A 124,705-nucleotide genomic window follows, 5' to 3' on the forward strand; every position below is an offset into this window, starting at 1 on the left:
GACAAAATACAGCTGTAAAATAAATTTAGCGTAAAAAGTATTTTTTTTCTTTTAACAACAAAAAAAAATGTTTATAAATTTGTTTCAATTGATGAGCTCGAGTAAATTAATGTACCTAATAACGTTCCTCTTTGTGAAAGCAGCATTTAATTGCCGTAACATTTTGATGTCAACTTTAAAGAACTTCTTTACCTACATTTGTTTTATCTTAACTTGATCTGCAAGGTAATCAGAAACTGTGCTTTCATGCAGTTCATGAATGGACCTCACCTCTGTACTGAGCAACAACAACAAAATGTTGTTACATAACATCTGTATCGCACTGAAAGCTTCTCATTAAAATTATCTCGATCCATGTACTTTAAAACACCCGCCCTGCCTTCAGAGAATTAGGTAAAAGTTCAGTTAAAGATTCGATTAGAAATCATTCCTTTGTTGGAAAAAAAGACTCATGGTTTCAGATTTTCCCCTTGAGAAGCGTGTGGGTGAAGTTACAATTCAAGTAATTTGAGGAATCAGTTACTACATCAAATGACAGCAAGGATGGAAAGTATAATTCTAACCAGTGCCCTTTAATGACCTTACCTATTTTAACAGTCAACTGAAAAGCACTTTGGACCAATCCATATTGTTTTAAAATGTGTTATATAAATAAATGTGACTGCACTTATCCTGGACTTTTTTTTCTATACTTTTATTTCACAATAAACACAATCACTGGAGGTCATGTGATTAATTCTTTTGCCGGGTGTCCTGATGATAATTGATGAATAAACCACTGAAGACTCTTCTTCCACCTGCAGTAAAAAGCAATAAATTTCATTACCCAGACAAAGCAACACGCACACACTTAATTTCTGCATGAGAGTTTTAGGTTACACCTCGATGTCAGCACAGACACTTACCCTGCTATTCAAGCCACAGCAACAAATTTGAACAGGAAATGCTTTGGTGAGACAGAAGCAGAAGCATATTCAGAATCAGAGGGGGAAATTTTCAAGTAAACCATTTAATAAAAAAACAATAATGTACACAGGAAGTGGAAGTTAGGCGCAGCTGCATAGCCTACCTGAATGTAATCTTGATTTGAAGCAAAAAATTATAAGTGCCATTAAAATGATACATGATACTGATATACCACAAATAAGTGGGATCCAGTCTTCAGGCTCTTTTTGAAAATCTGTTAAACCAAAAGCTAAATATTAATATTTCTTTGATTCAGGTGAAAAAGGTTCACAAACAGCATATGGCTAAACACCCACCTGTTGTTGTGCTAAATGATGATGTGTGAGTCGTAGCAACTGTAGTGTATCCATCAAACACTGAATCTATATTGCACTTTAGGGACCCGTGTGGATGTACAGGCACAGATGTAGTTGAAGTTCTGTTTGGATTATTTGATTTCATGCCGCACGTCACAGCGCAAGATGCAGATGAATCCTTACTGTCATATACTGTAAGTAAAGATCAAAAGGTTACATCAGGTTATCTTCTACTATGAAACAATGATGTTTGTGTGTTAGTTTCTCACCTGTAACTACACACAAATTGATAGTGACTCGCTTAATACTGTGTCCGACACAGCTACTCATCCAGCAGGTATATTTCCCAGCATCTTCTCTTCTGACATTTCCAATATATATAGACTTGTTGAAAGTCAAATTGTCTGTTGTTGCTCTTACTTCTGATTTCCCAACAGCAGTCGTTGCTTCAAAAGTCCAAAAGTTTATTTTATCAAGTTTACTTGAACATGTGTGCTGAAAACTGCTGCCAGCAACAATGTAAACTGTCTCATTGACTTCTTTCCATGTCTCTGAAAAAAGAGAGGTAAAGGATTGTGATAATTATCTTTGACAAATGTAAAAATCTTTACATGATCACAGGTAGATTCTGCCTTAACGGAGAAAAATATGACAGCAGGACAAACCTTTCTTGACTATGATGTCAGTGGACCTTTGGCATGTTTCTTGGCAGGTTTCACACCAGTACACACCTTCATCATCCTCAGTAAAAGAGCTGATGAGCAAGGAATGATTGGATCCAATTCTCAATTTGGGATTGGACATTTGATGATATTGCACTCCCCTCTTATCTCGGAAGAATAACTGAACCTGCTTACTGCTATGGTCCTTCTTGTAAAACCATTTGAAAGACTCTGATCGATGGCTGTAATGCTGACACGGTATCACAGCTTGACATCCCAGCGAAAAATTAAGTTGTGCTGCGACTTGCAAAATATCACGTTGCTCATTTATATTAACAGTCACTTGAAAAAAATATAAAACATTCAACAGTCAGTTGATCAATTGTATTTTAAATATATTGTATTTAATTGAGCAATTTGAATAATGAATTTAGTTAAGTAATGATTTGATCAGATACTCACTGTTTCCTGAGAAAGTAGAGAAGTTCCAAACAAGTAAAAAGATGAAAATGAAGCCTTTCTGTTTCATATGGGAGAAATTCCTGTCCCCGCAGAAATAAAACCCAACATGAAGCATCCTGGCTGTACCATTACTGCTCATAAAAAACACAGAACACAAACTCTGCCTCTCAGCAAAAGGTTTTAGATTGAGTTTAACAGCTTAAATGAGCCTGACACATCGGAAGTGGTCCAACAGCCAGTACAGAGGAAATTTAGCAAGGTTGTCACCCACACTGTTTTTCTGATGTGGTCTGGCATATGATTTACTTCTTACATTTAGTAGGTGTTAAGACACAAAATGTGCATCGCAAACCAGTTTCTTTTTTAATATATAGATGCCTAATATGTTCTCACATTGTATTTTATGCTGAGATAATGTTTGTGGGGGTTGAACCAAAACTGTGATTGAGCTGTTTGTACAGTTTATTGTACGATTAAACTCACTGGAGTTTGGACTTCATGTGCAAACAAAGCACTTGTAACCAACTTATTAGCTGCCAAGTACAACAACTGACACAATTACACTTTGGGAATTAAGTATGATATGTATTCTGGATTATTGATTCAGATTACAAAAAATTACATACATACAATGTAACAATGTAAAGTTAGAGGCGTTGTCCAGGATTTCCTTGCTTGTTAGGTTTTTTAATCATAAAGTGAATTAAATGGATTTTTATTGTGTTCATAATTCTTAAAATAACCTCAAAGTATTTAGTAACTACATGAAGAAACAAGTGTTTGACAGGCAAACAGAATAGCCAAAAGGAAAACCTACATTTTTGCGTGTGATGTTCACTTTACATAAGAAGAAATTCTTTCGGTTAACAAACAAAGTTATTTTTGATAGAATTTGTAAATATTTTTTTAACCGCACATGTCTTCATAATCTATTTTTAATTTCATACTCTAAATTTCCCATATTAGCATCTTCATCATCCCAGTTCTCATTTTCCGCCGTAATGATGTTGCTGTTGCACTCCTGCGCTCAAAACGCCGACAGTTCCGTCAGGACATGAAGTCAGCGTTTTATTGAATGTCAGATTCCCCGCCTACCGGAGAAAGCACTGAAAACATCGCTTTTCCTCCAGCTCTTATCAGAAAGGTGAGCTCAGATCACCTTTTGCGCTTTGTTGGGGAAGTTTTCCTGCACGCGGAGGCGGAAGACACTTATACCTGCGAGATGAAACTAACTAAAACTTTCGCGGAGTTTCAGCTGGGCTGGCCTCACATGCATTACGTCTTTGCTGTTCTCTGTCTTTTTGTCGTGGTGTATAAATTAACAATTCTACTTGCGAAAAGAAGGGAAGCACTGCGAAACTTCCAAGCTTTTTCGGGGCCGCCGCCACACTGGCTGTTTGGACATGTTCTCGAGGTAACTGTATCAACACACTCGCAGCAGCTGTAACATGTGTAACCGTCCAGTAAAGCTGACCACACCATGTTGGAGAACACCATTCTGCAAACAGAGACACACACAGATGACAAACAACACAATTTACACGAGTCAAGTCTGCCTGCTGTGATGTGTTTCAGTTGTACTTTTTCTCTTTCAGTTTAAACAAGATGGGACCGATATGGACAAGGTAGTGAAATGGGGACAGGAGTACTCATATGTTTTCCCAATGTGGTTTGGCCCCTTTGTCAGTATCATCAATATTCAGCATCCAGATTATGCAAAAACTATCCTGACATCATCAGGTGTGAGAAATGTTTTGCATAGTTGTTGTGTTGATGCACATTTATAACTGTGCAGTAAAGTTAAAAGTCCCTAATGCCGTTTTTATTTGTTTTGTTTCCTAACAGAGCCAAAAGATGATTTTGGCTACCGGTTTATTGAGGGTTGGATTGGTAAGGCTCATTTGTCTCCCTCCTCCAGCATTTTGTTAAAGTGCAGAGTTGTTTGTTTTGCTGCTTTCCTCACTCGTGCACATGTTCTTCAGGAAATGGGTTGTTGGTGTCAGAAGGTCAGAAGTGGTTCCGCCACAGAAGGCTCTTAACACCAGGTTTCCATTATGATGTTTTGAAACCATACGTAAAATTGATGTCAGAGTCTGCTGAGACTATGTTGGTACGTTAAAGACAATTTAGTTGCATAATTGATAAATAAAAAGTCAAAGTCATGATGTGTTGGCCAGCACGTGTCAGTAAATATCATAGAAGTAAAGCAGGAGCAGTGTCTGTATCCTGCAGAGAGATCACATCTGTTCTCTCATTGTTGGCAGGATAAGTGGGAAAGTTATGCAAGCACAAATGAGCCTTTTGAATTGTTTAAACACGTGAGCCTCATGACACTGGACAGCATTATGAAGTGTGCCTTCAGCTGCTACAGCAACTGTCAGACAGAGGGGTGAGCCCAGATGAATCTTTTTAAAGAGTCATTTAAAGTGTCAGTTTTATGTTGAGTCGTTTGTTGTTGTAAATCTGCATTTAATGTTTGCCTCCTTTGTCATTTCAGTGGAACAAATGCATACATCAAAGCAGTTTATGACCTCAGTTTCCTAATTAACCTTCGACTCAGAATGTTTCCGTACCACAGTGACCTCATTTTCCACCTTAGCCCACATGGTTTCAGATACAGAAAAGCACGTCAGGTGACCCTCAGTCATACAGGTAAGCTTTGCTTTGATTCATCTGAACCGTTGCCAAAAATCAGTGAGCCTCACATTATAGTGTCAGATCTACAAATGCTTACATTTTATATTCTTTTCTAAAGAGGAAGTTATAAGAAAGAGGCAAGAAGCACTAAAGGAAAAGAAGGAGCTTGGACAAATACAGGCAAAGAGATATTTGGACTTTCTGGACATCCTTCTCTTTGCAAGAGTATGTTATGTGTCATCAGTTTCAGCCTCTTACTTCAACACATTTCCCTTTGTAGGATTTGCTTAATGTATAGGCAAGTCACAAACTGGTGTTTTCCTGCATAAAGGTCATACAGAAAATGAGGCAAGTGCCAACTTGAGATCGTGTCAGATATCTGAAGTACTGGCCTAAAGCTGAAATAGCATATGCATGCAGCAAATAAGCAAAGATGCATGCTGTTACCAAGCTGCATGTTAATGTCCTCTGACACAGAGACGATGATCAGCCTTTTCACCCTCGTGAGCAGCAACCTGAATACAAAATCTCTTTTGTGTAGAGACTGATCAACACTGGTTAGTGTTTTGTCCAGTTTTTTTTTCCAAAAACTTCTCTAAACATTAGCTTGTAGGGGCTGTCTCAGCTAGCATGTTTATTCTCTTAGACTTAGCTTCCTTTATGAGTATATCATAGCAAATTGTTGTAGTTGGCAGGAAAAAATGAAATTCTCAAAAATGAATCATTAACTGCATGACAGGTGTTTGCTAAAAACATTTTAGTGGTATATATGGCTTAAGAAGTACAGTGGACCTTCATAGTTAGGCTGTTGAATAATTTCCCAATCTTATAAAGGTATCTGTATAAGGATGAATGTTATCCAGGTAAAGCTGAGTTAAAGTCGGGTGATGCAGTAATATAATGAGCCTGAACAGTAAAAGTAACAAAGGACTTTTATTGAGAAGCCCAGTTAGAGTATAGTGCAGTCCATTCTGTCTTTTATCAACTGTAAATATCCTTTATTTCAACGCCAGGATGAGAACCAGCAGGGTCTGTCAGATGAAGATATGCGGGCAGAAGTGGACACCTTCATGTTTGAGGGCCATGACACCACAGCCAGTGGCCTGTCTTTCATCCTCTACTGTCTGGCCTGCAACCCAGAACATCAGAAGATTTGCAGGAAGGAGATTATGGAGGCCTTGCATGACAAGGAAACCATGGAGTGGTAGGCTTATGAAAGGACAACATTGCAATAGGGAAACAAGTTGGAGACATATAAACAAGATACATTTCTTATTAGTTGACTTCACTAACATTGCATGTCTGTCTCATTTTAAGGGAGGATCTCAGTAAAATCCCATACACTACAATGTGCATAAAAGAAGCTCTCCGCCTTTACCCCCCTGTACCAGGAATTGCCAGAAAAACCACCAAAACTGTAACCTTTTGTGATGGGAGAACAGTGCCTGCAGGTCAGTGATTTTACTCTGTTGTTATTATCAAAGAGTAAACATTAAATGTCTTCACTTAATAATGCTTTTGGAATCATTTCATGCCACATGGTAAACACAAACTCTTAACCGGCGTTGTTTGTCTTTACATACATAAATTACTTTTCTTGACAATTCAATAAAGGACCTATATTGACTTAGTACTTATTAATTTATTATTCTAAAAGGGCACACTGGTATTATTTGATTGTATTGTCACATACAGTATCTTTTTTATAAGCTAGTATAGATCTCTAAAACGTGGGCATAAAGTACGCCGCCTACACATTATGTTTACAGGAGCTGCTCAGCCACAGGAACCCATGAGCCACAAAGCTCCAGGCACAGTTTTTGTACTGATGTTGATGCCAGAGGAGGTTTAGAGCTCTTCGGTTACTGAGTCAGCAGAGCGCTGGAGATTTTTATGCACTCTGCAAGTTTACATGGTCTGGCATTTCATGGCTGAGATGCTGTAGTTCTTAAACGCTTTCAATGTGCAATAATACCACTTACACTTGATCACGCTGCATGGCTAGCTGATTGACTTTATGTATCTGTGCCAACTGGACTTAAAACCCCTGCATCTGAATTATGAGTTATGTCACAATAAATTTTTCGATATGGTGTATGCTTGTTTTGTTTGAAAAATAATGTTCAGCGAGACACACCCTATAGTATTTTAATAATAATAAACTAAGTACACATTTCTTTCAAATGTAGGTTCTGTTGTTGGAATAAGTGTGTATGGGATTCACAGGAATGCATCTGTCTGGGAAAACCCTAATGTAAGTAAAGACAATTTTATTCCCAGCACGACTTACTACATGGAATACATCATCAACAGAATCTATGATGAAATAAAATTATGAAGTTTTTCAGCACTCTGCTCATAAGGCTGCATACAATATATCAAATAACTGAAGAAGGAATCATGAAACTGGGGCATTAAATTAATTACTAGTGCTGTATTTGCTGAGGTGGGTAGGTCCCTGGTGCCAAAGTGGACCTCAGGACAGATTCAAGCTGGTTTAATGACTTACTTTATTATGTGTGTCAGAATGCAGTTTTCTCTGCGCAAGTGATAAGGGCGGTGAGGTTCAGAAAATAAGTAATACACATAACACTGCTCTCTTTCTTTGTCCTGTATTACATTAGGTCTTTGACCCTCTGCGTTTCCTACCAGAGAACATTGCCAAGAGATCTCCTCATGCTTTTGTGCCCTTCTCAGCTGGGCCAAGGTTTGTCCTCACCTGAAACTATATCACTGTATAGAGACTGCTTGCAGTAGTCTCAAGTATGTGAATGTGTAACGTAGCACTGACCCCATTTCCATCAACACAATAAAAACTGGCTTTATAATAGGCTAAAGCAAGTAGGGGAAAGGGTGAACTTACTGTAATCTAAGATTGATCCCATTTAAAATACAAGCACCTTTCGCCCTGAATGTTAAAAAATAACATACTATACTCATCCCTCCTGTCCATTTTCCTCATGTCCTAATCTCAGAAGGATCAAATTATTTTCATCATTTTTCAGTTCTTTAGAATATTCACTTGTATATTTCTTACATTTAATATTTTCCTCCCTCAGAAACTGCATCGGTCAGAACTTTGCTATGAATGAGATGAAAGTGGTGACAGCTCTGACACTGAAGCGATACCAGCTGATAGCGGAGCCCACTATGAAACCCAAGATCATCCCTCGACTGGTTCTCCGCTCACTCAATGGCATCCACATCAAGATCAAACCTTTAGACGCAGAGAGCTAAAGTGCACTAACTGCAAGAAATGCTGAAAATTACTGCATTTAGAAAGTAAATACTTTATGTTGATTTGAAATACTTCTACTATATAACTGAGGTTTTACATATAATTTAATGAACACTGTTGTGTAGTTTATGTTTTAGGAGAAATTACTTGTTGAAAAAAACCTGCTTTTTATACTAAAACACTAAAGGAGAAGCTTGTGCACTTTGTCAGAAAGTAATAGAATTTGTTTTGGGGGTTTTATTGGGGTTTTTTTTTATAGTACATAACAGATTTTTTTAGTAAATGGCATTGCACTGACATCGTTTGCAGTGTAAAGCTGTAGATAAAATTCTAGTAAATACAACTTCTGTCTCAGTTTTACACTCCATCATTTAATATTTCTATTTTAAGATAGAGGAAGAGGACTGGTGTTGTGCTGTAAATTAAATTAGCATTCTTTTTCCAACAAAACATAATAACAATTTTTTTTTTTTAAGTTCTTCACTGTATTTTAGTAGTCAGGATCAACCCAATCAAAAAGGTTTAATTGAGCTCATATTTCCGTATTACTTCTATTGTTTAAAAGAGAGCTCTCTTTGACCTATAATGAAGATCATTTATCTATGTTTGTGCATTTATATGAAGTCTTATCAAGTCAGCATGAAAGCAATTCATAGATATGTGATTAAAGTTTATCTCTGGAATATAACCTTATTTTACAGAGGCAGACTGTAAAGTTGACGCTTAAAAATGTGGACAATGTATCAAATTACTCGCATTGCATTTAGAGTCTTTCCTCATATATACAGCTTATTGTAAATCTGAAATATCAGTTTATATCGAGGCAAATTCACACTGGAGTGCTGTATATGGTTAATTAAATGTAAGAAAAATGACAAAACCTTTACCTCTGACCCTACACCACCGGGCAGAACATGTTCCCTCTAAGCCTGAAGGAAAAAAGAAGGAACACACACATGTAAAGGAAGCACTCAAAACGTGCGGCTATCCTAAATGGGCGTTCTTAAAGTCAGCAAAGAGGCACAGAAAAGAAGACCAGACACCAACGAGGGAGGATAAGAAGGACAGACGGAACAACATTGTCATCCCCTATGTAGCCGGTGTATCAGAAAAACTTAGGAGAGTTTTCTCCAAGCATGACATCCCGGTGCATTTCAGACCCAGCAACACGCTCAGACAAAAACTGGTTCACCCGAAAGACAAAACGCCAAAACACAGACTTAACAATGTGGTGTATGCTGTACAGTGCAGCGAGGAATGCCCAGACCTCTACATTGGAGAGACCAAACAGCCACTTCACAAGCGCATGGCACAACACAGAAGAGCCACCTCCACAGGACAAGACTCAGCAGTCCATCTGCATCTTAAGGACAAAGGACACTCTTTCGAGGATGCCAATGTTCACATTTTGGACAGAGAGGACAGATGGTTTGAAAGAGGAGTGAAAGAAGCCATCTATGTCCACTGTGAGCGACCATCTTTGAACAGAGGCGGGGGTTTACGACACCAACTCTCTGCCATCTATAATCCAGTTTTGAGATCCCTTCCCAGACGCCTTAACGCCCACTCACATCCTGGGCCATCTGACCTCAGGAATTCGCATGATAAGGTGGGGCCAGGTTTCACAATGAACACACCCGAAACTCTGGCTGATTGGGACCCACACCCAGTTTCACACCTTGGCTCAGGCGATTAGAAGATCATCAGGGGGTCCTTTTGTCCCTCTGTGGGGGGATACTCCCACTAGGTTTATATCTGGGACTCTCCACCATTTGACCTTAGAACTGAAGAAGCTTCTCGGATGAGAGGTGAAACGTCTTCAAGTAAACTTAAAGAAGTCCAGACGCTTTTCTTTGCAAGCTCCTTTGGCATCAAAACTATGAATAATCACCATTTGCTTTGATCACTGCTTTGCAGACTCTTGGCATTCACTCAGTGAGCTTCATGAGGTCATCTCCTGAAATGGTTTTCTAACAGTCTTGAAGGACTTCCCAGAGATGCTGAGCACTTGTTGGCCTTCTTCCTTCACTCTGTGGTCCATCTCATCCCAAACTGTCTCCATTGGGTTCATGTCAGGTGACTGTAGAGGCCAGGCCATCTGGCGCAGCACTCCATCACTCTCCTTTTTGGCCAAATAGCCCTCACACAGCCTGGAGGTGTGTTTGGGGTCATTGTCCTGTAGAAAAATAAATGATGGTCCAGCTAAACTAGAACAGGATGGCATGTCGCTGCAGGATGCTGTGTTAGCTACGCTGGTTCAGTGTTCCTTTAATTTTGAATACATTTCCAAAAGTGTCACCAGCAAAGCATCCCGTACACCATCACACCTCCTCGATGCTTCAAGGTGGGAACCATGTATGTAGAAACCATCCGTTCACTTTTTCTGTGTCGCACAAAGACACGGCGAAGTACAGATTTAGACTGGTTTAATGTCCATTCCTTGTGTTCCTTGGCCCCCCAAAAATCTCTTCTGCTTGTTGCTTTTCCTTAGCTGTGGTTTCTTAGCAGCTATTTGACCATAAAGGCCTGATTCACACAGTCTCCTCTTCTGCACAACACAATTGATGGTCCCAACCCCATTAAGAGGACAAGAAATTCCACAAATGAACCCTGACCAACCACACCTGTGAAGTGAAACCATGTCAGGTTACTACATCATGGAGCTCATTGAGAGAATACCAAGGATTTGCAGCACTGTCAACAAAGAAAAGGGAAGCTATTCTGAAATATAAAACATATTTACGGTTATTTATCAACTTTTTCCTTGCTACATAATTACATACATCTTGCTTCATATATTTGATGTCTTCAGTATGTATCTACAATGCAGAAAGTAGTAAATTTAAAGAAAAAAACATTAAATGAGAAGGTGTGTCCAAACTTTTGCCTGGTGGTGTACATTACCAACACATTCAAAAAGACATGACTGGTCGGTAATCAGTAACCAATAACAGAGACTGCTTAAGTCAAAGATACTGTAAACCACAACAGTTTCAAAGTCAGGAGGGAGTAGTTTCACATTTCATCAGTTACTGAATGCAGGTCAGAAAACTGCAAATTAATAACTAAATGGGAGCTTCAGGAGATCTTTCTAAAGTTAAGTTGGCACAACCATCTGATAAGTTTTTAAGCAAGCACCTATAAGACAACATGATGAAGCCAGAGAATTAACCTGTTCTAGCAACGAGTGGAGCACACTTATCATTCAGTACAAGTGAAAAGGTTTCTGTTTTCATTTACACCTTTTTTTAGTCTCCTGCAGCCCTGTTAGACAGCATGCGTACATGCTTCTGAAAACTAGAAACCCGGTTCATCATCTCGCTTCAGGTAGGCAGAGATAGAAGTGAATATGTGGGGCGAGACCGCTGCACTTAAGTCCCGACTTCAGTTTCACTGCCTACCTCTGCTGTTAGACAGGCCAGGTGCTGGAGCAATTTCACAACAAGAGTCGTTAAAGCGTGTGCAGAAGTGTCACAAAGACACGCTATAATCCCCTTCTGCAATGTGCAGGTTCATGCACAATTGGGTGAAAGTATCAAGAAGGGCCAGAAAGGCTCATGAGTCAAAAGTACTCTTTTATTTACAGTCATATTACAAAATCCACACACCCACAAGGACAAAAAGTCACCAGTACAGGTTGTATAAAAATGAAATGACGTCCTCTTTCTTTTGATCTCAGATTGCCAACCTTTCGCTGATTTAAGATCCTAATAACTGATCACCTGAATTTCCTGCGAAAATTCCTAAAATGCATTGCATCTTCTGTCGCTGCCTCATGCAGAAATAACCTCAAGCTGACTTAACTTTTTGGCTGATGTCAGACCAGGCACCACATCAAAAAGAAACAATGTTATGTGGCAGCCTTGTGGTCAGAATGCATGATGCGCTGAGACCACAGCATTTAATCTGCGATTCAAGCTAGGAACCTTTGCTACAAATCACTTACCCTCTCCTCTCAATTACTACTACGGCTGTTCTGTCCACATTTGAAAGAGAAAAATCCAAACCACTATACTATATAAGATATAACACAATTTAATGGTGGACTTAAACTTGGCCACAGTCTTTATTAACCAGTTACAGCCAGCTGATTACATGTTTGACACAGAGAACTTATAACCGTTGCTGGATTTGTTCAAAACAGTAATACGTTGTATAAACTGCACTGTACTGTTTCATGTGAGAGATGCTAACATGCTACGTGACATTTAGAATAGTTTAAATCCAAATTCTCTTTTTACTAACCTTTTATTTTGCCTTTCAAGTTGGTATTTGTTCTTGTGCTAGTGTATACTCAGCTGTATTCTGTTAGTGCTTAGCAAAAGTTCACTTAAATGCCGAGCAGAACAAAACTGTGAGATTACACCTGTGGTGGAAAAGTGGGCAACAAACCATTTAAAAGTAATATACTTGAAAAAGCCAAAGAACAAATATGTTCAGAATACTGTTTGGACGGGGCAAATAGCTTACCAGCGACATGTGAACGTTTAGAAGCTTGAAGCTCCACTTTCATGTGATGTCACATATATAACGATGATTTCTGTAACTGTGTAGCCAGTGTCACTGAAAATGCACAAGCCACCACCTAGTGGGTTGTTGGAAAAAACGCAGGACACTTAGGTTCATATGATGCTGGTCTAATATATGGAATGAAAAGCTTGCAGTCAATAATACACTTGTATTATATGTTTTCATGATAAAAATCAGCCCTGTGTTTTGACAGAAATTCAGTTCATATCTGCAATCTCTGGCCCCCCTGACTCATCACAGTAAAATCTGATAGAAAAGTACGTTTTGCTTTCCTTTAATAGTATTTTCAACATTCTAAAGAAGTGAAAAAAATATTGAAATTGTAGAAAAAATACAACCTTACATCAAATTCGTCAAAAACATACTCGATGACCCACCATATCTTCGTAAAGAATCACTCAGATAACCATACCTGCCACTTTGAGCCTCAGATGCTAAGTCCTCTAAATGTATTTTAATCCTCTTTGCAATCAATAAGCTTCTACTTATCAGCTACCAGTTTAACAGATGCAGACACATCTTGTGACAGACCAAAACAGAACTTGTGTAATGACTTCTTGTAATGACAACGAGTACACGACAAATTAAAAGAAAAAAACAAAACAAAATAGAAAACAACAAAAAAAATGGAAGTGAATGGCTCCATCTCGTCCAGGACACAGTCCCTGATGTTTCTGCTGGTAACCTGAGAGTCAGCAGCTTTGAGAAACTGGTTAGATGAGTAGTGAAGGGGTGGGTTTCTTGCCTGGCCAAGTTTCTTTGGCATACTTCTTTTTTCGTGGCTCGTTGTGGGTCTCCGGTAGGTAAGGAGCTGTAACAGGTGTGGGGTTGAGAGTGACAGGTGGCTGTGGAGCCTCAGGGGCCAGGTCTACCTCTGGTGCTGGGTTAGGGAAAGGGAGAGGAAGCCCTCCCTGCATGGCAACACCTCCTGGAGCTCCTATCGGCTGGTTCTCATGACTGGTGGGAGGCAAGTCCCCATAGAGACCACCACCAAAGCCGTAGCCGTGCATGCGTTTTGAAGTCAAGTCATCAAAACCCAAAGTGTTCTGGCCCTCTGATCTCCGTTTCTACAGCAGGGATAGCAGAGCATCAGCTTCACAGTTCATACACTTAATACATGTTTACCTTCCCAAGTCATACAGCTAGACCACTGCAAATGGTAGTGTTACACTGAGCATACTGGGGCCACCCAGTGAGCTACACAGGACAACTTTTTATTTTTGCAAAAAATGCACATTTATCACCTTAAAATTACATTTCTTTAACCATCCTGTCAGCTAAATGTATCTGACATCAAAACTCACCTTTATAGGGATGACAGCAGTCTGCACCATATTTCTGAAGCGCCCAACAGAGGGATCTATATCCTCTGTAAAGATTTAAAGAACAGTTGGTATACATTAGCGCTGGGGGCATTTCTTCTCATTAGAATTCAAAATCAACATATTTGATCAGTGACATATCAGCCATAAGCCACCTCACTGCAAACCCACATTAATTAATGTGTTTCTAGCCTGGAATGAAAAGTATCCAAATTTAGTTTATTTGGCTTAATCTTAACTAATCTAATCATCAAAGCTCATTTTCTTCTCATGTACATGCTGTAAATAAAATAACAATCCACTAGTTTTTGGGTAACTAACTTGAGTACCTGGATTAATGATGGAATCTTCTTCACTGAAGGTAACTCTGGAATTTTTTCGTTTCCTCTTGGGCCTCTGGATTTCCAGGTTGCCTTCCTCAATGGTGAGGAGGGAGATGCGCTTGTTGTGAGCTGTGTTGAACTCTGTCAGGTTCTGGCAGGTTAAAAACGTTACATATGAGCAAAATAGCTGCATGAATGTCAAAATATCCCAACATAACAACACGATATACCGGAACAAACTTGATAGAAAAAAACAGTATTATAAAGTCAAGGAGAATATTAAACATATGCACAAGCCAATGTCAAACATGTCATATGATGCTGATAAATCAAAAAAACATCTACAAAAAAATAAATAAAATAGATTTAAACGGTGTCAACACGGGGTTTGTGGTAAGGCTGGAAAATGTATATACGAAGCAAACCTCAATAAAGTTTGAAGAAAAAAAAAGAATTCCTGATTATTAAATAAGATCAAAGGTGTATTTTAAAGCTAGTCTGAAGCTGGGCATACACTGTGCGAATTTTTCAGTCGCGTTATTCAGCTTCTGCTGAAACTGTATGATTGACCCGCAGGGGTTATAAGTTCGTAGGTCACGATGCAGGGTCTCACACTGTATGGCCCGATGCTCTGATGCGACCTGAGTGCTCACACTGTGCGCCCATAAAATGAAGGTTATAACAGAAAATCTGTCGCTCGCTCTCCCTCTCTGTGTTTCACTCACACAGACACGCACCACCACCATCAACTTTGCTAAATTGCTAATGAAAAACATTGATCAGCCAGCTGTGATTGAGCAGCAGTGTAGATCCAACTATTTTCACGGTTGTCGTGGTCGTGATAATTTTGTGAGGCCACATGGAAAAGGCTCGGATGAGCTTTCCAAAGTTCTACAAGTTGTGCCTCCATCGCTTGTGTCCAGATCACACGCTGCACTGCCGTGCTGCTCCGTCTTTTTCACCGACATTTATGCGTTTGCGCGTGCGCAGTGTGAGCGGCTGCGGTGACACCCTCACGACGGTCGTGAGGATTTCAAACCTGTTTGAAATCCTCCCAACCAAGCGATTGATGATCGGGAGCTGGTCGGGAGGTGTTAATCACTTCTCGTTCCCCGCGTATACTACACGATGCACGACGCACGATGAAGGCCAAAATCGGGCCGATTGCCAAAACGGTCGCACGACTCAAAAATCGGATCAAAATGGGCCAAAAATCGCACAGTGTAAGCCCAGCTTAACTTATAAAAAGTAACATGTGGAGTTTTCTAGTCAGAAGAAGTATCACAGTATCATTTGCATTATGAGTGAAGGGCTTACAAATTTATGTCAAAGAGCTTAGCCTATTTAAACAGACCTAATTTAGTGTTTTTTAGTGCACCAAAATACATACTGTGGACCTGAGAGGTATTCACATCAGCCATGATACTCCTTTCCCGTGCAGTTCATTTTTCAGAATATAAACTAACTGTACCTCCAGTTCTGTCTCTTCTTCTGGAAGCCCGAGCAGTCCTTTCAGCTCCTCATCATCTCCTGTCTTGCTGTCCCCTGTGCCAGCACTGCCTTGGGTTTGAGGTTTCTCTCTGATGGTGTAAGTCCGTGTTGAGGCCCCAAAAGATATTGTAGAGTCTATGGGAACCTGCTGAGGCTTGTGGGCCTCCAGCCGAATGTGTCCAAGGAAAGTACCGTGTGCTAAATGATGACATCAAGCACAGTTTTAGGACTGATGTGTGTAGCTAAGCCTGATGTAATAATGAAACAACAACAATTCAAGGTAGTCAAACAATACATTTTGTCAATATTTGGTAACTTTTCTGACTTGCCTAACCCAGCAATATTAAATACTAATATAACAATGACCTCTGCATTAACACGTTTAAGCACATAATGTCTGGTGTGATCAAACTGCAATTTTTCTTTATATCCAGTTATTCTTATAAATGTGATTTTTAGTCCATTCTTCATTTTATCATCTATAACATCATTTTCATTAATACGTTTTTGCTAATATTTTTAAAAAGGTCCAATGCGTGTCACTTTCTTGCCAAAACTCAGTTGCCAGCTGGCATATCATGTTTCTATTTATTTTTTGCAGCTGGTTATAACAAACGAGAAAGAGAGAATGCATAACTGCTACACAAGACAACTACTTCTTTTGAGTGCTCCCCTTAGCAGCCACCACCCACTCTTTCCCTTTCGCTGCCTAGCCAACCGATATGTCATCTGCTCCATCCTTAGTCTCCAGCCTTACCTACATCTCACTCGCTCCTCAGTGTGCTGTATTCCTAGCAACCAGTAATCCTGTCTAATTCCTTCATCTCCCTGACTACTGAATATTTGAATACTTTCTTGTACTGTGTTATTCCATGACAAAGTCTCCTTGTCCTCTTTGCTCTGTCCAGACGATGCACAAAACAGCTTTGCCTGAGCACTTCAGCTGTATTTTCCCAGTCATCTGGTAAATTTCCCCTAAGACCCAGAGCCTGTCTCCTCAACTCCTCCCTAAATTCCACGCCAGCATTCTTCCTCCATAAACTTCCACCATGGAATCTTTGGCTCTGCCATCACTCTGCTCTTCTTCTAGATTTCCAAAGTCATCGTACAGACGACCATCCAGTGCAGCTTAGCTACCACCTCACCACCACCTTGCAGTCTCCTGTCTGTTTATATAGTCCGAATTACACATTTATTACAAAAACAGGACCCTAAATAAACAATAAGGTTTCCAATTACAATCTGACCCTGATGCTTAGCATTATTGCTTTAAAAACTAGCTGATTATCAAAACAATTAGAATATTGTTGTGGATTATTTTTGTCTATCCAGCAGTCTATTGTTCAACAAATTATTTGAGCGATTATGAGCACTACTGGCTGCACGTAATAGATTAATTTAATTCATTTTTAGCCCTTAGCTTTTTCAGACAGTGACGTAGAGTGTACAAGTATGACTGAAGATCATGTCTTACTGCTGTTGAGGTCTATGAGGAAGACCCTTTTCAGGTGTTTGTGATAGACTAGTGCAGCGTGAACACGAGAGCACGACTGATGGTCAATGGTGAAGTCGCACCAGTCGGGGTTCCTCCCAAATAGGTAGTACTTCTTTTCATCTATGATCAGTTTCTAGAAGGAGAGACACGAGTTAGTGACTTGGCTTTGAAAACAAGCCAGTGAAGGAGCCTGAATAACATTTCTGTGCCTCTGAGCCATAACTCCACAGTGTTGCTTCCACTGACAAGCTTAAAACTCAGGGCTGATTCTACTGTCGCACCGTTTGAAGCCCTGCAGCCAAAGCAGACTGTCAGGCTCGTATCTGGTGCATTCAATTAACCCTACTACCAACATTATTCTTGCAGTTCACAAGTATGCAATACTATAAATTGTTGGTCTAGTGTAACATCTCCAAACTTCCAGTTACCTCTATCAGTTTGTCCCCCTTCATCACGTCCAGGTGGAGCCCAGGGGGCGGTTTGCCTGCCCTAAGAGAAAACATTTTTAAACATTAAAACTGTCTAAGTTAATGTTATACGTGGACAGTGGATCATTATTCTAAATAAATGGCTACACTCCATTGTCTCCCCTTGCTGCAGTTAAGGATTTGTTCATAGAAACGAGTCACTCACCTCTGCACTCATAGAAACGTGTTCAAGATTGATACTTTTACATACAGAAAAACTTATTAAATTATATCCTGCGTATACATGTGATTTATTTCCTCTTTTCATGATCAGAATTAAAACTGCACATAAACGACGGGTCTTAATAAGAAAAAAAGAGGCAACGCCATTTGTAGATACACACCAGCGTTAGCCTGCTCAGATGCTAACATTAGCTACTGTGAAAACCAGCTATTCTCCTCTGTAGAAAGTTACATTGATAATTAAGTGAATGCTAATCTGCTCATTTGCACCTGATATCACATAACAAGCTAACGGCTACAACTTTAGCACGTGCATTTTCTCACCATGATGGACAATCAAAAGGAGGGGGACTGTCTTTGCTTATTTTAGTCGCCATCTTGCCTCAGCTTCTCAAAGCAGAGCTGCATGCTGGGTAAACGTCACTTCGGATTACTGGGAAATGTAGTCCTGTAGTACTGCCAAACATTGAATAGAATATTAGACTACGTTTTCTCATTTACTCCGACTTTTACTTAAAATAAATGGTAATACAAAATAATACATGAATTTTCTAAGAATGTTCAAACCCATGAGGGGGGGGGGGAATTAAACTAACACCAACTTTGAGTTACCACAAGAACCAGCAGGGGTCCCTATTCCCCAAATTTCTAAGTTAACACTGTTAAAAGGTCAAATCAGATAAAATAACTGATATTTTGTTTCGTGAGCAGCTGGTGGTTTGAATGAAGCTAGGACTGTGGGTCTATCTATTTGGGGCAACGGTACTAATAGCTGGTGTGGGCGGACTCTGTGTCAAGCACTGATCTTTAGAGCTTTTTGTGGTTCTTGGAAACTGTGAGTTGAGTCAAACGCTAAAAACCACTGCCTGCCTTCCTTGATATGTCAAGGTGGGAGGATATCTAGCCTCTCCTTGCTGCAGATAGAAGTGTCATAGGCTTAGAAAAGCACTAAGAGCAGGAAGTGCTGAAAGAGAAAGATGACACATGGCTAAAACGAATATCACAAAGAGCCTGAAATATTAGTGAAGAAAAGCTATCAGTGTGTCCTCGCATCTGTGCTCTGAGAGTTGCTCTTTTGCATTTTTAAAGGTTATCATAGTGCATGTATTTATTTAAACCTTGCGCAATGTGTTCACACTGATTTTGGCCACACCGTTAAGTAGAGCACCCTGACTATCAAACAAGAAAAAAGAAATATAACACGTTCACACTACAAAATTGCAATTGCGATTTGCTCCTTTTAAAGTCTGTCGTCCTCTCCCCCTTTCTCTCCCTCTCTCTCTTTCACTCTTACACACACACACCCACACAGACCCAAAAAATGAAGACATATAAAAAGCTCAAAGTTAGAGTGTGGATGTTTTATTTTATTTTTCATAGCAGGCTTTATGCTGTAATCCCAAAAATTTAATAAAACATTCTTTTGGATACTTATTCACCATCTTCACAGCAATGAGGCTTTGCCAGATTGCTCTGTCCCCGTATGTGAATGCACAAGTTGTGCAAAGAGATCCTGTAACTTCCTCATTCACTTTTGTGGTTTTTAACTGAGAAAGCACCCCCGTTTTGTGCTGCGCTTGTCATTTGCTGCCTGCCTTCATTTTTGGTTGCACACACACAGAGGCAGCAGTGATGGCAGGCGCCACTGCTTTGCCACTTCAGGAATTCATCGCATCATTGGACAATACCTGTCTGCCAAAAATTTTGCAAGTTTGCTCTGGAGTATATTTCCAAGGTAGTTTTTTATTATTATTATTACTTTTCCTCAGTGAGATGGCGTGTACAGAAGGACAGCACTTACGAGATTATAGATTACTTCATTGCTGTGCGCTTCTCTGTGTTGTGTCTGTCTTTCATAAATTTAAAGTTACAATCTAGTGTACATTCCTTTTACATTTTGTACATTTTTAACCCTAAATTAGAAGTTATTATATATAAAAAGAACAGTGAGCATTTGTTGTATTGCTCATGGCTCGCAACTGGAAACAATTCCCATTAGAGTGTATGCGTTCATGTGCTGGTTAAGAAATCTTAATCATTTTTGTTCCTTCAATTTCTTGTTTTCCATTCCAGGTTCTATATATGAAATTTCTGGGAGTGAAGTGTGCTTTTCCACTGGGGATCTAATAAAGGTCACTAAAATTGAGCTCCTATCAGTTTCCTGTCAAGACGTAGCAAACAATGAAACATTTGAGCTGCCTATCAGCCACACAGGTTGGTCTAGAGAAATTCTTGTAAGAATGGTTAAATCTATTTTGTAGAACTACAATGACTTTTCTTTTCTTCTCAGGCTTGTTCAGGGTCGTGCCAGAGGAGATGCCGTACAGTACGGTAGAGGAGATGGTCAGCATGAGGCCAGTAGGCCTCGACTCCTCTCTTCCCTTCACTTTCTCCAGCCACTCCAAGATGACCATTGGCAATTTAGCACTGGGAGCTGGGACAGCTTTGACTGTGCTCTCTGTTGAGAAACACAAGGATCAAGAGGATCAAGTCCGCTGCCTTATTCGAGGACAACAAGAAGCCTCAGCTGAAGTGTGCATCCCTGTTTCTTTCCGAGGGGAGTTCTATGAGTGTGAGAGTGAGGAGCGCTTTACCCTGCGGGAGATCATGTCCTCGTCGTCCCTGCGTAGCCGAAGGTTTCGCTTTGTCAATGCTACCAAGTGTGATCGGCCTCTTATGCTCAGTCCAGTATACCATGTCCAGGCCGTCATGAACTGTAAGAATAACCTACTTTTTAACTATTTAACTACTATTTAACATAATGTTGATCAGGATTTGTTATTTGTGTGTGAACCCCACCGTGTGTTATGTTAATGCAAAGTTTGTGAACTTCCACTTTAACTTCCACCTTAATTGAAAATACTTGGTTCATGACATTTTATCGTTCCTCTACATCTGTGCACATTTATGCACTACATAAACAATATTTGTGCATATTAAAATTTTACACTTGAAGCCAATGATAGTATGACATATAGTACATACCATGCTATAAAACAGTTAAAGTTAATGCCACCTTGAAAAACATCAGCATATCATTAAAAGCAATTAATCTATATGATGCACTGTTATGATTGCTTATGATTATATGATTGCTTATATTTGTAACCTCAAGAATTTAAATTCAGAACCAAAAAAAAGCATAGTTCACCTGTACTGCACTCATACCAAAGTTAAATATACCTAATATGCTTGACTGCCTTCCTCTCTTTTGTCTACAGTGAGGAAGAATGTGGTGAAGTTTCCATCCAGCTTAGAAGTGGATGTGGTCGATGTCACCGAGCTGTGTAAAGATGTGCATTTTATTGTACCCCTTTCTCTGAGTGAAGTCCACTCTGAGCCGAATAAATCATTCCCTGGAGTGGTGGAGATCATCGAAGACCCAGAGACGCGCTCCCTGTTCAAGTGCGGCTGGCTACCGGAGCTTCGCAAGAATGAGCACCTGATTTTTCACAAAAAAGGAACCTCGCCCATGATTTTATTATCCACTTTGAAAAGCAGGAAAACACCGCAGTACTTCCTGGTGTCTCAGCAATATGGTGGACGTTTCCGGAGACGGCCAAGAGAGTTTAATTCAGTATACGAGCTGTACGTTGCTTCAATCCACGCGCCAGGTCTGAAGGTCAGCGTAACAAGGAACTGTGAGGAAGTGGAAGAGGAGGGACTCCCTGCCCTCAGTGTGGGGGAACAGCTTGAGGTTGTGCGCTGCGATAGGATGGTTTTACCCTGTGAAGGCAAAGCAGGACAGAAGCAGTCGGTAGAGGCTCTTTTGTGTTATCGCCTTCAAGAGTCGGACGATGAGGATGAGGATGATGATGATGATGATGAGGATCAGGTGAAAAGGGAGGATGAAAAGGAGGAGATTATTATGCCTCTTTACATGGAGGGTCACTTTGTGGAAGTACTCAGTGACAACAGGAAGTACAAACTCAGTGACTTGGGGAAGGAGTTTAACTTGCCTCTGGATGTTAAAGTGGTGGGCCGTGATACAGAACTCGAGAAGGATCCCCTCTATGGGTTCTCATGTCTCAGAATAGAGGCAGCTATGTTGGAACCCACCATTCAGGCAAGCTTTGTACACAAGCCAGAGTACTGTTTCGAGATCCCAACGCAGTGGCTCTCAATGTCTGTCTATTTTACTACAGACCCCCTCCCTTGGCCCAAAGATCAACCCCCCAAGTGTCAAGTGGAAAGAGTTACCGAAGTTGCAGACACATTCTTTTATGAGTTTCGCAAACTTGGTAACTCAGATGCGGAGCCGCCACCTCGACCACCAAAGCGAAACATGTCATTTTCGGCACCTCCCAAAAAAACAAAGAAATCAAAGAAGGCAAACAAATCCAAACATCAAGGAGACAAAAGCGTCCCAACCAAACAGTTCAGCGACTTGACTTTGAATAACAAAAAGAGGCCCCCCGCTCCACCACCTCCCGTGAGTGACTCTTTTCATGCTTGTATAACATTTTCGAAAGCTATTATTATAAAGGCTACAGCTCAGCTTAGGTTGTCTAGATTTTCTTGTCATGTCAGGTTTCTCTTGAAACCCCACTACAGTGAAACTAATATACAGATTCTCATAATGTGATTTTCAGGAAATGAACTAAGCAAAAATAACAAATTGGTGCTTCCACTTTTTTCCTGTGGTAAATACGCCATGCATGTAATAAAACAGAAGTTTCCTCTTTTGTGCAGGCTAATGAAGATGAGCCCCCACCACTTGTGCCCCGAAAGTTCTCAGCGGCTGACCAAACCATAGGCAAGGCTCTGCCAAACACTTATGTACAAATGAAGGAGTCTGCTAAAACAGGTGGGGCTCTGTCTGATATAATGTTTTAAGAGAGCCACCGATTTGTCTCTTGCAAAACTTATAGTGCAGCTGCTGGACTAGTAAAGCATTCTCTATGTTTATATTAAAGCAGTGTTTGCAGGACAACCTCTAAATTTGAGACATTTTCACCATGGGAAAGAGTTTATATAGGGTTTATATAAAGACCCCAAAAAGTTGAGAATACTGGCAGACTTTGGCTTCCCTCTACATCTCTAAGACAAATGTGAGCGTGACTGTTCACAGAGCCACAGAGAATTCACAAAGTCATCAAGACCACTAAAAGCACACAGAGTAACATTTTTTCTGCCATAACGCACAGAACTAAACTTAAAGTAAATGAATATGAAGAAGGGTTAAAAATCAGCTTCACCTGCACTATATACACAAAATCTTTGTGTCATCTTTGAATTCAGAGGGTTTTAGTCCCATTTCAGCAGCTGTATAAAATCAAGCATCTTGCCATGCAGTCTGCCTTTGCAAACATCTGATAAAGAATGGTTTGTTCTAAAGAGCTCGTGTCAATAGATAAATAGTCCACCATCCGCTGTAACATATAGTTGAAAAGTGGAAGCGTCTTAGAACCACAACAACTCAGCCATGAAGTAGCAGACCGTGAAGTTACAGAGCGGGGTTGCGAAGTGCCGAGGTGCACAGTGCGTAAAAGTTGCCAAACATCTGTAACGTCAGTAACTGCAGGGTTCCAAACCTCCTTTGGCATTAACATCAGCACAAAAACTGTGTGCGTGGAGCTTCAAGGCATGGGTTTTCATGGCTGAGCAGCTCCTGTAGCTGTAATGTGCAGGTGACCCAGTACTTGTATCCATGTAGTCTACAAATACACAAAACCAAACAGTGAACATGAACTGAATAGTAATGAAAAACATATCAATGTCTTATTGTCTCAGTAATGTGTAATTTATATGTAAAAAACACATACGTAAGTATATTCAATTAAAAGTATGTGCATATGCATATGTAAATATACAAATTACCTAATGTATTAATAATGCATTAGGATGCATTAAATGCAAATAATAAGAATTTAGTCGTGTTTATCACACCATGTTTATTGTCCATTAATCATAGACGCAAACTTATACAATAACCACAGACCGTAAGCAGCATGTGCAGATTGAGAAAGTCTATGGTTTTGGGAGACTTCATCATTTCTAATATATTCATGCTTTTATTTACTTACTATTACTCTTCGTCACTTAACAAAATCCACAATGACGTCTTAATTCCAAGTGTGTTCCTGTATAAGATTCAACCCATCACCCAATAGTATCTCAGGAGACAATCTTCCTATAGAAGTGAAATGTGTTTAGTCATTAAGATTGGCTGCATCAGAAAGTGAAGTGAAAACCTGTGATAGGTGGTGTATGTGATGGGTGGTGCATAAATGTTTGGTGGTGCATAAATCGCATGTTTTCTGAAAGGAAGACATTCAGTGTGCGGCACATTTGATAAATGACAGTTTGGATGAATATAAGAATATTGTGAAATATAGTATTACTAACAATAATCTTTCCACCAGGGAGTGTGCCTGAGGATGAAAATGGGGACAGTGACCTTGACTATGAAACTGTGGATGACACTTTGGCTGTTATGATGAAGAAAGCACAAGAAAATGTTATGTACTACTAAAGGAAATATCTTCTACATCTTCTGCAACAGAGAAAAATCCTGCTTGAGCAATGAGAACTGAACTGTTCCCCATCCTACAAGTGCTGTGCAGGGCTGGTTGACATGACATCATTCAGTAACAGCTTAGCCCAGAATAAATACAAACTTGGTGGTGTTTTCACATCTGTTTTCTCACGTGGTCAGCAAAATTTCTTTTTACCTCAACTTTATACCCAGAATTATACTTCACTGTTTTCAGTAATCGTGTATTCAAACTTTGAACACATACCACTCTTGTAGTTCAAACACTTTTTGTTGTACACAAACTTGTTTAGAAATTGTTGATTTAACCATGTAGTAATTGAGGCTATGTCTTTCAGCTTCGTGTACAGGTCCGTATTTATATTGTGAGGTACTAAGTAGCTAGTTACTGTATATAATGCCTTCTTGTGCATAGTTACAGCAACAAACTATAGGATAATATGCAGTCGAACATGACACCATAAATTACAGCCTTTAAAATTACCAGTGTTAAATCAATAACTTCTCTCAAAAATGCATATTAATAAGCTTCAAACTGGCTTCAATGGATTGTATTCTGTTGCACAAGTATACAACATATGTGTATGTCAAACTCCTACTGCATAGATGCAAACTCTAAAGAGAAATAGCTCACCCCACTCATTGATGGAAGGCATTTGTCTAAACCGCAACATTGTAACGCTGCAACACCGGTAGCAGAAGCCGTCCCTCTAACCACATCAAACTATTTATCTGTGAACAGAAATGTATTTGCCTTTTTTTTTTATTTTGCAAATTAACTCCAGGGAGGAGTAGAAACATTTTCACTGAAAACGAAAGTATGTTTTGCAACTTTGTTAACCGATGGACAATCCATTTTGTGCCATTTTTCTTTGAAAGATTATTTCCAATGCATGTAAATGTGTGGTTGATTTTAATTTTCTATTAGACATTATCATAAAGTATGATTTCTATATAAAACTGGACCTACGTGGTTTATTCCAACTTTGTAAAACTTTGACCTTATATTATCTATAAAGATGTGTGTGAAACTCTTTGATAAGTGTTAAAGTCAGCTTGTGGTTTTACAGCTAGATGTGTGAAAGCAAATGTGAATTACGCATGTTAGTTTTTCTAAAATGCAAAAAAAAAAAAAAAAATCCCCACGCTGATAGACACACAGACACATTATATATATACATACATGTGTGTGTATACTAATGTATCATATATTTACACACACACACACACACACACACACACACACACACACACACACACACACACACACACACACACACACACACACAACTATACCAGAAAAAGGGGCTTATACAACTTGATAAACTGAACCAACAGAACAAAAATACATTTTGAATAATCAATTTATTTTGGCAAAACTAAATTACATAGACAAAAAAAAGTTGGATTACTTATGTTCCAAATCTTTAAAAAGAAAGAAAGATGTTTTACAGAAGAAGAAAGATGCATAAACAGAAAGAAAGTAGTAACTGCCAACAATAATCTCAGTGACAGAAACTTTTTCGGGCGAAATGGCTGAAGCAACATCAGGAATACAGGATGTGTAAACCTTGAGTTTCACCATTTGTAAACCACGTGTTCTTCAACAAACATAGACCACAGTGCCGACAGACTTGCAGCATTTCGCACAGCTCTGTGGCATTATAGACTCAGGGAGGTTGTTACTTATGTGATCGTTTTCAGTAATAAATGATGTACCAATTATTTCAAATACATAACCCCACTCATGGTAACAAGATGAATTAGTCTAGTCATCACTGTCAGTTGATTTGTAGTGATCTTCGTCGATGGTGGAAAAGATATGACCTTCGTTGCTAAGGAACTCCACAGCTTGTCTGTTAAAGCAAAAGGAAACAGCATTTTAGAAGTGCTAAAAGTCAAATTAAAAAAATCAGAAGGGTTATTAATAATAATACCATGAATTAAATATTTGTGAACTGAGTACCAAGTAGACAAATCATTTCCTGTACACTAAAGGAAAATCTCTTTAAAAAAAATACAATAAAAGAAAAAAATCTAATATATAATTATATATTAGATTTTTTTCTTTTATTGTATCATTTTTCATCCTGGTACAATTTCAGAAAACAAAGCAAAACTACCAAATTAGCATGCAGTGGGTGTTTCACTCGGGTCATTCTAAAGTCTTGGACATACACTTCCTGTAGTTTGCATAACGTATGTACTGCTACCACCAAAAGGGTATAACTGCATTTTTCTATTATTATTATTTTTAAACTGAGGTTGTACTGTCCCTGCTCAAATCTTGCATAGTGGGATGCACCAAAAGAAAGTAGCTGAGAGCCAAGTTTTTATAAACTGACCCAAACAGTAAGCCTTGAAGGACAAAGACAATGTGGTCTTGATCCGTAATAAGATAAGGAGGAAACTTTGTTATCTTGACACTCACCATCCCTTATTAAAGCTACCGTACTTATATCAAGAAGCCAAACTAAATCATTCAGCTTGTCCTTTAAAAAGTGTTTTAGAGCATTAAAGCAGCTTGCTAGAACACATCTAAAGTTAACTCTCCATCACAAATAATGTGTTAACTCTTGACACTTTAGCCACTACAGGCCTTCTCTCTTGGTTTCAGTTTGTTTAATAGTCTTGTACCACCTGTGTTGTTCAGACCAAGTCCATTTTGCAGATAAAGGGTTGAGAGTTTAACTTGTGGGGATTCATTTTGTAGTGAAACTTTGTTGCAAAATCTCTTTGCTATTTGGAAAAGTGTATGTTGTAATTTTGTGTGAGCATCTCTCTCTTTGAAACCATCCTTTTTATGACGGTACAAACCCAACGTAAAAAGTAAAATAATAATTTAAACGTCATTTAAGTGGATGCAGCTTAGTTTGCCTCTTGGTCTGTTTCAGTGTATGTAAGAGCTTTTCTACTTTTCCAACAGTCAAAAAGTAACTTTCATTTTATATTGTTTTATCACTTTAAAACTTACTTGATCACAGCAATACTCATGCTGCCGAGTCTCTTCTTTAGTTCTTGAATGCTAATACCCTGCGGTTCTGGACAGCTTCTTATCAAACACAGCACCTTGAGAGATAAAAGTCGACAGGGTAAGCAAGCTGACACGCACTGCTAAAAGAAGCTATATTCCAGTCTACTGACTTCTTTTTCTGAAAATGTTTTTTATAAAACAACAAATCTTTGATGCAGTTCACACAAAGAAGTCGAAGACAGGATGTAAGAGTCAACGATCACTGTTTGGGTTTACATAAATAAACGGGTGTAATAGCTGTTCTTTTCTGCATTCAGATACAGTGCCCCTTCATTTCTCACCACAGCTTATCTATGATAGTTAAGAACTGTGAATTTCTTGTTACCGCTGTCTGATTTATTTAGGCTCACCTGATTCTGGTTTGCACTTAACCCATTGTTGGTCATGTCATTGGCACCTGCATAGCCTCCTACATTCCCATCCATGCCTCCCATGGTGGGTCGTGACATGGGCATGGCGCTACTGCTCATTCCTCCTCCGGCACCCGACTGAAAGAGAATGAAATTGCACGTTTTCAACATTATACATAGATTTGATAAAGGATACAGAACAACCTTCAGAGACAGATATGTAAAAGTATGACACTGAAAATGTGATTACGACCGCCTGATACACATTCATCAAAAAAAAAAAAAAGACATGTATCTCAAACGGAAAGGTACCCCTGGCTATTATTAGCCAATCCATTTATAACAGGCTGTTGGTCAATTTCATAAATAAATATAGAGCACTTAAAACAAGTGAGTGTTAAGCCTATTTGGTGGCAGTAACAGTCTGAGTTTGACCTCACGGGTTCCGGCAGTCTACAGAGTATTAGAGGGATTGATGAGCGTTAAAGCCATGTATACTGAAGCAGACTATGCCCTTTATGGAACATAGGATACAAAAAGTAAATTTGCAGCGCTGCAGAAGCAATAGTTATCTAGAAAGCTTAATTTTTATTATGTCATTACTCAGTTTCACTTCTAATGTGTTTCTATATTGACTGCAAATCGTTTTTTAAGCCATTTAAAACAAAACAATCATTCTGTACGACCTCTAATGTGTTTAAAATCATCTCTCAAAGCTGTTAGAATTATGGTTTTAATACATAAAACAAAAAGAAAAAAAATAGCCAGGCTGTAGAAGTCAGATAAGGTGTTGACTGGGCTTGGATATTTATACCCATTCACTGAAATCATGTGTGTCTGTGACCATTTATCTGTAGGAGCTCACTCTCACACTTAGCACAAATACAACTAAAAGATGTGACAACGCTGTACTGTTTCTTAGTAATCTGGCAAACAAACTAAGCAATCTTTAATAGAAGTGGTATTCATAGAACCCATCTCAACTTCCCTTTTTCACTTGTTTAGCCACCATTAAAGGCTGTGAAGGTATAAGCACAAGATTTCTCACCATAGTTTGAGGCTTGCTGAGTGCCATGTGTGCTTGGACAACCTCTAACATATGAGAGGTGATTTCATTCATATCCTCCAGGGGCCTGACGCTGAATGCCACAACAGACCTGTGGTTCTAAGAAAGGAAGGCACAAAAAAATAGACACGCCATCATGAATTCAGAGAGGAACTAAAGCGAGCAACATCCACTTCAAGTATTTCAAGTGACGAAACAAATCTATGTTGGTAAAGGTGTAAAAGCCTTCTTTAGTGGAGCCCAAGTGTAATTTAGACACATGTTAGACACATGTCACACACACACACACACACACAAAGGTTAATAAATGTTTAAATGAACAAGATTAAATATGAGATTGTCAAAAATGTTTGTGCATTGAGAAATCATACAGCCGCTTAAAAATTTTACACTGTCATGTAGCCTTTCAATGAAATCATGATGCAAGTCATAAGTTCCTATTTGATTCTGAGTACTGTGCAAATGTTGTTAGCATTTACTTTAAATTAACCATTTCCAATTGATTCAGTCTGTTTGTGTGTGTTTGTGTGTGTGTGTGTGTGTGTGTGTGTGTGTGTGTGTGTGTGTGTGTGAGTGTGAGTGTGTGTGTGCGCGCGGTTATCCACACACAAATATATTCTTTTTTGATTTAATTTTACAATAAACCTCACTGATAAATAACTAACTCAGCAATATCAGCTGCTGGTGAATCTCATCCAGTTGTTGGAACTCCAGCTGGCTGTTATGTCTCGTTCTGCTCTTTAGCTTCTGTGAGCTCACTGGAGCAGCACATGAGCCATTACACCACCAGCTGCAGTTAACAATGGGGCAGGAATCAGTCTGGCTGCGGGAAGCAGCTGATTGACTTTGAAGAACGCCACAACACCAACCCAACCACCAAGTAAGCTAGTAGAGCAGGGCCTCAAGTGCCGGTGTCCTGCAGGTTTTAGATATGACACCTGAATCAAAGGATTTATTTCATTACCAGGCCTCTGGAGAACTTCAAGACGTGTTGAGGAGGCAATTTAACCATTTAAATCAGCTGTGTTGGATCAAGGACACATCTAAAACCTGAGGCCTGGAGTTGGACACCCCTGTAGTAGACGGTGGATGGGGTTTGATAGCAACCACACTTTTAAACTAATAAGCGGTCATAGGTGGCGGATATTAAACTCACCTGAAAAGAGCGCAGATTTCCAGATACTTTGACATATGTGCCTGGGGGAAGGACAGTGCTGTCCACACTCTGGTCCTGTATAAATAAAAAGCACGTACTTGATCCTTTTCATCCAATTCCAGTTAATTTTCCTTAGGATTTGTGTTACTACTGCCCTTCCCGCTTGGCCTTCTACTTAAAGAAATGTAATGCTAAACAGATATTATAGTATAGTAGCTTTCTCACTATGTAATGGAGTTTATATACACATAATTACCTCATGTTTCAATACAGACTGAGATTGCAGCAGAGTTGTGATGGTGGATACTTACCTCTGTGTCTACCCATTGCTTCACATCCATGGGAGCGCCTGTCATGTCATCAACCTTGTACTGGATGTTGGTCATGGATTTATCTGTGCTTCTGATGACCCCCACAATGGTGACCTATGACACAGACCACAATTATTATGAAATCTGGAAATATTAGAATAGTTATTACGTCCATACTGCAAAATGTTGTAACATAAAATGATTTCAAATTCTGCATTTGATCTGACTGTTAGATAGATGTTTATTTTAAACATTTAAAAGGATTTTTAAAAAAAAGTACAATCGACATAGATGGATATTCAACATAATTTCTGTAAACAAAAGTAACTTGTATTCAAAAGGGAGTGTATAGTTGCTGTTGTTCAACTGCAGAAGTAAAAAAAACTGTATTACAGAGTACCAAACTAATGCTATTAAGAGATGAAAAAGTAACTAGTTAGTGAACTAAATGAATGGTTTGGCTCACCTGGGCAACATCCACATCTCCTACTCTGAATGACTCATCGGCTTGGGAAGCAGACATTAGCTGAGACACTGTGCATGGGATTATTTGGTTGGCACGTGTTCTCTGCAAAGACATACACCCAAACACAAATGGGTTAACTGTCATGCAGCAGAGACCTGCCAATTTGTGCTTCCATCGCTATACAGAAGTCAACATGTGTACAAAGAGGGGATATCTCATTTGGCAAATGAAGGTATGGTGTTGCTGGTTTTCAGCACAATTTTTACAGATTTATTTCTGTGTCAAGTCTTTAGTGAATTATTCCGACTTTTAAGTGTAGATATAAGTACAGACCCCCTTTTTCTCTCCCCCCTGGGATAAGGCAGGTGATGCAAATCCTCCTGGAGACTGAGTGTAGCCCCCAGCCATACTGGACTCACTGTACCCTCCTGAAAATGTATAAAGTGGTAAACAACTGTGTCATTGAAATCGTTTATTAAACATGATCTTCATTTGACCCACCTTCACTCACATTCAACACACAATAACAAAGACGTCTGTAGTCAAGCTAACGTGGACCGAAACAACACAGCGACACCGAGCCCATATGGCTGCTTTATAAACACAACGGTGTCGAAATACAACTCACCCTGATTCCACATGCTTCCGCTGTTTGTTTAACTTATTAAAGTAAGGCGTAAAATGTTACGTGCAGTAAAGTATGTAGCCAAACGTATTTCTCCGGTCCTCTTCCTAGTTTAATCCCGCGCGCAAGCTTCAATGTACAGCGCAGGCGCACAGCGGAACTCCCGCGAAATCTATGATGACGCAGATCTTCTACGTGAAGTAATTCAGCCCTAATTTTTGCTTGTCAGGCTATCGTTCCCCTTCTAGCGCCAAGACTGACCAATGCAAAAGCACAAACTCTGGTCCCAAACCACTGTTTAACATGTACTAACATTATTATTATTATCATTATTATTATTATTATTTGCTATATTACTTAATGAAGCAGTCCATAGCCTGGGAGTTACGTCTGCCTGAAAGAGAAACATCAGGGAATGATTTTGAAAGAGTCCTAGGGTTGCTTTCATGAACTTCCCGAAGCACTACGTGCTCACGCTCGGTTTTGCGGCTTTGCAATTGCTATAATAAATCATTTCCAAAGAACATTTGCAAACCCATAGCTGTGTTTATCAAAAACAGACAGACATTGCAAAATTTCCAACGATGATTAACTACTCTTTTCCCCAAAATGCCCCTTTACTGTAAAAAGAAATAAGCGAAACAAATAATAACAAAACCAAAACAAAGCAAAACATTTTTTTATTTGCATCATCAGCTTGAGAAACAGATTTTCCACAGTTATAACAGCGTCGATTTGGGGAAACACGAGTATCACGTGAGGGCACCATGAATAAAATCCGTTTGTATTTAGTGAAATATTACAGTGTAACAGCGAAAACATTCGCACGTAGATGTGTTTTAATATACTGTGTCTATATACTCCTGCTATGAATGGATGTATATTTATTGGATTCTTAAACAGCGCATGCCCAAATAAGGTAACTGTAAAAGGTGGTCTACTAAATTTAAATTTAGTCCACATAAAAATAGTCTAGGCGTAGTCTACAAGCAGGAATTCGACTCCTAAATAGCTTCACAGATTAGTGTGTATAGAGCTTTTCTCAGCCGAAGGTTTTTATTGTCTTTAGATTTATTCTGATACTTATTTTTATTTATTTTATTTTATTTTATTGTATGCAGGCTAAAACGTAGTCTTGCATCACAGGGTGACGGTTGAACTTCATTACTGATAGCGAAGTATCACCTGCACATAGGGATCCAAACACCTTCAAGCCTCAGACGCGTCATGACCAGTCATATCTTATCATGATTTCGCCTTTATAGACTTACGGCATACCTTTTAAACCAGGTCTTGATTTTTGTCGGATGTTCCTTCCTCTCAAAGGCTTCGACATGTCGGCAGTAAGGCTGCTTCTGTCTTGCTTTCTTTTTAAAGAGGCTTTTGCGCTCTCGGGTAAGCGTCAGATAAATCAAGTATATATCTTAATCTCGGGGTAACTTACTGGATGCCATTACGCATCGTTCTTACACAGGGAACTTTTGGCACATCACGGATCTCCACTGGGACCCAACGTACGAACTGAGCAACAACAATCCTGCACTGGTGTGCGCATCCAGTGGCAAACGACCTGCAGCCAATGCTGGTAAATTTGGACACTATGTTTGTGACTCGCCATGGCACCTGATCAACTCTTCTGTTTATGCAATGAAGAGTATTCTACCAAACCCGGACTTCATCGTATGGACTGGGTATGTTACTTTTTTTAATGAATATTGCAAGACAGTGCTAGTCTCAAGATTATATCTGGGGAAAGAAATGCTTGTTTGCCTTTACAGTCATGATATTTTCAGATTAGTATTTGGTATTGACATAATGTTTGACTGCAATTAATCCTGAAACAATCTGCTGTGTTACTTCTCAGTGATGACACTCCACATGTTGATAATAAAGATCTGGGAGAAGAGGCAGTGCTCAACATTATCAACAACCTCACTGACATCATAAATCAAGTGTTTCCAAGTAATTACAAAATCAGGCGGAAACATGCAAGGTCAACACATACGACAGTGTTGGCTACTTCTAATAAATAATGTCTTTTATACATTATTGTCTTGTTTAGACACTAAAGTGTACTCAGCCCTGGGGAACCATGATTACCACCCGAAGAGTCAGCTTCCTGCAGCCCCAAGCTCTATGTATGACCGAATAGCAGAAATGTGGCAAGGCTGGTTGGATCCAAAGTCAAAAGAAACATTTAAAAAAGGTGAAGAAGGCTTTCTCTAATAGTTACAAATATATGTGCAATTACTTTCCAAAGAATGAATACATCAGCTTATGATGCACAGGAAAAATTTAAACACACATTATCTGGGATGTTCCTCTTGCACAGGTGGATACTACACAGAAAAGCTCATGAATCAGACTGGTTTCAGGATGCTGGTCCTTAACACCAATCTCTACTATGATCAGAACAAGCTGACCACGAACATGGATGACCCAGCGGACCAGTTTAGTTGGTCAGATCAGATTCTTACAGAGGCAACCAACAACAAAGAGAAGGCAAAGCATCTCATCTTGTTCATGGATGTTTGGATGTTAGGGACTAGAGCTCAGTAAAAGATGGAGTTTGTAATGAATACAATCCCTGTATAAGCAATTGCCCCTCCAAAAAAGAGATTTGGTCCTGATTGGATTTTAGTTAACTCTGTATTGTTTGGTTTATCAGGTTTACATCATTGGCCACGTTCCTCCAGGTTTCTTCGAGAAGAAAAGAAGTAAACCATGGTTTACACCAAAGTTCAACCGGCGATATTTGGATTTAATTGAGAAGCATCATTCTGTCATTAAAGGCCAGTTCTTTGGCCATCATCACACTGATAGCTTCCGTATGTTCTACAACACAAAGGGTAAGCCACACTGCAGTAATAGTACTCATTTCACCTTGTATTAGTATTACCTGTTTATCACTTAGCCGGAATGCGTCTCCGATATCCAGCATTAACATTAACACACACTAATACTGTTGTTATCAGAGCTGATATCTTGTCCATTTCTACAGGTTCTCCCATTAGTACCATGTTCCTCAGCCCTGGTGTCACACCGTGGGAAACAACACTTCCTGGAGTTAAGGATGGAGCGAACAATCCTGGGATTCGTGTCTTTGAATATGACACAGAAACACTGCTAGTCAAGGCAAGTTTTGGCCTTTACAATTTTCATTAGACATTTATGTTCCTCTAGTGGTGTAGTGGTTAACACATTTGCTTGGCAAGTGAACGGTTGCTAGTTCATTATCAGCCAGATACAAAAATCCCCTTGTATTGTAGCTCCAGAAAGACCATCCGGTGTAAAACTCTGCCAAATCAAGCATGTGAAACGCTCCTTGTGGCAACGGGGCAGTCAAAAGTAGCAATCAAGAGCCTAAAAATAGGCTCTTATGCAACTTATATAAATATATATTTGTATTTTAAAAGATTGTAAAACCTTCAGAAATATCTTGTAATGCTTCTATTGTTTGCTTTCTGTGTTTAAACCACATGCTTTCTTTCATGCAGGATGTGGTGACCTATTACCTGAACCTTACTCATGCTAATGTAGCCACGGGACGCTGGGAGAAAGAGTATCGCCTCACAGAGAGTTTCAGAGTACCAGATGCCTCTCCAGCCTCCATGCACGAGGTTCTAAAGCGTGTAGCTGATGACCCCCGCTACCTGCAGAAGTACTATGATTTCAACTCTGTGAACTATGACCTGAGGGATTGTGACAGCGACTGCCGTGTTGACCACGTGTGCGCAGCACGAGAGGTAGACTTTGACAGGTATGAACACTGCCTCGTTAAGGAGGGGGCAGTTTTCATCCATGGTGGCCTCCTGCCACTCATCTCCGTGGCTTTAAGTCTGGTGGTGGCCCGTGAGTAATTAATTCAATACTATTTTGAACTATAACAAAACTGTACTCAGTATGGGTTTATTATTTCCCTAAACCAACATATAAGCTTTCTCCCTCAGAATTTATAAATATGCAATAATCTTTTGTTTCAAAAGTCTATAAAAATCATGTCCACACGTGTATCACTGACCCATTCAGCAATGCAAACTCCCCCTCTAACTTTCCGACTGGCTGTATGACGTTCCACCTTAAAAACTACACACTTTTAGCAGAGGAATCTGAGAATAGCTTTCTGGTGTCAACATTTGTAATGAATTTCATTCTTTAAATTATAATTCAAGAGAGACATCAAGTAGCAGGAAGTATTTGTTTTAAATGTCACTATTTAACATGTAGCACTATAATAATGCATTTTCATACTTTCAGTTATATTATATCTATAAATGAAATGAGTCATGCTCCAGTGTGTAATTAAACTATGGAAAAATGCAACCTTTGTCTTCAGTAATCTTTGGTGTGCCCCTTGACCTTGATTTATGGGTACTGGCTGAATACTTTGTTTCAAAACTACACAGTATTCTTGTGCCTCTAAAGGTCAGCTACCATAGTTTTATTTGTGTAAACTCTACTGTATCTTGTTGTCAATCCAAAACTCAATCTTATGAATTTCATGCACATTAGCTAAAAAAATCGATTATATCAAGATTTTATATATAATAAATGTCTTAACATTACTTCCATTGTCCATGCAACTTCAAAGCAAAGCAATCAGTTTTGAAAATATTATAAGATAAAGTTGTATTATCTGTGTTCTGTGATAACTCCTGCCATTTCATATCTTGTTATAATGACTTAATAATCTTTTGATAGCTGCCTGTAAACGCTGTAAAGTGTCACTACAGAACATGACGGACGCTGGACTTTGAGCCTCATGTGAATACACTTTTATTGAGAATGTGGATTTGTTTGACATATCAGCAAGAATGTCACAGCTCTCTGGTTTCACCCAAATATGCATGCAGTGTTCTTAAGCATCCGGTGGTTAGTTGACACACTCAGCTAGTTCACATGACCAAAACCTGTTTAGTTGATATGAAAGGCTGCATAGCAGTATCCAGAGCTGCGTGATACTGCTGCAGACCCACCTCAGTGCAGGCGGGAGCTGTCAGCTTTCCCTGCTTGATGAGGGAGCACAGTTCATCCAGCATGGCTCTAAATGCCCTTCCATCTAGGAAAAACAACATCCCAGGGAAATGTTTATCTTTTTTAGATTAATTTCAAACAATCTGAAACTCCATGCCTACTTACCATGAGAGTGATCTCTCTTCCACTGTGTTACCCAAAATCCTCGAACCTTCACATCTTTGAAAATAAGAGCACTCTAGAAAGAGCAGCAACAACAGCAAAAAAAATACATCAACATACAATATTTCACATTTGTGAAAGGGAACTTTAAAATTACTGTTCATGATTTTGGGAACCTCTTAGCTGCATCTAAGAGGTTGAAAAGTGTCAGTACCACCCTCACACTTATGATGCATGCACCTCTTCTGTCTAGTGTGAAACTGTGTAAAAACGGCAAATGCAGTTTTCCTCTTACCACGGGAACAGTAACTGGCTGTTTGGACATTCCCCCATACGTCACCATTGACCCTCCGATTCTGAAATATGGAAGAAATCTGGCAAATACATAGAGTTGGGGTTTTCCCTGCTCTCTACAGTGCAACTACATTGTATAATACTAATAGAGATTATTAAGTATGCTCACTGTAGATGACGGAGAAGTTCTGTTGCACTCTTGCCTCCAACTCCATTTAATGCCAGTTTGGGCTTCGGACAAGTCTATAAAATATATTCATAAATTGGATACGTTCATTCACCAGCAGGGACAAACTACAAGATCATATCTCTACAGACCTTAAAGAGTTCTTTAATCTCATGCTTCCTCAAGGCCTCTTCTTTGATTACATGACTAGCTCCAAAAGCCTTCAGCTTATCACTGAGCTCTGTGAACTCTGGCCTGAAAGTGAAGGCACATTGAAGAATTTTATTACAAAGATGGAAAATCCCCATAGGGTTCAAGAAATTTGCCCTAGTCTTCAAAAAAGAAAATTGATATTTTAAAAAAAGCATTAATATGAAAGAATTGAGTTCACCTGTCTCTTATAACATTAATAGTGTTTATTCCCCTTGCAGCAGCAATCTGTATGACAGCCTGTCCAACTCCGCTGTTGGCAGCGTTCTGGATCACAGAATCACCTAAAAGGACATCAGAAATGATTGGACAAATGGTTACATGCTGGCCACAAATACTTAGAATGGAATAATGCACCCTCTAATCTTGTTTATTTTTTACTTCTAAAATTGGTTCGTCTGTCTTGCTGTAAAAGCAAAAATAATTTAAGGTGTGGGAATATAGTACCTCTACACCGCTATGAATAATCCAAGATTTTAAATTTGGTGAGAAGGAAATAATCCACTGTGAGTGGATTAGTTACCTGGCTTGAGGTCTTCAAAGTCGGAGAGCATCCTGAAAGCGGTGCAGGGATTCACCCCGAGTGTGGCAGCAGACACCAGGGGAATGTCATTTGGTACAGAGATAACATCTTCCTCAGGCAGCACTGCCTGTGTCCTCCATGTGCCTGATCACAGGAAGGAAACAGTCTACAAAGCACTATAAAATGTTTTTTTTATTTTCCAATTCACACACCATGCAAGGTGCTGTCCCGCCACTTAGAGCGCAATGTTTACCAGAGATAGATTTTAGCATGCAGTGGGGGCCAGAGATTGTGATTAGTTAAAGGCTCAGAGGAGGAGGTCCACCTTCAGCTGGGAGCTAAAGTGGCACTCTGAAGATTTCATTTTGAGAACTGTGGAGTCCTTACCTAAACCAGCATCTTTCGGGATCACCCAGTCTCCTGTCTTGAGGGACTTCACCTGGCTGCCCACCTCTACGACCTGGGCCACACCTTCATTGCCACCAACAGCTGGGAGATCCGGCAGGATAGCATAAGTACCTGAAAAAAAACCCATCAGATTATGACCTGATCCTGATGCCACACATTAAACTGCCCTGATGAATGACTGTTACTACCTGCTTACAAGTACCTTGAATCATGTTTATGTCTGATGGGTTGATTGGGGCAGCCAGCACTTTAACCAAGACATCCTTTGCACCTAAGGAAGGAAGCTCTACACCCTCCAACCTGCCAAAAATACATTTTGCACAATCAGTCACTATTCATGTAAGCTTGCATGACATGTTGTCTTATGTTAGGTGGCAGGCTTTATAAATACAGATAGACTAAACGCCCAAGACACAGTTCATCTCTACTGGTGTCCATAATAAATTAGTTAATTAGTCAACAGTAACAAAATCACCAAAACTGGGCCTTTGCTCAATGGATAGAATAGAAAATAGAGAGGATGCCTTTATTACATTTGTAATTATGATACAACGAGATTGGGAGTGTCACTCGAGCCTGGGAGGAAGTGTAAGGCTACGTGCTTGCATTAATATAGAAACAAACACACCATGAAAAAGAAATAAACAATAAGCACACCACACAGAGCCACTTATAGATCATATAAAATAGACAGCTGAATCATAAAGCTTGGAGATAGGAGTGAGCAGGCACTGCACAGGAAGATAGACTTCTTAAAGACTGTGAGACCCAAGGGTCCTACATTTTTCTGCCAAGTCAAAAGTGTTAGAAAGACAGGGAAGACAGATGATTACAAATCCTCAGGAGAAGAAAATGGGAAATTAGGCTCTAGATATTCTAGAAGTGAAATCAGGAATGCATTGCTATCGAGCCACGTTTAACATCTTTACATAGAAACATAAATGTTTTCCTCCTGTTTTTGTCACTCCATACCGGTGAGCGGCGGTAACGCAGCGACTCGTTGTTTGCTTCCCGCCACAAATTTCAAAAAAGAAGAAGAGGAGGCGAGGGCTCATAAAGGTGAGATTGAGGTTTACAATAATAGGTTGTATATATTTTATAAGACAAAACACCTGAGCTTTACACCAGAACTGTGGGAGCATGTCCTGAGCGAGGCTAGCCACATTTTAACCGTAACCGTTTCACTCCCACAGTCACAGAAACATACGCACACTTATTGTTTAGCCAGATATTCTTACTGAACGACTCGGGAAGGGTCTCCGTGGGTTCTGTACACAAGTGCCTTGCATGTTTGTGCGGAGAGTCCGGCTGAATGGCTGAAGTGGGAAACGCTAGCGTCTCTGTGCCTGAAACACTGTGAAACAGCCGCAGCGACGCTTCGTCTGCAAACTCTCTGGCTTCTTAGACAGACTGCGTGGAGTGGCACCCACATTTCTACTCGGGACAAAGCTGTAAAGTATTAAAACAACCCGACTATTTAATAATATTTGTAGTTTAAAGCCAGACTTGAGCTTGCACTCTTCATACTACGGCCATATTGGACTGTAGTCGTCAGGTTGTGTCATTGAAAATGTAAACACAGAGCTGCCCCCTGCTGGATGAGAGATGAACTCCGCGTTTCTCCACACGGTCAGAAGGTCCTTTTTTTTGGATGAAATAAATATGAGGAACTGGTTGGGTTTTTTTTCAGTATTTCACTTCAGGGAAGGGAAATGTCGAAAATAGATTATTGGAACGGATTACTCAGTTTTCTCTTTTTTATTTTCCTTTACTGAGTCATACTTAAGAACATCACGAGACATGGGTGGGTTACAACAATACTGCGATGTAACGTGCTCAAGTTCCACAGAAGTTCTTAGCCTACTTAAATATATTTACTGGGCTCTCTATTAGGTACACTTTGCTTGTACTGAGTTTGACTCTCTTTTCCCTTAGGAACATTCACCCATCTTCTGATTGCTGCTTCAGGCAAGATAAAGCAATGTGATAAAGCTCAAATCATCTCAGACTGCTTTCCTCCACTTGGCCTCCACACTCACAAGGTTTCAGTTCCATAAAGCACTTTTGGGATGTGGTTGAATGGAAAGGTTGAGTCATGGATGTGCAATATCTCTGTGGTGCTATGATGTCATTGTGATGTCAGTAAAATATGTGAGGAATGTTTTCACCACCTTGTTGAATCAGCGCCACAAAGAATTAAGGCAGTTCTGAAGGAAATAGGGTGTCCAACGTTGTATTGCAAGGTGCAATTAATGAATGCTCAAGGTTGCTTCAGGATTCAGCATTGCATCTTCTAGTATGTGCTTTTTTTACCCCACTACCAATGGGAATCTGTGGACCATTTACCAATCAGAATATTGTGGATTCCTCCAGTGCTGAAGCATCTTTGGGAAAGTTCCTGAACATGAGTTACATTCATCAGGCAAGTGTGTGTGAATCTGAGCAAACACCTAGGCATAGATAAAACTGAATAAATGTGAGAATAAGACTTGTAGTAGAAAGCACTTTAAGCACTCTACTGAGTAGAAAGGTGATATTTAAGTACCAGCTAATTTAATTCTGTCAATGGAAAACTCTTTCATGTATTGGAAAACCTTTAGACTGTGCTTCTGGTACTTTTTCTAAGTTTTGTTAATACTTTAGTGAGTGTGATAAGTCTTGTGACTGGGTGATTGGAGTAAGAAGGCATTAAAAAAATCATGAATATTACATATTTATTAGGAAACGGAGCAGATCTTTACATATAATGTATAAAACATAATCACAGTAATACTTTGAAAATCCTACATGCTGCTCATCGTTGACAGACTTGCCATTAAATTGCCTGAGATCAAGTTAAGTGTAGTTCTATGGAAACAAACACTTATACATTCATCACTTTCTAAAAGTAGCTGTAGCCATTACCTGATAAAATACAGCACCACAAATTAAATGGCTGACGGTCACAAGTAAGATGTACCATTAAAAGCACAAGTTAACACTACTGTATTACAGGATGCCTTGATGAGCTTCAAAAGTTACTCTGAGCACACAGTCTCATGGGTCCTTGGATTTTAAAGCCCATCTAACCCAACACCTGACAATAAAATCACAACAGCACACCACTGAGGGGCCAAAGAGGTTTGTTACAATCAGAAGTCTGAAAGGACCTTCCTTAGTTTCCAAGTGATATTTTGAAAACAAATACTTTCATTTACCCTTACTGGTCAGTGTTGAAATTCCTGTAAACCAGTTAGAGTGTGAGTGATTACAGTGCGACACTTTGATGACATACTGGCACTGCAGTTGTGGTAAATTCAAAAATCAAAGTGTGCAGAAAAATAAACTCTCAGCACGCCACCTTTTCCATCCTTTTAAAAAAAATGTTTATCAAAACAATTTAGCAATCGTCAAACTTTGAAGACTAACAGCAGAGTATGAAACAATCCGTGACACACATTCTTTTTGTCATGAGCATTGATAGTCTGAAACACCAAAGATCGATGTGTTGAGATGAGACAACACCGGATTATACACTACTAACCCCAGCCCCTTTACAATATTCTACTATATACCCATCTACAACGATTATAGAGGAAAAAAAATACAATAATAGTGGAACATTTTCTTCATATCGTATATCATTGGCAAGTTATTTGAAAGAGGAAAAAATATAAAGAACATCATCACACTGGGTGCATGGACATATGAAAGAGTCAAAAAGCAACAATCATTTCACATCATCATCATGTAGTCATTGTTTTCATAATCAAAACTGTATTATAGTAAAAAACTGAAACTGTTGCACCAAGACATTCACTTTGGCTTCCTCGTCACACACCTCACATCATGCGAATGAGCATTTAATCCCTGCTTTTTCTTGAACTAACACCCCATGACTCCTTCCAATCAATCTGAAGCATTCCCTGAGATTTCAGATTGGTAATTCCTGAGATGAGCCTAAAGAGCGGAGGTATCTTTTTTTCCTAACCAGCAACCAACTGTGTGTAGTTTGTGAAAATTCAAAATATATATAAAATAGGAAACATATTCAAAAGTGATTAAACTGAATAGAACAAATATTAATGCATTTTACGATTAGTGCAGAGTAATATTGCATTGGTTTTGGCATTAACAACAACGGGCTTCTCCTCTGAAAAGGCTAATTGTGCACCAAAGAAAAAAACAAAAACAAACCCCCTCAAGAAAATCACACAAGGAAGAGGAAATTTAAAAAAAAAAAACACCCTCACATTTAACATCGGTTCCTATATTGTGTACCTGTACAGTATGCACTGTATATTGTTCGCTTTTGGTTGCAATATTTCTGTTGCATTGCATCCATATTAAATTAAATGACAATGAATTATCAAGCACATATGTACAAAGTATTATGAGTACCTTGATGTTAAAAATGTATTACCCCAATGTATTCTCAAGTCATATGTAGCTTTTAATGATATTTGCCAATTTTCTGCTGTCTACTAGAACATTCAGTGCTGCGAGGCTTCAATTGGAGCGGAAGGAGAAGCTGCAGCACTTTTGGATGAAAATAAATAAGTATGATAGTTTTAAAAAAGCTTTAGAATAATTTTACATATATATTAATTGGGTGTAAAAGACTCAGTCAGCTTCTCCTGTAAAACGGGAGTAAAATGCTGATTAGCTAGCTAGACCTACATGCTCCTCCGTGCAGGCTTGGTGTTCCTGAACTACTACCCTACTAAGGGTTATAGGGAGGTAATGTCTTAAATAACTACCTACTAGTGGATATAAACAAAAACACCAGGCTTCCCACTGTCTGATTCTGCCTCAGTTTTACTCAAGCAAGAGGAGAGCTAGCCAGACCCTTTACTAACTTAAGTCCAGATCAAATATCTTACCAGAAGTGACGTAGATGTAACGGGGTTTGTGTCGCATTGGTTTAAGTTCTTTCAAATCCAAATTGAGGTGATTATAAAACAGCGCTCTTATACACAGCAGCCACTGCAGTTAGAAGATACTTCACATGGAAAGTTGACAATGGTTCAAACTCCCATGAAAACAACTTAAAATGAAGAGAAACTTTTTTTTTTTGCTGCCCCCTTTGGGTCAATATTTTGATTGCTATGTTTTATCCCAAGGTAGTGCAACACATGACAGCTGGTATGGTGTAGTATGTGTGCCCAAAGAAAACTTCCTGTCAGAAAATGGGCAGGGTTTGTAAAAAATAGTCCCCCAACCTCTTTCTTCCTGTTAATTACCGAAACCCTATACCAGTTTTTCAGAAAGACACACTAGGCTATGGTTGGCACACTAGACCGAGCTCTCAGCCTTAAGCATATATGGTAAACAGACTACAGAGATCTGTTAACTTCACTTCTCTAACACTCTACCCAGAGTTTGCTTTCACTTTCATAAGCTGTTTTCACATGTTTTAATGTGTTACAGCCCTGACATAATCGCCAACCTCAACTCAAGATAACCCCACAAACTCCTCCCATTCTGAGACTATATGAAAGGCTGAGAGCCTGGCTTGGATGTGGTCTGATGTATGCTCACCAGAGACTGATTTCACAAAGTGTTTGGTAAACCTATCCATCGACGTGTGAAGTGACAAGTCAATCCGCTAGAGGTCAGTAAAGTCAGGGAACTGTTGAGTTACTCTTTAAGGAAGTATGGCGGTGTGGTGTAAATACTGTAGTGCAAAGAGGATTTGACTTAACCCCAGTTCAAATCACAATCTCTGAAGCTGTATTCTGAGAATAGTTGGTTTGTCATCGGCTTTTAGGATGATAGATTTACTAGCAGACCAAACATGGACCAGTGAGGTAAACCATGTACTTTTAGATAGCCAGCCAAATACTGGATGAACAAAAAATGAAATGAAAAAAAAAAAAACAAATTTAAAAAAACAAACCTGACCAAAAGCTGGAAAGCACCTCTGGTCTAACATTCATTTGGCCCCAGGAAAACTGGATGGTCAATTGCAATATTGGCAGCTGCCAATACATTGCTAATATACCCTTAAACCCCCCCCATGTTATTTCACAAACCCCTCCCCCATCCCCGTATGATATGCAAACTCTAACATTCATTACAGATGTACTAACTGTTACATCTACGCCCTGCCGGATAGTGAGGTGTAACAGTCAGGAAGGAAACAAAATGGTAAGGCAGCAAAAGTGTAGCTATACTAAACACACTGAGTATTACTCAAAGAAGAAGAGGTATAATGCCCACAGCAGAGGCACATTATTATATAACAGAAATCTACGTAAACTCCTGAAGATCATCCATTACATAGCATTGCTCACTACAATCTCCAATCCCCAATACCAGTGATTCATACATTAAGCAAGCGTCCTGAGTGCAATAGTACAGCAGTATTCCTGAGTGTTACACCAAATAAAAACCAAATTAAAAAAAAAGACTTCAGCAACATTCTTCAAGAGTATTTTTAACCTGAGGTAGTTCCAAAAGCAGCTTCAACAGGTGGAAGGGGATTGAGTCTCCCTCCACTCCATCAAAGCAGTTTGATTGGCCTCTGTGCTTCCCCAGAGTCGGATCCTGTGTTTAATCAGAGGTCTCGGTAGGTGGTGCCTGCTGGCTGTGCTCCTCCTCGTCTCCTTTGGAGGAGAACAGTTTTCCCTGAGAACCCGGTGAAGACTGTTGTGCTTTGATTGGGCAGCTGGCAACCATGTGGTCAATGCTTTGGCAGAAGTGGCACTTCTTTGGCTGGGGAGGTAACTTACACTCTTTGGCATGGTGGTCTAATCCTCCGCAGTTGTAGCATCTGAAAGAATAGAAAGACGTCTATTGAACCTGCAGTGGTCTCAAGAAAACAAGCAGCAAACACAAGTATATCTCTGTATTTGGATATAGCTTCCATATCCAGAAGAGATGAAGCAACCTATTATGTGGAGGTTATCACAATGTTGTGATACAATAATACTCTGCTTGTGATTAAACATCTGAAAACAACATTTTAAGGTCAGATAATGTTCCAGCTTGATATCAAACTCTATACCAACCAAAAAGTAGTAACTAATGTGACAACTAAGAGACATTTTTGCATGTTGAGGTTTTCAAGCTGCAGCAAGTTACAGCGTAAAGCCCTCAACTTAAAGCTTTTAAGTTACCACTAGATGGCAACATGTCACCTAAAATGAATACGTTTGCATTTGGTCATACTTTAAGTCTTTAGGGAAACAGTAGAAGTAAAAGTTTTCTATTTGACCAAAAATACCATTAAATTTCAGTAGCGTCTGTTTTGATTAGGAGGGTTTTTAGAAGACATAAATTGGGTGGCGAACCTGGTATTTTTATGCGGACCTTGTTACCATGGATCTTTAAGTTTTGTGAACCGCTTGAGACGCTTTTGTATCAAAGGTAGGCCGATAAGGTGTCCACCGTCCACCGTTTGTAATCTATAGCATGGCCACGCGTACAGGGGCAGAAGACAGATGGGTGGTGGGCGTGGGGTGGTCAGTATGTGGCTCTGTGGACCCTCTGCTACCTTTGTAGCACCAGATAAGGTTGGATAAGGGCGGCTGCCAAAGGGTCAGTGTGGCTTTGTAGCTGTGGTCGTTGGGGGTGGTGTCAAGGTCTATACCATCACATCACAGAAGCTCCCTACATCAGCATCCATCAGAAAGCAAGTGGAAGGAAGGGGAAGTGGTCCCTTTGTCTAAAAAAGCTGCAGTAATGACCTCTGAACTCTGACCCCCAACCCCTCCCCAATCCTATCCCAGCCCCCCAGCTCTCTTGCTTTTACTCATACACCGTTGCCATGACAACAGTGACCCTTCACCCCCTTGGCAGGGCTCTTACATCTGTTATCAATTAAATGGACAGGAGGGCTTTTTCCCCTTGTTTCAGTCATATAAATATATAGATGTATATGTACACACACCCTCAAAAAGGTGCCGTGTTTTACCCCGGTGAAGCAAAAATTGATATAATTATCTCCATATAGGTAATAAATATGATCAATTATTCACACGCATACATCCATGAAACCCAATCCAGTGTTGCATAATGAAATACACTGAAGGGGAATGATATCTTTGGATCAGCACAGTCTAGGGAGAGGTATTGAACACAGCAGCCCTCCCAGGACTCTTTGAGGCAGTAATGATCTGTTTTCACACTCACTACTCTCTGGCTGTAATCACAACTGACAGAGGGGGTAAAGTTGATACACCTCTAACCCTGCATTAAATGAATATTCAAAGACTATCCCGAGTATCAAGGCCCCCTTAGTTCTTTTTTCTTCTGCTGGGAGGGGTATTGTTGCCTTTGCCTTTTGATCTTCATGAGAAATTTTTTCCCCTTCTGAACAGAAGCTGATGCTTTCTCCGTTTATAACATATTAATCATTAGTACTGACATATTAAATTTATCACTTTTTAAATTTCTTTTAGAAATGCCTTTAAAAAAAATCGACATGTTTTTATTTTGATAACATCAAACTAGCACCTTGATTTTTAAAGCAGGAATTTAAAGTTATTTTGAAGTCAACGCTTTTATCAAATGAGGTTGGTAGAGGTTTTGGAGGAGATGGAGAGTGGGTTGGTTTGAATTCACCAGGGGCCAGCAGATTTAAACAGTTATTGATCCAGGTCACACGTCAAGCCTGCTGATGTGACCCTTACTAGGGCTAGATGTGGGGGTTGGGGTCAAGGGAGAGGAAGAAAAATAGGGAGAAACTACAACATCATTGTGTATCTACTTCAAACTCAACAAAAAAGTACAGGATTTTTTTTTAATTTATTTATTTATTTTTTGCTGTTGTTAAAGAAGTAAAAAGTAAAACTGAAATATTTGATTCCTGTGTTACTGTGTAAAGTTTATGAGTGTTGAAGTTTTACTGCTAATTTTAATTAGCTTTAGAGCTATTTTATATTGGGTTAGTGATGTTTTTTCTGCTGTTATTAGTACAGTTTGCATATAGTGTACCATAGAAGTATTTCACTAATTTTATTTTTTAATCTGACACCAAGATGCTTCAAATAATTGAAGATGGAACTGAAAGACATCTAAGAAATTAAAGATATTTCTCTTGTTGTGTCCCAGTTCATCCATGCGTACCTGTCCCCCTTTGAACGCCGCTTTTGGACCTTCTTGCCTTTGGGTCTCCGCTCACTGCCCACGCAGTGGATGCCACCTGGTCCGGTCACTCTCTGTGACTCCAGACCTTTGGATGACTTTTTGAAGGTAAACTCGACCGCCTCGCCCTCCTTCAGGCTGCGGAAGCCTTCCATGTGCAACTTACTCTGAAAAGGGAACATAGGGAGATTTTCCATCATGAGCGTAACTGTTTCATGAATTTGAGTTTTCTGGCCATTCAAGCATATTCAAGCATTTACAACATGGGGAGAGTGCTGATTGATAAACGATTTGTTTTCTTCTCCATCACATGTAGATATCTTGTATGATATATAGAGTGATAATTGGATGTTTTACAACTCCTAATATCACACCAAATCACCTCCACGTTGAGCCTGTGGAGACTTTGACCCTTGAGATCAACCCCCACTCATTCCTCACTGTGTGATATCATAAGAGGCCAACTGCACTTATCAGGCATTTAGTATTTTAAGGTGATCGCCAGGCCTCACCTGATGATGAGCAAACAAGCACCAAAGCTTGCTGTTCCCACTCTACTCAGCAGTATGCACACACCGATTTGCAATTCAAAGCACTGTTTCCCTAACGCTGCATTGTCTATTTGGTGTTGTCTGAGTGGTAAACCTGGTGGGGATAACCTTCAACCCATCCCCCCCTTTAAAAGAAATTCCACACTGCTGCCCCCACCCTGATCCCTCTTCCCACCCACATCACAAAGCTCTTCTAACACACTGACCACCACCACTAACCCTAAACTGCAGGATGCAGGGGTTGGTGTTCGAGTTGGGGGTGGGGAGAAGCTTCTCTGTGAGGTTGGGGGTCAGGGTGACATTCCATGAATAGTTGCTTGGCAGAAAGAGGTGGAAGATAAAAGTTTCGGGAATGCAAAAATGATTGATAGCTCTCTTTCATATCGGTACTTGGATATAATGATGATTTTGATCTTACGAGTTCTTGGCTTAATCAGTCATTTTATCCACTGTATTTTAACTGATACTGCCTTCACCTGAAGTGACCTTTGAATAGGATCATCTTCTGGATACTAGTGTCCTTATAGAAACATTTTGGACTCCCAAAGAAAGGAAAGAGATGAAGGAAAGGGGAAGGTGTGGTGCAGTTTTGAGGATAAATCCCATAGACTGGCTAACACAACATGGGAAACCCCTCTCTAAAATTCCCATAGTGCGACTATATGATTAAATAGTCACTCATACCGCAGACTGCTGGCAAAGGAAAACCAATCCATTAATTACGGGGGTTGTTTTGATAGGCATTAATCCCATTTTCTTTTATTCATTTTTTTTTTTGGAGTGAGTTATCATCCATCTCTTATGTGCGACCATCGGTCTGCATTCTTTCTTTGCCCAAACCACAGGGAATCATATTCCACGACAGGTTATAATTTAAAAGGAGACAAGTAGTTAATCTCCAAAACGCAGATTTATATTAAACAACAATTAGGACACACCAGTGGTTAAAACTGAGGTTTAAATCGTTACAAACACAGGCGGGGGTCCAAGTGAGCCAACTAGCAACACCCCCATCAGTGAGAAACAAAACAAACAAAAGTGATGTGTTCTAATCCTCCAACACTGAGTCACAGCTGAGCATCTGCTGCAACGTCCTGAGCAGCGAGGAAACATGATTGGTGAGCCATGACAATTGAGTGGCATTGCGTGGACGTCCATAGAGCCCCAGTCCCATCAGGCCTCTCTGTGCTGCTGGCCGTTAACCCATTTCCTCTTCAATGTGTGACCTTCCTTACCCCAGTAACGGACCCTCAACACACCAGGTTAGTCTCACATGCAGGTACAGAATCAGGATGGGGCCATTTAAAAGTGAAGGACCTGTAAACAGAAGATGACTGGAAGCCAACTGAGTCAGAGAAAGACATCAGAGCAGTGAGGGACAACAAAGGGACTACCACTGAGACAAACGGGCTCGGTCACGGCCACAGGGTGCTTCATTCGAATGCATGGCCCCATTGTTCACCTGCACAAAGGCCAGAGGACCCTGGGAGTTAATTTTCCTTGACACGCGGCCACTAATTTTAGGACTGAGGCCTTTTCTTTTGCAATAACCCCTGTACATTAATCACTGATGTGTCCAGGTTTTCTAAAAGACAGTAAGAGAAATAACTGGCTAAAATGACACCAGTGATATAATTGTAATGGTCAAATGGAAGCTCAAACTAAAAGACAAACATGTGGCCATTTGTAAAAGGCATTCAGTTCAATAACTCTGAACAGTGATTTTAATGTTTTTAAGTAGCTTATGACAGTTTGTATGAATCTATATTGATGGCACCTGCGCTGGTTCTAATTTCATTTGAGTCCCTGTGACTGCTGGAGCACTAATCTACATTTCTGCCAACTGAACTGATGTTTTTGGTTTGCAATATGAGTAATCAAATACCAGCTTCCTGTGTATAGTCAAAAAACATATCAGAGCTGTTCCGCAGAACAATTAAATGTTTCTATATGCATCATCATCAGCAGGCAACAGGAAGACAGAAACGAGCAAGAGCTGTTTGAGAGGACATGCAAACTTATTATAATGAAATGTGGATGGCAGACCTGTGTTATAGCTGTGTATATTATGTAGGTGCATTTATTTATTATGCATTATTTAATCTTAGCATAAGTCTAAATGATGCAAAAAGCAGATCAAAACTAAGTGTTACAATGTAGGAACACATCTTCCCATGATGCTTTGAGAACAAAGAAATTTACCAGGGTGTTCGTTAAATTGGTGTGTTACACTGACTTACAGATCTAGTGTACCTCTGCCACACACACAGAGGGGGTTGAGCAGACGGCAAAGAGCCTTTAATCACTTTATGGTGAGAACTTTGAGGTGAATGGGCAGCTAGTGAGAATGCCTCTCATTCACATGCGAAACCTTTATCTTATCAGATAGAAATGGAGACGTTCACTGAGATAAAAAAGGAGGAGAAGGGACCTCCCCACACCCACACACTTAACTTTAAGGTGAATAAAGGTGTTGGAATGAGCCTTCAAGCTCTACTTTAAAACTAAAAGTAGGAACAGCAGCACCAGGTGGGGGAGAAAAGTGTGTGAGGTGACTGTGTTGTATTCAGCCAACTCAAGTTTGACTGTTTAAAATGTGTTTAATCTGAAAAGCAGTGATCAGGATCAGTAACCCTTTTTAGATACCACCCCAATAGGTTGCTCAAATGATGTGTTAAAGAATTCTGTTCGCAGGTGGAAAATAAATGGTTAGAAAATCTAAACAAACACCCACACACAAAAACAATGCACACTGATGGTTCACGTCTCCAGATGGAGATCAATTAAACGTTTCCTCCTCCTTAATGGCTCAGTTTTCATGCAGCTCAGGAGGCTTATGGATGTAAGCCTGTTAAAAGTGCGCTGGCTTCAATGAACAACAAAAACCGCACATTCATCTCTCCATCACATTGTGTCAGCGTCCTGAAAACCACGAGGGAGGCCCGCTGCTCCCCTCTGGCTGCAACACGTGTTCCCCTAAAGGAAAAACACCCACCGCGCAGCAAAAGCATCAATTTAAGTTAGACGTTTCCGGCGTTGTAGCAATTTTTATCTTTAAATGTCTTTCAGTGCCCTCCCTGTTGAAGGACTGGATTTCTGATTAACGTTTTTAATTTGTTAAGTTTTTGTTTGTTGTAATGTTTTAACTTGTGCCCACAATCCTTTGCTGCTGGGACTAGGTCTAAAAGCACAGAAACTGAAGACTGGAAGAAGATAAGATTGATCTCTGATCTCCTGGTGTGGAGAGATTTTACTTGCTTAGATGGAAAACATATGTTTACCTTTACATTTTAGATATCTTTATTGGGATGCAAAGGAGCTGGTTCACACACCGCCACCACCAGTGCTGCGTTTCACATAATAAACAAACACCACGTCGGAGCAAAAGCAGATCATACCTGATGGACGAACACATCCACCGGCTCGTCCAGCGGCTCTCCCTCCCGGCTGGTCATGGACAGGAACCCGAAACCCATGCGGACGTTGAACCATTTACACACACCGACCCCGTGGAAAGACTCTGAATTCTCCTCGGGACTCGGTCCTTCATCCTCCTCGGTTTTACACACTCCTACGATGAAACAATTTAGCAATTACTACAGAAAAGCTTGAAACCTGCGAAGGTGACGATGCTTAAAAACGCAAAAGATTTTTTTTGAAATCGAAAGGCTAGGCTAGGCTACCCAATCAATAATCAATACGAATCAATACAATGAACAAGATTAGGCTGTATTTCTCGCAAAATTTGAAATAAATTATAGCCAACTTTTTAAGGGGAATAAACATGCGACTTTTTTCAGCGAATGCACAACGAACTAGTGCATTAGCGCAAAAAGGAAACAAAAATATTCTCCCTTCCCGTAAGATGCACAAAATTTTAAAGACAATGCAAAGCACTGATAGACACACGGACTGCACATTTTAACGTTCAAGTGTGTGAACAATGCGTTAAAACGTTCCGCTGCAATCGAGCACACAGTCCACAGGTACAACGACTCAATTAACTTGCAAAAACTTCTCAAAATGTAGCTCAAGTTACCCAACCTCGGAGCTGCTTCTTAGAAACGGAACCCATGTCTTCAGTTCTGCCTTGAGTCAAAATCAGCACCCAAGCTACAGTATCCAGTGTTCAAGCCCTCAAACTGGGTAATCCTCGCAGATTGCCACTTTCATTCAAAATGCTGTGAAACGCAGAAGCTGCGCAGCGAGAGGGAAAGCGTGAGAGGGAGGTAAACAAAAGGGGGCTGGCAACCTATCCCCCTTAAACAATGAGGGGTGCGGGGTCACCGGGAGAATTTTTTTTTTCTGTGAAGACCCCGACCCCCCCGTTCGCTAAACAAAAAAAACATCTTAGACAATACATCGAAATCCTGCCCCACCAGAAAGCGCTCTAACCGTTCCCAGAGATAACTCCCTAAAACCTGCCAGCATACCTTCTGCCATGTTCGGGAGCTATGGTTTAATCTCAGTGTCCACTGCTGCCGTTTCTCCCCTTTCTTTGGACGCCTTTTAGCGCTCCTGCAGTGGCCAGCTCTGTTGGTCAATACAAATGACCATTTCCCACCCAACAAAACCCCCAAACACTCGGTCACGTCCACGTGATTCACAATTACAGTCCCCAGGGATACACTGCATATTGCGTGATGGACGAGCCCAAACATGGGAAGTGGCCAATCACTATAATACGCATAATATTCTTATACCACCTTTGTTGTTGTGATTGACCACTACTTCTGTAACCAGTGTAACATCCTTATATTGCAACCTAAGCATCTGTTCTAGTAGTGAGTTTACACTTACTGTAAATTTATCTGTAATGTATTTTATAGGCAGGGTGAGGCATTTATCTGCCTAAAATTCAACTTTTATTTAAATAAAACCGGATACTAGAACAAATATTTTCGTGTAAGACTTGAAGCATTTAAGCATTTCATTTAAATATAAATAGTGAGGTGAAGCTGCATGTAATAGATGAAAAGGCCAGAAGTAAATGGTGTATAACACTCTACTTGAAGCAATTAGTTTGAGATGTTCTTTAAAAAAAAATAATAATAATAATGGATTTTAATATCTACATTTTATATCTATGTCATATTACTTCTCACGTGTGTTGGTTTCCTTATAATCAGAGATTCCTGTAACTGCTCTCCTAGGAGGGTTTAATGGTAATCCAGATGAAATTGTGAGTGGGGGACGGTTTTTTTCCACATGCAGCAGAGGAGGAAGAGCTCAAAGGAGTCAAACAAGCAAGGTGAAGGCGTGAAGAAGAAAAAGGGAGAGAGAGAGAACAACAACAACTCGGATTTAACAAAAGCATGCAAAGCAGTTCATGCAAAAAAGAAAGAAAAAAAGAAGGCGACCTCACGAAAATAAAACGAAATCATGGCTCAATAGTGATCGATCACATCACGTTAAGTGTGTCGTTGAATTGCGTCCTTGTAAAATGAGTGATGCTTTAAAGACAGGAGGGGGGATAAGCAAATTTATCTCAGCCTAAATTTAAAAATAAATAAATAAATAAAAAATAAATAAAAAGATTGAAAAGGTGCTATTAACGTATTACTGGTGATGTTTATGTGTTGTTACATTTACAAAGGTTTTGGAAATGACAGATAAGATAGGCAAAGTTCGTTTACATGTATTATACTGTTGTCTATAAAACACGGACACATGGATGTATTTGAAATTGTAATTCGTTTGCTTTATGCTACACCAACAAATATAAAAGATACGGTTTTGCATTTGCTAATTTATTTGTGTGTTTGCTGAATAAAAACGATTTATTACTGTCACTAATTTGGCCTAAATTGGTAATACTAAATAATATTGAATATACCCGTTTTCTGTTGTATTTTACTTACTTATTTGTTGAAATGGAAATATGTGATTGATGACTGAGAGGAGGCTGTGGCTCCCAGTTTATCACAATTACCACAACGACCTCTTGTGGACCCACAAAACGTGTTTTTGTGGCCCCAGGATAATATATTTTAATTTAATATGGAAGCTGCACTTCATGCTCAAAGAAAGAAAGAGAAGAAAATTATTAATCAGTGGTTACGTTTATTTTCTTTTTTTTCTTTTTCTTTTTTTTAATCAACAGTATTTTAGTATTTATTTTAGTTTTTACTTTTAGTTTTGTAATTTCGTTTGAAAAATGTGTTTTTAGTGGTATAGGTCGAAGGCACGAGTTGTATGTTTTTGCATAATTTGCTAACTAGTTCACTAACTGACTAACTGTTATTACATTTATCTTTATAGAGGTTTGGCTAATGATCACAGAGGCCGTGAATATTTTTATTGCCACTTCATGTTGGAGTTCTTGTGCAAAGAAAACAATCTAATAAAGTGTCAGGACGTCAGAACTTCCAATAGTGGAGTAAGAGAGCCTTAAGTGCTACCTAATAGCATGACCGAAAGACAGTGCTTTTGGACAATATAACTGAATGCCAGCCAAAAGCCTAACAGAGCGCAAAGATACCTTGTTCTGACGACAGGAGGCGCTTTATTATATTTGCGACAAGGTTTATTTACAATTCCCCCCCCCCCCCAAAAAAAAAAGCTCTACACAACAACAACAACAACAGCTAATACTGTTATTACTACTACTTACATTATTAATTAAAAAAATGGAAAACAAGCCACATTTATTTAATGAGTTCCCTATCCGTCTTTTACAAGCACATCAAAACATACTTTTTTGCTATTTCTCGTCTGCCAAAAACGGATTTCCGGTGTTTGCCAGATTCAAACTGTTATAAACAACGTGTTAGTCTATAATTTGTCAAAAAAAAAAGTCCAACATATCTCTCGTGAATGATAGCAAGTCTTTTTGAGGTAGGAAGAACATTCCTATCACAAGGTAAAAGCCATGAATCTTTTTGACTGTTTTATCCTTTATTTATCCTGTAAAAAGAAAATAAAGAAAGAGTGAAAGACTAATCTCATTGGAATTACAGATGTCTTTTTCTTGAGAGATCAGTCCTTCATAAATCCTATTTACGACAGTCTATTTGTCAATATAAATAAAGGTATTCGATATAACAACAACAACAAACAAACATAAGAAATCACTTTTTAGCACAACACAAAGTGTTATGTGTTCTATAAAATGACCACTAGATGTCAGTATAAGTCTCAGTTCAAAGTGCCGACTAAAATAAATAAAAATCTAATACCTTAGGTTTAACTGTGAAAACAACTTTATGAGAAAATAGTAGTTGATGTCACCTTTAAGAGATGAGTCATAGTCTTGTGGCCTCAGACCTGTTGATAAGAACAGTAGGCTATATAACGGGTATAACCATGTTGTTTTTTAGTCTTTTCTTTTTGAGTAAACTTTAGAAACGGTGCACGAGAAGGGTCCCGCCTCTTTGGCATCCATAAGAAAACACCAGCCAACCAAGCACGGAGGCTTTAAAGCCTCTCCGGGCATGACCAACAGAGAGCATCACCCCTGCGTTTAGACACCGTTTTTTGTCGGAAGTCAGGTGGATGGAGCAGCTGATGGGCGGGGCCGGTCCACGGGAGCGGTGAAGCGTCTTAGTGAGTGACAGCGTGGAAAAGAAATATGAGAGGAGAGTCTTAAGTTAGGAATAACTGGCCTGTGGCATTTAAAACAAAAAATTGTAGCTCGGGCTTATCTTAGAGGTATAGATCCGCGTTGCAGTGATAAAAAAAAAATCCGCAGCTCATCGAAATGCGGAACAGAAGAAAGTTAAAAATTCCTTAATCAACTACGTCGGGTAGTCCTCTCTGGTTTGAGTGCAATCATGTAGACTCGTCCTTTAGCCGATGCGACGAGAAACACTTCGGAGAGTAGCTCGTAGTTTGTGGTGAACTCCATCTGGCCGCAGAAGCAGGACGCAGGTTTAATTTGCGCTCTTGGTTCCGTCCGCGCCGTATGCAGCTCCTGCCACTCTAGCCAACCATGGCACGACTGAGGAGGAAAGCGTGCATAGCTCTGTTTCTTTTCACGCTGTTCATCTTTGGGACCATGATGGGACTGAGGACCCTGAAGCCCAGTGACGGTTTCTCGGACTTGGCTCCGGGCTTGGATCTCTTGCCGATGATCGGAGGAAAGATGGACCGGCGCTCAGTGTCCCGTGATGGGACCGCTTCCCCGGGTCAAGCCCGTCCGCCTGGCAGCAACGCCAAAGCCGTGTTGTCTAACACCGGCCCCGAGGGGACCATATTTTATGATGTTCATATTTTCTACTATATGTGGTACGGCAACCCACATATGGACGGTAAATACATTCACTGGGATCACATCCTAGTCCCGCACTGGGACCCTAAGATCGCATCCAGCTACCCGAGAGGGAAACACATGCCGCCCGAGGATATCGGCTCCAGTTTCTACCCCGAACTCAATCCGTACAGCTCGCGGGATCCGGATGTGTTGGAGTCCCACATGGAGCAGATCGGAGCGTCCGCAGCAGGTACTGTAAAAAAAATGCAAACCGGCACCCTGAAATTCTCGGAGAGACGCACAAAAAAGAGCTGAGTGTTGTTATTTGTGCTCAGCAGCTTTACAGAAATGTGGCTTCTGTAAGCACAAAGCTGCCTCCCTTTTGCTGAAGGAGATCGGCACATTTTTCAGCACCACACATATACTGGACAGCTCCCCACACGCTTGGTTCCCAAATATCTGCTGCTGCGCTTTCATCCTTCATTAGGTGTACACCAGAAGCAATCTAATGTTTTTAAAGATGTTTATCTATCTATATTAAAACTGAACCTTATACTACTTTAGTATTAAAGCATCACCAAGCCCCAAAGTATCTCTGCAAGTACCTTTATCTCTTTTAAATGTCATGAACTGATAATAGTTGTGTTGCAGTCTCATCAAAGAACTGTATGGCTCCCTTAAATTCAGTACAAGTTTGTTCCCTGGTGTCAAGTAACAGCGCAGTGTGTCAGCCATCAGCAGCCAACACATGATAGGCCCTGATGTGTCTGTCCTGCAGTGCAGTAGGTTACTGTACACCGGCTTGAGTGATGAGAAGGCCATCTAACCCTGAAACCTGGGAGGTCCAGCTCAAAGTTGCTTAGTTAAAACCTTCCATTTAATGAGAGACCTCATACTCAACTGTAAATAGATCTGCTTGACTTGGTGACTGATTTCCTGCCACTAAAATGAATAGCAGTAGCCGTCTTCTTGATACACAAAGACATGTTTGGCTATTGTAATCTAATAGTCTCCACAGCTCCACAGCAAGTGGACATGAGTTTAATAAATTAGTTGTGAGTGCATATACAGTGTGCCAGTTCCTACCTCTTGCCAGGCACCGCTGTGGCTGATAGAAAACCATTTTTCAGCCAGCGTGAGTTTATGAATTTATGAGCTGTCACACGCTCAAACTGTTGCCACTAAAACAAGGCATAATAAATAGTCCTAAGATGACAAGTACATATTCATTTAAAAAATTAACTGTCCTCCATAGATCAGCGGATGTACTGTATTGCTGTGAACCACAAAGAGACACTAAAGGATGATCGCAGAGAAAGCAACATTACTACAAGACAACAATAACTGCACATAAACACAGTTAGCTTGAAATCGATGCATCATTTCAGCAATCCATACAATAATATTGTTAGAGCTTCATATACATTTTATTTGTATGTTCCCATCAGAAGATGACGGTGCTCTGAGGTGTTAATTCGTATCTTTGATCAAGTGCTTATCTCCCTCTAGGTGTTCTGGTCCTGTCCTGGTATCCTCCTGGAGTAGCTGATGACAACGGGGAACCTGCTGAGGATTTGGTACCAGCTGTACTGGATGCAGCATATAGACACAACCTCAAGGTAAGCAGTGTCAGCACATTTTACGTGTGTGTGTGTGCATATGTGTGTGTGTGTGTGTGTGTGTGCGTGTGTGTGTGTGTGAGAGAGAGATGTTTCTTAGATGAATCATCTATTTTAAACATTAACTTTTTTCTCTTTCCTCTTCATTGACCTTTATTGAAACTCTAAAAGACAGAACAATAAAAAGGAAATCAGATAGCACACTATATAACAATACTGCCAAAGTATAAAAGTATAACTAAAGTAAGCTCAGATCATATAGAAATACAACAGAGTTTACAGTAGTTTTGAACTCTGTTAGAGAAATTAGATTTATGAAATTCATTCTAACTTTAGGACTATAACTTCCTGGAAAACAAACCAGTGACTTTGTCATTTCTGTCACTCAGCAGCTATTCTGCATGTCCTTTAAGAAATACAGGAGATGCATCTCTAGAGATTTCATTTGACCAAATCACTTACAGAGGAGATTTTTAACCTGAATAGGGCATTTTTGTGGTTAGATAAAGACTATAACAAAAAGAAAATATATATATGGCTATACTGCCTCTCAAAAGGAAAGCATAGTGTCAATTTAGTACTACTACACAACAGTAGCCACTGCCCAACATGCATGGATACTGTGCTGATGGATTAATGTACAGCAAATCACCACGATAAAGAATCTAGGCCAGATGGCAGCAGCTAGGCTTCTCCTAATTCCTAACAGCTGTAACAGTGTCCAAAGTATCTTAAGAATTCCTCATATCTATCATTTACACTTAGAAATAGTTGAGCTGATGGTTGCAAAGTGTATATGGCAGAATATGTCCATAATTACACAACACTTTATCATATTTGTATTAGTTCTGAATGCGCTACACTTGAATTATTTGCATAAGAGGCCCAAACTCAGATCCCTGAAGTACTCCACTGAGAACAATGAGCCATATTGAATTGTGTCTGTGGAGTTTCACTCTGCAGAGTGGATTAAACACCCAAAATTATCTACATGACATTAAGTGCTACGTAGACAGTCGTTAGTATGTGCAGGCTTGCTTACAGTCTTTCATAGTGGCTCATTGTGTTGGCTTTTGTGGGTTCAAAAGAGAAGTCTTTACAATTGATGATTTCTATGAGCAAAACAGACCTAAAGTAACTCAGCTATTTTTTATTTTATTATTTTTATTTTGAACTGTTGCAAGAGCCAAAGTTGAGGCTCAAATGTGAAAAAAATTGGAATTTCTGTCCACTACCCTTTCTAAAACCTCAGTGACACGGGACCAAAAGAAGGATTACTGGTCTTTCACGGAGGCATATGAAGAGCTTAACACTGCTTAGGATAGTAATCTCGAACCAGTGTTATGTGTGGAATTTGTGGGTGCTAAGGCCTTCTCAACTTGCTGTGCTGCATCCTGTAAAGCTGCTCACTGCTACTCAGGATTTGACTCGGAATACTTGCAGCTGCAGTGACTTCGTCTCTAGCATTAAAGCATAAAATGTGTCAAAGAGCTGCTGCTGTTGCCGCTGGATTAGTTGTTGAATGAACTCTTGAACACATTAGTGGGGTGGAGAGCCGTGGGAGGCGGTGCAGAATGTGGGTAAAACCACATGACCAATTGCCAATTAGGTTGGAAAATGACAGCGGACATAGCTGAGTCTGTGTTGGTGCCCCTGCTGCACTGTATTGAAGGCTTATTAAAGCCAGTGTTTGCTTGTAATCAGATATGATTCGTGTCAGATGCTTACCAAATACGAATGGAGGGATTGGGCGAAGAAAGACAATGAAGGGGAACGAGAGTGAGGTGCTAGCAGTACGGGATTTTCAGCAGTGCTGTGGATCGGAACAAGGAACTAGAAATAAATTAAGAAAGTTCTCAGGTCTGTATGCTCTAATGTGAAGAATAACAATGACTTAAGGGCCAAGATCTGAGGACTTTTCCCATGTTAAAGCAGGTGCCATTAATAATACACCACTGCATTTGTACATCTAATTCATTAATTTAATCATCTTAATAATTACAGAACATTTTTCTAATATCATATGACATTTTGTTGCTCTTTTTTAATATATGTAATTTATAATTGAATATTTTTATAATTGAAAAATTTTACAGTTTAAAAATGACAAATATGTACACATGTAATAATATTTATGTGAGCCTCTTGAAGTATATTTACCTTTAAATGCACAAGACCAAAAATCATTATTCACAAGTTGTATTTACAATTTGCAAAAGTTATCACCGAGGTTAATTACAAATCAGTATTGCAACACAAGTTATTATCATGCTGGTGTTTGTATTCTGTTGTGCAGATAACATAATTTGATTTCAGCAGAGATGTGGCCACAAACTGGCCTCATTCTCACTATAAACAACTCCGATGAGAGGCAGAAGAGTTGTCAGGCTAGCCTGTCAGATTTAATATCATACTGGGGAGTTTTTTCTGTTTGGTTGAAGGCAACGAAATAATGCATCTCTACAAGGGCAAGACAAGAATGCAGGGATTAGACATGCATGGCTGAGTTGATGAGGTTTTACACATAATGCTGTCAGTAGAGAAGCTAATAGACAGAATTTAATGCCACGCTTTATTGTCATCATCCACCCAGCAAGACTGGCATTTTCATAAAAGCACGCGTGGAAAAACAGATTGTGACACAGTATCAAACAGTATCTTACTGAAATAAGAACGAGCTGCTTATCCTTGTGTTTAATGAAAACGCGCAGAAGGTCACAATCAGAGCAGTCTCCAGAAAGCGCTGGAATGAAATAATTCAGAGTTGAGCGGAGTCTTTCCAAGCATCCTCTTCCAATTCTCCTTGTTTTTCCTAAACTGTTATGTCTGCACAGAGCTACATTTATCTTTGGATTGCTTCCTCTTGCATAATTTTTAGCAAAATGCTGACAAGGTAAAGAACGTTGGCTCTGATAATTTGGAACTCTGATGAAAAACAACCTTAAATCATTTCTGTGCTCTTTTCCACTGAAAGGCGGGACAAAAGGTGGGAGGGAAGCCCAAGTGAGGAGGATGGATGGTCCCACAGAGGGCAGTGGCAGCAGCCAAAAATGTATCAGATCAGGATTCAAGAAGCTCACATAAAGTAGCTGCTTGCTTATCTGAGAAATGCATGAGCGAATTAGCAGTTTTGTTTTGAGTCCTCACCACCTTGGATAGTCTACTGTATGATATCAGAAAAATACATTCATAAAAAAAGACAAAAAAATATCACAAAGGGAGGAACCTCCAGGAGTAATGAGCTATCAGTATTTATGATGCGTACCTTGGTTTCCACCTTTGTCCTTTCTTGACCTGAGCTGTCTTGCATGTTGCAGCAGCAATCCTCCAAACTGAGGAGGAGTCTGGCACTCGTAACTGATGAATATGAAATTAACTTTCCAAGATTTTCATGGACAGACTAACCCATTAGGGGACACTTACTCATAACCTTTAAGTATTCAGTAGCAAAGAAGAATAAACAAAAAAGAAAATATAAAATCAGAGAAGCTGGAACCATTTTTGCCTGAAAAATAATATGACACGTACATTTTAAAATTAAGAAATTATTGAAAAAACATGCTTTTTTTAATCAAAGAAGTGTTTGCATTCAGACATTTAAACATGCAGTAAAATTATCAATAAAAATAAAAAACAAGGAAAATGCTACAAATGACCAGTGACATGATCTGTCTCCATGACAGCAGGATGTAATGCTGAGCTGACAACACATTTATATGAACCCAAAGAGATAGATGGAGGTTTAGATAAGAGGAATACAGTGAATTGCATACAGCTTTTGACCTAATTGAACATTTACAAGTTAGACTGAAGGTGAATGGAAACTGGAGACGAGCAAGCTCACTAAAAACAAATCCAGCTTCCATCCTGGTAGCAATCCCACGCCACATTGCTAAAAACACACTGACCCCTCTTCGGGTAATGCTGCAAAAGAAAGCAATGTACTTTTTATTATATAAGTTGAATAGCATCTCAGTAGCACCCACACACGGCTCATGTTGGAGAGCATATCACATGAGCCTCCACAGCAGTGCTGCTGCTTGACCTCAGCTCGAAGTGGAGCTGAAATAGTCCTTTTGCCCAGGGCAGGGTGGGGGCGGCTTGGTGGGGACAGGGTAGGGGGATTATTGGAAACTGGAGGTAGGAGAAAAAGAACAGAGGGGATATGTGCATCATGGGTCCCATGACTCAGTTTGAGCCTGTGAACAATCTGCACCCTGAGGGGGTGCAAAAGTTCTATCTCCTAAGTAGGCCATGAAGCTACACAGGGGAATATGGCCCATGGGTGCCCTATGATGGCATCAGCCACACTTCCTTATTTCCCGATGCACTCAGTAGCTACATTTTTTCGTACATGAAACCTGTACAACCTCGGTGTATATCCACCGACTTCACTCACTCTAGAATGAAAGTGATATTAAATTGATCTAACTGTCAGAAAAGGTCTGAACCTATATTTTTGTGTTGGTGCATATCCTTCCCTTTGCGCTTTCTGCATGACATGCCACTAAATTCACTCTGCTCAGCACAAATCACACCGGGGCTGTTCCAGACTGCACTGTCAATGTTTATGAGGTATTAAAATGCGTTGACTATGTCTCATTTACTTCTAAATTACCAAAAATGTAATCAGCCAGCGCGTTGGGGAAAATGAGTTTTCTAGTGGCCTGCACTCTGATGTAGTATCTATTTTCCTCTGTTATAATCATGTTATAATCATGCAGCTTCACGAGCTGTAATATCTCATAGATTTTTTTGTGGCTTTATCTTACTGTACTATCTTATTGTCTCCATCATTTTCTCTCACTGTTACTGCCAGAGAGTTAGCTTCATAAATATTGATTTTAGAATATGATTTACTCATATGCCCAAGACCTTCCTTCCTCAATCTCTTTTCAAATGACTCTTTTGCAAAACAAAGTGCCCCTTACACTGTTAAAATTGACATTTTTTTTGTACATAAAAGCACTTAGTATCATTATTAGTAGCAGAAGTGATCCAGTTATTTGGATCCATCCCGACCGTCCAGGACACATATCCATTAATTCGTTAATACTCTACACTTAACTCCATAACAACAATATGGATCTTATAGAAAAACTACAAAATACATCTATTTCCAATAACAAGTAGGTGAAATGCCATTCTATATTTTAGTGGAGCTTTGCAAGCATTGTATTTTTAACAAAGATAAGACTTGGATCATGTAAAGTGGGCTAAGGCATCTTTGTTTAGCTTACTCAATGGCAGCCTACATCCCTTTAGATGCTTCCATCATCTCAAAAAGGACATTTTCATTTCACATTGTTCCTCTCGAGTGTCCAGTGCTGGAAAAGTGGTGTTTCTCTTTGATCATGCATTATTCAAAGTCACTGAATTCTCCAGGCGCACCTTAAAATATTCAACTTAAGCACTTTTTGTGTACATGTCACTTCATATCCCTTGTTCCTCTGCTGCGTTTGTTCATGAACTGTAAACGGCCATTTCTAACAGACGCATTAACTGTGAGTGTTACAATAGTCTCCAGAGGCAGACCACTCAGGCTGAAAAACAGTTATAGTGTAGCAGATTTTGTCGTGAACACGGAGCAGTGAGGAAACATGGTGCTTTGATGTCCATGTAAGTGGGTAACATTTGTGTTGGTGAGCCCTCTTAGTGTTATAGCCTTATTAAAGGGTTTTTAGAAAACTGCAGTGAGTCTGTAATAAGGTACAAGGGTAAAGGCACCAGACTCCTGATGCCACGCATTGCTTTGGGGCTGCACAAGGTCAAAATGGTGCATGACTAACATGTTTTGCTGAATTATAACTGTGAGACTCATTTTCCTGAAAAGGGGCTCAGAGGTCTGATGAGCTGTGATACCATCAGACTACAAAAACAGTGGTTGGGAATTGCGGTGTGACCAACATTGTTGCATCCATGCCCAATCAAATTGTGATCTCGTTGTTTTTAATATGGTTACTTCAAAGATAGGGACCAGGTCTGAGACCGCTCAGTCACCATCTTCAAACCCATGTTGGTGCATCAAAACAGTGATAAAACGGGGATAAAACACCAACAATCTCATTGAGATAATAATGTGATTAATGATGATAAAGCTCGAATCTGTTGTCTGTTGCAAATATGTTGCTATCCACACTTGACCTGTAGTGGTGTACTGGAACCAGACATGGAATCCATGCATTAAACGCAACACTGTCAGCCACAGACTGGGTCAGATTGAGATGTGGAAAATGTATTGCTTATACAGTTATAAGCAAACTGGCACCGCTAGTTCTTTTCAATAACAACAAGCATTTTACCAAGATCATCAGATTATCATACCCTGATGAAGATAAGAGAATGAATGGATTCATGGATGGATGGATGGAAAAATAAGAAGCAAGTAACAAAATAATACAGTGAAAGTTCAGGTTTTATGCATGTTTCTCTCTGAAAACACTTAATGGTTCGTCTCTCCAACTACTTTGAACTAGATAGCAAAAAAAATCAATCCAATCATTCGCCAACCACCTTTCCCTGGTTGCATGGAGGTTGTGGTCCTATTTTTACTCTTGTGTGACTGAGGCCTTATTGAATTATTTTTGTCTTAGAAACATGTCAGACTTTGATTACAAGCCAGGAGAAGTTACTGTCACTTTCGTCAACTTTCTATGAGGAATCTCCCCCTGGGAACGCCTGACTTTTAGTCAATACTTCTCAAGGTCGTCTGTAAATGCTGACCTTGAATGATACATAAATTAATAATGTAGTTATATAATGAATGAAAATGAACATGCATATTGCTTTATCATCTCCCAGGTTGCATTCCACATCCAACCATACAGAGGACGAAACGATCAGAGCGTGCATGACAACATCAAGTACATCATTGACAGGTGGGTGCATGTCTGGCTGTGCTTCATCGCTGAGTCAACTCAAATAGAAAGCCATTAAGATTGCATGCATAGCAAGAAAAACAGCAGTTACGACACTGAAATACTTTTAGGGTGCATTTCAGCTTATATAAAGCCAGTTTCATGACTTATGGATGAGTTCTTCAAGCAAAAGCCATTTTAACTTTTAACTTTAACATGTGGGGTTGCTCTGAAAAAGAGGACCTTTCGGAGATTTACTAACTCAGAAGTCCCAAACCTTGAAAAGATATTCAGTTTAAGTAAGAAATGGTATACAATATTTTTATTCTTTGTCTCAGTGGTAGGGTTTATTGTTGTGTTGTTAAATGTTCTGTATTATATTATTTTTAAGGTATGGCGACCACGGAGCGTTCTACAAGTTCACTACCAGCACAGGGAAGAGTCTTCCTCTGTTTTACATTTATGACTCCTACCTAACTCCACCCGAGTCCTGGTCTGAGTTTTTGACACCGACTGGCTCCCACAGTGTGCGCGGGTCAGCTTACGACTCCGTCTTTATAGCCCTGATTGTGGAGGAGCGTCATAAGCACGACATCCTGGCAGGCGGCTTCGATGGCATGTACACTTACTTTGCCTCCAATGGCTTCTCCTTTGGCTCTTCTCACCAGAACTGGAAGTCCATCAAAGCTTTCTGCGATGGGAACAACCTCCTTTTTATCCCCAGCGTGGGGCCTGGTTATATTGACACCAGCATTCGGCCATGGAACAACCACAACACACGCAACAGGGTGAACGGACGTTACTACGAGACAGCCCTGCAGGCGGCACTCAACGTGCGCCCAGAGATTGTCACCATAACATCTTTTAATGAATGGCACGAGGGGACGCAGATAGAAAGGGCTGTGCCTAAAAAAACTGTGACACGGGTTTACTTGGACTATCAGCCACATGGGCCTGATCACTACCTGGAGCTGACCCGCCGCTGGGCCGAGCAGTTCAATAAAGAAAAGGAGCAGTGGCTCATGTGAGCTTTCATCAAACTGACTTGAAACGGCACGCCGTAGTGGAAGTGTGTGCACACATGAAAGAGGAGGCAAGAGAGTGATTGATTGATATAGTTTTGAGTGCAGAAGGACATGCTGTTACCTTTTTTAAACATGCTGGATGCGAGAGGTCCTATAGATGTGTGTGCAAATTCAAAGATAGGATACAAAGCGTATCAAAAACCCAGACTTGTAAAATGCTCTGTGGGTCTGTCTCTAATCTCTAATCTCCACCACACAATTGGTACGTTGAAATGTCTGCCCGATAATTTATTGTATTTCTAAATACAGTAAGCCACCATCTCATGCCCCTTTACATAGTGAAATAATAGAACTGAAGACACTGTAGTTTTCATTTATCCATAACATACAATTTGACCCTTTACCCAGTTTCAGAGAGCTTTTTAAAATGGGGATGATGTTGTGTTTTACAACTTGTCACTGTCACACAACATCATAATTTGTAAAGGTAAATTTGGAACATTATAGCATGTTAGCTCAACTTGTAAAAACACAGAACATGACAGTTTCTCACAGCACATCCCCTGCATCCATTTCACTCGATCTCTAACATCTTCCTCTGTCACGCCAACCATCTGCACGTCCTCCTGCCTGAAAGCATCAATCTTCAGCATCCTTCGTCCAGCACATCCACCATCGCCTCTCTACTCTTGCCTCCAAACTGAGAGTCACCCTGATATCCTCATTTCTAATCCCGTCCATTCTGCCAGTAAAATCTTAACATCTTTTACTCCACCTCCAGCGTGACAACTTGCCCTTTCGTTATTGCCGCTGTCTCTAAACCATATATAACAACAGGTCTCACTACCATCTCATAAACTCTTTTACTCTTGCCATCCTTCACCAACAAACTAACCTACCAAGAATACTCATTTCTGATCTACCCAAATAAAATTGGGTAATTTCAACCGCTCCTTTATTTCCTGAGGCACAGATTTTACTCTAGGTACTATTGACACAACCCTCCCATTCATCAGCACAAGCTTGTGAGTCCCCGAGGCTGGGATTGTGTCTCCTCTTTGTCTCAAGCTGGGGATCTTTCCCATATAACGTGTCAAGTACTACACCACAGACCCGATATCTACCCAAATACAATGGAAGATTGAGTAATTCCTATATGAAAAGACTTCACTATAAGCATATGGGACTCTGCTTTTTTTTTCTCCACTGAAGCAAGAAGTCAGGACATGAAAGTCTATGGCTCAAAGTGATTGAACGCATTAATGAATATAAACCTGCCCACTGACTGGGGCACTCTGGGGCACACTCTGTATAGACTTGATTAAGATTCTGATAGCTTTTAAAATGAAAGGTTTTGCAGAGACAGGCGTTTTTGAGAATAAAAGTGCGTTCTCTGAATGATCCGAAGTTGATTTCCCTGTCCAGGTTGCCAGTAAGTGGTTTCTGCTCCTTTTTAAACACTTAACATTGCTCCATTGATTTCACTCTCCATTAAGAAGCTGTTTTGAGTGAAAATCCAGACACCAGTGGATAAAGACAGAAATAAATCTCAGATAGCTTCTTGTGCATGGACAAAACTGTGAGACTGGGAAAAAATATATAATTTTATTGTGGATTTGCCAATGTTGTACCATCTGTTAATCAAGGTCCAATCAGACACTGAAGATTTAATCATGTACTCCAATTATTAACATTCAAATGAGAGGAATTCTACAAATTATATCCATGTGCCAACCGAAACAACCCAAATGTGCCAGTATTAGTCGTCTACAATGTAAAACAGGATTTACTGTAAGTGTTGATGCTAACAATTGAAGTGCAATCTTCACGCTGTCAGAAAAAAAAAAAAAAGAGGATTAAAAAACAAACAAACAAACAAACAAACAGAAAACAGTTTACAGCCCCCTTAAATAAAAAGTTGATTTATTTTATCACACAGATTCAATCAGACCATTAAAATGTGTTCACTACAGCTCTGATCGTGTTGCGAAAAGGCTGGCTCAAACCATTCTTTCTCCCATGACCACATTACTTAAAGTACTATACAGCTGACCTATTTCTGTATAAATGATAGTTTAAAGCTTAAACTCCCAAATAATGTAATGACAGAAACATATGCAAAATATGCTAATCTAAGACATAAGGAAAGATACCCAAGACTTTGAAGCTGCCACTGGAACAAAATCGTCCATCAGCAGTTTCAGTCCTCCTGAGATACAGGCTTCCCCGGCAAAGGCTGATTCACGGATTTATCTTCTCCCAAGTAGCTCCGGGTCAGAGCTGGTTGTGCGTGATTTTTGGAGTGTGGAGAGTTCAAAGGTCATTCTTCCCCAGAGTGCTCTGACAGTCCATATTTGCGCTCGAGCACATCAACCGTAGAAGAAAGGGCACTGAAATCAAAATTAAAGTCATTTCTTGTTTAATGTACCAAGTCTACTTCAGAGGAAACATGGGTCGTTTGGGGGCAGAGGGGGTGTGAGGGTCAGAGTGAGAAAGAAGAGTGTTAACACGATGCGACAGACTGACTCCAAATATGCTTTTTTAATGAAACTAAGACTTGTTCTTGCAAAATGCCTCCTTATTTTTTGTGGTGGGTATTTCAATATTTAAGTTTTGTTTTAGGAGATTCATACTATAGCTGGTGCTGTAACACTGGGAGAGGCTGGAAACACCTGGGTATTTCAAAGCAACAGTGAGTCAGTGCGGATGCATGCATTCCCCTTCTTCAAGTCATGGAATAAACTGGTGCTATATGAATAACTTCCAGTTCTAATTCAGGTGACTTGAGCAACGTATGACTGCTTACTTTGGATATTTTAATACATCAGACTCAGTCAGTTTACTTTTGCTCAGTTCTGGTTTGAAAATGTTTTTTTTTCCAGTCAATTTTGTTGTCAGTTGTAAAATGTGCCTGAAGTTCTCTGAAGGAGTTTAAATGATATGCTTAAACATTCAGTTACATCAGATAGTTTTATCTCACTTGGAGAGAAACTATTGAAACAAGCGTCTGGATGAACTTACCACCCTGGTCTGATGATGCTGTATTTGCCGAGTACTGACAGGTCGACTACTGTTGATCCGAGGCGGCTCTGGTCTCCTATCGGTCCACCATCAACAACCACAGCTAGTTTGGGCCAGAGCTCCTGGAACTCCTTAAGAGGATAAACCCAGCAACATTCAGAGCTACATACACTCACTGACTGCTATGTTAAGTACGCCTGTTCAACTGCTCAATAATACAAATAATTAATCAGCCAATCACATGGCACCAAGTCAATGATTTACACATGTAAAGACAACCTGCTGAAGTTCAAACCGAGTATCACAATGGGGAAGAAAGATGAATGAAGTGAAGTGATTTTTTCATCACAGTGAATTCACTTCACTCAAATGGAGCCCACAGTTACCAGATTTCAATGCAATAGAGCACCTTAATAATGTGGTGGAAAAAGAGATTGGGATCGTGGATGTGCAGGTGGCAAATCTGGGGCAACTGTGTGATGCCACCATGCCAATATGGACCAAAATCTTTAATGTTTCCAGCACCATGTAATATATATTGCCACAAACAATTAAACTCAATCCAGTACGAGCAAGGTTTAACTTATAAAGTGTCTGGTAGGTGTACTTGAAATTTAACCTCCTAGGACCTGGCGTCCACATACGTGGACATCACATTTAGGGTTGTCTAGACCAAAATACAAAATTTTGCTCTACAAGGGCCTGGTATCCACTTACGAGGACCTTATACTGCCACTGCTCTATCGAAATTTAAAGCGAATGTCCTCATATGTGGATCTCATTTTTCTCAGAAACAAAAACAAAACATAATTCTTTGTTTTTACACTCATCAGGTCCCAATCAGCCCAAATAGCAAAGAGACATTAAGAATGCATGCCATGAAAGAGTTCGGGTCTTAGGAGGTTAACATACTTGAAACTGAACAAAACAAAAACATAATTTACTTTAGTACTTACATGTACTTCCACTGTGCTGGTCTGTGAGCTGATGTTGGCACTTGTGAGTGCCAGTGGTTCCCCACACATCTGACAAAGTTGCCGCATAAAGGGATGATCTGGGATACGTACACCTACAAGCTGAGGAAGACATGGATGTGTAAACAACAATTCACACTTATGATCAAACAATTTATTGTCAGCACTATTCAATGAAAAAGAAGCAAACTCACTGAGGTAAAGGGGTTCAGGTCTGTGTTCAGTTCTTCAGACCTTTCAAACACCAGGGTGACAGGACCAGGGAGCAGGTCACCTAACAGCTCTTTTTTCACCTTCACCTTGCAGTACCTGCACATGACATCGCATTACCATACTTGTGTTTAATCTAGCCCCAAAAACTATAAGGAAAACAACATAAATGACCATTAATGACTGCATCACTGCAAAAAAGAAAAAAAGCAGCTGTGTTTTATTTGATTCTCTGCTCTGATCACAATTTGCATTGTGGAAAAATTGCTTTGGGCCATTTCAACATGTTCTGAATTTTAATGAAGCAAATGACTGATAGCCAAAATAACTATCTGATAATAAAATAATTGTTTTTCAGGCCAGAATATTTTTTGGGAATATCCACCATTCTCTGATTTAATTTGTTTCACTTTAAATCCCACAAAGCTTCAACAAATCTCAAAGAAATGCGACATGCCTGCACAGCGATAGAAAATACAGTTACAGAATACAGTTGCGAATAATAATTACCGAGGTGTCCTTTGACAGCAGGTGTGCCTGTTACTCAAAATGTAAAATGTGTTATTTGAGTGGAGATGGTATCTGTGCCTCGTGCATGTGTGACTCTTCTGGAAATGAGTAATATGTTTGTGCAAAATAGTTGGCTTAGAGGACTGCACTTAGAATGAAGCAATTACACAACATGTGCCCTGATCAAAGTGAAATAAAAGCACACTTACTTATAGATATCCTGAATTTCCCCTACACAGATGGCCAGCGGCTTCAGTCCGTTTCGTCCTTTAGTGTCATACGTTTTTCTGACGGCGTCGGAGTTTTGGGCCAGACATGCCAGGCCATAGATGGTATCTGTGGGCACCGCAACAATGTGACCCTCTTTCAGGGCCTTTACTGTGCAACTCAGGATTTTAGCACCATCTGCAGTTCAAAAACAAGGGGTGTTAATGAGACGTCATCCACAGAAGGACACAACAGTATGAATGGATGGTATGAAGAGGTTAGGGCATCTAAATTAAAAGCTTTACTCTAAACATGTTCCCCCAGCTTTATGTATAGGTACAAATTTAGGCTCATCAGCTATCGTGAATGCAATGTAAATACATTAGGGGGAGCGATAAAACGGGAAGAAATATGTATAGTGTAATATGTTTGTTGACTACCAAAAAGTACACGCCTGAAGTAGCTAAAAAAAAAAAAAAAGTACACAACTGAAGTGTGAATAGGTAAGCAACCTAATGAAATCATACTCACACAATTGAACAGGTGATGTAACACCTTTCCAGATGCAATCTTACCTTCTAATCACACTATATACTATAATGCTAAAATATTTGTTGCTTGCCTTCACACACACATCCCATTCTCAGTCCAGAGGATTTAATATGTCAGGCCAGCCTTTGCAGCCATAGAAGCCTCAACTCAGCTGGGAATTGTGTTTATGGGAATTTTAACCATCCAGATTCATCCAGAAGTGCATGCATGAGGTCAAACACTGATGTTGGACTCACAGTCTCTGCTCTAATTCAACCCAAAGGTGTCTGTCGGGTTGATGTCAGGACTCTGTGCAGGCCAGTCAAGTTCTTGCACACCAAACTCGCTCATCCATGCCTTGGACCTTGCTTTGTGCACTGGTGTTCAGTCCTGTTGGAACAGTAAGGGGCCATCCCCAAACTATTCCCACAAAGTCAGGAGCATGAAATTGTCCAAATTGTTTTGGTGTGCTGAAGCATTAGGAGTTCCTTTCAAACAAACAAAGGGGCCAAGCCCAACTTCTGAATAACAACCCGACGTCATAATTCCCCCCTTCACCAAACGCTACACTTGGCACATTGCAATCAGACAAGTTCTGTTCTCCTGGCAACTGATTGCCAGATGTAGAAATGTGATTCACTCCAGAGAACACGTCTCCACTGCTCTAGGGTCAAGTAGCAGCGTGCTTTACACCAGTGTATTGCTTTGCATTGCACTTGGTGATGTAAGCCACTCAGCCATGGAAACCTATTCCACGAAGCTCTCTATGAACTGCTTTTGAGCTAATCTGAATGCCATGTGAAGTTTTGGAGGTGCATAGAAACTGACTCTGCAGAAAGTTGGCAAGCTCGGCACACTATACATCTCGGCATCTGCTGAGTCTGCACTGTGATCACACTTCATCAGCCATGAAGTGATAAAAATCACACTTCATAGCTGAGTGGTTATAATGCCACTCACAGCTGACTGTGGAATATTTAGTAGCAAGGTAATGTGACAACTTGTCTTATTGCACAGGTGGCTTCCTATCATGGTAGCATGCTGGAACTCACTGAGCTGCTCAGAGACCCATTCTTTCTCAAATTTTTGTAGAAGCAGTTTCAAAACATTAGGAACACCTGTCAACATACACTCATCATCTTAGTACATTTCATTCTACACCTGTTTAACTGTTAAACCTGTTAAAGCAGTGATTGTCAACAGGATCTGCTGAAGTTCAACCCAAGTATCCGAAGAGGCAAGATACGTAATTTAACTCCATTTGGATAGAGCCAGATGAGGACCTGAGGTTTTCACACAGTACAGAGGCATGAACGTTATGGTAGTTTGGGGCTTTTAATAATTTCTTTAACTTTTGTTTTCCTTTTTCTACAGTGGAATACAGCATACATAATGACTAAAACAACAAGAATTAGGTGTACAACTTTGAATTTCTGCCACTAATTTCTAGTTTGGGCAAACAGCTACAAAGTAAGCAGTTCATCCTAACTGGCAGTACTCACTCTACTGTGACTTAACTGGAGCTTAGTTTTGGATGTTAGAATCACATCGGGTTAGCTGTGAGTCACACATAACAGGAAAACCAAGAATCTGATGCAACATGGTGCAGTGTTTACGTTGCTCAGCGCCAATCAGAGCCGGCTGTTTACAAACACACCCTGCTTCACTAAGCGAGACCTACGTCCACTTTGAATGTTAGACACATGTACCTGTCTCGTCCTGATGGACCGTCGGTCCGTTGGAGGTCGGCGGTAACAGACGCAACACTTTTGTCTTGAGCTCTTTAAACATCTCTGCACTGATCCGACGAGCTGCGACTGAACCGTGAACTCCTCTAGATGTATTTACTAATACAGCAGCAATACTACAAACCAGCTTCATAAAATCAAGCGTTCATCCGGAGGACTACCCTGTCTCACACGAGCAACGCGTTGTCGTGGGACCAGATGATAGAATTCTTCCGGGTTACGCCCCCAATCTATGACGACAACAATTAAAGAGCCAGCGGCACGGAAAAATGCAGAGTATAATTTCACACTTTACATATACTTATAGCATTTCTAAAGAGATATTTCTCTCTATCTTTCTAAACCGAATGCCAACTGCATTCTTTAGCTCGTTTTTTTTTACCCTTTGCAAATAAAAATTATGAGCCTGGTTTCCATTATATCAAAAATAAAATTTTAAAATAAAATGCATCACGTTTACGGAAAAAGAGGAAAAACAGCAGTGAATAAAAATGTTTTAATACGAGACACTTTCACTGGGAAAAAACAAACCTATGTCTCTTTTTTTTTGCTATTTATAGGGGGAAAACAACAAAAACCCCAAACAGATTATTAACTTCAAGTGAATTTCTCAGAACTTTGAGTAGTTAAGTCAAAAATGGGAAACTATACCCCGAAATACACCCTTTCACTCATTGGTGCCTTTTTTGTTCTCCCCCAGTGGTAGAAACATATGTCCAGAGTGGCCTGGGCAGACAGTTCTTTCCCTCGTCATTCACTAATTAGTAAAATATAAATCACCTGAGCACACCTGCTTAAAAACACCGAATGCCCTTCCTCTATGAAACACGCTGAGCTTGCAAGACAAATGTGTATTTGATCATGGCCTCGGAAACTGGTAAGGTCGCCTGCTGCCCTCCAGCTTTCATGTTATCAGCGGGTTTGTCCAGGTATGTTTTGAACACTTGCAGGTTGCGCAGAGGATTTACCGTCTGGGCGCGTTGATGAGGCAGGCTCAGAGACTAGACATGTGAGTCACAGCATGACATTTTAGCCTGATGGTGCTAGGCATTTTAACCAACACGTCCTCCGCAGGCTCTACAGGACATCGAGGACAGACTGTTGGACCTGTCTGAAAAAATGGCCCTGTGCAAAAAGATCGAGAATGATTTGAAGGACTTGCGTCATGCCCTAGAAGTGAGTTTTCTTCTGGTCTCTGAATTCTACTACAAATGGCTAGTGGTTTTTTAAAAAATGATACTGGTTAAATGTTACAGAGGAAATCCCCCCAGGATGTGTCCGCACCACTCCAGAAATGAAGAGAAGAGGAAGACCCCTCCCAACTGCTGATTGCTATCTAACTAAATGAATGAATTCTATTAAAGTAACACAAATAAAATGCTTCACCAAGCAAACATTTCAGTGACAAGGATAAGGTTTTATTAGTATTATATTGCTCTCAATTCAGAAAGTTACTCATATTTATATGAAACGCATAAGCAAACAGTTTCACATTATACATTCTTTAAAAAATACAAATTCTTAACATTTCCTCACTCTTTGGGTGTCAAGACATTCCTTTGGAAGCATGTCATTTTCCTCTTTCTCCCTGCCCCAGCTCTTCCTGGAAAATATAGCCTGTTTGGTGGAAAATGTTGATGGCAGAAATTCCAAAGAATCTACACTTGTGAACAATCTGCTTCCAAACAAATGTCGCCACAATTGATTTGCTGACACTACAGACTGATGTAAATATTAGCCACGTGAACTTGGCCGACAAAGGCAAAATTTCTCTGTTTAATGAAAGAAACCAATAATTCACATGTTAAACTGAAGCGTACGAAAGTGCGAAATGATGAAACTGGATGGAATTCTAAACATATTTAAGCTTAAAACTGAAAATATCTGATTAAAATAACAAAACTGCCAAATACTTAAACATGCAAATCCAGCTGATATTAAACCAATTACAGAGGCGATAGGGTGGCTGTGAAACAGTACTTCATGGATTCACTACAGTCCAGATTCACACCATTCAATGCAAAATATACAGGAGCACTGTAGCTCAAAGCTATATTGCAGCAAATATTACTTAATGGGAGGCATAAGTAACCATTTAATCTTTGAGTCAGTAACTGAACTTGTAAATACCACACTTAAAATTGCATAGTTGGGTTCACCAATGATCTGTATGAAAATGTATAATGGTGAATAGGTACGACTCCCGGTGGTATTTTTATTTCTTTGTGGGAATTATTTTAATATCCACTGGAGTCAATGTCAGATTTGGATGCTCCAGACATCTAATTAATATTGTATTATGGGAGGAAATTTGCCTTGTGGCACCTATAAATTTCCTAAATCACACACCAGAGGAGCCAGATTAAAATTTTGCTTTTTTTTTTTTTTTTTTTTAAAAGATTGATTCTGCAAATTGGAAATTAAAAGCAGAATCATAATGTCTGCATCTGTTATATAGCTGAGTTTAATTTCTTTTTTAAGTCAATGCTGCAATATTATTATATTATATTGGTAAAGCCCATTTGACTTTCCCAATATCACAACTGGAAAATCTCCATGCTTTTGCCTTGGTGTGATCTGCTGCTGGAATGGCTGCCTGAGAGTCGGTAAATGTGAAAACAGAGTGTCAACAAGCCGATTACTAAAGCAGAGGCTATCAAGGCAAGGAGGCTTACAGAACAATTAATGTTGTAAGGCCAAGAAGCTCTACTGTCATTTACAGGGCATAATGCCTTTACTCTATCATCATTGCATTGTGTCCCATGTGAAACAATACTGTTAAATTATACTCTGAGCCAGAGGCTATGCATTACATATATTTTCTTACAATGTGGACTATACAGAAACCCAGCGGCTTGTATAACTATTCAACTAAAACACAGCAAAAACATCTTCTGCATAAACGTGACGGGGAGAAGAATGAACAGAGAGTATACATTAGGTTCAAACTCAGAGTTAGCAATTCAAAAGTCTATACAAAAATACAAATTCTAGAATAATCTACAAGTTTTTCAAAGATGTTTACACTAAAATGTACCATATTTACACTGTCACCAGGACACCATCTTTTAAATGCTACTTTACAGCAGGTTTATACAAAAACTCTGTAGTGGTGCTGCAAATCAGCATAACCGATATGCAGAACCAACTTTACAAGTTAGTGTGCAATAAACAGGGAAGAGTGCAGCAAAAACGTAGGGCTACTGCAAGTGTGGGCCGTCCGGCAAGGAAAATGCATGTCTGAGAAAATTGTGGGAACCAGGAACAGTTATGACTTGATGCATCCCTGAGAGGGTCACAACCCTAAAGAAGATGGGATGTTGACAGTAGTTCCTTATAGTTTAGTTGTGGGCAAGTTTTTGCAAACAAGCAGATCCTAGAGGATATTTTGCTTGACTGTGCAGTCTACTACACGTGCCTCGTTTTACAATACTTACTACGTTCTTATGAAGGTAAAACAATTCAGTAACAAAAAAGCAGCTCAACTTAAAAAAACAACAACATGTGATTGGAATAAATTAATAGATTATTTCTGCTATCTCAAAGATGATAGTATCATTATATTGAAAGAATCAGGCATTTAAATAAATTAACATATACAATTTTAAGTTAGTTTAAGTTATAGGCAACTTATTGACGTTATGTCGCTTAAAGAGACAGGCAGATCTGATCACAGGTTCTCAAAAAAAGTAAAAAAGAATCATCACATTATCTGGACCGCACTAGTCTTCATAGAAAACAAACAAAATACTGAGGAAATCACTTCATATTACAAGACAGCCACGTGGGAAGCTGTGTGACCAAGCTCTTTAAATTTTTGCTGGGAGCAATGCTTGATTAAAATTGTAGCAAAATCCTCTCATATACAGTGCATTATGGTTATTTGCATACCAGCCTAAAGAATTTGTTAGGACCTGTAGTACAGTACGAGGATACAGTACAAGGACAGATGAGTTTTGTTTTCCTGCTAAGGTGTGTGACCTTCAAGCCAGGACAATGAAACTCTAAATTATCAGTGCTTGGACAACACTTGGTCATTTCAATCAATTCAGAGTGAGGATTATTATAAAGAGTTTATCTTTTCAACAAAGGATCTACTGCCTTTTCCCTGCATTAATTAGCGTTTAAGTTGCTAAAACTCAACTACTGCAATGAGACTCAACAGAAAAGTTACACATACTTTGTATATATACTATACGTGCCCCAGTGCCGTACAAAGCAGAATGCACTGCATGTACTGGGGGGTTTCAATGCACACGCTATATAGGGTGAAAGAAGAGGCATCACTTCGGAGAGTGACTCGAGGTGTGGGTGGAATCGACGCTTGTGGGCGAGTGGGTGCAACAGACAAACATGTGGTGCCAGACTCCGAAGGCAGCTCTTTTAAGGATTGCCATCAGTAGCCATGCTGAAGTCGTCTGCGACCAGCAGCAGAGCCTCAATGTTGGCGGCTGTCTCAGGGCTCTGCAGGGAGAGGAAGTCTGAGACGTCCATACTGGCTAACCCGTCAGATGAGGGTGGGTTGGCGGCAGTGCCGCTCACTATTGTGGAGAAAGTCTGAGCTGTGGAGGAGGAGGAAGAAGAAGAGGGGGCCTCCAGTGTCACCTCACCCACCTTGGAGGAAGACTTGGGGGGGCAGCATGAGGAAGATGAAGTTGCTGAATGGTGCTGAGGTTCTGATAGTGGCGGGGGAGGGGGCTCTGGTGGTTGCTGCTGTGCTGGGGCTGAAACGATGGAGGAGGCACTCTTTGCACTCTTGTCTTTAGCAGAGTCCCTGCAGGCACACTGACACTGGCAGGATTCCTCCTGTTTGATGATGATGACTGGCAGGCTGAGGCCGATCTGCTGGACTGAGTTACCTACAACAGAAACATTACGTTTGATTAGGCCAATGCAAATAAATTAGTCAAAACCACAGTGGTGTCTGCAAAAGTAGGCTGTCTGATTGTACCCTGTCAATATTTACAGATAGAAACATTACAATAGATTAGGTGACCACATGTTCCTATCAGCAACATGAACTGTAAACGTTGATGAAAACATCATCATCTGGTAAACCTGGCAGTGGTTCTTTTAAGGACCATAAGCATACCATAAGAGCTGGAATCTTCCTTTTTTCCTCCCCATTTCAAAAATGTTACATTTAATTAGGTGGAAAAAAGATTTAGCAAAAATGAAAGATGGTTACTATCAAGCCTCAGCCTGAGATTGCCATTTCCTTCCTCAAACTTCGCGTTTATATTGCCAAATACTTTTCCTAGTAACTATTGCATACTATTTAACTAATCGTCATTAACCCAAGTATTTTAGTGGCAAAACAAATGTATGATTTCCTTAGTCTTTGACCAATGTCAACAGCACAAGATTGGTTTCACGGTGGCTTACCAGCATTACCTCCCACTGGTATGGCTGTAGTGAAGAAAACCTTTTCCACTTTTGGAGCTCCTTGATGTGGCTGTGAATAAACAAAAACACCAAAGTCCAAAAGGGTTAACAATAAATATCAGTATCCCCAAGATGATTACACCATGTTTTTTTTTTTTTTGACTGTATCAAAAAGGGATGGACTGTGTATGAATTAAAAGCCATACTTTCCCTACTGTTTTATTTACCTAGTTTCATAGTTTGTTTGTGCTACCCTGTTTTCTTGTGAACATACTGATGAAGAGGAGAACAGATTCTGTGTGGGATCATTACTCACTGCTTGCTCTGGGTTCTGCTGGCTGTTGGTGGCACTGCTGAGGATCCATTGGAGATTCTGGTCAGACATGACCAAGCTGGGCTGCAACAGGTTCTGTGTGGGTGCTATGGTGATAGTGGCAGGGGTGGTTGCCAGACCAGGGCCAGAGTTTGGACCAGGATTATTGGCCAAAGGCACAGGTTGAGCCACAGGTGCTAGAGCATCTGTTGTGGTAGCTGCAACAACAGCAGGACCAGGACCTGGTGCTGTGGCAGTCAGTGCAGGGGCAGGAGCAGGCGTAGCAATGGGTGGTGGTAGTGGAGTGGTCTGGGTAGTACTATCTTGCTGTAGGAATGTTGGTGGCAGTGCCACATATTGCTGGGGGGTGACGTGGTTTTGTGGCTGGACAGAAGCCTGTGGCACGTCTGAGATCTGCTGAGGCCCATTGAGCTGCATGAAAGCAGGAGGCTGTGTTGTGCTAACATTTGCAGTGATGGAGGCAGGGGTGGAGGTCTGGGAGGAAGAGCTCTGATTGAGCTGGGAAGAAGCCTCCATGACTGCAGCGTTTTGTGAACAAGAAGATGAGGAGGTAGGATTGACAGAGAAAGAGATGAGAGAGGAGGCTTCTGTCACTCCTGGTTGGGTGGGAGTGTCCAAGCTGAAGGGCTCAGCAAGGCTCTCTGGTAAAGGGGGGAAAAAAAACTCTCAGAACAAGAACTTTAAGAAGAAAACCCAAACAGGTCGATTTTTAAATGAAATATTCTTACCGCTGGGATGAGCATCATCTTGGCTGATGCTATTTTCAGGACTCTGGAACATAAGCTCAAAGATTTTCACAGGGGTAGCATTGTTGAGGTCCAAATTTTGAGCCTGCAATAAAATTTAAATGAACAAAAGCCTTTAAAAAAGTGCACTCAGTGAATATATTGTTTTAACCATGACATTTTAATACAGTGAATATAAAAACAACTGAAGACTGAAAATATCTTTTAACTGACATCTCACTGATCATCCTGACAGCTCCTCTACTGTGTCAACACAGTGTCTGTTTGACAAAGGTGAAATAAAGTTCAAACTCACATTATGGATGTTCTCTCGTAGTTCTGAGTCTGTAGAGATGAGGCTCAAGTCACTGAGGCACAGCGAGTGATTTGCATCCTGCAATTAAGAGATCGAAAGGTCCATGATTAAAGTAGCCACTACAAGTGCTGAGTCATGGAAATGAAAGCTACTGTAAAAAATAGGTAAAAATCTAGGCTTTACCATACAAGGTAATCCATTACACAATGACATAATTAACAACTATTCCTTTAAAGAAAGAACAATGTAATCTACTTGGTCTATAAACATTTGCCATTAAAAACACAGGCCACTGCACAAGTGGAAAAGTTAAATACTTTACTTTTATGGTGACATGCTCTGTAGAAAGTCAATGTACCATGTAGTAATACCTGTGATATGAGATGTTATAACACAACTGTTTATTATGTGAAAAGCAACAAAAAAGGGCACTTTACTTCAGAACACAGCATACAGTAAATGGCACGAGGAGCACAGTGTTATGTAGCCCTGAGGCTGTCCAAGGAGAACACAATGACTGTGCCAAGTGTGCCCACACTCTGACAAGACGCTGTGCTGTGACTCACTTCAGAGAGCGGATGGGCGAGAGAGACGGTGAAGGACTGTCCTTTGTCGTGGCCCCGGATGTGACTCTTCAAGCTGTACTGGCTGCTAAAAGTCTTCTCACAGCCGTCACTAGGACAGTTGAATGGCTTCTCCCCTACAGAATGAGCAGAGACAAAGGCAGAAAATACAGACTGAGACTGATTAATTAATTTATTATTCTTTACTATTTATATCTTTCCTGCCAGGAAAAAGTAATCAAATTCAAAGTTGCAGCTTTATTAATAAAATGATGACTTTTAACGGACAAAAAAATGCAGCCGTATGGTTTTAAAAAGTCAACTTTACTCTTGTCACAATAATATAAAAATTTCAAGGGACCAGCATGGCTGTTTCCTGCTCTTACTCTAGCTTTGCAGACTTACACACGCTATAGCTATGTACTGTCACCAGGGGGCAGTGTTAGAAATATGTGAAACAACTCTTAATATGACTCTTGTTTGTGTTCGCAGAATTCTTGGTTCTTAAGCTAAGTCGCTGCAGATACAACAGAAGTCAAAACATACAAAACTGTTTGTAGTAAAGCAAAACCAAACGTTAAAATAATGAAAACTGTCCTGTTTTCAACCTTGAGGCAACTGTGGCTCAGGAGGTAGTAGGGGGCGTCTTCCAAGGGGAAGGTCAGTGGTTTGCTCCCTAGCTTCATGCTAAAGTGTCCTTGGGTAAGATATGGTGTGTGTGATGATTAGAAAAGGTGTAGGTTAGGTATAGAATAAAGCTCTTGTATGTGACTGGGTGAAGGAAGCTTATAGTTAAAAGTGCTTTGAGTGGTCAGTTAAGCAGAATTGATGGGCCAGCAGGGCGAGCACCTTCGCAGTCTGCTGGTAGTTGGGGTGGCCCGTCTCTCTGCAGAGAGCTGTTTTTAGATGGACGCTGTGTACAAAGTCTGTGATAAAAATCTGTGGGCTATTCTTGCTTGTGCTGCTGTTGGTGCATCAGCCAGGCATGAAGTTATAACATACGAATAGCTGAAGTGAAACCAAGTGCAGAAGAAATGTCTGTGCTTTTCATGGTGTATTTTTGATCTTCGATTTTTTTGTGGTTCTCTTGTTTCCAGTAAAGTCCCCTTTTCAACCAATTAGCAAACAGTAGAAGCACTTCCTCTCCACACCCTTTACAAATTGTTACATTGGTACTTAAATAGCACTTTATGGGGCTACTGATTGGGTAATTTACCATTACCCAATCAGTATTCTACCTATGCAGTGTGATCACTGTTAAGCTACATGCTTTTGTTTTTTCCTCAGTCTGAATATGCAAAATCCAGCCAAATGGACACAAACACAGTACAATGAATCCTGTAGCTGGATTTTAATATCCTGATACATCTTGTTCTTGTACATGTAACTGTTTCATTTTCAACAACACAAAGCATAAGCCAGTTCAAGTCATTCCTTGTTCAGCTGAACATGATCTACTACAGCGGTCCCCAACCTTTTTTGCGCCACGGACCGGTTTATGCCCGACATTATTTTCACGGACCGGCCTTTAAGGTGTCGCGGATAAATACAACAAAATAAAACTAGTACCGGTACCGAAAAACAGAAGATTTATTCATAACACACGTGAAAAGACCCAGGAAAACAGAGTTAACGATAAAAACGATAACAAAATAACGCTGAAAACCGATAAAAACCCTGAAAACTATACATTTCACACCTGAGCCTCAACTCTCGCGGCCCGGTACCAAACGACTCACGGACCGGTACCGGTCCGAGGCCCGGGGGTTGGGGACCGCTGATCTACTATATTGATATATAAGGGGAAAAAACCCCACCAAATACATGGGAAGCTAGTATTTGTCTGTGTGTTTGACAGCTGGCATGTAGGAAAGGTGTTCACCTGCCCTAAACAAGCATGCAATCATTAGAGCAAAGAGCTTGGCCTTAGCTGTCCATCTGGGGGGTGGGTCTTATTTGGAAGCATTTGTTCAATCAATACAAGCACACATGGAAAGAGCATTTTCAATTATTGCTTCCCCCCCATTTCTAATTCTGAAAGGAAGACAAAACAAATATTTTTGTGTGAAGGAAAGATGGTTCAGGTTAGGTTATTTAAACAGACAACACATGGGAGGCACTGGGCAACAATGGAAATGGAAATCAGGAAGAAATGAAAACAAATACATCTTTGTTGAAGCTTCCCTAGATAATTGAGGTGAACCAGAACACTGTATACCTGTGTGAGTCCGTACATGTGTTTTTAGGTGATGACTTGCAGCAAAGGCTTTTCCACAACCATCGTGATCACACCTGAAAGCAAAAACATAAAAAAAAACAGCGTGAGATCAAATGTAAACAAAGTGAAAAACATTAAAGGCTGGATTTCATCATCCTTCTAGATTAAAGTCATGACCCATCGCCCCCCCTGTGTTCTTATATGAAGAAAAACGGACAGTTAACATGGATAAGTAAAATTTAAATACACTTAAAGTTTTGTACAGCAGTTCCTTCACCTTAACTGGGAGAAAATTAAACCTGCTGTGAAAAAGGAAATGCTCACCGGAATGGCTTCTCCCCAGTGTGTGTGCGAATGTGCTTCCTCAGGTCACTGAGGGTGGTAAAGTACTTTGTGCATCCCTCTGATTCACAGTTGAAAGTCTTGCCTGTGTGAAGTCTCTGGTGTGCTTTTAGCCTGCAGAGAAAATAGTGTTTCATTAAACCACAATGGGAAAATATGAGAGGGACAAAGTAAACACAGTGGCATTCAGCAGCATGTGCTGACTACACTATCATTTCATTTAAAAAAAATCTTTAAAAAAAAAGAAAAGAGATGAGTCAGACGGGGAATGGGGCTATTAATAGAATTTTAAACTCAATCACGATGTTTGGCTTCTCACATTTAAATGAACATGGTCTAGTGATACTAAAAATGCATGCTCTGCAAACTGAATGGAAAGCAAAAGCAAACCAAGCCCTTCCTAAAAAAACAGCACCTGACCACGTGCCTGCATCAGTCAATCACAGCTGTGCCCTGCACAACACAGCATGCAGTGCTGGACTGATCTGGACGAGTAACTCCACATCAAAAGATCAGATATACAGCAAAAATCAAAAAATGTCTGGCACAGGAGAACATGAAGAGCTTGTCCCTTAAAGTGGATCATCATCAGCTGTTTGGAAATACTTTGGATTCAGTGCAAGAGATTTTATCCAAGAACAAATCATATACGAAAATTAAGTGTCTAATAAACACATATTTTTGGGTAAACGTTGGAGGGAAAGAGAGAGAATACTTTGAGTGTTTTTGGCATCCATCATGCTGATACAATAAATGGAATGAAAGATTTTTTTGTTCGAGGAGATGCACTAAGATCAGGTAAATGGTGAATAAACGCTTACTTGTCTGCAAAGTTGTATTAATAACCAAGAATGTAGCACAACGTAAAAAGGAAAGCAGTGCTCTGTTAATTCTATTTTCTGTTAAGTTTTGGTGCATTTTTTTAAATCATACTTCTTATCTTTTCTAAGAAACGCATGGAGTTTCAGTGAATGAGGAAGACCAGTTTTATTTTGATGCAAAGATTGATTATGCGAAGCAAACCATGACGAACCACTAATGCGATCCACAATGTAAAGTTAGATCAGGAATCTCAATAGCTCTAAGCCCTGTGTAGCTTACGATGATGGCACAGCAGCATCAAGCCACAGACACATGGCATTGCTACTGAAACAGTGCAAACTGGATACTTGGATGCCCTTTGATTTGTACATCTGATATATCTTGTGGTCAAACAAGAGACCTGACGGAATGACTGAAATATGTTCCTCTTTTAATGAAGTCCCGAGTCGCTTGAGTCATTTTTTTGTGTCAAAACATCTACTGCATCACGCTTTGTGTACTGCCCCCAACACTTAGGTCTAATTATCTTAACCTACTTTTGATCAAGTCTAACAAAACTGAAACGGAACCTACAGTGATGATATAGGTGACTTCATATAAACTTCAAGTTTCCACAGCAATGTAAAGACAGCAACATGAGACATGAAAGACAACAAAAAAGGCTCACCTGTACAGCGTGTTGAACGCCTTTTCACAGCCCTGTACGTCACACTCGAACGGCTTCTCCTTGGTGTGAACACGGACGTGGATCTTAAGGCTGTAAGAGGTGAGAAAGGCCTTTCCACAGCCTTGCTGATTACACACAAATGTGTACTCGCCCCGATGCGTTTTCTGGTGTGTCCGCAAGTTTCCTGCTGTGCTGTACGTCCTTGTGCAGCCTTCAAACATGCACTGGTACCGCTTTACCTGAAAGCGAGAGAATAAAAATGGTAAGTGGAATTAAAACATAGTGAAAGAATGCTGGTGCTAAGAAAAGGATTGCATCGAATCTCTTTATAAAAATCTGTTAATCTGTGTTTTAACTTTATTTAACAACACCATTTCAACAAGACAGGGAGAAATTAGTAAATCCAGCTCAGAAATAATAATAACCTGCCCTGCCATTGAATGAGGTGACAGTCTGACTCAGGGTGGCCTTTTGGATAGGATTTGAACTTAATGACTCAACCTCCCATCAGTACACAAAGCGGGTGAGCATTAAGGACATCAGTGATGACTAACCCCCAATTCTCTTTCACAGCACCGATGTCCATTGCAGTGGGGCAGTCTCCTGCTCTGCTCTCACACAAATATCCTGGGGGCACTGTGAATAAAAGCAGCCCAGTCTCTGCTTAGAGAAATTCTATAGTGTATTGAACACAAAACCAGGAGGAGAAAACTTGTGGCTGGCCTCCTCAACAAGAGACTCTCCTTCCTATCACCTCATTTACTAAACTAAATCCTCTTAGTATTCTTGTAAAAACAAATTGTAGCCCAATTTAAATCAAAGAAAGGCAAATGAGAATATTAGATGCATCAGAGAAAACTCAGCATGAACCATGCAGTGTTTGCAGAACTCCAAGACACCCAGTATCACAACTGTGATACAGTGAAAGTTACACACAGCTGACTTAGCTTTCGGTCCTGCTGACAAGCGCTAATCTGAGCGATGGTAGTCTGAAACCATTCAGTTTGGTTATTAGTGTGTGGCAGGGATCATTTGTTAAGCAAATATCTACGCGAACCCACAGCAGAACCCTGCTAAAGCTGGCAGCTCAGATCTGCATTTATCTCCCACACCATTGTGATTCTACCACACTGTGAATTTGATCATTGCGAGGGAGCACTTTATGATCCAGCTTCCCACACGCATAGTGGAAGAGACCACTCCATTACAAATTGGTTTATGAAAGAGGAGTGCTTAGCGTGGCCAACAAATATTGGGCAAACCATCCACACCCCAGTGCACGCTTTCCGCGGGGATTCAGATTTCATATTTGCTTTGTTTAACATATTACAAAGACCTGCATGCACATGACTATTTATGATTCCAGGCCTGCAGAAGAGTGTGGCACCACTTTATATTGTACTGTTGTGCAATATAAATTTAAATTCATTTCTCAGAAGTGGCATGAAGTCATACACATACAGACACACACAATAAAAGATCCCGGTATGCTTCTATACTGCTGCAAGAAATATATAGTTGTCTTTTAATTCAGAGGGTTGCTCAAAATCTTTTTCTTTAGATATTTGTTATTATTGCAGTTGGTAAAGGGGTTAAAAACTGAGCGGACACTGCTAACAAATAAAATCAAACCTTGACTTAACTTCACCTTTCAAACCAAAACTGGCTACAAAAGCAGCAAGGTTTCTGCCAATAATATTCAGAAATAATAAGGCATTTGCTCCAGCACCACACCCATCTAATGATAACAAAATCTAAATTTACTAGTATATTAATCTTCAATACATAATATGATTTTAAAGTATGAAAATACCATGATCAAGACAATATAGTCATAATGCTTTACTCTGGAAAGTTTGCAGTCAGTTTTAAGTGTAATTCTATTGTTCTACATAACTTTTAAACCCCAATTCCAAAAAAGTCTTGGTGCTGTGTAAAATGAACAAAAACTTTTGTGTAACTTCTATAGAACACAATAAACTTACTAAATGTTTAAGCAGACATTTTAACATTTCATAAAAACATTAGGATGGGGGCAACAAAACCGCTTTCAACACTTTGCAGTGAATCAGATGAACTGTTAAAAAAAGGCCAACACCATGATTGGGTATAAGAAGAGGATCGTAGAGAGGCAGTGTTACTCAGAAGTAAGCTGCCTCTCTTTTACGGAAGGGGCTCACCAATTTACAAAAGAATCTGCATTTACAAGTTGTGGAACAATTTCAGAATATTGTTCCTCAAAAGATTCTGAGAATCTGGAGAAATCTCTGTGTGCAAGGGATAAGGCCAAAAATCATTGGATGGGCTCAGGAACACTTTTAGAAATCTGTGTCTGTGAACACAGTTAACTGTTCAGGTCGAGTTGCATCCTCATTTTTCCTGCAACCTCTAAAGAGGAGAGGGACCAACGTGCTTGTTATCAGCACTCGGTTCAAAAGCCTGCATCTCTGATTGTGTGGGTGATACATTAGAGCTCATTGTCTTTGCACATCTGCAAAGACAATGCTGAAAGGTCTATACAGGCTTTAGAGCAACATATGCTTTACCCAGATGATGTCTTTTTTGTGAAAGTCCTTAAATATTTCAGTAAGACAATGCTACTGCATCTGTTGCATGGCTTTGAAGTGGAAGAGTCCTAGTGGTGAACTGACCTGCCCGGAGTCCAGACCTTTCATCAATTAAAAATATACAGCTGTTGTGAGCTACAATCCTGTATCAGACAAGAATCTGGCAACATTTCTCTCACAAATGTCCCACAACTGTGCTCCTCAGATGTTTATAGACTACTGTTAAAAGAAAGGATCATAATAGTGGTAAAGATGGCTCTGTAGGCTATATATCATCTAAATCAACTGACTAAACACAGGAAAGAGAACCATACAAGATGCACTTATTTATGCTCACCTCTCTCTGCTTGGTCTCTGGGCACTCAGAGTGCAAGGTGAGCGTAGCCCCCTCGATGTTGCGTGGCATTGGGGTGGACCCTGGATTTATTGTGAACTGGATCTGGTCAGGAGAAATTGTGTGGTGCACATAACCCTGTGACATCCCATCTGGGTCTGTCATAAAGGCCAGCGATCCCTCCTCCTCATCTCCATCACCTTCTCCCTCTGTTAGGAAGGTGACTCCATCTTCATCCCCTCCACAGTGACCCTCCTCTTCTCCCTCCTCATCCAGTCGTATTGGGTCCCGCTCAATGAGGACCGTGGTGCGGTCATAGACCCGACCAGAGGATGACGAAGGTTCAGCAATTAGGTCACCGTCTTTGCCGAAGTGGATCTTGTCATCTTCTTCGTCATCCCGCTCCAGCTGATCCACCTCCACCTCAAAGTACATAGGCGCCTCCGTATGAGGGCCATTCTCACTCATGGTCTCTGATGCCTCTCCTTCCTTGGCAAGAAGGACTGCACTCTCACACGTTAATGTTTCACCCTGAAAAAGAAAGAAGCTACTTCACTTATGCTCTTAGGTTGTATAGCTCAGCTGAATTATTACAAATTGTAATTGGAAAAAAGCAAACACTGTTGAGCAGAAACTCATAGTTTCTCATAGCTGAGCCCAATATAAAGACTGAATATATTTATCAGCGTTTAGTGATTCAGCAGCAGATCTGACTAGGGCTGCCCAGTTAAACTATATCAGCTGTCACTATGTAGCCCCACGCTGACAGACAGGAACATTTGGCAACAAATAACTAGACAGAGCCACAGCTATGTGTGCTTTTGGCAGAATAAGGTTTTTTTGACTACATTAAATGCCCGTTTTAAACATGTTCACCCCCTAATGTAGCGGACCTGCGGGTGTCAGTCAAAAGCAGCTAGTTTTTTTCTTCAACACGTCAGACTGAAATCACCGCAAGTAGCTACTTAGTAAGAGACATAAACACTGTTCACAGAAACTAAAGCTACACATCGCGATCTGGAACTTTCTTACTCCAGTGACAAAAGTCATGAGATAGCTGGTGCTTAGCCCTAGCTACTCGGTGACTTCTAATCAATCAAAATTCATCAGGCTACCTCTAAAGGAAAACGTTAAATGCTGCGTATGAAAGCTGTCACTTCAAACCGACGGTGACAGTTAACTTTTACATGGCTGCGCACACAATGCAGCGCAGTTTTCAAACATAAGCGTGACCTTATAGGCACTCAGTGGCTGCAAGGTTAACCTTTAGCTGACTGAACAATATCGTTCTCACAACTTAATGTCACAGTACTGAGGTTGTTAGCTTTACAATGCTAGCATTCTGGTGGATATCTGATCTCATATCATGATTACATCGTCTCCAGCCTGATACGTCGCTGGTTAGCTGCTGTAAATTAATCTTAGGCTGCTTATTTTGCATCTGCCGTTACATATCTTTAGAGTGTTTTTCTCTTCAGCTCGTAAGCCACAGAAAGCTAAATGGGAACTAGTTAGCCAGAGGCTAGGCTAGGTAAGTCAGCTGCCACTTATTTCTCTACACATTCATAGCTTCGCTGGATAGCAACACTTTAGCTCATTGCTAAGCTAAGGGGCTAACGATAAACGTTTATTGTCAAGATTACTTATCGTTCCTGCAAAGATGGTCAGTTTCATTTTACCCGGTGATAAAGTGGCAAACTGAGGTTTAAGTGGATCGACTAGAAGGAAATGTCATTAAAATAAATTTACCTCTGAATTTTAATCCTTATTCCGATGCTTTGGATGTTGACCACTTTCTTCCTATCCCCTCCCTAGAAGGCCATACGTCACAGGCTCGCAGCCATTCGTGATGAATTATGGGAAATAATGTATAACTAACGCTAAATAACAATATTAAAAAATTCCATAAGATGATTGCAGGGAAGGGGTTTCGCTTTTATATTTAGTGTTGATTTATTTTAGCGAATAATACAATTTTGATTAAAAAAAAATTACTAGCAACACACAACGTGTTTCCAGACATTTTATATATAAAAACAATACACTTTTTAGATCAGAGACATGAAAATACAAATTGTTCTTTTTAAATAAAATATACATACATTAAAATTTGTTAGGCTTCGACATATGCTCAATGATATACAATAAATTCTGCATCAACTGATCACAAACTTGGCTTTGAAATAAAGTGATTAGAAATAAGAAACATCACTGACAGTAATAACTCTACATAGTTATACAAAGAGGATATCAAATCATTACAGTTATTTCAAATACTGGACGTTTACAGTTTTTAGTGTTCAGCTTCAGCAAGGGGGACAAGCCCTCCATCTAGGAGGAGCTTTGGGTCAGGAAGTGCTGAAAGAACTCCTGAGTCTTCCTCTTCTCAGCAAGATCCTGCTTTGCAGGTGACTTCAGAAGCAAGGAGGCAAAAATGGTGGCTACACATAAAGAAAATATATTGTTCATATTACACAGTATAGAGAAATCATTCATAAAAACATAGTGTCTGTAATAATTTTGACATTTCAAGGAATGTAACACAGAAAATGACAAAATGTTTTAAATAGATACATTTCTTTTAACTGAAGTTCATTTTCCTGCTATACTTTAGTTCACAATCAACCTTTATTTGGTGGAACAGATTAGCACAAAGGACATCTTTACACAAGTCCCCAGCTTTACACTGAGCAATAAAAAAGTCACAAAGTAAAATGTTGCCTAAAGCACAAAGTAGTAATAACACATTTATAAACCAAAGGAACCGCTTGCTTCATTTTCTTACCCAGGATGCTGACATCTAATCGATTGATAGCAGAATTCTTCAAAAGCTCACGGAGAAAGGCAGCTAAATAGTTGAACACGTTTTTATGGCACTGAGGTAGCATGGAAATAACCTAGACAAAAAATACAATACTTTTAACTTTTACAATTTAATGTAGGATTAGTAGAAATGGGTGACTAACTCTGTTCTTTTTTTTCCTTACTTGCTCACACTGGCTGGCGCTGGTGCAGCATTCAAGGCAGCGTTGGTAAAATGAGTAGGGAACCACAGGCTCTGGGAGGGCATCTAGGAACAGAAGCAAGGCCTCTGCTACCGAGTGATTACTACCCGCTGCAGGTCAAGAGTAGCAGGGTCAAGGTAGCAAATTTTAAGAAAAACAAATTACATATCACATAAAAGTACAACATAAATTATACTTAACCCCCCCCCCCCCCCCCAAAACAAACAGTATTACATTCTAAGTGTCATTCAAAACAACATGTTTGCAATTACATGGATTAAACAGCAATACAGAGTATTCGAAAAATCAAGCTTCTGTAATAAGTTATGGTCATCTAAGATCCCAATTTTCAGACCCAATTTAATTGCATTTAAATCCTGAATGTTGAGTATTACAGGGCTGCTAAAACCCATCCAATATAGATTTAATGCTCTTAAGATAGAATAAAACATATGTACTGACTGTGCTCTGTGACTTCTTCAAATATTCTATAAGGACAAACAATATTTTTCTGCTAATTTTATTATAGTTTTGAAAGGATACGGAGGGACTCTGGCATCCCTGTGTCAAGGCAATCCCTTATTTCAGCAAATTCAATCCGGAGTCCAGGTTGCTGAAATATGTCTTCCTGCAAATAGAGGACAATACATTCAGACTCATTCTCTCATTATACACCACAAATTCCCTTCAGCTAAAGAAATTATTTGAAGCGCAGTGGCTAATGCAGCAGAATAAATTCATTGCAAGGATCTTCATTCAGTCTATTTATCCTTAATCACAAAAAGCTGGCAGGAAGCCAAGTGTAGTGCAATTCACATGAAGTGGACACTATAAAACAAAGTAGGAGCATAGTATTGTTTGATTTTATTACAACACTGTTACATCACTATCAATTTTCTGACCTGTTTGACTGCATTGCGGAATAAGTGATCCACCATCATCCAAAGTTCTTTAGGAATGTCAAGAGGCTTTTCAGTGTTTGCTGCGTTCTCCTTTATAGGCAACTCTGCCTGATATTGGGAAGGAAAAAACAGAATGAAAGGCAGTTTAGTTAAAGCTTAATTAGTCTCCAATCCTCAAAACTACTATAATGAAGCCTCTGAGGCAACAATGAATACAATAGAGGTATTTCAAGTGAGCACTAACCAGTTGAAGGAGGGTCTCTTGCGGAATGTCTTGAATGGGCTCCCTCAGCTGACATAGTGCATGGATAGAAGTGCCATAACAGCTTGGCAGGTAGTTTCCTGTCACAGAGATAAAATAGTCCTTGCCCCGCTCTAGATGGAGCACCAGGATGTCTTCAATCTCCTGCTTGCCAGAGTTAAGCTCAGGTGCTGTTGTGCGATTTACGAAAACCTCAAGGTCAATATCCACAGAACCACCTAGATATTTAGAGAGAAGCGCAAATTAAAGAGAAGGCTGCTCCAGTCAGTTGTTATGTTATACTGTGGTCATAACAAGCAATTATGACGTAGTACTCTTTGAGGATTTCAAAGACACTATAATAAGCATAATCTGTCAGTTCAAAGGAGTCTGCCACTTAAATCCAAGTCAGTCTCTTTCTATATGACCAGGCTAATGGATTAATGTTTTATTAAAATTAAATTTGTTGGTTTTACACAACGATGACGTGTTACTCACCCTGAGCAATAAAGCCTTTGGGGGGGTTGGCTGTGAGCCAGAGCTTGCTGTATGTGAACTCATTCGGCTTTGGAATAAACTCAAACTGACATGGGACCTGCCCATCATTCAAGAGGCTCAACGTCTCTGCTTGGTGCTGCATGAACTTCACGTCCTTGAAGTGGAACTGAGAAAAAAAAGAAAAGGGAAAAAAAAAAAAAGCAGATTTATGAGGCAAGATAAAAAAAAAAGTTTTTCCTTCAGATCATGTGAAGCTATTGTATCCTTTGAATGTCTGCATAATGCACTCTTTCATTATTTTTATTATTATGTATTTTAATTTAATGCCAGGGAGAATCGTAAGGTGAAACTTTACCTCTCGCTTGGACAAGGTTACAGATGGAATGCATTCATTCTCCATTTTGTCAATATCACGAACAATTTCTTCAAAGGTCTTCTTATAATCCTCACTATTTATCCTCTTGATCTGTAGGATGAAGAAAAACAGGATTAAGTAAAAGCAAAGAAATAATGTATACTTTAAAAAAGCCACAGAATAAATAAATAAATAAATAAATAAATAAAAGCTCTTCAGCTAAATCATTTACCTCAATGATGAGCAGGGAGCTGACAGGTTTGTGGTCACTGGTCTTCAGAGTCATGTGACTCTGGTAATGCTGTTGCTTTATGTTCTTTCCTCTCCACAGGATACGATCGCACCACGCAGGGACACGACATTTTTCACTAAGTTCAAAATAAATGGCAAACATTAGTTCCCAAGTGTCTATTTTATTACAAAGCAATAAAACAATGAAGGCAGGAATTATCTCTGACTCCATTTATCCATTATCAAAATTAATGACACAATCCCTGCAGGGAGATTCTCTTGTGAGGTGTTGCAAGAGTACTGAATATTACACAACAAAGCTCACAGTTCAGGGCCACATCGGCTGGCTAAACCAATTTATAAAGGACACTGACGATGATGTAGTTTTTTTCCTTACATTTTTCCTTACATTGCCCAAGTCAATTCTTAGGCAATGTAGCTCTTGTACACACACTCGCTGGCCACTTTATTAGGTATACATATTCAACTGCTTGTTAATGAAAATATCCATTCAGCCAATTACGTGACAGCAGCTCAATACATTTAGGCATTTACAAGCTTATAACAAGCATCAGAGTATGGGAGAAAAAAGGTCAGAACATAGCACGGTCACTGGTGCCAGAAGGTTTATTTGGAATATTCCAGAATTGGGAGCATAGTTTAAACCTCAACCTACCTGAGTATAATTACTAACACTGTCCATCCCTTTATGACCACAGTCTACCTATCCTCCTATGGCTGCTTCCAGCAGAATAGTGTGTGTAACAAGGAATAACAGTATGTCACTGCATTCAAATGGCCTCTACAGTCACCAGATCTCAATCCAATAAAGCACCCTTGCGATGTGGTGGAACTAATTTGCATCACTGATGTGCAGCCTACAAATCTGCAGCAGTTATGTGAAGCTATCATGTCAATGCATAAAAATCTGTGAGGAATTTTTCCATCACCTTGTTGAAACAATTAACGCATGACACTACTAATGTGTACCTAATAAAGTAGCCGTGAGTGTATTCAACAAACATTTTATCAAAAAACAAAATGGAAAAAAAACTTTAAACACAGCAGAGCTTTCTAAACAGTCTTAATGGTCAAAAATCACTCTGCATTGTCTTTGCAATACTGCAGTCATCAACCTCAAGCCTGACATTTCTATTATAATGCTACTATGGTATTCTCTTGAGGCTATCCTTTAGTAAATACTATAGACAAAAACCAGAGTTAAGCAGCTCTGAATAGAGGGATAATTGTTTGCAGAGTAGGAAGCTCCAACCATTTAACAATTGATGAGACAGAAATGTCTCAACAGAGAAGGAAAAGAAATGTGGGCTGACCTGAATCACTGGTGTGTCACAAAAAATGTGATGATAACACAAGCAGCTATAGTGTTCGAACTACAATGATAGTATGTCTGCTGCTTCTTTCTGTTATCAGTTTACCTTTTGCTACGAACACTGACATAGAATGACTTACAATGCCTCCATGTGAGAAGATTACCTTGTATCCCAACTGTCAGAGCCAGTGTCATATTTGTAGGTGGGCTGGAAATCAATCTCCCCCTCCTCAAATCCCACAAACACAGCCTCCTCGTCGATCTGCCTCTTGAGCTGATGACCACACGCAATGGGTAAATATCACTGCTCACAAACACGTTTGAATACAAAACACATCAGGAAACCATAATTAATATTACCTGATCGAAACTGTGTAGAGTTTCAAAGTCCTTCTTGCTGATGAGACCCTTCACATTGTCAACGTCAAGCTCACTAATTCTGTAGTTGAGGTCCCCGATCCATAAAATAACACTAATTCAGAAACAGAACACAAATTCAAATCAAATAGTCATAAATACGAGAAACCTGATTTGTATGAACAGTGTCAGCAAATATGTTTTAGGTTTAAAGGACCGCATGACACATTCTGAAGTTAGGTCGCCAAACTCTGGATTCGGATTAGTGACACAATAACTATGTAAACATTCCAAGATAAATCTTTAAATTTGATTCACAATGTAAATTTTAAAATGACGGCTACTTACTTGTGCTTCATGATAGTGAGTGGCGCCTGGGTGAGGTCAGGTTGGCGAAACTGGAGACGACTGCAAATATCCTTATAGTCCTGATTACGTCTCTCATATTCCTCAACATGAGCAGCAAGGTGGGAATTGACCACGCAGATATCAGAGTTGTGGAAGCGAAAACGGATTGCCACAGCTCCCTTGTTTCCCTGTGAATCAGTAATTGATTAGAATGGACAGAAAACACTGAAACACCTCTGCAAACACTAAAATAAAATAACTAAATGTTTTTATTTACTATGATTTTACTCATCTGCTACACAATAAGGCAATATTATGCAAACAATTTCATTCTTGGCATGTTTTGGATAGTTCTTGCTGCAATTCATAAACTAGTGTCCCATTACTGCAGGAAAGGATGGAGTGACCTTACATAGCTCTACCCCCCTCCCACTGGTCCCTAGCCAGCCATCTGCTCTACTCTGCAGGGACTGCTAAGTAAGCACGGTCGCATGAGTCAAGAATAACCTTTCCTGCACCAGTGTATGAGAAATAAAGTTGAAGCTACTGTAGGAAGAGCTTCATGGATGAATAAGCACTGAAGTGAATAGTTCACAAGAAGTAGAGATGCCTTTTCATCATCACAGGAGATTGTTTGTGCTTAAAAACTGCCTCATGTATTGCCATCTTGGTAAATGGCAATACATGAGGCAGTTAAAAAAAAAATAAAAAAAAAAATTGTATGGCAGTTGACAGACATCATCATAGCATAAGCCCAATTTTTGTTTTCTTTCATCCTTTCAATTTTCATGTAAATGCTAATACTCAACACTTCCTGTTTATATGTATATGAGGAAAATCATTTCAATGTGGAACTAAAACAATGCTATTGACATAATCTAAAACAGAAAGGCAGAATGTGTACAAGGACCCACACCCAAGCACTGCAGAATATTTGCCAATTTATGCAGTAAAACCAGCCGGTACTAGTTCCTACATCATTTCTAGCTGAATATAAATGCTAATAGAATTGTGGAATATGTCAACTGATCTGGGTGGGGGAAATCCCTCAATAATATTAGGGTAAAATGAATTTTTCCTGCTGCTTGCATAGCTTGGCTGATAAGCCAACATGATCACCTGACAGTAAGCCCAACCCAACAAAATATAGGATTTTTGGGGATCCTTAAAGAATGTTTTCCCTGTGCCAGGTCCTTAGCCCACAAAATGTTGAGAACCCCTGACCTAAAGCTCCTGACTCTATATGGTTTATTTCTAAAAAATGATTTCCAATTCCATCCAATCATTTCTCAGATTCAGGGTCATGGTGCGGCTGGAGTCTATTACTGCTACCATGAGGTAAGAGGTGGTGAACACCCTGGACAGGTCCATTATAAACAGGGGTGCACATAAGTGGTCCGCAGGTGCGCATTCGCTGTCAAAATAAAAGATGCGCACCAGATAAGTTAAGTTGCAACGCGCGTTTGCGTACATAAGATTTTCTGGAGGAGGACATTTGTTTAGAACTCTTAAAGATGTCGAAGAAGCAAGCTCCTTTCAGCAATTACTTTGGTGTTCCTCCACCTCCAAAGAAATGTCAGAAGGAGTCCGAACCTCAAAAGAAGCGCATATTCTCAGAAAAGTGGTTGCAGGAGGTGAGCTGGCTTCAAACAAATGATGAACGCACAGAGATCTGGTGCAGAACATGCCGTGAAAATCCCACTCTAGCGGACAAAAACAGTGCCTTTTATATGGACGCAAATGCACATTGCAACTTCTTATCTGGTGTGCGTCTTTTATTTTGACAGCGAATGCGCACCTGCGGACCACTTATGTGCACTCCTGATTATAAACCCATAGGCAATATAGAATCATCAATTAACCTAACCCTGACTAAATGCATTGCTTTTGACTGTGTGAGTACCCTGGAGAGAACCCACACATGCATGGGGAGCACATTCATACACCACACAGAAAGGTCCTGGCCAGATGCTGGATTTGAACCAAGCAACTTCTTACTCTGAGGCAACAGTGTTAACCGTCACGCAACCAAATCCCGTGGTCAGACACCACAGACATCAACTTAATGACTTTGCACAATACCAGAAACCTATATGATGACTTGTGCACAAATAGAGTTTGAAATACTGTCCTTACCATCCTCCCCATGATGCCAGTGCCTACAGTCTCAGCCTCCACGTCTGAGATGAATTCTGCATGCTCCTTCTTCACAAAGAAGATCAACATAATGCCCACCAGGCGCACCAACTTCACCTGCAGAAACAGACCAACAGTATACAAATGATTTCTTGCGGTTAAATGAAAACATTTTTGATGTTGCACTGGAACTCAAGAGATGGTGTAGCCACAAGACATGATCAGAGTTGCTTTAGTGCAGTTTCTGTTGCTTATATCAGCACTTTGTCAGTGTCAACTACTAGGAACAGTAAAACGGAAGCGGAGAATCACATCTCAGAATAAGACACAGTTGGGTATGAGGAGCACAAAGTACTTCATAATAGCTTTAACTTATGTAAGAGTTAAAGTGTCAGAAACAGAGCAGCCAAGTGTGCTTTAGTCAGAGAACTCGCAGTGGATGCAGAAAAAAAAAATCCAACAAACTGACAGGATGGTGACCTGGCATATATCATGTAGCGTTTAAGGCGACTTGAATAAAAAAAACAACCAGAGCTATAAAAAGAGGAAGCTAATGTGCTGGTCAGTACTCTGAGAATGAGGAAGAACACAAAAGTGAAGACAAAAGACAAGAAAAAGAGGCAGATCAAAAAAGTAACCTAAAACCTAAGGTCTGACTAAGCTTATGAAAGCAACAGGGATATAATAACTCCTATTAGAAATAAACTGAGTAATAATCGATGTAATAAGATTGTATGATAATTATTATTACCACAGAAAGGTGGTGCTAGAAGTTCTTGAAACTGTAACGCATGCATTGTATCAGTTTCAGGAATCTATTTTAAAGTGTGACTGTTGTCCATGTAGAAGAAAACCAAACATCCCCTCTAAAATGAAGATCAGTGGGGTGAATCGTGACATTCGCAATAGCGATGAACTGCAAGATGTGAGGGAGAAAAAAAAAATCCTTACTAAGGCATACTTGGCATCTGGATGCAATGCCTCAGACACAGCTTTTGTCCACTCCTGTTCCTTGGGGGTGTCATTGAAGAAGAAAGCCTCTTTGCTGAGGTCAAGCTCCTGAAAACTGCAAAAAAGGGCAAATGGTGAAACTTTAAGGGTTTGATTTCCACTTCATCCAGAAGTGCTATGGTACTGACTAAACTTTTTGGCTCCTTAACACCAAAGCGGTAAACTGAAACAGGCCGGATTAGTGGATACACAGTGCAAAAATCAGTGGGCAGGCGTCTTCAGCACTTAAAACTGGCTCAACGGCTGCATGCATCTGTCAGAGGTTTGAGGAGTAAATGTCTGTCTTTGTAATAGGATTAAGCGGAGCAGTGCACAGCTATTCTTCAGCAGGAGAATATGACTTACCCCACGCAGTACATGTCAGGGGGTTCGGGAGTGCAACTCAGCCAAGGACGGAGGCTTTCCTTTGGTGCCTGTCCGTTCACATTGTATGTGCCAAGAAAAAAGCTGAAACAAAAGAATGATGAAAAGTGAGCACAAAACAAAGGAATAAAATTATAGCTTTGATGGGCTCCTCCTTTGCCCCTCCCCCTCCCTCAGTGGTTTCCACTTTAGGAGGCTAAAATGGTGAAACAATAATGTCAGTCTATATCAAGCTTATGCCCTGCTGCTTTATTGTAGCAGTGACTCATTTCTAGATATTTTAATTCTTTTTTTTTGTATGTTTAAGAGCACAACTGCACTTTTGCAGAAGTAACATTTATTAAAATGAATAGGAGAAAAAAAACTGAAACGAAAGCAATTGCTTTCAAAGGTAAACCAACAAATACTGGAAGAGTCCTACATATAATCCTCCACCAATCCTCAACCTTTTTATCACTGATCAGGATTTCTCTCAAACTCCTTTGTCAAGTTTTCTAGTTTTCTTTTGACTTCTTTAGTTTCTGTCCGGACACACAGTATCCTGGGTGGGCAGGTGTCATGAGCTTGGATAACCAATGGTCAGCAACTTTCTGAATGATGGCAAACAGGCAGAAAGTAGTGTCACCATCTAGTTTCTACTTGTCTCAGACATTAGAGGTTGGGAAATAATCAACACTGTTTTTTTTTTATAACTGTGTGTTTATTGAGTTTTAAACTTTACTTTACTAATCAACAATGTTAAAATAGTGTGTTACAACAATTTGTAACACAACATATACAGATGACTAGTTGGTGCGGCTGTGGAGCTGCGATGCCATATTAGCCAGTTAACTAGATAAGTGCGGCTAAATAATAGTATGTTTCTGTTTGACCGCATCATTGATGCAAGAAGACTGCAATCATGTGGACAAAGAAATTATGTTGGGGGATTTGGGAAAAAACAAACAAAAAAACCAACAACAACAAACAAGTTTCTTCGTTTGTTTTCATCACAACATGTACAGATATCTCCAATTAAACTCCTTTTCCATTAGGACCTACTCAGCGCAACTTGCCAAGACTAGACTCGAATCAACTGGTTTTCCATTACAATCGAGTCCAACCTAATGTGCTCGGCTGTTGTTACAACAACGCGCCCGAGTGTCCCTTGATGTAATTGGTATGTGACACAAACGGCAAGAATATACCTGCTGCTCAGTCTGTGGCTTTTCCTCAGACTCGGGAACCACTGTGTTGTTTTTGTAGCAATTTCTTTCTTTTTCTTCTTTTTTAAATGGCGGTTTGAATGTTTGTGAACGAGATGCTCTCATAACTCATCAAATGATGACACTGATCAGCTAATCAGTGGCAAGCAGTCTGACGAAGTCCCATTTTAGTACCTGCTCGGATTGCTTGGAGCCCCGGCCGAGCAGGTCCCATTTTAGTACTTGGTACTATGACCTAATGGAAAACCCTGAAAAACGTCGCGAGTCAGAGTAAGTACTAATGTACTCATGGAAAAGGGGATTTAGTGTCATGGCTTTGCTTTATTTTATAGCTACAGGCTGGTAACTGCAGATTTATCAGTTGGTCTTTGTCAAAGGTGTTAGCAGATAGTAACACTATCTTAAAAAAAAGAACACAAACTAATCAATGACCTAGTTTTTAAATCTTAAAAAACAACTGTAAATACTTTATAAAGAATATGCACATAAACAAAACCATTAACATAAATAGAGCTGCACCACTTTCTGACTCTTGGCCATCACTTGCTAAGCTACCGGCCAATGTGGAGGGCAGAGCTGTAGGGAAAAACGAAATTGAAAACAAAGAAAATGCACTGAAATCAAAACACAGTGTTGAAACAGAAAGAATTAAAAAAAAAAATGCAAAAGAGAAATCCTCATTTCCTGTATTTAAATAATCAATATTATTGCATAAAATGTACAAAGACAAACACATAAATGTCTTGTGTTCACTGAGCAGCCTCACTGCAACTTAAACGGAATACTGAAGGCAACATGCCGTGAGAAATTGTGAGAGGGTCGAGCCCTTGCCATTTACATCCCCACTGAGGTTTATTCTACAGGTCCAGCTCAAAAAAAGGCAACTTCCTTCCATTCAATGTGCCACGTCTCTGACCTTCAGGCGGCTGCTGTTTTCCAAATGCTCTTTCACAGGAGCAGCATGGGGCTTTTTATTTTGTGCTGACTGCCACTGAACCTTAAAACACTTTCTGCTTTCACAGCCCGAGCCTCAGCTAACCAGAGAAAAGCTGAAACTATATTTACACAAAGGGAGCTTGGGACTGCTGCTTTTCTAAAGCTTTTATTCATAATATTCATATCAGCATGGATTTTTTCCCCCAGCGTGTCCCAACTATACAGTATAAAACGAGACAAAAGCAGACAAATGCATGTGTGCAAGCACGATACTAAATATCTGCCGTTTTTGACTAAAGGCACAACTCTAGCTTACTTCTTGTTAATCATATACGGCTTTTTAAATATGTCCAACATTACATATTTAGCATACCCTTTTACGTGTATGTATGGGAAACAAACATTTCCCTTTTGGATCTAACTCACTCATGTTTATCATATTCAAGATTCCTTCCATTATGGTTACAGCTATTTCCAGAGTGTTCAGAACGTCTGAGACAGTGTGGCTTAATTTAGCACGCAGCAAGACAAGCCCACAGATGTTGACTCATGCTTTTTACATAACACTTCCATCATCCAAACTGTGTTAACAGTTACACTGTGGGCACAGAGTCTTCATGCATAAACCATCTTTTCCACAGATTTTACAACCTGTTTTCGATTTTCAAACTGAACACCAGAGTACATCGAAATACAACTCTTGTTTAAAAATATCTGCACTCACCTAAGTTTGAAACTTGGGAGTGTTTTTTTTTTTTACTTTTAAAGTGTACAGTGTAGGGCTTAAAAACAAATTACTATAATGTACACGTTGTCAGGCTTAAAGTGACTTTTTCTTACTGCTTTAGACCAAGAAGAACAAACAGGAAAAGATCACATCACTTCTCTTTAGATTAGACTTCCCCACCCAGAATACCAAGGCCTTATCATCATCATCAAGGAAGCATTTTTTGCTACCTTTTTTTTTTTTTTTTTTTTTTAAATATTGATGATGCTTATGCAATATTCAGGAGTTTTAAGATCACCAACATCTATGTGCCTCTATCAATGAGCCAAACACACTTTTAATCAGGGCCACACTGGCACAAAAAACAATAAACAGCAACATACCTGTGATTTTCCAAGAAAGTGTACAGTTCCTCTTTTTTCAGCAGCTCACACTTGATAAGGTTGTCGCGCAGGCCAAACTGCGGCATGGCTAGTATGTGAGCTTTGTTTGATGGGGTGTGGCTGGAGGATCGCACCAGGTCATCCCGGTCCTCTCGAGTGGAGATGCCCAGGCTGCACACCAGAGAAGAAATAACGTGTGTGATTTGAGATGGAAAAACTGAGTCACAGAGGGTTGTTTTCTTTCTTTCTTTCTTTTTTTTTTTTTTTTTTTTTTTTGCGGTGGGGGAGATTAGGGAGATGCTAGAAATGCTCATCTCCAGCTGTGTATTAACAGTCAGCATAGTCTTTAGCCTAAATGCATTAAGCCATACTTACTGGAGAGCTACAGTCTTAATGTACAGCAGTTCAACACAACAAAAACAACAATCTCTATTTCCAGGTGGTCAATATGGGATGAGCTAAGTTGAAAGGAGAAAATGTAATATGCCCATATCATACAGTCTTCCAGGAACATTCTGAAACTTAACTCCATCACAGAGAATAGACATTAACTCAAAGCAAAGCAGGACCGAAAACAGACACCGTCTTTGTCTTTGTATTAAAATATAACTGTATTAGTGTGGGTATAATGCAAGACTTCCCCACCCTTGAAAAATTATGAAAAGATTCTCAAGGCCTCCTTACCTATCTTGGTTGGCAGACGCTCTGGACTTCTGTGTGCCACCGTTGGAACCTTTCTCCTTTTCTGAAGTTACTTTTTTGTCTGATGATTTCTCTGTTCAGGAAAAGCAAGACAGATAAAACACATTCAGAATGGTTAATTACATGATTGCAGGACAGCTATGCAATCATAACTGCCTGCACAGTGAAACAAAGTACTATTTTCATTTAGCCAGTTAAGATATTTTATTAATAAACTCATATTTCAGCCTTTAAACAACCAAAATGTAAGAATAAAATGAAGCTAAATGTGAATAAATATAAGTAAATCGTAAAAATGCCAAGTCAGAGCTTAGTTGTTGGGGGCAATCGACTGAGGCTTCCTCCTGCAGATGGATACGGTTTCTGCATTCCAAGTAGCTGGATTTAATGGCTGAGTGCGAAGTATTAGACAGCATGCCCCTGTCTCCTGAAGCTTGGCAGGCAAGACAGCTGGCTCCAGTGAAAGGGAAAGCCAGGTTCTCTGAGCAGGAAATTAAATTCTACAAAGTTATAATAAGCTACATTAGACAGTACAAAGCAATGACCCGAAAGAGTAGATACAATCTACATTAAAAAAAAACACAACAGTGAATTTCTTTTCTCAAAAATTGTTTCAAAATGACAAACTTAAAACCAACTGGTCTCTTACTGTTTTTACAATATGTGTGTAACTCTTTTCTATGTGCAGCATTTGAGACATGAAAAAAAAAGGAAAAAGGAAATCATATTTATGTAAAACACAAGGTTAAAGAAGTAAGACAACAAAGCAGACAAGGCATAAACCAGTGAAACACAAACAATAATAAGATAATAATTTTAATAAAGTAAAGCAAAAATACGTGCTAATAAAACTGGTTTTATAGATTATTTTCTTTTTTTATTAGACATGTCTTTTGGCAGAACAGCTGCAGCATCAAAGTCTGCTGTTACTTTCACCTCAGCAGGCAGTTGATGTCACTTTTTCTGCATCGTTGTTTTAGGAAATGTCACTCTAATTACCAATAAGACAGGTTGTGACATGTGCACCAAACCCCAAGAAAAGGTCAACATAAAAAAAAAAGGTGCTAAGAGTTCAAGCCATTTTAAGCCCTATTTAAAAATCCTTACACTAACACTCTGACATTTTAATTAAAAAACAGCAACTCTGTTGTTTCAGTCAACAAGAAAATCCCTTTATTTGACTGACAGAACTTCCAGCAAACTGTGAAATTGCTCTTGAAAACACTACAAAAGACGCTCTTATTGCACACACAACCCACACGCAGCTGTCAAACAGCACTTACCCAGTGTCACACAAAATGCATCAATAAATAAAAGTCACTGGATGTGTATGTCCATTCTACTTCACTACAAACTTTTGAATACCTGCTGCAGTGCAGACAACTTTTGAAACAAATCTTGTGGCATTAAATGCACACATGCTACTGACTGGAGATCTTATCATATTTCTGCATACTCAAATCAGCAAGGAAATGACTGCAAAACCTTGTGGTGTTATACTGTTGCATGCACCTTATTAAAGACATACAGTTTTTCTCTCTCTCGCTTAAAGTACAGCTGCTTATCTGTTAGATGAAAAAAACAATTTACAGTTAAAAACAGTACAACCAGTATGAGGTTATGCGTTTAAAACATTATATGGTACATCCTGCACAGGCTTTAGTATCTTTACCCATACAGCGGAAATCCAGCTGTATGACCTCTTGCTCACTCCATTTGTCACAGGATGCCTCTCTATATGTGTGCAGCTACTCGTAGCATAAATGGCAAACTCTTCTATCCGTATTAACGCAGGAATATCTCTACAAAATACAACCGGCCAAAGTTCATCATTACACTGCTTCACAAGCAGAAACACGTCGGATTGCTCATATGAATTATTTTTTTCTTTTAATACTTAACTGTAAATTTACATCTGCTTAATAAACGGTTGGAGCGTCATATATTTTAATTGGATGACATGCAGACTTTTCTTTTTGAAGGCGAAGCAGACAGTAAACAGAGACCTATAATAACAGAGAGAGCCGGTGGGAACAAAGTTTACAGGCAACTGATTGAAGCTAACAAGCTAAATCGGCTACGAGGATAAGTCGGGAGTGAATGGGTGAACGTGGAAATACCCTGACAACAAGTGCAAATGGCTCAAAATTCAAGACAAAAAAAGAGCCTCTCGGTGAACGACACAACAATGTGTCACTAAAACGTGTTGTTGCAACATTTTTCCTAACAGGTGTTCCACTTCTTTTAAAACCACACAATGACGATGATATCGCGGTGCTGAAGTCTGTGCTAGTGCTAGCTGTTGTTCTTTTTAACCGAGCGCCTATGATTCTATGATTCGCGGCGAAAAAACAATGTATCGAACACAGTGCTACATGGATGTAAAATTACCCAGTTTCATCGATAAGCACTTAAGCTAATGAGGCTAAAGTTAGCATTTCTTGACAGAAGAACTAGAACTGCACGCTAGCATTAACTAGGAAGCAAGCTTATCCCGGCCGGATGGCAGGGACCCCGGCGTTTCTTTCACCTCCTCAAAATTAACAAATTAAACCAGGAATAGGTTGGGTTTTTTTTTTCATACCAAAGTCTCTCATCTCCATAGACATCTCCATTTATTGCTCCCACGCATTCTGTGCAGACCAACGTCCACTCAGTCTCAATCCAAACGCTATAGTAGTGGGAGGAGTTTACACTCCCACCGCTGCAGAGATAAGACACCGAAACAAATCTAATCGACTATGCAGATTGAAATCGGAAGACTCAACAACATTGCATTAGATTAGGAAAATGAAATATATACCGAGAGATACATATTTAAAAATTATTTTTGTTTATTTGTTATGGAGGTAAGTGTGTTTGTGTGGCACTTGACTGACAAAAGATGTTGCACGCAGAGTTTTACACGGTATCACATGCGGTGTGATTTGTATAAGGTCATTCCATGTTTTGGATACTTGTCAGCAGTAGCATGCCAGTAAAACAGAATGCACAAGCATAATGATTGATTAAAATCTGCTTAAAATCACACAGCATGAGGAACATACACAAGTTGGGAAGCTTTTCTGTTTAGAAGCAATGCACAAAAACACTCAGATATCTCACATGGCTTCGCAATTTGTTATGTTTTTTCTTTCATTGTTAATAGCAGTTAATAATAACTGCTCTACATTTTCTGTTAGGCCTGTTGGCCCTGTGAGCTCTCGCTCTCTAGTTTACTGTGGCGCATTGAATGAAAAAGGGACAAATTAAAAATACAGGTTATTCCTGTGGTTTTCATGCTTTGTCACGTCAAGCTGTCCTTTCGACTCCTTTCAACTCACGTTCAGATGGAGTCAGTTGAATTCAGAGGAAGTGGCATTTGCAAAATTGGATGTAATTTATGATGCAATACTGACACGCAAAAACTGCACACACGAAAAGACAAAATGGAGAACACGTCCCAACATCCACTGCACAGATGCTGGTGGACCAATTCTAGTGCAGTTCATTTTATTGCATAGGGAGACGTTGGCAGACGGCACATACGAATTAAAATAAGGTGAAAAACCTGTTTTTCCGTGCTGGTTGAGTTTAGTGAGAGTTGTGCCGATGGGTGCGAGGGCTTGTTTGACAACTCCCCGTCCTCTAGTGTCTTTGTGGTACTTGGTAATCCAGTCAAACTTGGGTATCTGTGTGGGAGTCCTGCAAACATCTGTGAAAAAAAGCAGGGAGGAAAAGAATGATAAAAGAACTGTAAATGATTCTTGCCTTAATGAGAAATTTGACAAGAGCCTGGTGTGCGCTTTAAGGCAACACGAAAAGTGTTAAGAATGAGAAAAGTTGCATTTTGCAACTTTATTTTAAAGCTACCACCTTAAATTCCTTGTCTTGTTTTCATAGTAAATTGCCTTGTAAGTCAACCTCCATGCTTAAATTCACCTCTATGGGCTCACCGTGAGAATTTTTCTTTTTAACAACAGCCGGCATGCCATTTGTTCTTTCCATCACTGGTCTCCCACAGCAAATTAAAAGCCTTTGGGGCTCTACTTGGAATACCGCAAAAAAAACCCCACATCAGTCTTTGCTTGTGTTCATTTGGGACTTCCACCATGAAAACGGCGAACCGGTGGGAAAAGCGGCACATCCATAACAAAGCACACCATCTTTGACCTTTAACGGCCTGATACTTTCAGATGAACAGAAAGCAGGCTGTAAAATTGTGGTGCAAATTAACTAATAAAAAGGAAGTAACTTATCCTGTTAACTGTTGTCATGTCTAATTTTCATGTCCCATTGCTAAAAGCTATGTGCACAAAGATTAAGTAAGAACAGCGTATACTGTCCAAACTCCACCCTTCCCTCTCTGCCTGCTAGCAATTCTCGCACAGGGAAGTGTCACCACCAAAACAGCAATAACCAGGAGTCTTTTTCCAAATAGATATATTATGTGGTTTTCCAGAATAATATAACCTCTAGGTTATTAACTCAATAGGTATTGTTTCACATAGGTTACTACAGCAAAATATTTGTGCTTTTTCACACTCTTCTTCACTTAAGATTCAAATAACCTGTCTTAAACAAATAAGATGCTGGTGCTACTGTGAATTAATACTTGATTCCAGTGAACCGACAGCTTTCAAAGGTTATTCTTGTTTCTTGCTGGATGTCATGTAAACACATCATATAGGGGCTAACCTACCGCTCCACGCCTTGTTGACTTCGCTGAGGAAGAGACGCGAGTTGGAGCCAAAAGGAAGTTTGAGGTCGAATTCTTCATCCTTGTAGCTTATTCTAACTCTGGTATCAGCACCTAAAATCAGAAGAAGAATGCAGGGGGCGAAAACAAGATGTTCATTATCGTGTGGTGCACCAGTTATGCAGCTTATTTCTAATTGGGCTGTAATGGAAACTAGCACACTCACCCACAACCACAAGTTCCTCTGGTGAGGAAACTAAAAAGATTGTAGTATGAGAAATATGTTTCAGAGAAATTACCGTCACATTATTTTTGATTAGGTACACTGTTGAAATAGCATAAGGGAATATTTATTTGAGATGAGCTAAAAATATTTAAACACTATTCACCTGTGACAACTGCAAAGTCGACAGAGATGGGTATTATGGCCTCCAGCAATACATCGTCAGCAGTAATTGCCATTCTTCGATGGGTATAAATAAAGATTCTGTAAAAACATTACATTGTAATTTTAAGATTTGTTTAATGAAGTCTGTATTTCCGTTAGTTCTCTGCCTAACTAGAGCTAACACATGCACACTAAAAAATATCCCTACAGAGCATGACTGTGGTACCTTTGTCAGGCAGGTTAGTGTAACTCTGTAGTGTACAGTGTTAAGCAGTGGGTGGCAGCAGTGGGTGGTACTGCTGCCACCCACTCTTCTTCGAAAACACTTTTTAGACTGAATTCAAACAAACTGCAAAGAACTCATGTCAGAGATATTTTTTTCCCACCAAGCCACTAAAACTTACGCATGCTCGTTTGCAGACTCCACGAGCCCCAGCAGTCTGCTCTCTGTAGTATCATCAAAGAGGACATCACATTGGACAGCATGATTACGTTTTAGTTAAGGAGAAATATGTTGTTTACACTTCATGTTTAATATCATATTTATCTGCCAGAAAAAAAAAGACCTTTCAGCAAAGTCTACTACAGTGGGAACATTAAATTGGATTTCTATTCCTTACAAGTAACTATTGCACTTTTTACAGTATTTCTTAATTTCACAGAGTAATATCAAAAGTATAAACCAGTACATCTGTATGTCAGCATATAAATAAGGCTAATAAACATATTTATAGATCAAATTTCCTCTCCCCGTTTACACGCAACAATTCACGTTCTTCTCCTCCTCCTTTAGGGGTTGCCACAACAGATCATCTGCCTCCATATCATCTTATTCCTAGCATCCTGTTTTGTCACACCAACCCTCTGCATGTCCTCCTTCACAACATCCATGAATCTTGTGGTCTTCACCTGGAGGGAGCCTCGCAGCGCCATCTTCAAGACCCTTTCCCCTTTTGCTCCAAACCAGTCAAACTGAGCCGTGCCTCTGATATACTCATTTCTAATCCTGTCCTGGTCGTTCGCAACAAAAATCTTTCCAGCTCTCAGCTGTCTCCTGACTTTTTTTTTTTTTTTATCAGTGCCACTGTCTCAAAACCATATGTCACTTTGGATGGTTTACCCTAGGTATTTAAACTACCTCACTCCCTCAACACCTTGCATCTTAGACCTGGCCCTCTCTCATTCTCACAAATGTATTTGGTCTCACTTCTACTAACTTTTATTCCTCTTTTCCCAAAATCATACCTCCACCTGCTCCTTACTCTTACTGCAGATCACAACGTCTGCAGTAACTGTTAACTTGTCTATTTCCACTGCAAACAAGAAGGGGCTGAGAGCCGAACCATGATGCAATCTTACCCCCGCTTTGAACCCATCTGTTACTCCTACCCTCACTTCTGTCTTGCTGTCCTCATACATGTCCTGCATCACCCTCACATACTTCTCTGCCACTTCTGACTTCCTCATACAGCACCAAAGTTTCTCTCTTGGCACCCTATCATATGATTTTTCTAGACCCACAAAGACTCAGCACAACTCCTCCTGACCGTCTCTGTACTTCTCTATCAGCACTCTTAAAGCAAAAATCATGTCTGCAGGGCACTTCCTTGGCATGAAGCCATACTGCTGCTAGCTCAAATCCTCTCTTCTTAACTTGGCTTCAGTATCTCTTCCCAAACTCCTTATGGTATTATGCAACACTTCATGTTATTACCATATTATTAAAAGAGGAATGACAGTAACAGTAACTACTCTCTGCACCTTGTTTTGAAAACATATTTTTATGCACATCTTACTTTAAGACAATGACAGTGAAGTTATAGGATCACCAGCACTGACAACAAAGACAAAGCACACAGCTGCCACCTTGTGGACAACGTGTCTCACTACAGTATTGAGTACATGTTACCTATTTGAAGGAACTGCTGACTAGACTAGTTTTTAATCTAAAAACAAAAGCACCAATAAACTCCATGTGCACTCAACTGCAATGCCCGGATAGAAGCCTAAGTAAAGATACTCTTTAGTCAGAAAGATGACAGCCAAGTGGCACAACCCAACAGGCCCCATTTCGAGCTCAGCAGACAGAAAAGCTGTTGCGCCAGTCAAACGCGGTTTTTTGGAAGCATGTAATCTATAGTTTGATTCGCTGGTCAACCACGAACCAATGCGTGTGAGTCGGGAAGGATACCATGATGCAGTTTTCTTCCCTTTCTAAAGTTTCTTGAACTGCGACGGACTGATCCATAGTGTTGACATTCAAGCTTGCTGGGCGACAACTTTGGCACCACGCTCTCCAAACGAAAACCCACTCCGTGGAAACTCGAGCAGCTCAGTGATTTCTCTCTGAAGTGGAAGCGCAGCGCAATGAAAGGGAGCGCAGAAGCTCCGCGGAATCCCACATCATTCCTTTTCGACCCAGAAGTTTTTCTTCTTTTTCCACCTTCCTTCGCTGCTGGCCCAGCCCGACCCAGTCTGCCACGCACTGATTCAGGATCGCGCTGCACACCCAGTGTGACGTCACTCTGGTTTGCAAAGGCCTGAAGCCGACAACTCAAGGACGGTTATGTCTCGCAACACCTCGCACTCCTCAGAAGTTGCATCAAAGCTTTTTGAGGAAGTGTTGATGACCCCCGGTCAATCAAGCGGAAGTGGTCTTTTGAAATCCATCGATTGCGTAATTTTTTTTCTTCAAAAAATATTGTATTGCATTTACATCTTACTTTGTCAAAATGGACTACTGTGTTACTGTCATTAATATTATTTGATTTCTATTGATCTTGGAGAGTTAAAATTTAAAAACTGTTCAGGATGTGTGTAACGCTGATTTTTTTAAAATTATTTTTTTAAAAGCTGCTATCACAATACATGATAATATACTGTGATAACTGTACTGTATGTACTTTTGCACAGTTGGCACAGGACATACACCTTTGTGCAAAGTACAGTGCTCTGTGTGCAAAATACATAGAGCACATAATGTGTAATCACCTCTCATTTATGTATACTTTGCTAGGAAAAAGGGAAAAGGGTTCAGTGATTTCTTGAATCATCATACTGTACTGCAAATAAAGCAAAAACTCAGAGTTTGTACAGTTCTAATGAGCTCTAAAGTCATTAATTGGTATTACTACCTTTATTCTTCAACACAGCCTGAACTCTCTTGTGCAGGTTTTCTTGTTATTTCTTTAAGCAGTCTTCAGGAATAGTTCCCAGGCTCATTGAAGGACATTCAAAGCTCTTCTTTGGATGTTGGCTTCATTTTGTTCTGTTCTCTCTCAATATGATCCCACGCTGCTTCAGTAATCTAGAGGATGTAAATCCATGACTGATAGTGTTCCATTGTGTGTGTTTTTATCCCTGTTTTTAATGCACTGGCATTGTGATATTGACAAATGAAGCTGTTGCCAATGAGGCAGTTTCCAGATATTGCTGCATACATGGTAAATCACCATGCACCTACTGAAGCTTCAGTGAACAGTAGATGGATCAAGTCAAGGTCCAGATGTCTTTGGTCCTGTGCCAGGTCTTTGCTGGATTTTCCCTTCTTTTTTAAGGAAACCATTTTCAGATACTGTTCATCTGTGGCAGACAGTTTTTTTATAGGCCTGCCACTTCTTCTTTTATCCTCTGCTTGTCCAGTTTCCTGATTTATATATTTATTTTTTAGTACAGAGTGTACATTAAGAGATATAGAAAGTTTTAGCTATCAGTCCATTGGGAAATGTAAAAGTTTTTTTTATGCCTGTCAAGAAAAGATAACTTTTCTTGACAGGCTGCTAGTCTGTTATGTGCAGACACAATACTGGTTCATCCATTGCTTTTGTTGACTTTTTTAAATTCTTGAATGATTCATATGTCACAGTTAAGTGGCTTAACAAACAAACAAACCAACAAACCAAAACATTCTTCTGAAAGCAGGTATAAATACTGGACTGAAAATGAGGGAAATAAATGGTAAATAGTAAATGGCCTGTATTTGTATAGCGCTTTTACTTGGTCCTAAGGACCCCAAAGCGCTTTACACTATACACAATCATCCACCCATTCACACACACATTCACACAATGGTGATGGCAAGCTACAGAGTAGCCACAGCCACCCTGGGGCGCACTGACAGAGGCGAGGCTGCCGGACACTGGCGCCACCGGGCCCTCTGACCACCACCAGTAGGCAACGGGTGAAGTGTCTTGCCCAAGGACACAACGACCTACACTGTCGGAGCCGGGGCTCGAACCTTCCGATTACAAGATGAACGCCCAACTCTTGAGCCAGCTAATGTCCAAACCAAATCCCCAGAACACCTCCCAAAAGACCTTCAGAAAGCCTGGATAACTGTTGCTCAAGACCAGATTTTATTTACAATAAAACATAGAAAACATATCAACAGTTTGACCTGAGAAAAATGTGTAATTTTAAGGAAAACATAAGGTCATTTTGAATTTTATGGTAACAACACATCTAATTGCAGTGTGCAGTTTAGTATAGTCTTGTTGAAATACAAAAGAACTTGCCTGAAAAAGAGGTCATCTGGATAGGAGGATATGTTTCTCTTAGACCTGTATATACCTTTAAGACCAATCCAACTGTCAGAATTGCAAGTTTTTAAACTCACCGCTGATCACAAACACAGTGGTCTCTGTGCTCTTTAGGCTGGATCATCTTACACGTTTTCCAAAAAGAATTTCAAAATTCATCTGAACACAGAACAGTTTTCTACTTTTCCTCAGTCAATGAGCTTCTGTCCAAAGGAGATGCCAGCATTTCTGGATCATGTTCACATATGGCTTCTTTTTTGCATGATAGAGCTTTAACCTGTATTTGTCTACAGTATGGTGAAATATGTTCACAAACAATGTTTTCTAGAAGTCTTCTTTAACCTGTGCAAAACAGCCATTGAATAGAGATCTTCAGCCTTGGGCTTCACGCACAGTAAGTTCTTTGAATTCTTAGGATTTTTTGATGACATTATGTACTGTAGATAATGAGATGTTGAAATTTTAAGTAGAGAAACATTAAATTGTGAAATTATTCCACAATTTGTAGACAGTTTTTTGCAGTTTAGTGGAACTCTTCTTGTCTTTACTTCTGGAAAGCTCTGCCTCTCAAAGAGGCTCTTTTTATACCCAGGCATCTTACTGACCTGTTGCAGTTAACCTAGTTAGCTGTAAAATGTTCCTCAAGCTGCTTCTTTTTAGGACCACTTACCTTTTCAGCCTTTTGTTGCCTTTGTCCCAAATGTTTTGGGACGTTTTGCTGCCCTAAAATTCAAATTACTAATTCATTGAACAGCTTATAACTTAGACATGTAAAACATGGCTTCACATCTAGCAACAGTCAGTATTTTTTGCAATGTAAAGATTATTCTAAAAAGTAACAGGTAACTGGAGCTATGGATAAAAAAACACAAAACAAGGGAATTTATGTGATTACTTTATGAACTTAGGTTGAGGGAATGTAGACTTTGCTAAATCGCGATCCACTAAGTACACTCTGAAAGCTGTAGCTGGGGGAAAACTTATCAGACATATTACATAAGATTTATTTTATTTTAAGGCATTTTTGATAGTGTACAGTGCACAAAACTAGAATTCACATATTCTAATTTCATTTAGCATTGATGCGACATGAATGTACCACAAAATATACTTTGTAAATCATATAGTAAATACCTCAAAATCACAAAATGTAGCTAAGTGTACTGACTTGCATATGTCATTAATGTTACATCTATAGGAATTATTCAACAAACCTTTAAAAGACAACTCCCTGTTACAGCACAACATTTGTGTTTTATAAAGTGCATATAGTTGTGGCTGCATTGCTACAACAAAAGCTTGAAGAAGAGATTTCATCTTATATCAATAATGGCAATGGATAAGGACATTTCAGAATGTACAACAAGGTACTTAGCAGTTTAAAATAACTTAAAAGTTTATTTTACTTTATCAATCTGTTGCTTATAAAGATCACTTGTGCCCTACATGTGAACTGATATGATGGCCGGGTTGCTTCTGGCTTGTTTTTCTGGATTCCTGAAAATAGTATTTCATAGAGAAATACTGTTCAAAGCCATTTCAGTGGTCTGGAACCAGACATAAACGGGACTGGAAAGTTTAAACAAGAAACACAATCAACATTGCAATTAATGTTTTCCATATTTCCATACCTATACAATTACATATGAATATAAAAATATTCATATGAATATCTTTTCTACATTTTCTTTGTAACTTTGGAGAAACTAGGAGTTACACAAAGCGCTACTTACCTAATAACGCACACAGCAATTGAGCAAGCATGTTCTCAAAGCAGAAAAGCGATAGCAACAATACAAAGTAAGGAAGCTATCAGTTCTGTGTGAAGATATGGACCTCTTGTGGCAAAAGAGGGAACATTTAGTGTGCCATTCAACCATAGGCAAGAGGTCATTGTGGCATTGCAGCACTCCAGATTACATGGAGGTTTGGTAGAAGCCTTGCAAGCAGTGTAGCCAGTGCAGTTGGTGCAACCCGCTGTCCATTTTGTGGCAGTATCTGTAGACTCATTTTTCAGCTGCAAAGACAATGAGTAAGAAAGATCGGTGTAGGGCCTATGAATGGTAAAAACTGTAAATATGAGGCTAATGAAGTTTGTTTATTCATGCTCATAAAACGTATCGTAGAGGTACTTCTTATGTTTGTTTTTCAGATTCTTTTGTATAAATAATTTATTCCTTAACCGATTCAAATAAAAAGCTATTTTGAGTTCATATTGGTACATCTTATGCCCCCTGGTTCCTTTTTCTTGTATATTCTCCAAATTTTGATAAATTCAGAAAGTAAATTCATAGATTTATAACTGAGTTTGTGCTGAAGCAAGGATAGCATGAAGACGGTGTCAGCTTTAAAAGCACTAAACAAACAGAAATACGAGTGTGTAGAAGCTCAGCAAAAACAACTGCAACGAGGCTGAAAAAATGAATGAATGTTATATTTATGCTATTGAATGTTCTTACCTGACAATGTGGTTCTGAGGAGGAACACATTTGTAGCATGGTGAAACTTGTATAGCACTTTGCGCCGGTGCATGTACCAGAACGGCACTTGTTTCCCTGACAAAAACAGCAGCGCAAGAAACATAAAACTTATTTCAAACCAAGTCTCATTTACACTGCTGGACAAAGTGGTTTTTCAGTTCACACTCCATTAACTTGTTAAATTGTTGACAGGCAGTTTATTAACCAGTCAAAGATAATCATCATTAGAAAAAAAGGTAATACTTTTCTTAAACATAGTGATTCTGTTGGAAGCAAGGACCAGAGGAAGTTTGTAGCTGACATTTAAGAAAAGGGGACTGTGGTGTTAAAGGCCAAATTAGTTTTGTTTAGTGATACACAGCCTTCTTCCCGCATGCACATTTGCTTGCCAAAAGATTCATTCATGCAACCAGCAGTTCTTACCTTGTTTGCTGTTGTTTGACTGGTAGTAGTTGTAGTAGGGGCCTGCGTGGTTGTTGGTTTTGTGGTTTGAGTTCCTAAAAGTAGATAAAGGAGAAGAACAAAACAATATACAGTGATGTTTTTTTTTTTTAAGATTTAAAAATTTATCATTTGTAAAGACAACAGGAGCATGGTAATTTAAGGAGTTTGGAGAGAAAAGCATCTGGACTTCTTTAAGTTGCTTGAAGACTTGCTAGGGTCACCCTTGGCTCGTGTAATTAGGTAGAGGATCATTAGGGGGTCCATTGTCCCTCTTGGGGGGGGGGGGGCAGTCCCACAAGGCTTAAATCTGGGACTCTCCACCATTTGACCATAGAACTGAAGAAGCTTCTCAGATGACAGATGAAACGTCTTAAAGCAACTTAAAGAAGTCCAGATGCTTTTCTCTCCAAGCTCCTTTGACTACGATGACCTGGATGACTGAGAACCTTCACAGACATATGAGCATGGTAAGACATAAAAGCTTTATGAGTGCTCTAATGAAGTGATTTAAAAGAAAGTTGTAGTTACCATTGGTTGTTATGCTCATCATGGATGCAAAAGTGTAATTGAGACAGCCAGTGAAATTACAGCAGTTCACAGCACAGTTGGTCTGAGAGGCATTCTTGCAGCTGTCAGCACAAGAGTTGCTGCAGCTGGCAGTATACCACATGTCTGTTTGCCTTAACAACTGAGATATAACAGAAAGATTAGAGAGACGCATCTAATTTCTTTAATTTCTATACTATGATCATTTATTTAGAAAAAATAAATGTATTTTCCCTTTAATAGTCAGTTATAGATACAATGCAATCTTTTGACTGCTCAATTCCTTAAAAAGAGGGATTTGTAATTGCTATGGCTCAAATACTTTCTTAGTTTTTAGTGCCATTTGCTGACTGCCCTACCTGACAACAATTATCGACAGCACACGGAGTGGTGTTCTGACTGATGTACATTGAATAGCAGTCAGAGTAGTTACAGTTGAATGAGGGGCAGTATATCTGTATTTGAGAGAATTAAAAGGCATGTGATGAAGAGGCTTGAAGGAATGAAAAACACTCATAGATAAGTGAACAGAAGAAGGAGAATATTTGACTTGCCTTAGTGGTTCCATTCTCAGTCATGTCACCTGTGATAGAGAGACAGATGTCATGACTGGAGTTTTTTAAAGCAACACAATATTGATCGTAAAAGATCTATTTAATTTTGATGCAAGAACAAATTAAAATATGAATGAATGAAAAAAAGAAAAAATGAATGAATAAAAAATACCCCTCCCCAAACAAACAAACAAACAGCAAAACACACACATACTAAATGAATGAATGAATGAACAAATAAGTAAGGAAATAAATACATAAAAAACTGACTGGTGTTCATCTTTGTGGTTAAAGAACTGGTGCCCAAAGTCAAGGAGGAAGATGAAGTGTTAGTTGCCGTGGTGGGTTTGGTCGTAGAATCAACTGGAGACAAGGAATTGATTGATTGATTGATTGATTATTAATTTATTTTGATCATGTAAACAATATACAAGTACATTTAGCAAAGACTTGAAGAGACAAAATGTTATACAAAACAAAGCTAATACATTTCAATATTGCTTCAACTTTACCGATTCAGTTTGTTAAGTTTGTTGTTGAATTAGTAGAATTGGCTGAATTATAAGAGTGGATAGAAGTTAAAGATACAGCATTGCCAAAGGCTTTTGTATTGGTACCAGTGCTTGGTGACCCTCCTGAGTTGGGAGGATTGAGTAGTGATAGATACTGAGTTTCCGGAGATGTGTATATTTGTCAGGGATTGCGTGTCAGTAAATGCTATACCTGTGTAAGTGGGTAAGGTTGTGTGGAATTGCGTTGTGGTGGGTAAATCGACTATAGAAGCAGGTGTAGTTGTGGGGGACTGGCTGGTGGTCAATGCTGTGCCTGTGGATGTGGGGGACTCGCTGGTGGTTGATGCTGTGCCTGTGGATGTGGGGGACTCGCTGGTGGTTGATGCTGTGCCTGTGGATGTGGGGGACTGGCTATTGGTTGATGCTGTTCCTGTTAATGTGGATGCGGGGGACTCACTGGCTGTTGATGCTGTGCCTGTGGATGTGGGGGACTCACTGGTGGTTGATGCTGTGCCTGTGGATGTGGGGGACTGGCTATTGGTTGATGCTGTTCCTGTTAATGTGGATGCGGGGGACTCACTGGTGGTTGATGCTGTGCCTGTGGATGTAGATGTGGGGGACTCACTGGTGGTTGATGCTGTGCCTGTTAATGTGGATGTGGGGGAGTCGCTGGCTGTTGATGCTGTGGCTGTGGATGTGGAGGACTGGCTGGTGGTCAGATCTGTTCCTGTTAGTGTGGATGCAGGGGACTCACTGGCGGTTGATGCTGTGCCTGTTAATGTGGATGTGGGGGACTCACTGGTGGTTGATGCTGTGCCTGTCGATGTGGGGGACTGGCTGGCAGTTGATGCTGTGCCTGTGGATGTGGGGGACTGGCTGGCAGTTGATGCTGTGCCTGTGGATGTGGGGGACTGGCTGGCAGTTGATGCTGTGCCTGTGGATGTGGGGGACTCGCTGGGGGTTGATGCTGTGCCTGTGGATGTAGGGGACTGGCTGGCAGTTGATGCTGTGCCTGTGGATGTAGGGGACTGGCTGGTGGTTGATGCTGTGCCTGTGGATGTGGGGGACTCGCTGGTGGTTGATGCTGTGCCTGTGGATGTGGGGGACTCGCTGGTGGTTGATGCTGTGCCTGTGGATGTGGGGGACTCACCGGTGGTTGATGTTTTGCCTGCCGATGTGGACTGGCTGGTGGCTGAGGAAGAATGGGTAGTGAGCACTGTAATACCTTCATTGGTGGTAGAAGAGGGCTGGTTGGTACTGGATGCTGTTGAGCTTTGTGGGGTGGTAGTGGTTGCTCCTGATACTCCTGATACTAACATGGATAGCAGAAATAGTCCTAAAGGGAGGACTCGCAGAATACCTGTAAAGCATAAATAAAACATAATAAGACAGGATTGGGTGGATTTTTTTTAACAACATTGCATAATGTGTATGGACTGGGTTTTTTGGGAAACTTTTTATAAAATTCTCTAATATTATGGTGATCAGAGAATAAATCATAATGAGTGATGATATTTATCAAGGTTTTCATGCAATATCTTAGCTTCTATTTGAAAGACTGGCACAAACACCAGGTAACTGGTTCTGAATATGCCTTACCCTTTTTTATCCAGGTGCAAATCAACATAAAAACGATATATTACAGATTCACAATATGAGCAAACTATTTTGTTTTTTACTTATGCTGATAAAACTATAAATCTGTTAAAAAATACCGGGCCTAAGATGTTTATATATCTATATAGTGCCCTCGGGTTTGGCACCAATGCTATTGAAGCTTACCTTGGAACATGAGCAAAAGATATATAACTGGCTCAGACGTCGCCTGAAAAGTTCCCCATCAGGTGTTGACAAACCAGGACATACTGAACATGGACATACATGCACAAGAACTGGCATATGGAATTTATGAAATGCTACTATGCCAGCTGATCCAATGACAAAAGTCGCAGAGCATGTTTGAAGTTTGATTGAGTAGAAAGCAATCACCTGGCAGATCAGTGCAATAACCTCAAATGAAGACAGCGATTTTCAGAACTGGTGAAGTCATATACTCCACTGGTTCTGAATGAAAAAGAGTCACAACAAGATGTCCATAACTGAGGCTCTAGAAAGTGCCAAACAAAGGCTCACAGCCCTGGCCAGTAGGCTGAAGAGATATATCACAGAAGGAGAGCTGAAGAGAATAAATGATCTATTATAATAAATTTGTCAGTGTATTGATCCCTGGCTTCTCCAGTTTACATGTGAATTCTTGGGCAAGATACCGAACCCAGAGTTTCCCCAGTGCTCCCATGAATGCATCTTGTGAATATAAAAATTTTGATAAAAGTCCTGTATGAATGTGCATGAAATTGGGTAAATGAGAAAACTGTTTTCAGTGCTCAGATTGAGTGGAAAGTATATAAGTGCCAATCTATTTACACTCATGTCCCATTATAATAAACAGATACTTAACACTGTCCTTAACATCAGCTGTTAGGACTGTCATTCTTAATATTTAGCATAATGCATGATTGTACCTGAATTTTGCATTACAGAGATTATTTTATGATATCATTATGATGGTAGGATAGCTGGACTATTTAACCAACAGCCCTATGAAGCAAAATTTAGTACAATGATGCATTATGCTCAATATTCAGAAAGATAATCCTAGTGGCTCCATAGTGTATTGATTTTCACACGTGCCTAACAAGCAAAGGTTTCCTTTGTTCAATCTTAGAAGGAAGCACAAAACCTTTTCAGGTTTTGTCAGGAAGGGCGTCTTGCATAAAAAGTATGTCAAATTAAATGTGGGTTACCTGCTAAGACAACCCCCTTTCAATAAAGGAGCAGTCAAAAGTAGTTTTTACTGGTAATAACATTTCTTACAAGCTGAGACACATAAACATGTGTCTCTAGCAACCACAGACTGACTGTAATCATGGAAGCTTGTATTTATCTGCAGCAAGGCATGCCACTCTGGTGCACAGGTACCATGCCAACATGCGTGTGTCATCTTTTTATTCATGAGAGAACAGTATGACATCTTTGCTTTAGGGACATTTGCACTGGGGTCCCATAGTTTCAGTGGCTAGATGTGCATTTGTTTCTTCAAAAACATGCAAGACCTGAGCCTTAATGGATGCAAGTTCCTTCGTGAGACATGCATATTGCCTATTAAACCAGCCAAATCCCAGTAATTTTATCTGATTTTCTCTATTCTGAACATACAACAAATACTCCATGTCTTCTTTTTCCATTCCTTAGTTTTATTCCTTTCCTAACTTCAAGTCTAAGCTGCTACAGAGGGCGCAATATGCTTGAAACATTAAAGTTGTGCAAAGTTTTTTCTTAAATGATAGGCAGGATGGGTGGAAAATAAACAACCCTAAAACATATTGATTGAGTCTCCATTTCACCTGTGTAACAGAATATATATGTCACCGAGAACAGTGCTTTTAAATAGAGAATAAAATACAAACTCATACCTGTGTCTTTTATAAAAGTAGTGGAGGTCATTATGCCACTGCCTGAAAGGGAGGGAGCTCTTCGTCCAGCCTGTAATTATATAATACCCATCAAATTCCCAGTAAACTCATTATCAGCATGAAAGAACATCTTGCATTGTCCTTCCTTTTTTTAATACCCACTGAGTTGTACTCAAAATTGAAGATTAATCTCACCAAGATAAATAAACTAAACAATAACTGCATTTCTGTATTGACAAGGTCTGTATCGGTGGGCACAGTTCACACTGTTTACCCACGGTAATAGGTCTCTGAATTACAGCCATGCTCATTCATTGTAACACACCTGGGCACTTTGTTTGATCTGTGACAGCGTCGATGGTCATCAGTGATCTTATCTTTTCACAAATCTCCAATTGTTCTGGTGAAACTGATCTCATAATTGTTTGGTTGAGTTACAATATAAGAAATTTAAAAGTAATGTGATATGTGACATTTAAACCTGTTGTGCTTTTTTTTTTGCACAGTTTCTCAAGGAATTAGTTTCAGCATTTTCTGGTACTTTTTTTTAACCAGCACTGCATGGTAATCCCCCCTATGAGGTAAAGTTTAGTTTTGTGTAGTGACACATAATTGTTTTTTAAGTGTCTTGCAGTGCAGTGAACACAATTAAAATGTGTTTGTTCCATGCTCAGTGCCCCTGGGAGAGCCACTAAGCAGCATGGCTTGTTTTTTCCTCTTCTTCCTTGGATCCCAGGGTGGCCTCCTATGGGCTCTCCACCCTGGAAACTGACCAACAACAGTGGCCATTTTAGCTTCCATGTCAAAATGCAGTTTAATTAGGAAAACTGGCAAGAATTTCTTGGTTTGGTGCAAGCTGTTTACTCTTAATGATGCCAATATACCTATTGTAGTGTCCTCCTTACACAAACTTCCTGTTTACATCATCTTATTGGTAAACTGCTGCTGCAAGACTCAGTCGATGTACTAGTTAGTGTTTGGCAAAAGCAGTCATGAATGATGTAATGTTTTGGGAATATTAGGAGGTTTCAGGGAAGGAATTAGTTGTATTAGCAACTGCCTATTCTATAAAGAGCAATGGAGAATAGGCAACATGCTACAAACAGAACACCTGAGTATAAATTTTTAAATGATTTTGTAATCAAAATCCTCAAAGTGGTTCATTTTATGGACATCATAGCACTAAATGTTTTTGAGACTGAGACTGAATATTACATTTTAAATATTAAGGCATATAAACCTTTATTCAAATATTAGAAAAAACATTAGAAAACCATATTCACCATATTTGCATATGTAATATGTAAAATAATATTTGTAACTGAAAAACGTACAATAAAAAACAAAGAAAACATCAGCCTGTTGTATAATTATCCAGCTTCAATGGAGCCGCCTGCTTGCTATGGTAAATATAGCTTAAGGAATTTAAGTAAAACTAACAAAGTCCATCATTCAAAATTGGTAAAATCCACTCACCTGTGGTGCACTGGGCATGGTTTGTCTCAGCTGTGGTTGAAGTGAATGAGCTTTCTCCCACTGCAGAGTTCTCTCTTGCTCTCTGTCACCTCCCCTGTTTGCTTCCTGCTGATAGCACTGCTGATAGCAACGCAATAAGAACAAATTCTCAGCTGGACACTTATTCAAGCGTGAGAGGAGGAGACTAAAGGCTTGCACTTGCTGGATGCCCCACAATTGATGTTGTAATGATGCCATGTAAAAAACATTTGTACATTTTCCTGTCTTAGTTCACCATAAAAGACGATATTACTTTACAGTACTCACACAGTTTTGATTACTCTGAGTTCAAATAAAAGTGTACATACCGAAACTTACAATTAACTGAAATAACTGAGTGGATTAAGCCTGCACTTGTCTATGAGAGCACAGGTGAGATTTCAGTGTCCTGTGTGTTGATTGTATAGGGGGCCTCTTGGTTTCGGTTCAACACAATGTGAAATTAGACCCCCTTCTCTCTCCCAGCCATACGCCCCCTCTGCACGCTACAATTCGCTCTTTGTGGCTCAAAGAACATAAAATTCTTGGGCATGACACCAAAGAGCCTTGCACAATTTAGGTGACAGAAGTCCTTCCTTTTTTCACTGCAGCTCCAATAATAATAACGACATTTTGTCGGCTATGTATGGATAATTGTATGAAAATAACCCTCAAAACAGGAGTTTTCTGGATTTCTAAATTAGGTGGAAAATCTGACTCTGACTTTGAACCTTATTTGTACTTTCATTTAACGTTAGAGATTTCTCATTAGGCAGTGTTTGAGCTATTTTACTGTTAATTATATAAACATATTTAGAGATAATAGTGATTAAAAGACATAAAATGGTATAGAATATCTTATTTTAAAAACATAACAGAACAAGAGAACGTTTTTTCTTATTACACATCTTTGAAGTAATTTATTGGCCAAACCTATCAGGAATCACTCGCAGCACAACCTAAAGGTTAAAAGTTTGGACAGTGATCTCCTCATCTCCAGCAGAGATGTCCCACTGACACCTAAAATACCATTAAATTTAAGATTTAAGTCCTAAAAGCAGGTAATGAGAACTTATTATCATAATTAATTATGCGCCTAATTAATGGGATTGCATTGGGGTGTAAGTGGACACCCTCATTTTGAGTGAGATGATGTGAACTAAAGACATTTATTGGTGCTAAACATCTTCTTTTTCCCATTTTGAAAATTGTAACCTCAGGTTTTTGGTGGTGTGGGAACAACTCAGTAGACTGATCTTTGAAAAGCTCAGACCAGCCCATTGGACAAGAACAATTATTCCATGTTTAAAATCACTTAAATCACCTTTCTTCCTGATTCCGATGATGTTTTAACTTTGGCAGGTCTTCTTTATCATGTCTGCATGCTGAAATAAATCGAGTTAATGCCATATAAGACTATTTTCTAAGAATGAATGTTTAAAGTAGAATAAATAAAATGAGTATTTTGGATGTCAAACAAACAGGAATCTGTGGCAAGCAGTTAATTATTAATCTGAACAGTTACATTACAGTCATTTCATTTAAATGCTTACATACTTTTTCCCCACTACAGACATATAGTATAGTATACATATAGTATATATAGACATGTTTTACTTACCCCAATTAAATGAATTATACTTTGTTATTTAATTTTTAACTTTATCCAGTTTTGGGATTAGTGTGATAATCTCACAATGTTTGAGGTGATATTTTAGTTTGAAAAAATTATTTAGGAATTCAAGGCCGAGTGTATCTGACTATTAACAATCCATGATATAATTTTGCATTTTCCTTGGAAAATAATAAGTGTTTAAGTATCTTACATGTCCAGAAAATACAGGGTTGGTTAAAAATTCTATGAACTGGATACAAAACTATGTAAAGGTATATAATTTACATTGCAAAATATAATTGACAATAACATCGACTGCAGATGACTGGGACTTTGTGAACACAGTCAAATGAGGAGCTATGATGAACTTAGATAATTATAATGTCATCGGCACTTTGCAAAACAGGTCATAAACCATTACTTGAGTGTGTTTTTTATTTTGTCTGTGACTATAAGTGTCTATATGTATGCATAAGAAATAAAACCCAAGATGTGAGATAATTGTTTTACTCTCTGAATTCAGCAATAAATTGTCACAGCTTGTCATACTAAGTGTCACGTATCATGCAGCGCTATCATGTGCATGTGTATGTGTTAGCGCTGTGATAGACTGATGACCATGCTGTAAGGTGCTTTTGGGATAGCCTCTGGAACCCACCAAAACCTTTAACCACATAAATGGTTGCATATAAGCAACATGTGTTTGCCAGTCCTTTCTAATAACTATTTGAATTGGACGGCCACATATTTTGCTAGTTTTATGCTGCAGCCTTTATTAATTTTTGTGAAAGAAAAAATAATCTGAAGGCTGGTTTGGGTAAAATGGGAAATCCTTTAAGGTTCATACTGTTAATAATATGAGCCTAAAATACAATTTACTTTTGTAGTTTCTTGGCCGCATTACTGTAGATTCTGTTCTGTCTTCATAAATTTGCTGAATATTTACCTCTATCTCGGTATGAACCTACAGATACTTGTAAAGGAACAAAAACCTTGTGCGTCACATAGGATGTATTCTTCAGACATCAGAGCTTATCAGGTACAAATCTGACACCCAAAAGATATGAACACAAAATCAATCTTTCCTGGGAATTTTCTCTTTTTTTCTCTACCTCTTGCAAAATGCCGCCTCAAGTTTCAGGGCAAACTAATTAGTCTGATACACAGCTGGTGAGTCACTGTAGATGTTGCTAGGAGAATAACTAAGCACTTGTGTTGCCACTCCCTAGCAGTTTTCATGTCTCTGTGCACGGTGTGATCATTTATAATAGATGTGACTAAAAATATTATATTTTATAGAAACTTAAAAAATGAAAACGAGGAACACTTTGAAAACACATCAGATCTCCAGCATACCAGAGATCCAGCATATCCAATATGCTGGATCTCTGGTATGGCCTGGGTAATGTGTTAGAAATGAAAGAATGACACATTGTTTGATGGAAATTAAATTAACAGCCTACAGATGGTTGAATTCAAAGAAACCCCCAAAATATAATAGAAAAAGTAATGTGGCAGGCAAGTCCATTTTGCTGAAATTTGATTACAGCAACTCAAAATGGTACTCAATAGTTTGTATGGTCCTCACATACTTGTGTGTGTGTTTGCCTGACAACACTGGGGCATGGTCCTAACAAGACAACAGATGGTGTCCTGGGAATGGCCTCCCAGGTCTGCACCAGGACTACACTGAGCTCCTAAACAATGTGAAGTGCAACCTGGTGGTCGGATAGATGAACTGAACTATTGATGGACCTTGCACCAGTATATGGTCTAACAATGGATCCATTAATATTGTCCCAATACCTAATGTCAGACAGGATGTTGTTGATAGCCTGTCTGTGCCTCCCTCCATGGATATGCCAGACCAAAAACACATCATGCTGAACCATGTTACAGAAGGTCGGGTGCTCAGGCTACATTCATTAAGTCTGTTTCTGATTGTTTGGTCAGAGACATTAACAGGAGGTCATTTTGTAGGGCTCTCGTAGTGCTCATCTTGTTCATCCTTGCACCTGATGGGTTAAGGTTCTTCTACAGCCTTGTTTCTCCTAGTTTCTCCTACATTACTGCCTGTCTCCTGGAATCTCCTGCATGTTCTTGAGACTGTGCTGGGAGACATAGAAAACCTTCTGGCAATAGCACGTATCG

General features: G+C 39.7%; 13 protein-coding genes, 1 long non-coding RNA gene and 1 other non-coding gene across 20 annotated transcripts; 5 read left to right on the top strand and 10 right to left on the bottom strand.

The window, feature by feature from the left end:
• Positions 1–686: 686 nt before the first annotated feature.
• On the bottom strand, positions 687–2,066 carry LOC146378037 (uncharacterized). Its single transcript, XM_084942641.1, has 6 exons — positions 1,928–2,066; positions 1,532–1,813; positions 1,263–1,454; positions 1,070–1,180; positions 906–946; positions 687–797 (listed from the first exon to the last, which is right to left on the bottom strand). Exons 1-6 carry the CDS (start codon positions 2,064–2,066, stop codon positions 687–689), a joined length of 876 nt encoding a protein of 291 aa, XP_084798767.1.
• A 1,350-nt stretch (positions 2,067–3,416) lies between these two features.
• LOC146378038 (cytochrome P450 4B1-like) lies at positions 3,417–8,616 on the top strand. Of its 2 annotated transcripts, XM_084944694.1 has the most exons (12): positions 3,419–3,800; positions 3,982–4,126; positions 4,232–4,276; positions 4,369–4,496; positions 4,651–4,775; positions 4,884–5,038; positions 5,142–5,248; positions 6,037–6,227; positions 6,341–6,474; positions 7,213–7,277; positions 7,648–7,730; positions 8,083–8,616. In XM_084944694.1, exons 1-12 carry the CDS (start codon positions 3,462–3,464, stop codon positions 8,258–8,260), a joined length of 1,695 nt encoding a protein of 564 aa, XP_084800820.1. In that variant the 5' UTR covers positions 3,419–3,461; the 3' UTR covers positions 8,261–8,616. The 2 variants fall into 2 exon arrangements, 1 of the variants encoding a protein (XP_084800820.1); XR_014801700.1 differs by lacking the exon at positions 7,213–7,277 and having other exon boundaries at positions 3,417–3,800; positions 8,083–8,184.
• A 3,200-nt stretch (positions 8,617–11,816) lies between these two features.
• Positions 11,817–18,496, bottom strand: ppp1r8b (protein phosphatase 1, regulatory subunit 8b). Its single transcript, XM_084944714.1, has 7 exons — positions 18,397–18,496; positions 17,851–17,911; positions 17,402–17,555; positions 15,908–16,125; positions 14,443–14,587; positions 14,096–14,160; positions 11,817–13,858 (listed from the first exon to the last, which is right to left on the bottom strand). Exons 1-7 carry the CDS (start codon positions 18,447–18,449, stop codon positions 13,505–13,507), a joined length of 1,050 nt encoding a protein of 349 aa, XP_084800840.1. The 5' UTR covers positions 18,450–18,496; the 3' UTR covers positions 11,817–13,504.
• On the bottom strand, positions 17,624–17,754 carry LOC146378040 (small Cajal body-specific RNA 1). Its single transcript, XR_014801756.1, has one exon.
• Positions 18,497–19,668: 1,172 nt separating the features above from the next.
• themis2 (thymocyte selection associated family member 2) lies at positions 19,669–25,523 on the top strand. The gene is made up of 6 exons (XM_084944956.1): positions 19,669–19,807; positions 20,146–20,286; positions 20,363–20,788; positions 21,294–22,504; positions 22,765–22,879; positions 24,438–25,523. The coding sequence occupies exons 1-6, from the start codon at positions 19,705–19,707 to the stop codon at positions 24,545–24,547; spliced, it is 2,106 nt and encodes a 701-aa protein (XP_084801082.1). The 5' UTR covers positions 19,669–19,704; the 3' UTR covers positions 24,548–25,523.
• Positions 25,524–25,914: 391 nt separating this feature from the next.
• On the bottom strand, positions 25,915–32,964 carry rpa2 (replication protein A2). 2 transcript variants are annotated; one of them, XM_084943880.1, is made up of 9 exons: positions 32,855–32,964; positions 31,285–31,379; positions 30,952–31,053; positions 30,486–30,599; positions 30,175–30,249; positions 29,001–29,117; positions 27,953–28,090; positions 27,543–27,637; positions 25,915–26,424 (listed from the first exon to the last, which is right to left on the bottom strand). In XM_084943880.1, exons 1-9 carry the CDS (start codon positions 32,910–32,912, stop codon positions 26,337–26,339), a joined length of 882 nt encoding a protein of 293 aa, XP_084800006.1. In that variant the 5' UTR covers positions 32,913–32,964; the 3' UTR covers positions 25,915–26,336. The 2 variants fall into 2 exon arrangements, with proteins under 2 accessions (XP_084800006.1, XP_084800007.1); XM_084943881.1 differs by lacking the exon at positions 32,855–32,964 and adding an exon at positions 31,580–31,797.
• On the top strand, positions 32,880–36,259 carry smpdl3b (sphingomyelin phosphodiesterase acid like 3B). The gene is made up of 8 exons (XM_084943877.1): positions 32,880–32,971; positions 33,051–33,267; positions 33,441–33,538; positions 33,639–33,782; positions 33,909–34,078; positions 34,245–34,425; positions 34,578–34,711; positions 35,074–36,259. Exons 1-8 carry the CDS (start codon positions 32,884–32,886, stop codon positions 35,434–35,436), a joined length of 1,395 nt encoding a protein of 464 aa, XP_084800003.1. The 5' UTR covers positions 32,880–32,883; the 3' UTR covers positions 35,437–36,259.
• Positions 36,260–36,336: 77 nt separating this feature from the next.
• On the bottom strand, positions 36,337–39,877 carry mecr (mitochondrial trans-2-enoyl-CoA reductase). Of its 2 annotated transcripts, none has more exons than XM_084943879.1 (10): positions 39,552–39,877; positions 38,516–38,613; positions 38,293–38,424; positions 37,906–38,049; positions 37,564–37,666; positions 37,325–37,427; positions 37,176–37,249; positions 37,008–37,068; positions 36,716–36,788; positions 36,337–36,635 (listed from the first exon to the last, which is right to left on the bottom strand). In XM_084943879.1, exons 1-10 carry the CDS (start codon positions 39,743–39,745, stop codon positions 36,472–36,474), a joined length of 1,146 nt encoding a protein of 381 aa, XP_084800005.1. In that variant the 5' UTR covers positions 39,746–39,877; the 3' UTR covers positions 36,337–36,471. The 2 variants fall into 2 exon arrangements, with proteins under 2 accessions (XP_084800005.1, XP_084800004.1); XM_084943878.1 differs by having other exon boundaries at positions 37,008–37,086.
• A 4,955-nt stretch (positions 39,878–44,832) lies between these two features.
• Positions 44,833–52,008, bottom strand: lin28aa (lin-28 homolog Aa). Its single transcript, XM_084943781.1, has 4 exons — positions 51,978–52,008; positions 51,332–51,504; positions 47,365–47,549; positions 44,833–45,067 (listed from the first exon to the last, which is right to left on the bottom strand). Exons 1-4 carry the CDS (start codon positions 52,006–52,008, stop codon positions 44,848–44,850), a joined length of 609 nt encoding a protein of 202 aa, XP_084799907.1. The 3' UTR covers positions 44,833–44,847.
• A 2,451-nt stretch (positions 52,009–54,459) lies between these two features.
• On the top strand, positions 54,460–67,037 carry LOC146378046 (glycoprotein endo-alpha-1,2-mannosidase-like protein). The gene is made up of 4 exons (XM_084943778.1): positions 54,460–56,374; positions 57,634–57,743; positions 64,545–64,621; positions 64,992–67,037. Exons 1-4 carry the CDS (start codon positions 55,864–55,866, stop codon positions 65,626–65,628), a joined length of 1,335 nt encoding a protein of 444 aa, XP_084799904.1. The 5' UTR covers positions 54,460–55,863; the 3' UTR covers positions 65,629–67,037.
• Positions 67,038–67,215: 178 nt separating this feature from the next.
• On the bottom strand, positions 67,216–73,053 carry yrdc (yrdC N(6)-threonylcarbamoyltransferase domain containing). The gene is made up of 6 exons (XM_084943780.1): positions 72,788–73,053; positions 70,550–70,745; positions 69,815–69,929; positions 69,603–69,722; positions 68,647–68,777; positions 67,216–68,015 (listed from the first exon to the last, which is right to left on the bottom strand). The coding sequence occupies exons 1-6, from the start codon at positions 72,957–72,959 to the stop codon at positions 67,946–67,948; spliced, it is 804 nt and encodes a 267-aa protein (XP_084799906.1). The 5' UTR covers positions 72,960–73,053; the 3' UTR covers positions 67,216–67,945.
• Positions 73,054–73,642: 589 nt separating this feature from the next.
• LOC146378048 (uncharacterized) lies at positions 73,643–74,527 on the top strand. 2 transcript variants are annotated; one of them, XR_014801638.1, is made up of 4 exons: positions 73,643–73,703; positions 73,777–73,835; positions 73,901–74,002; positions 74,083–74,527. It is a non-coding gene; the product is annotated as an uncharacterized LOC146378048 (long non-coding RNA). The 2 variants fall into 2 exon arrangements; XR_014801639.1 differs by having other exon boundaries at positions 73,651–73,703; positions 73,756–73,835.
• A 667-nt stretch (positions 74,528–75,194) lies between these two features.
• Positions 75,195–88,954, bottom strand: mtf1 (metal-regulatory transcription factor 1). Its single transcript, XM_084943672.1, has 11 exons — positions 88,849–88,954; positions 87,103–87,630; positions 84,199–84,437; positions 82,692–82,823; positions 82,368–82,441; positions 80,153–80,286; positions 79,587–79,664; positions 79,274–79,376; positions 78,528–79,186; positions 78,212–78,281; positions 75,195–77,685 (listed from the first exon to the last, which is right to left on the bottom strand). Exons 2-11 carry the CDS (start codon positions 87,565–87,567, stop codon positions 77,210–77,212), a joined length of 2,430 nt encoding a protein of 809 aa, XP_084799798.1. The 5' UTR covers positions 87,568–87,630; positions 88,849–88,954; the 3' UTR covers positions 75,195–77,209.
• Positions 88,955–89,108: 154 nt separating this feature from the next.
• inpp5b (inositol polyphosphate-5-phosphatase B) lies at positions 89,109–109,257 on the bottom strand. Of its 2 annotated transcripts, XM_084943674.1 has the most exons (23): positions 109,090–109,257; positions 107,303–107,382; positions 106,900–106,997; positions 106,737–106,766; positions 106,514–106,624; positions 105,383–105,526; positions 101,815–101,905; positions 101,131–101,301; positions 97,862–97,963; positions 97,457–97,571; positions 96,506–96,622; positions 94,370–94,557; positions 94,025–94,136; positions 93,829–93,938; positions 92,333–92,468; positions 92,101–92,211; positions 91,746–91,911; positions 91,251–91,486; positions 91,007–91,114; positions 90,648–90,732; positions 90,087–90,214; positions 89,885–89,996; positions 89,109–89,540 (listed from the first exon to the last, which is right to left on the bottom strand). In XM_084943674.1, the coding sequence occupies exons 1-23, from the start codon at positions 109,144–109,146 to the stop codon at positions 89,431–89,433; spliced, it is 2,718 nt and encodes a 905-aa protein (XP_084799800.1). In that variant the 5' UTR covers positions 109,147–109,257; the 3' UTR covers positions 89,109–89,430. The 2 variants fall into 2 exon arrangements, with proteins under 2 accessions (XP_084799800.1, XP_084799799.1); XM_084943673.1 differs by lacking the exons at positions 105,383–105,526; positions 106,514–106,624; positions 106,737–106,766; ... (1 more) ...; positions 107,303–107,382; positions 109,090–109,257 and adding an exon at positions 104,417–105,307.
• A 3,947-nt stretch (positions 109,258–113,204) lies between these two features.
• Positions 113,205–120,939, bottom strand: LOC146378051 (uncharacterized). Its single transcript, XM_084942642.1, has 9 exons — positions 120,922–120,939; positions 119,446–119,515; positions 116,025–117,332; positions 115,461–115,489; positions 115,266–115,361; positions 114,889–115,048; positions 114,340–114,413; positions 113,896–113,991; positions 113,205–113,453 (listed from the first exon to the last, which is right to left on the bottom strand). The coding sequence occupies exons 1-9, from the start codon at positions 120,937–120,939 to the stop codon at positions 113,205–113,207; spliced, it is 2,100 nt and encodes a 699-aa protein (XP_084798768.1).
• Between the last annotated feature and the right edge of the window lie 3,766 nt (positions 120,940–124,705).

The sequence above is a fragment of the Perissodus microlepis genome, chromosome 11 (assembly GCF_051167445.1).
Source record: "Perissodus microlepis isolate ML-2025 ecotype Zambia chromosome 11, ASM5116744v1, whole genome shotgun sequence".
Classification (NCBI taxonomy): Eukaryota; Metazoa; Chordata; class Actinopteri; order Cichliformes; family Cichlidae; genus Perissodus; species Perissodus microlepis.

Bases quoted from the DNA above. Each gene is read 5' to 3' on its own strand.
- LOC146378037 (XM_084942641.1), bottom strand. From the start codon at position 2,066: ATGTCCAATCCCAAATTGAGAATTGGATCCAATCATTCCTTGCTCATC. The intron at 1,181-1,262 runs GTGGGTGTTTAG...TTGGTTTAACAG, and splicing joins ATCATTTAGCACAACAACAG to ATTTTCAAAAAGAGCCTGAA. The intron at 798-905 runs GTAAGTGTCTGT...TTTTTACTGCAG, and splicing joins GCTGTGGCTTGAATAGCAGG to GTGGAAGAAGAGTCTTCAGT.
- LOC146378038 (XM_084944694.1), top strand. From the start codon at position 3,462: ATGTCAGATTCCCCGCCTACCGGAGAAAGCACTGAAAACATCGCTTTT. The intron at 5,249-6,036 runs GTATGTTATGTG...TTTCAACGCCAG, and splicing joins ACATCCTTCTCTTTGCAAGA to GATGAGAACCAGCAGGGTCT. The intron at 7,278-7,647 runs GTAAGTAAAGAC...GTATTACATTAG, and splicing joins CTGTCTGGGAAAACCCTAAT to GTCTTTGACCCTCTGCGTTT.
- ppp1r8b (XM_084944714.1), bottom strand. From the start codon at position 18,449: ATGGCGACTAAAATAAGCAAAGACAGTCCCCCTCCTTTTGATTGTCCA. The intron at 17,912-18,396 runs GTGAGAAAATGC...GTTTTCTCTTAG, and splicing joins CCTTTTGATTGTCCATCATG to GGCAGGCAAACCGCCCCCTG. The intron at 14,588-15,907 runs GTACAGTTAGTT...TTAACCTGCCAG, and splicing joins AAGAAGAGACAGAACTGGAG to AACCTGACAGAGTTCAACAC.
- themis2 (XM_084944956.1), top strand. From the start codon at position 19,705: ATGGCAGGCGCCACTGCTTTGCCACTTCAGGAATTCATCGCATCATTG. The intron at 19,808-20,145 runs GTAGTTTTTTAT...TTTCCATTCCAG, and splicing joins CTCTGGAGTATATTTCCAAG to GTTCTATATATGAAATTTCT. The intron at 22,505-22,764 runs GTGAGTGACTCT...TCTTTTGTGCAG, and splicing joins CCCCCGCTCCACCACCTCCC to GCTAATGAAGATGAGCCCCC.
- smpdl3b (XM_084943877.1), top strand. From the start codon at position 32,884: ATGTTCCTTCCTCTCAAAGGCTTCGACATGTCGGCAGTAAGGCTGCTT. The intron at 34,426-34,577 runs GTAAGCCACACT...CCATTTCTACAG, and splicing joins TATGTTCTACAACACAAAGG to GTTCTCCCATTAGTACCATG. The intron at 34,712-35,073 runs GCAAGTTTTGGC...TCTTTCATGCAG, and splicing joins CAGAAACACTGCTAGTCAAG to GATGTGGTGACCTATTACCT.
- rpa2 (XM_084943880.1), bottom strand. From the start codon at position 32,912: ATGTCGAAGCCTTTGAGAGGAAGGAACATCCGACAAAAATCAAGACCT. The intron at 31,054-31,284 runs GTCTGTACTTAT...ATGTCTTTGCAG, and splicing joins AGGGGGGAGAGAAAAAGGGG to AGAACACGTGCCAACCAAAT. The intron at 30,250-30,485 runs GTAAGTATCCAC...TTATTTATACAG, and splicing joins AGCAATGGGTAGACACAGAG to GACCAGAGTGTGGACAGCAC.
- mecr (XM_084943878.1), bottom strand. From the start codon at position 39,745: ATGTGGGTGCCACTCCACGCAGTCTGTCTAAGAAGCCAGAGAGTTTGC. The intron at 38,050-38,292 runs GTAAGGACTCCA...TCCTGTGATCAG, and splicing joins CCCGAAAGATGCTGGTTTAG to GCACATGGAGGACACAGGCA. The intron at 36,789-37,007 runs GTAAGAGGAAAA...TGCTCTTTCTAG, and splicing joins AGCCAGTTACTGTTCCCGTG to AGTGCTCTTATTTTCAAAGA.
- lin28aa (XM_084943781.1), bottom strand. From the start codon at position 52,008: ATGGGTTCCGTTTCTAAGAAGCAGCTCCGAG. The intron at 47,550-51,331 runs GTATGATCTGCT...TTCCCTTTTCAG, and splicing joins TGGATGTGTTCGTCCATCAG to AGTAAGTTGCACATGGAAGG. The intron at 45,068-47,364 runs GTACGCATGGAT...CTATTCTTTCAG, and splicing joins CGGCGTTCAAAGGGGGACAG to ATGCTACAACTGCGGAGGAT.
- LOC146378046 (XM_084943778.1), top strand. From the start codon at position 55,864: ATGGCACGACTGAGGAGGAAAGCGTGCATAGCTCTGTTTCTTTTCACG. The intron at 56,375-57,633 runs GTACTGTAAAAA...ATCTCCCTCTAG, and splicing joins GATCGGAGCGTCCGCAGCAG to GTGTTCTGGTCCTGTCCTGG. The intron at 57,744-64,544 runs GTAAGCAGTGTC...ATCATCTCCCAG, and splicing joins CATATAGACACAACCTCAAG to GTTGCATTCCACATCCAACC.
- yrdc (XM_084943780.1), bottom strand. From the start codon at position 72,959: ATGAAGCTGGTTTGTAGTATTGCTGCTGTATTAGTAAATACATCTAGA. The intron at 68,778-69,602 runs GTAAGTACTAAA...TATCCTCTTAAG, and splicing joins CCAGCACAGTGGAAGTACAT to GAGTTCCAGGAGCTCTGGCC. The intron at 68,016-68,646 runs GTAAGTTCATCC...TTTTGATTTCAG, and splicing joins AGCATCATCAGACCAGGGTG to TGCCCTTTCTTCTACGGTTG.
- mtf1 (XM_084943672.1), bottom strand. From the start codon at position 87,567: ATGAGTGAGAATGGCCCTCATACGGAGGCGCCTATGTACTTTGAGGTG. The intron at 82,824-84,198 runs GTGAGCCTTTTT...TTTTCTCTGCAG, and splicing joins GCGTTCAACACGCTGTACAG to GCTAAAAGCACACCAGAGAC. The intron at 79,187-79,273 runs GTAAGAATATTT...CCCCTTTACCAG, and splicing joins AGATGATGCTCATCCCAGCG to AGAGCCTTGCTGAGCCCTTC.
- inpp5b (XM_084943674.1), bottom strand. From the start codon at position 109,146: ATGGATCAGTCCGTCGCAGTTCAAGAAACTTTAGAAAGGGAAGAAAAC. The intron at 106,625-106,736 runs GTGAGTGTGCTA...TTCTGATTTTAG, and splicing joins AGAGGAACTTGTGGTTGTGG to GTGCTGATACCAGAGTTAGA. The intron at 92,469-93,828 runs GTAATCTTCTCA...TTTTGAACTTAG, and splicing joins TCTGACAGTTGGGATACAAG to TGAAAAATGTCGTGTCCCTG.
- LOC146378051 (XM_084942642.1), bottom strand. The intron at 115,362-115,460 runs GCAAGTCAAATA...TCTCAAATACAG, and splicing joins CTGAGAATGGAACCACTAAG to ATATACTGCCCCTCATTCAA. The intron at 113,992-114,339 runs GTAAGAACTGCT...TGTTTTTGTCAG, and splicing joins GTCAAACAACAGCAAACAAG to GGAAACAAGTGCCGTTCTGG.